General features: G+C 40.3%; 9 protein-coding genes across 12 annotated transcripts; 5 read left to right on the top strand and 4 right to left on the bottom strand.

Annotated features, from left to right (window-relative positions):
• Positions 1–11,286: 11,286 nt before the first annotated feature.
• mideasa (mitotic deacetylase associated SANT domain protein a) lies at positions 11,287–22,589 on the bottom strand. 2 transcript variants are annotated; one of them, XM_065963851.1, is made up of 13 exons: positions 22,081–22,589; positions 19,928–21,623; positions 17,623–17,847; positions 16,354–16,690; positions 15,602–15,668; positions 15,362–15,504; positions 15,161–15,264; positions 14,874–14,949; positions 14,672–14,760; positions 13,940–14,083; positions 13,599–13,721; positions 12,887–13,053; positions 11,287–12,207 (listed from the first exon to the last, which is right to left on the bottom strand). In XM_065963851.1, the coding sequence occupies exons 2-13, from the start codon at positions 21,362–21,364 to the stop codon at positions 11,943–11,945; spliced, it is 3,177 nt and encodes a 1,058-aa protein (XP_065819923.1). In that variant the 5' UTR covers positions 21,365–21,623; positions 22,081–22,589; the 3' UTR covers positions 11,287–11,942. The 2 variants fall into 2 exon arrangements, with proteins under 2 accessions (XP_065819923.1, XP_020497171.2); XM_020641515.3 differs by having other exon boundaries at positions 17,623–17,856; positions 22,081–22,588.
• A 1,602-nt stretch (positions 22,590–24,191) lies between these two features.
• On the top strand, positions 24,192–33,451 carry ttbk2b (tau tubulin kinase 2b). 2 transcript variants are annotated; one of them, XM_020641528.3, is made up of 15 exons: positions 24,192–24,511; positions 24,948–25,071; positions 25,222–25,369; positions 25,942–26,015; positions 26,131–26,271; positions 26,401–26,505; positions 26,840–26,905; positions 26,988–27,080; positions 27,173–27,298; positions 27,410–27,567; positions 27,898–28,087; positions 28,618–28,832; positions 28,923–29,370; positions 30,458–31,158; positions 32,177–33,451. In XM_020641528.3, the coding sequence occupies exons 2-15, from the start codon at positions 25,003–25,005 to the stop codon at positions 32,526–32,528; spliced, it is 2,886 nt and encodes a 961-aa protein (XP_020497184.2). In that variant the 5' UTR covers positions 24,192–24,511; positions 24,948–25,002; the 3' UTR covers positions 32,529–33,451. The 2 variants fall into 2 exon arrangements, with proteins under 2 accessions (XP_020497184.2, XP_065819924.1); XM_065963852.1 differs by having other exon boundaries at positions 24,192–24,518.
• Positions 33,452–35,545: 2,094 nt separating this feature from the next.
• Positions 35,546–37,895, bottom strand: churc1 (churchill domain containing 1). Its single transcript, XM_020641534.3, has 4 exons — positions 37,730–37,895; positions 37,436–37,571; positions 36,200–36,270; positions 35,546–36,077 (listed from the first exon to the last, which is right to left on the bottom strand). Exons 1-4 carry the CDS (start codon positions 37,766–37,768, stop codon positions 35,985–35,987), a joined length of 339 nt encoding a protein of 112 aa, XP_020497190.1. The 5' UTR covers positions 37,769–37,895; the 3' UTR covers positions 35,546–35,984.
• A 171-nt stretch (positions 37,896–38,066) lies between these two features.
• On the top strand, positions 38,067–49,579 carry znf106b (zinc finger protein 106b). Its single transcript, XM_020641492.3, has 21 exons — positions 38,067–38,143; positions 38,852–38,967; positions 39,088–39,149; positions 39,479–39,682; positions 39,830–41,104; positions 42,030–42,384; positions 42,465–42,525; positions 43,152–43,306; positions 43,403–43,463; positions 43,539–44,298; positions 44,386–44,426; positions 44,533–44,675; positions 44,977–45,111; positions 45,368–45,484; positions 45,682–45,873; positions 46,330–46,392; positions 46,614–46,733; positions 47,074–47,145; positions 47,259–47,330; positions 47,507–47,653; positions 47,832–49,579. Exons 2-21 carry the CDS (start codon positions 38,854–38,856, stop codon positions 47,886–47,888), a joined length of 4,206 nt encoding a protein of 1,401 aa, XP_020497148.2. The 5' UTR covers positions 38,067–38,143; positions 38,852–38,853; the 3' UTR covers positions 47,889–49,579.
• On the bottom strand, positions 49,580–64,304 carry capn3b (calpain 3b). 2 transcript variants are annotated; one of them, XM_020641494.3, is made up of 23 exons: positions 63,749–64,304; positions 61,060–61,129; positions 60,457–60,575; positions 59,638–59,771; positions 58,987–59,155; positions 58,355–58,438; positions 58,172–58,263; positions 57,860–57,937; positions 57,321–57,481; positions 57,066–57,235; positions 56,952–56,963; positions 56,253–56,461; positions 56,067–56,109; positions 54,772–54,795; positions 54,469–54,555; positions 53,270–53,347; positions 53,099–53,156; positions 52,950–53,014; positions 52,106–52,174; positions 51,934–52,012; positions 51,344–51,460; positions 50,642–50,700; positions 49,580–50,001 (listed from the first exon to the last, which is right to left on the bottom strand). In XM_020641494.3, exons 1-23 carry the CDS (start codon positions 64,058–64,060, stop codon positions 49,975–49,977), a joined length of 2,316 nt encoding a protein of 771 aa, XP_020497150.2. In that variant the 5' UTR covers positions 64,061–64,304; the 3' UTR covers positions 49,580–49,974. The 2 variants fall into 2 exon arrangements, with proteins under 2 accessions (XP_020497150.2, XP_065819925.1); XM_065963853.1 differs by lacking the exon at positions 54,772–54,795.
• Positions 64,305–66,316: 2,012 nt separating this feature from the next.
• Positions 66,317–76,932, top strand: nrbp1 (nuclear receptor binding protein 1). The gene is made up of 18 exons (XM_020641523.3): positions 66,317–66,897; positions 67,094–67,344; positions 67,440–67,562; positions 69,474–69,575; positions 69,670–69,759; positions 69,906–69,946; positions 70,175–70,269; positions 70,395–70,478; positions 70,563–70,621; positions 70,900–70,998; positions 71,105–71,237; positions 71,554–71,644; positions 72,008–72,058; positions 72,257–72,392; positions 72,713–72,766; positions 73,792–73,855; positions 75,129–75,184; positions 75,260–76,932. The coding sequence occupies exons 2-18, from the start codon at positions 67,114–67,116 to the stop codon at positions 75,353–75,355; spliced, it is 1,605 nt and encodes a 534-aa protein (XP_020497179.1). The 5' UTR covers positions 66,317–66,897; positions 67,094–67,113; the 3' UTR covers positions 75,356–76,932.
• A 289-nt stretch (positions 76,933–77,221) lies between these two features.
• Positions 77,222–87,096, bottom strand: si:dkey-12h9.6 (macoilin-1). Its single transcript, XM_020641541.3, has 11 exons — positions 86,813–87,096; positions 85,373–85,514; positions 85,139–85,265; positions 84,902–85,025; positions 84,411–84,589; positions 83,529–83,994; positions 83,268–83,426; positions 81,935–82,105; positions 81,047–81,173; positions 80,194–80,368; positions 77,222–79,391 (listed from the first exon to the last, which is right to left on the bottom strand). The coding sequence occupies exons 1-11, from the start codon at positions 86,887–86,889 to the stop codon at positions 79,201–79,203; spliced, it is 1,938 nt and encodes a 645-aa protein (XP_020497197.1). The 5' UTR covers positions 86,890–87,096; the 3' UTR covers positions 77,222–79,200.
• A 5,756-nt stretch (positions 87,097–92,852) lies between these two features.
• On the top strand, positions 92,853–97,496 carry LOC109989684 (serotriflin-like). Its single transcript, XM_065964114.1, has 8 exons — positions 92,853–92,931; positions 95,090–95,137; positions 95,223–95,323; positions 95,571–95,661; positions 95,874–96,007; positions 96,127–96,221; positions 96,746–96,828; positions 97,097–97,496. The coding sequence occupies exons 1-8, from the start codon at positions 92,853–92,855 to the stop codon at positions 97,222–97,224; spliced, it is 759 nt and encodes a 252-aa protein (XP_065820186.1). The 3' UTR covers positions 97,225–97,496.
• Positions 97,497–101,907: 4,411 nt separating this feature from the next.
• Positions 101,908–104,850, top strand: LOC109989660 (serotriflin-like). The gene is made up of 8 exons (XM_065963725.1): positions 101,908–102,018; positions 102,259–102,306; positions 102,392–102,492; positions 102,748–102,838; positions 103,048–103,190; positions 103,310–103,404; positions 103,904–103,986; positions 104,254–104,850. Exons 1-8 carry the CDS (start codon positions 101,934–101,936, stop codon positions 104,379–104,381), a joined length of 774 nt encoding a protein of 257 aa, XP_065819797.1. The 5' UTR covers positions 101,908–101,933; the 3' UTR covers positions 104,382–104,850.
• Positions 104,851–105,233: the final 383 nt, after the last annotated feature.

The following is a 105,233-nucleotide window of genomic DNA, read 5'->3' as shown; positions in this document are numbered from 1 at the left end:
TTCATCTGTTTATCCATCCATCAATCTGTTTATTCATCCATCCATCTTTCCGTTCATCCATCCATTTGTTTATCCATCCATCTGTTTATCCATCCATCCATCAATCTGTTTATCCATCCATCAATCTGTTTATCCATCCATCAATCTGTTTATCCATCCATCCATCAATCTGTTTATTCATCCATCCATCCATTCATTCATCCATCATTTGTTTATCCATCCATCTGTTTATCCATCTGTTTATCCATCCATCCATCAATCTGTTTATCCATCCATCAATCTGTTTATCCATTCATCCACCCATCTGTTTATCCATCCATTCATTCTTTCATTCATCCATCCATCGACCCATCAATTTGTTTATCCATCCATCCATCCATCCATCTGTTTATCCATCCATCTGTTTATCCATCCATCTTTTTATCCATCCACCCATGAATGTTAAACAACCACTACAGAAAAATGTGTGAATTCTCTGATAAAAAGAAGGCTGATGTTAAATATGATAAATGTGACACTGTAAAGAGAATCTACAAATCACCGAGTTCAATATGAAAATGAGTGAACCAGACAACTTTAATGATGACAAACTATAGGTACATCTGTTGCACTCACCACTAACTGCAGTTTTTCTGTCTAATGGAGAAATACTGTCTCCATTAATCCCAAAGAATTCATAAAAAAAAGTTTATTTTATGTTTAACTTGGAGGGCAAGGTGGCCTTCTCTCCTTTTCTAACTAATTTGCTTTTGTTTTAATCTTCTTCTCTGACTTTTATGACACAGTTGCTCAAAAGGTCACCTCATCCATATCAGATTTCAGTGTCTGTATCAGCGTTGCTTTGCACTGATGATTTAGCATAAAATGGAAATCAATGAAGCACTCAACAAAGCTCTACGGACATTTTCACTGAGTAATTGGCCACTGCATTGCTGAGACTGTTATTGCCCTAATGATGGCTTTGATTAACCTGAGATAACCTTTAGGATAATTGATTTTTTTAAATCTCTTTCTTCCAGTATGATCATTACCACTAAAATTCATGTTAAAGTTGAAAGTACCTCTAATTTCCTATCTTCTCTTTATTACCTTAATTCTGCTCTATTTGTGCACTTTTAAAAGCACTTGCTCGTGCTCTCATTTGAGTGGATTTTATCTTCAAATGTAAGATAAAAAACAATGTTGTAAAAAAAAAAAAAAAAAAAAAAAAAGCACAGCCGCCCTGACTGCTGTTCAGGTCTGCTGAGCCATAAAATTATTTCGGGGAGATCTTGCCAAAATGATTAATCAGGTAATTTGTGGAATCCTGCATTTTCTTTAGATATAGCCTGAATCTAAAAGTGAATATCTTCTGGTGTCATAGGACTATTGATTTACATTTTCTTGATTAATGTGATCAATTTTTATAAGCGGCTAATACAATTTTGACTTCAACAAAGTCTATGAAACCAAGAAAATGCCCCAGTACAAACAGATGTGACCCTGTATAACCCGGAACCTCATGCATTTCTTGGATGATGTTTTTCTTGTTTCTTTGCTTGTACCAACCGATTGTCTAATGTTGTTTTTTAATTAGCTTTATCATGCATTTAATCAACAAGGCGACTCAGTTAGGGCTTGGTATATAAAAAAAACAACTCAGAAAGATAGCAATATCAGCAGTCTCATACTAAAATCTGCATGAAAACTATGGATTATTAGAAAATCAACTTCTCAAACTGCTTATTGTGCTGTAAGGACTATTTCTCAGGAATTCTCAATAACGCACAGCTCACAGGGCTGGATACGAGACAAGAGTTTCATAAACAGTAAAGTGGGGTATACTGCTAAGCAAGTTCAACATATCCAGGGCATCTTTTGGAAATCCGGCTGCACTAACCCAAACTTAAGATTTCACATTAAATGCTCACACACAGTGGGGACTCTAGGAGCCCCAGGCAAGAAATAATTGGGGGCCCTTCGACCAATTGTTTATATAATGTTTGGCAAACCAATCATTATATCTGCCATTGTCCCGACGCTTACTCGTCTTCCATTTTCTGTTTTCTCTCCTACAGACGAATAATTCCTCTTCATTTTTCTTGGTTGGCTTTCATTGACAAACTTTGGTTTTCACAGCAAAAATGCATGCAACGCTTAGCAAGGCAATGAGAGTGAGTGCTATCAGATGAGGCCCCCTTAGGGAGGTTTCCTAATGTCTTTACAAAATGTGCACATTTCGGGTCGCTGCTGTGGTTTGAAGTTTGTGAGCCCTTAGATCATAGGCCCCCTTACTGGTTAAGGGTCCCAAGCAGTTGCCTGCCTTGCCTGTTGACAAGAGGCACCTCGGGTCACATGAAGCTGGTTATCAACCCCATAATTTAACCCAGAGTTTGGAGGTATGTTTACATAGAAGCAGCAGAGCTTCATAAAACCTATGACACAATCACGAGGGAGCCCGCTGTCAGCAGGTCGGCAAATTTCAAAATATCAGAGTATGACTATAAAACTAAAAAGGGTTCAACACAAAATCCAGACTCAAGTCACACAAATGGAGAAACAAAGGAGGGAAAGCTGGCAATACAAAAACCACTGACTGTGTGAATGTTCAAATAAAGGCTTATAATATTACTTTATCATCATTAGTGCATGATAGTTGTGAATAAAAAATAACTCCTGTTTCTGCCCTTAAATTGATTATTTATCATATGTGGTATGTCTGACAACTTAAGAAATAGTAAGCCCAAGTGGATCAGCCTCACATTGAGCCTTCGACACGCCCCGTCCTGTTATAATAGATCACCAACTTTGCAAGTCAAGTGGAGGACGCCAGTTTCAGGCCAGTGTTTACAGTGTTCAACAAAAGCTACCATGGTGATCTACCCCAGTAAGAAGGTAACCTTTGTAGTACTGAAACCCAGAGTTAACACTGAAGTTATCCTGATAATCCTGCTTCATAATATCAGCCTCCCCCCCGAGGTCAGTACACTGGTAATCAAACAGTCCAGACAACCAATCCAACAAGAGACAGGCAAAAAGGCAACCATCAAAAAACAGACAATAGTCATACACAAGGAGACATTAGAGTAAAGAATGCAAGAAAAAAGGCAACATAAGGGACCACAACAAACTAGCACAATGAGTGAGTACACACAGGTTTAAATACACAGATAATGAGGGGTAACAAGACGCAGGTGAGGCAAATAAGGGTGAGATTAGACACAAGATGGGAAACACTATGTAGCAGCATTATGTAACTTTACAGACCGTGTAAAGCTTTGCAAAATGCGTCGCTAAAATGGATGTTTGAGTTGTTCAAGTCAGGAGGAAGCAGAAGCCAACAGAAAACACTTCAATTTATCTGTGAATAGTGAGTTTAAAAAATAACTATTTTGCTATTCATATACTATAGTTACACTTATGACGTTAGCTATGAACCAATTTGTTGTCACAACTAAGTGACGGCTCTGTAGCGTTGGCTAGCGCTATATTAAGCACCTGCAACCATTTCTACTTTACCCATGGCATGCACTGTGCTTGTGTAAGTGTTTAACAGCTAAGTTGATGCAGTGTGACTCCAGTCATTGCTTTGGAAGATTGATTGTATTATACAACTCCCACCATTACCATTTCAATACAAAGCCAAGATTGGGGAAGGTTTGTTAAATGGATTTTATCCTTTTCTGATGCTAACTATTATGTACATAATATTATAAAGTATGAAGGGTAATGTGGGTTGTGTTGCCAGAGGCTTTAAGATGTAGCTGCTTATTCTGAAAAAAATCTAAAATCCATTCACTGCTCCTAACACAAAATCTTTGTGGCTGCAAAGAATGAGCACCAATGTTTATGTTGGAGCCCAGATGTGAACGTTATACGAGCTGTCTGTTCAATTTAAATAAGAGCGGAACAGGAGTGGGTAAATAATGGACTGTTACAGTATATTTATCTGAACATGTAAACAGAGAAGGCACTCTTGGACAGAGAAATTGTCTTGTCTAAAATCACACCGTGTGCAAAATACAGCTTTCTGTGTGTAGTCATTAGGAGACAATAAGTCTGATTTAGACCGTTCCCAGGTACCAGAGAAAAAGCTTTTTATCGATCAAAGGTAGAACAATGTGCAGCTACTGATAAAGAAGATTTATGAGGTGTCCTTTTCCTTTCTTGTTCTTTCTTCTTTGTTTTCATTTGAAACAAAGATGTAGTGATGTAGATGTAGTAAATTTATTTTGACACCTACCTCACGGCCATGGATAGAGAATTTTATAGAGATCCATCTTGTTGCTGACAGTCTTGTTTGATTTTGTAGGACGTTAAGAGGCATCAGTATTAATTATAGTCTGTTTCATAATCAGCTAAAAAACTCCTCACAGGAGCTTTAAAAGGGATTAATAATGAATCCTAAAAAGATATAGTGCAAGCTTTTGTGTGAAACCCAAAAGGCCAATATATACTGTATATATCCTAACTCATTTTACATATTTTATTCATACAGTATGGTGAAACACCCTAACAATGTTCAAAATGTATGACATAGCCCATATGGCTAAGATTAAAATAGAAAAATATGCTCTTAAACGAGTGATGTTCCTCTATAATAAATAAGGTAAATGGCCCCTATGTGTGTATATATATATATATGAACTCATAAATGTAGAACCTTGCTTGAAACCGTGCTTATACTTGAATGAATAATGTTAAAAATTGAGGAAATCCCCTGTGAGAAGCAACTCTAGTCCCTCATCATGCTGCTCCCAGCTTGTTCACTAATGGAGCTCTGGCTGCGTGCCTGGATCGATCACAGGGCCATAACGCTGCAGAATCTCCTTATTTCAACAAATAAGGAGCCATCCTCCCGTTTAGGCCAAGGCTGATGTAGGCTGACAGTCCATCACGTTGGGGTGCATGAGGGAGTGCTTCATCACGCTGGTGGAGGTGATGCAGGTGAGACAAACAGAGCAGGCCCAACGCCGGGCAAAGACAGGAAACAGTGAATCACAGAGATAAATCAGAGCCTCCCATCCACTCCATCTCAACCCCTCTGAGAGGAGAAGGCTGCATGTTGATGACTTTATGATGGATGACTGATTCAGGATCCATAAGGTCTGCCGTTGGACCACAGCGAGATGGAACAGGACATTGGCTACACTAAAAACTGTTTGCTCAGGGATTTGAGGGAAACGTCCCCATGGGCATGCTATAAGAAACATGCTGATGTGGTCATACATATATCAATGCTCAGTGGAGCGTTTTTCTACTCAACTAATATCTTTAATATGTGGCGAGATAGATGAAGCTGTAAACATCCTGAGAGTTGTTTAACCACCATTCTGCTCAACATATGACAAGCAGTCTGAGAAGGTGAAGTGGAGGGTTAATCCATCTGAAATCTGCTAAAACAACACGTTTATTAACTAAGATTTAATACTGTTTAAGCACAGAATGATTTACATGTGACATTAAAAAGGTCCTGTTAGGCTTTAAAAAGATGAATTTATGCTTTACAATACCATGGCTGTTGTTGCTATATGATGATGGTCAAATAGAGTAAGTGTTTGGTTATAGAACATATTTAAAGCACTGTTAAATTAAAGACAAAGATATATAGTAAACAGGCTATAACTAGAAATCCAAAGCCTCGAGTGGTGCTTCAAATGTTCTTAATGTTAATGAGCTACAAAGCTGTATTTACCCTCTTAGTTGAGTTTAAAGGCATGCTAATGTCTTTTTTAATTCCCAGGGGAATTTTAAATGTGTGCAGATGTGTGCCTGCAGGCTGGAGGCTTCTTTAAGCGGAAGCAGTTTGTTATGTAGTGGTAGCTAAGCGGCTAAGCTAAGTAGCTAGTTCTAACATCAAATGTATATTGCGTCTTGTCCTGTTCTTCCTGTCATCTTGTTATTTTCAGGTTAAACAAACTGAAATGTTTCATACAGGCACAATGACTTAAACGACATGAGAATCTTAGTACCCCCAAAATGACCAAAGCAAACCACATGTATTTAAACATGTATTTAACCACACACTAATATCATAAATCAAACTAAAATAGTCAAGTTATCTGGAGCCTTCAAAGCGGCTTGTTTATGCTGTCTGACTCATAAAGTCCAAATTAACACTATTCTTGTGATATTCGCAACCTTGTAAGTTGTAACTTTCTGGAGGCTCTAAGTTCATATGTTTTATTTGCTGCTGTTGGAAAAATGTGAAGGGCCATGAAAGCTTATTTTTTCAGAAAAAGCAGAGTCTATTGGAATATCAGTGGTAAAGAAATTTATGGTACAGATGTCTGAGTGTTTGGCTCCCATGATGCTGCTGTCTAACGTCAGTGTTTTTACACCTTTGCAATAATATCACAGTCCCTATTTTGCTGATCCCATTTTAAAACGTGTCTATAGTTTTATAATGCTGAATGGCTGTATTAAATGTGGGCATGAGGTAAACATGTGATTTTTTTTACATTTTCAGAGTAATCCCAGGATCAGTCTGCAGAGCATGTTAAAAGGCTTGTCCTGCTAAACACATGCGACTTTTACAAGACCGCTTTAAGTCTCTTTGTAGGCAGGTGGAGCTGTTTTCATTTGCCGTTCTACCAGCACACGAGCAGCAGCCCTTCTCTGGCAACCCCGCGGCGTTCTGCCCTCATGGAAGGCTTTCGGAAAGCTTGCTAATAAGAAGAAAGTGGGCACGCTGGGAAGGGCGGCCTTAAAGAGACAGCAGCTGAAACGAACCATTTCAGGCAAAGGCTGAAATGAGGGGTTTTTTCAAATGCCAGTAGAAGATAAATAAGGAGTATTTTGGAGCTGCAAAACCTGTAAAGCTACTCTATAGGTTTCACAGACTGCCAACGTAAAAGAAAAAGAGTATAACATGGAGTCTTTAATATTGATAAATAAGGTTTCTTCTCAGGAAGATATGTGTTATGGCGTTCCTTTTCCCATTTGTGGTGAAGTCGGCCTGTTTTATTGCAGAGTGAGCACTATAATGTCCTTGTATGTTGACTGTCTTGGATAGAGTGGTGACTCAGTGAGCAGTGAGGATTGGCCAAAATCTCTGTTCTCTCATGGGAAGATTGGCAGCAGTCAGGAAATGAGGACGGAATTGAGAGCACTTACAGTGAGCGAGAGCATTTGGCAGCTCCATGGCCACTGTCTCTATCACAATCAGATCATTTCAGATATCAGCAAGGTGCCTTCACAAGCTGCTTTTTGCTGAGTCATAACAAAGGAAGAGTCATCTAATAAACAAAAAGTGACATTATTGGATGGGAGGAGAATAGTTGCTGCAGTGATTTAAATACCTTTGTCTCTGCGTCAGCATTCTTTGACATTGTTGTTGTATTGTAAAATATCTTATTTTAATAACTTAGAAACATAAAGTACACAATTCTCTGAGGTTCCACTGGTATATTTAGGATAAATAATGAATATTTTGAAGTAAATAACTAAGAAATATTGGGGTTCTTTTGTTGAGGAAACACATTCATTATTATTTCCTCCTATCCTAATGCTGCTGATTTAATTTGTGAAATTTAGAGGTGCTGATAGGCCTTTTGTAGTTCATTAGGACAGCGTCTGAGCTAGCTAATTCCCTGTTACCAGTCTTAAAGTGAAGTAACTGGCTGCTGGCGTTACTTAAAGTAGAGGTATTGAAGTGGCATTGATCCACTCATCCTGCTAACACTCACTAGAAAAGAATAAGCCTGATACCTGCCAGTTCCTTCAAGTGCTCGAATTCAAAATCGTCCCTTGGTGAGGACTTGACTGACTGCCTGGACAAGGTAATAATTTTGTCTTGCTTTGAATGACAGAAAAAACAGAGGCAAGACTTCAAGGTGCAGATTGAGGCTAAGCTCTATATGTTCCATTAAGAGGAGCCGTGATGCAGATCTCAGGAAACATGGCAGTGTCAGGCAGCGGCAGCAGCAGCTCACGTGTCTCTGAGGCATCCAAAACCTCTCTGCACTGGAGATGAATGGACCGCCATCGAGGTCTATTTGCATAACTTTGATAGAGCAATGCTGCTGACTGCAGCTGAAATACTGGTAGGGTTTAATTCCATTATGTGAGTGACTGTGAAAGGATGCAGTATAGCAGAGGGCTCTTTTTTTCTGGTCCTGACTGTAAAATGCAGGAGAGCTGTGGATAAAGATGACGGACAGAGAACCAATCGAAGCAAAAAGTGTCACAGGTCAAGAGGTCGGTGGCACAAATTACATCCCTCAAGGCCGATGGCCACACATTGAAATTGAGCTGAGTGGTTTGTCAGTTATATGACCACCATAGTCATTACATGATGCAGTTTAGCTTCAGCACCAAGGACAGCTGGATGTAAGCAATGCTGCAAGGAGCGTGTGAGTTACATACAGCAGGATACCTCCTCAAAATTTGAGGAGTTTTAATAAAGGAGTTTATTAGGAGGAAACCAAGCCGGCTTCCAGTAGATCACAAAACACACACAACTGGACAATTCACTCTGACTTTGTGCAATAATAATGTTATATTAATGTTATATTATGTTTATCAAACCACTGTGCAATAACATATTACATGGAATATTACAGACTACACTTTTGTCAATAGCTGATCTATTTTTATTTTTAAATCTATTTCTTAGTATCTATTTTTTTTGTACATTCTTAATTTTCCTTTTTTTATTTAAATTGCACTGTGTTGACTTTTTGTCTGCAATCTTTGCTCTTTGCTGCTGTAACAATGTCAATTTCCCCATTGTGGGATGAATAAAGGATTATCTTATCTTATCTTATAAAGATTTCTGATAATTGATACTGATTAGATATGGATAACAAACATCACACCCTGAAGACATATGAAGATGAATACCTCCTAATAAGATGATTGATGATTACATCAACTACAACATATAAGACAGTTTTACAAGCTTATTAAATCCATTGTATTGACATGTATCTGCAATAACCCCCCCCCCCCCATATTCTAAAAACCCAGTGGTTAAAAAAAAGTGCTATAAAGAATAGAATACCCAAAAGACAAACAGAGATAAAAGAAAAGGGGAGATACACACATAAATAATCGAATAGAAACCACTTTTTGAAGTTCCTGCTTCTTGTTCTTAAAAGCTACGGTAGTTCACCGTCATGAAGGTGAAACTAAGTCACTTAGCAATAACGTTTTTTGCAAAAAATAAAATAAAATGAAATGTCTTTTGCAGATACTTTTATTAACAACTCTCCCTCATGGTGTCCATATAAAACAAATATTTCAGTCTGCAGGGTTGCAAAGTGTTGTTAAGTTAGTGGATCACTGAGGGTTTCTCACAGACTTTTGCCACTTTTAGAATGTAACTTTGCTGAAAATTGAACAAAAGCCAAACATGTATTTTGGACACACTTTGGACACTCCGAACCGTCTTCTTCTGTTGAATTGTTTTGAAGAACATGCTGCATTACGTGGCTCACTGGACATGGACCTTTCTGTGTACTTACTGCAGAAATGACATTGACCTGCAGCCTCACAGGTCACGACCAGAAACTGATCAAAGTTTTATCGCTGAGTGGCTGAACACATAAATAATCCTAATGTACGTTTCTGCTTAACACCAAATTTAACCTCGGCCTCGCTGAAGGAGAAACATCAATCTTTTCATCCGTCTTCCAGACATTTAGTGACATTGATCCAGCATTTTGCCCTCGTCTCCCTCCTTACCGGTCTTCCCTGTAATGTCTTCATCGTCTCCGTTATCCCTAACCTAGTTTGCTGTGTCCATGTAGCTGGGTTTCTAATGGAGCCTTATTCATGTTCCTGTTGCTCAGGGGAGGATATTTGAGCCCTGATGCAAACCTCTAAAGCTTTGTCACAGGCTAAAGTGACATGTATTGTATTATTTATATTTAACGCATAACACCAGTACATGAGTTTAAAGGACAATCTGAAGCTTTGTGGATACGTGCGTTAAAACTTTGCATTTACTTTGTTCAGCTTCAGGAACATAAAGGAAAACAATCAGTGCCCTTTTAAGTTACACTTTAATACATAAAGTGTTTCTATCTTCAGACTTGGGCTTTGTTCTGTCATATAAAATCTATTTAATTTTTTACCAATTCTGTCTGAAGGATGCCGCCGTTAAGTCAACGGAAGGGTACAAGAAAGAAAAAAAAAAAAAAAGGCTGGTGAGGATGCTGCTTTGGTTTTAATGATACATAGGAAGCATCCCACCTTCCCACACCAAGAACATGCACCATGTCAATAAATTGATTGCCGTGTAATTCTAAACAAATGTTCGTTTTCCTCAGAGGATGACTCACATTTCTTTGGTGTTCCTTTGACTTTCCCTCCAGTGACAGCGTAGGTCAGAATTTGTGTTTTTTTTTAACCAAAATAATCTCAACAGATATCAACCTCATTGCAAAAAGAAAAGTACAGACATCGGAGATTACCTTTCAGATTGATTTAAATGAAATGTAAAAGCCATAACTTTTTATCCTGTGTCACCTTTAGGTCAGATTTTAGTATTTGTCTTTCTACTTATTTGGTTTCCTGACCAAAAAGTGACCAACGAATTATTCCCATAAGCCTCAGCTATGCTTTGTGTTTAGTCATAGTCAGCTTTTGAGGTCGAAGCTTTAATGACTTCATATACAATGTGTGTGTAAACTATTCCTGTAGGTTCTTTGAAACCAAGAAATCCTGCAACAACAGATAACAGTGAAGTCTGTGTTTTTCTCCTCAAGGAGCAGTCGCTTGTGTGTGTGTTTGCAACCCATAACTTCTCCCTGACTCATTTCTGCAGGAGAGCAGGAAGGTAAATGAGAGCTGTCACTGACCAACCTGTCAGGGAGACAGAAACAGGAGCGTTTCAGTCTCAAGGGGGGGGGGGGGGGGGGGGGGGGGGGGGAGCTGTGCATCTCATCTCCTGAGGGTGACACTACGCTTCACTGAGTACACACTGTGAACGGCTGACTGACACCACTGAGCAATGCCAAACATCACCACACCCTTGTGACTCAGGAAAATGATAGACCTCTGGAGTCGTCTATAAAACCAAATCAGATAGTATTCTGGATTAATTCATAGAGGTACATTTAAACCTGACTGAAAGATGTTGGTGTAAACAAAACAATGAGCACATAAAACTGAAAATTCATCTGAAGGAGAATCCTTGTGTAATACCAAGAACACATTTCTGAAAGATGAACAAATCCACACTGAAAAAGGTGTGGGATGAATAGCCAGCGACACACTGAGCCTCTGCCGCCACCTGCTGGACAAACAATGTCTTACAATCCCAGTCGCTCGATTAAGTGAATGAACAAGTAAACCAAACACTTCTCTGAACAGTGGGGATTTTAATAAACTTTTCAATTCACATATTGCAGCTGACATGATTAGTTCTTTATATTACCTAAATCATTGCAAAATGCAGTATCATAAATATATGGCAATCTCATATATACTTTTTTTTTTGTACAAATTCCATTCAAAAAGGTCCCTTAGGTGTAAAAAACAAGTGAATAACCAACCTATAAATCTGATGGAAGCCTGCACGGTCCGGCACAGTGTTTTCCAAAGAGAAAGAGTTGAAATAATAGCTCTTAAACTAGACTTCTTTAAAAAGGGCCGCAGTTGAAGTATTGCTTTGATCGTATGTTTTTATTGATTTCCTGATTCTCTTGTGAAATATCACATAACTATGAAGGCCACGCGATTGAAAACGTATAATATTTGGATGCATATTCAATTAAATAAAGGGTATAAAAGGCATATTGGCAAAAGCAGAAGCAAAGAGTTTAAGTGCATTTACAAAAAAATAAACTTCCTTTGAATATTAAAAGACACAAAGGTGAAGGAGTGTGAAGGTTAACAGGAAGACTTTTCTTTTCTGTTCTTGATTCTGCTCTCTCTGGGGCAGAACATTTTTTATTCCATCTCTGTCTCTATCATCCGTTTCGCCATCAGTCCATCTTCTAATTGACATTTGTCTCTCAGTGCCAGTCTTCATCATCGTCATCATCCTCTCCCTCAGGGGAGTCCTCGTGGCTGCTGACCTCGGCCTGCTCCGTCACTCCGTTTCCTCTCTGATGATGTGCCGCTGCCGCCGCCGCCGCCGCCGCCACCGCCGCCTTCCTGGCTCGTGATTCAGCCGCCGCCTGCTCCTCCTTCTCCTTCAAACGCAGCGCTGCAGCCTTCTTCTCTTGCTCGGCGTGACTCTTCATGTGAGCACTTCGACTCTTTACCTTGTAAAACACCCTGAGAGATGGGAGACGATGAAGCAATGTTAAAGCAGCTGGAAACGAGAAGAAGGGAGCATACCAACCAATCAGGGCGTCACACTTCACAAACAATTACTATTCATCCATCATCGATACCAAACCAATTAACCTAACGAGTATGTCTTGGGAGGAAACCTGAGCACCCGGAGAGTACCCAACCAGGAACCTTCTCACTGTGAGGCAACACCGCTAATCACTGCATCCCCGCGGTGCAGCCCGCAATAACAATCAATAAATTCAGCCGAGAAATAATGCAAATGATGTGTGAATTAAATATGTGAATATGCAGAAAGCAGTAATGAAAGATAAAGAGACCCCTCTTGTGTATTTTGGAGATTTTTACATAAAGATGAAGTGACAATATTTCAGAGACTGCTCATTGCTTCCAAAAATAACAATTGCAATAAAATGGTCCAACCTTAGCTCAATAGAATAGTAACATTAGTATATGAATTGGAAGAGATGAACTTCTTGCAAACATTAGATACACTGCACGCTTTAGCTAGAAAACTGGAAGAAATCAAGTCTTGTGAATAAATAAATCTAAACAATGTAAATAAGTAATCAAAATGTGTGTGATCAGAAGCTTCTGTATGAAATATATGACACTGTTCTCATTCGTGACAACAGAATGGTATTTCATGAATTGTCCGTACCTTCCACATTTCTTGCATGGAAATACAGCGTCAGGATCTGGAGGTGGTTTTGCCGGTGCTCTTGGCTTCTTGGCTGCAGGCTCAGCTCGAGGCCTGTGAGACGCTGCTGGATGGTGAAGGTCTTTCTTTACAGCGTCCTGCTCTTTGATCATCACCATCGATCCTGCCTGGAGAACCACAAAAGACAGATCCAGAGTTTTCTTTCATACGTCGTGGAAATAAAACTCCACCAGCCTGCCTTTACGCCTTCATACCAACGTTTCAGTTCAAAACAACAGCAACATCTGTAAACTCTGCACGTCACTGAAGTTTCTCCATGTTATACCGTTTTGCAGTCAAATGAAACGAATACATCTGTCTTCAGTTATCACTGTTAGTAACTGTTACCAGTTACCAAACTTTTTTCATTGGAAAATTGGCCGGGAGCCAATGAGTTGAAACATATTTCATGCTGTTAAAAATATTATACAGTGAAAAAGATAACACATGATACAATGAAACAGATATAATTGAACTCCAAGTTTTGATACCTGTGCACATTTACACATGAATTATCATTTTCCAATGACATACATTGTAATATGATCAACATTTTCTAAAAAAAAAAAAAAGGTTTTCCTATCTCTTTTATTCTTTAAGTCGACTTTATTGCAATTACCTAATTGTTCCACCACTGTGCATTTGAACTTTTACGATACATTATAATACTTACATAGTCGTGAGCTTGTAGTGACTGAGCAACCCTGGCTTGATGACTGCTCTCGAGGTCGTCGGAAACCGTCTTCTTGTCGTCTCCATCCCCCTCCCCTTGATTAAGTTTGGACTGCTGTGAACTCTGTGTATTAAATCAAATGGACAAAAATATATTATAGATGAATGATGAATTCAACCAACCATAAGGGATTCATAAGAAATGAACTCACTACTGAAGATAACGTCAACAACATCTTTCCACTGATGTGGTTTAGTTTTAAGCATATGCTGGATAACATGAACAACGTGACCTTAACGCTTCAACAGTATTTGACATTTGAGAAGCTTATTCGACTCTACCTTAATGTCCACCACGGCCTCGTTGTGCTTCTCCCCAGGGGAATCTGGGGGGCCGAAGGTGAGAATCCCGTTACGTCCGATCTTCACCTGTTTTTTGTACGTGTAGTAGAATTCTACACACTGAGCCACAGTCTTTGTTTGCACCTTAAAATCCAACAAAACATGCAGATATTACCAGGAAGCATTTACATCAAGCACTTCACGTATTTTCATATGAAAGAGTGTGTGGACAACAATGATATAAACATGATAGTCAGTGGTACCACAGCTGGGGTGCTAATATGTCCATAAAATCAAGGCCACATTTCTCATAAATCCAGTTGCTGGATGTCCCAAAGGGGATGTTTCATGATGAAAGCAGAGCTGACTTGTTTGCCAGCAGATATTTTCCATTACATCTTAGTCTTGCTTCACATTGTAAAACACAGCCGAGAAACAGCTGAAAATACAAAATGTTAGTCTTTTTTTCTTAATTCTACTTAAAAATGTGTTTTTACAGCTATCCCTGATTCACCTGGGTCAACTCCTCAGGTCGGAAAATCCTGAATTCTGGATTTAACTGGAAGAATCACATCCCTGACTCATGCCTCAGCGTAATTAGATTACAGGTTTATTGGTGTTAAAACTCTACAGAGTAATTAAAATTACATTCAAATGTTTTTTTTTTTTTTTTAGATTTACTTAGTTTCATTTTGAATTGTTTAAACAGCGAGGTAAAATGAAAGAGCATACCAGTTTCTGCACCATGAGGAAGTCCTTCCTGTACGCAGAGATCCCCTTATTGAAGTAGCGCTTCTCTTCTGCGGTCCAGCAGTCAGAGCCTGGAAGTAAATCAGCACAAGTGAATGTGTTCTCATTCAAGACAGTGAGAGAACCTTTGAAGAGGGGTAAGAAGTCAGAGAAAAAGGAAGGAGGATAAAGAGGCGACACTGACCTGAGTAGTGATAACCTGCCAGGTGATGGCCTGTGGAGAAAACTGGGGCCTGAAGCATCAAGCGTCCAAGCGTTTCCTTCATAACAACATGATTGGTTACAATTACAAGAAGATCAATGTGCCTGATGATTACAGTTCTTAAACTCTACAACACTGTATAAAAGCATCTAGCAGTAAGAAATAAGAAGCTAATGTAAGACGAAGGCAGAGGAAATGATTTAAGTCACCAAAAAAAAAAAAAAAGATATCCTTTTAGCTGAATTTCAGTAACTTGAGTGAGTCCTCACCAAGAAATCACCTCCACATTCATGTAAACAGTGCAAAACCAGTTCCTGATTGGTTCCTCCGCCTCTGAGCACACTGGAGCAAGCCATGTTCATCAAATCTAAAACTACACAAAAGAAGAAGAAAATGAACGTTGTTGGAAAGAATAAGCAAGGAAATATAAAATCACAGTTAGTGGGTGGGGGGAGACGGGACATACTTACCCCTCTCTGGATCACCAGGTTTGAGGTTTGACTCTTCAACAGGGAGCCAGACCAGGTCGGCCTTGTGCTGGTCTAACTGGGAGGACAGTTGATCTTTCAACTCAGGGATTTCTGCCTGGTACCTTAGCCCGATGTTGATACGTCTGAACAAATAGAAAACATGACACATAAGAGTACAGCTTCGTATTTTCTATTGGAAGGTGTTCAAAATCTTAGAAGCCTGTTTGTGTCTTCACTCACGGTTCCAGGCAAACGGGTGTAGCATCAGTGATCAACGGCAGAACAGGAGGTGTGATATCTGAACTTGCTGCAATGAAAAAGGAATGATCACTTCAGAAATTATCTGAAAAGGATAGTCAGGATTATTTAGCTAAAATTATACCAAATAATGGATAGAAATGATGGACGACATGACAGGTCCCCAGAAGTGAAGCCAAAATCTTGGAGCGACAGTATAGGTCTCCTCCATGTTAACAGATTGGGCATAAGTCAAAATACATAGCAAATACATATTTCTGCAATATTGCTTCATGGGTAAAATGGCTGAAATGCCATGACTGAAAGCTCTTTTGACAAATGTGGCTCCTGCAGCGCTGTGTGCATCAGATTAGCAGAGTGGAGGACCAGTGAGACGTAACATAACAAACACTAACACGAGAGTGATTGGACTTTCACAGCCAGTGTCTGCTGCAAACCAACAGTAGAATCTGTTCTGGTGTAGACTGTGCGGGCCTGAGGGATGTGTGCAGTTTTGTCTGTAGGTTAAAAGTGTGTTTTGGTTAGTGATAGGAGTGGGAAGTCAATGTTGTGGCTACACCAGCTCATAACTTCTGCAAAAACTGACTCCAAATGACATCACCAGCCCAAAATGTCAGCGACCACCAAGGGGGTAAATTGGCTTCATTTTTGTACACAAGGACGAGATAGAAGCACATCATCCATCTTTATACAGCCAAAGGTATAAACTAATAAAAGTAGCAACTGAGCCTTACCAGTGCGCAGCAGACTGCGTGAGGCAGACTTCGGTGTAGGTGGCGGGGGCAGGATCTGGTTGCTTGCAATGTTGGTCAAAAAGGTGGAGAAGTAGAGTCCTGAACCTTCTCGTACAGGAGACAGGATGGGCGGAGGCGTGTAAGGGGGCAGTGTGAGGGGGTTGTCCGGCAGGCGAACTGGAGAGCGCAGGTTGCTCTGGTAGGAAGTGATGGTGGAGTAGAGGGATGGAGGGATGAAGGTGGAGGGTTTGTGTGGCGGGATGATGAGAGGCTCAGGTCGAGGTCTTCGCTTCAATTTGGGTTTTCCATCCTCGTCTTGACTTTGATCGTCCCCATCCTGGACAGAAGAAGGGTTGGGGGAAAGTCACAGTAACACTTGTGTTTATCACCAGGAGTTCAAAATCAGTTCAAGCTGGGAATTTAAACTTACACTCACTTTTCTTATCCTCTGATTTTCAAAAAGCCAGTTTATGACTTCCTTAACAGCCATGACATACACATGTGTACGTACTGAACCAGGTTTACTCGAGATCCTACACAACCAGATTTAAAAAAAGCTACTCATGTAGTCGACTCGTCAATTTTAAAAGAGTCACATTTTTTCAGTTTGGTCCAAGTTCCACTGGATCACTGTGACACAAGTTTTAGCCAATCACAGTACAGAAAGGCTGGATTACTCTGAACTCTAATGGGAGAGACAAACCCCTCTGGCCACCCGTCTCCTTCAAAAGTAAAGGCTATGCTTACTAGGCAAAAAAAAATAGTGCACCTTATAAACACATGACATAAATCAGCCAGATCTCAATGTGTTGATTATCAAGCTTTAGAGCTTCTTGCAGGTTGCTTCTGCTATCTCTGAACAGAACCAGGATAATGGCAGGCTCTATATGCTTACTAAGCTACTTGTCCGCTGATTGTTGGTCAACATTTAACTAAGAAACAAATACAAGAGTGTGTGTGTGTGTGTGTGTGTGGGGGTGGGGGGGTATTTCCAAAATATCAAAGTAATCCTTAGAAATTCAACATTAAACTTCTACAGCTTATTACAATGTTAAAATTAGGCTCTCTGGGCACCAGTTATGTAATGGTTATTACTTCTCTGATAATACTGATCCACTTTTAATTCAGGAACATTGAACTGAAACTTTGACCTAAGAATCAAATTAGAAAGTTTTTTGACATAGTCAGCTTAAACATGCATTTAAGCGCTGACTTCAAGGATATCAGTAACAAAACCAAGAGAATAAAAGCAAAACTTATTATATTTACCTGACCAAAACTCTCTCTCTCGGTCATGGAGTTTCTGCGTGATCTCCGCCGAGCCACGATGACAGAGGGTTTCCTTTCAGACTGTCCGGCAGATCGCTCACCCGCAACAAGTCTCCCCTGAGCCGGGCCGCCCTGAGGATCCGTGTGACTCCTGTGCACCGGCACAGACACGGGGATAACCAGAGGGACTATAGAGGCCTGTCTGCCAGGAGAACCGTCCTCCTGCTGAGGCACCTGAGCAAAGAGGGAAGGGGGGGGGGGGGGGGGGGGAGCAAGATCACAAACAGAAAATGAAACAGAAAATATAAAGCTATAAAGTAGCAAGTAACGCAAAGGAGGGACGATGAGATTTTACAAGAGGAATAAAGTGTGAGTGCAATGATCATCAACCCAATAATGCATTTATAAATCAAATTCATTTGTTCCCCTTTTTCCTAAATAAAGAAAATCTTATTTAGATGTATATTATTATTTTATTTATAATAAATAACATTGTGGCAGCGTTCAAAGAGAATTTCATTCTGTCTATTATTTGTAACTCTTCATTGTTTAGTTGAGAAATGCTCTTCACACAAATATCAAGTTCACTTGAATTGTATCGTTACCCAGAAGGTTTCAATTGAATAGTTCTACTCAAGATGTTAAAAGCAGTGTAAATCTGGTACAACAAAATATTGATATGCATCTTAAATTCAAATGCTGTTTATTAAATGCAAAATGTCAACCAAATAAACATGTCTTCTAAACCTACAGTAAATATGGTGGTGCTGCTTCTGTCACATGTGTCACAAATATTCATGTACACTCAAATAATCCATAGCATTCAGAGAAGACGCACGCCTCGCTGGTATTTCTGGTCAAGCTGAAAAAGATTTTGGTAAATTCTACTCATGGCAGAGAAACATATAAATCAGTTTTCTGATTTGAATCTCAGGCATCTAAACAATATTTAGAACAGGACTGAATCTCATCTGCTCACCCAGAAAATGGGCTGTGAACAGGAATATTAAACCTGTTTGTGTGTGTTTTTTAGGAGTATGAGTGTGCAGGTTGACAGCGCAGCCCCTCCCTTGCTCTGCTGAATGACTGAGACAGAGCCTGAGGAATGTGGAGGTGTGCAGACATGCAGCTCCTCCAACTGTACATCCAGGCTGCACACTCTGCACAAAATCCCAAGACAAGCCCTACAAGCCCCCCCCTCCCCCCCCCCCCTACCCCCCCCTCCAACATTGGAGCAACACAAAACATTCCCCTGTGCTGAAACAAATCTGTGTTTTAACTTGTGTTTGTGTTTATAGGCTGTTTAACAAAGCTGCTAGAGAGTAAATAAAACAGCTTGTTGCACAGGGTGTGACCCAAAGAATGCAAAAATTATAAAGCCGGAATATCAAGATAGCTACTTGGTATAGTAACATGATACATTTAGAGGAATTGTTTAAATCTTAAAAATGTATAACAATTTGCCAAATTGCAGAGGTATATCCTGCAGGATATTTTACACAATCATGGAATAATACTATGGCTAAAACAGCTTAAGTAGTGCAAAATCTCCACTTGTTTAAATATGTCTTCAGCAGTGGATGCAGCATGTTAAAGATGTCAATTCTATCTATCTGGTTTCTGGAGTTCCATATTTAGTGGCATTCAGAATATTTAAAAAAACCGACTGAACCTAATCCCTCACTGCTTTTTTTTTTTTACATTGAACTTTATGATGATCTTTCACCAAATAACCAAGCAAATGTATTGCATACACTACTTTTCTAAAACAAAGACAAAGAATGTTCATTTGGAGGAAGGCCCTTTCTGACATTTCAACACTGGATGTTGGATACTTTGAAGTTCTTGAATTCAGAGGAGATGAGATTTGCTCATCGCGGGTCTAAAAGCAGCTTCCTTTAAGTGATGGCAGCCTTGTGTCGCATTCTTGATCGACCAGCTTTAACTTCACTTATTTTATTATAAAATGTGACTTTGTATCACTAACCTTTTCTTTTTATTAACCTTGTGGTAATTCTATAATTGTTTGTTCACTTTATTTATTAACAGGTAAATGTTGACTATCAAATTAATGCTGTGTCATTCAAATTTTTTTTTTTTTTTTTTTTTTTGTGGTTTTAACCAAAAGGAAGTTCTGCTTAGAAAAAGGGATCGTCCTACTAGTACAGCTGCTAGCAAAGTTTGCCAGATGAGATTTTTTTTCTTTTTCATTCTAAAATCAGCCCCCCTGGAAAGCCCCATGAAGTAAGTGCAATAAATTCACAGAAAATAAACTCAGTGGCAGTGTGTGGAGTGTTGCATTAACCTTTGCCGTGTTCGCAGGCTCCATTTCCGACGCCTTCTGGGCCAGAGTCTCCAGGTTGATCTCCTTGGACGCCCTCCTCCTCCTGCTGGTGATCTGGATGACTCCTCCTGTCGTCACTTGGCTCTCTCCTGCTCTTACTCCGTTTTGGGACTGTTGAGGCTCTTTGGAAGCTTGAGACCAGACATTTGTGGAAGGAGGACCCAGTGGGGACTGTCCATCTCTGGAAAGGCGACGTGAGCGCCGAGGTGCGGCCAGAGTTGCATTTGAGGGCTCTGCAGGATTCGTTGGAACCTTTTCAGGGCCTGGATCAGGTTCAGATGTCACATCACTGGCTTTAGCTTCTGGTTCCTGCTGCTCAGCCGCTTTGACAGCTTCCTTTTTCGCTGCAGCATCAAGAGGCCGAGGCTCCGGTGGCTGAAAAGTCACAAGGTTTTGGTTTTGTTGCTGTTTTGGTTGCACCTGAAGTTGTGCTGTGTCTTGTTGTGGTGCACTTAGATGCATTTGCTGCTGCTGCTGCTGCTGCTGCTGAAGTTGCTGAATGTGTTGTTGCCGCTCCTGCAGCTGCTGCTGGTGATACTGTTGTTGCATTTGCTTCTGTTGCTGCAGTTGTATTTGATGCTGTTGGAATTGGTGCTGCTGCTGTTGCTGGATTTGCTGCTGCTGTTGCAACTGGAGCTGATGCTGCTGAAACATCTGCTGCTGCTGCTGCTGCTGCTGTTGCTGCCGCATCTGTTGAAGCATACGTTGCTTCTGAGGCTGCTCGCTGTACGCCAAGCCTGGCACCACCTTATTGCCGGGGAAAACGGAGTAATGACCAGATGGAAACTGTTGCTTGCTGGGCCTGAAAGTTGCCTGGAAAGGCTGCAGCATGGACCCCTGCAGAGCATGGGGAGCCACATGGGACTGGCCTGGCAGCTCCACACCTTTATGAGCTTGTTGGTAGGCTTGCAGCTGAGCCTGGTGCATTACAGCTGCAGTGTGCTGCTCCCACTCCAGCCCCCTCCCCTGAGCTGGAGCCGGGGCTGCTTCCCTGTAGGCCTCCACCGGCCCTGGAAGTTGATTTTCTCCCCCCATCGGCAGGGCAACAGCCTCGTGGACCCCTTTGTGGAATGCCATCTGACTCCTGACGTTCACTCCGCTCATATACGGGTCAAAGTTCTGCCCCCAGTTTGACACAGGAGCTTCCTGAGACCAGCCGGGGGCCTGCACAGTGTCCTGGTGCATCCACTTTACGGGGGCAGCCTGTTGATAGTGCGGCACACTCTGGGGCCCTTTCTCCGGGTTATAAACTCCAGAGCTGCTGGCAGGGTTACTCGACTCTAAAGCTGGAGGTCCCATACCATAATAAACCTCCCCTGAGTGCTGCACAGGCTCTTTCATGGCTGCACCGCGATGCTTGCCGCTCTTGTCAGTATTCACTTGAGGAGGAAGACTCATAGTAATGTTTTAAAAGTACAAAAAAACGTTGGAGTCAGGGCTCTCGATCTTGATCTAAGAGCATGTAAACTACTCAGTTATTGCTCTGTAGTGTGCAAGTGGCTGAGGAATTCTTTAATTGTGTATACAGAGGTATTTGGGAGGAAATATAAATCCCAGAGGAAAGTGCAGGGGTGGGGGAACATTCAAACCTCCTTCCAGAATCAAATCTGCGCTTTTCTGTCCATTCTTTCTCTTCCTCTTCTGTCAGGAGCCAGACCTTATAAGAGAAAGGAGGGGTGGGGGGGGGGGGGGGGGGGGTTAGACACTCTCTTTTCACACTGTAGAAAAGTGTACAAAGTTTCCAACCGACTTTCACTCGTCTGCAGCAAAGAGGAAACTGAGGCCTGCGCACGAAAAAGGCCCAGTGAGGACTCATAAAAGAAGTCAGTGACATATGAAAAACTTCTATTCTGATAAGTTCGTCCAGGTGCGTCAATAGAGGCGATTTAAGAGAAGAGAAAAGATTCAGAAGCGGCAGAAACAAGGAGGCGCTTACTGTTCAGCTGCCATTTGGCATAACAAGAAATACAGGAAACGGAGGGACTCATGCAATCACCCGAGCGATAGCCACTGATGTTATGTTACAAATCAGCGACAAGGAAGCGTCTGAAGCGCTGACTTCTGTTCGGCAACACGGGACATTAGGAAGCATGAGTGAAGCACGATGTTTATACCTGATTAATGGTGCACAGATCTGTCCATGGCCAGCTCCATGGAGTCACTTTGGTTCCGATCAAAGTCGACTGCATGCAGCTCCATGAAGGGACTGTGCGCAGCAAATGTCATAACTCTGACAACTTTCCCTCGAGTTTCACGGAGCGCAATATGGCGAACAGGCGACAGTACAATCCCACGTAAACATAATCCACCCTCCGGACAAACTGGAGACGCTCATTAACACTGTGGTTCTAATGTTGCACGGCGAATCGGTAAAGCCGTGCACTTCAGGAAAACATGTCCACAACTTTCTCCCCTGCATCAGCGACGAAACCAACACATGAGACGGCGACGGTGTGGAAACTGCGCCGTGCAGAGCGGCCTGCGCTGCCGCTTTTTCGCAGATCTCCACACTCCTCTGCAGGGCCACACGGCTCCGAAACCCCCCGTGCGTCAGCTTATCCAGTTGATGTGAAACGCTGGGAAACTGCGCAAACACGTAGAAAGTTGTGCGTCCCTGAACGCACCGCCTCACCCCAAAACAGCTCGACTAACATCCTGTTGTCCAATCCGATTGTCTGGCCACTCCCAGCGCTGTATCCGTGTGCGTTTGTTTTGTTGTCACGGCTGCTCCGGAGAGCGGAGTCTCAGCTCGACGCACAAAAAAAAAAAAAAAAACAGTTTGCATAGGAGGTGGAAGAGAGACAGATACTGAAGACAAGTCAAAACAGTTCACTTATCCTGGGACATTTGTAAGAGAACTTTCTTTCATAAACAGAGCTGTTTTTTTTTTTTTTTTTACATTTTTAATCATTAACTTTTAGATTTAAAGAAAGTAAGACGACGACTTTATCACATAACCTATAACCACAATACATCTACACTCCAGCTTATTTAATTCATTAAGTGAACATGTTTATTATTATAAAACAATCCTTAAAGGGACAAGGACATTTCTCCAGTCAGTGCAGGATAAGTTATCTTGTGTAAATACTATTTGAGAGCAGTTATATACATTTTTAATTTTTCTCATTATGTCAGTTCTTTTTCAATTAGTCTCGATGGTAAACACATTAAAAGACTTTGGAGGAACAAGTCAGATATTATCACCTGGAAGGTTGACTTCAACAAATATTTCACAGGTGATTTGGATGCAATCAATAAACAACAGAAATTCACCTGTTAATTGCACGATTTTCTCTTTTGAAGTTGTTTAATACAAATATCCGCCTCACTGTTTGTTGATGCACAAGCTGAATGAGTTGTGCACAGTTGCATGTGAATGTTCCCACTCCAGGAGTCTGTTGGTTTGAAGCCCTGTCAGAGTGGTCAAACAATGACCTCCACCTTCAGGACAGAATACACCACTTTGTCAGATCCATTTAAAAGATCATTTATTTAAATGTGTGACTCCACATAAATGGCTGTAGTAGCTACATGGCATTTGTATCACATATACTAGTTTACATTTCTGGAGACCCCCCCCCCCCACCACCACCTCTTTTAAACACACTGGTTTCATTGAAATGCATGGCCAGCTGCATTTAAAAAAAAAGAATTGATTCGTTGTTTTTGTGACTTGATGACTTGATAAAAGCTGCAGTCTGGGTGAAAATCCTGCAGCCAGGAGATTGTTGAATTCCAATTTGACTGGGTTAAAGTCCTCCATTTCTGATGCAGATGCTTAAGGGGGGGGGGGGGACACTTCAATCTGAGATGCTGCAGGGCTGTGACAGCAGCAGGTAGGCATATTTGACAAATTGGGAATCAATACGGATAGACAACAATTATAGTCTCCCCCTTGGCTCTGTTCCACTTCACAGGAGAAGTGTTTTTTTTTTATAACGCCGGACAATTGAAAATTTCTTCTGGAAGCAGACAAGGTGTAACATCAGATAAATAAAATGCATTTTAAGTCATCACTTGAACAGTGACTCGCTCGCTGTTGGATGCACTTTTCCCCTCATCCACTGCGCTATTGGCACCGCGGGTTATGTTCCGTTTGTGAGTGTCTGACCCTCCCTGTGGTGTCGTGTGTGTGATGTTTAACCCTGTGTGTTTAACGCTCCTCTGTCGTCAGTGTCTCGGGGGATGCAGGTCGTTTTTTTTTTTTGCGGCGCAATCAGGGGGGGAGACTAGCGCTGTGACGTCATCGCCGGCGCTATGAGAGGGCAGCGCACGGGGGCATCATCATCATCATCATCATCATCACTACTCCCTCATCCGTTAGCAGCAGCAGCAGCAGCAGGCTAGCTGGCTAACTCCAGCTAACGTCAGCTATAATGGTCCCATGCCATTATTACCTCAGGTGCGAGCAAACAAACAACGTTGCTGTGGAGTGACCTGGCGAACCAAAAACAACAAAAAACACACCAACGCCGAGGAGGACTATGGGGACATTTTGGATTCTGAACACGAACTTGGATCGCGATGGTGCAACGAAGCGAGGTAAGAGGTCAGCGCGGGTTGCTACTCCCCATTTGAGTTATCCTTACGAGCATGCTATAGTTAGCTTGTTTACAAGGACCGCCGCAGTAAGCGCCACCGCCTTTGTGGAGATTAGCATTGTTGCATGTAAATCCTCTTCGGCGTTGGGTTTGTGGTTCATTGGTCATTCATTGACGAGAAACCACCGATGCGCTAGTCGCTAGTTGTGTTTTGGCACATAGTCAAACAGAACAGGCGATGCTAGCCGCCGTCTCTTAGTGACCATCTCGTCTCCTGTGCTCCGTGGAGAGGTGAGGCGTTAAACTAAATGGCATGCTCCACATGCACATGTAAATCAGATCCGTCTTTATCCGGTTTTTTTTTTTTGCATGCAGTGAGCTGTCAAGTGATTGCAGAAAAGGAAATTGATTTTTTTTTTGTTGCTCTGTGTTTTCAGTGAGGGGCTTTCGTCACTGATGCCAGGTGCAGGCTTGTAGCTGAGAGCACTCAGGATGAGTGGGGCTGGAGAGCACACAGACATCCTGTCAGTGGCAGACGTGGTCAGAGACAGATGGAAAGTAGTAAGTATGACAGAGAGTGGAGGAAAGTCATCTTTAGGTTCACAGTTTTCCCCCACTTTGAAGAATCTCCCTTCATTACACTGCCAAAAAACAACAACAACAACAAAAAAATCCACACACAGCAACGTGTTGCCTTTCTGTTTTTTTCAGGCGAGGAAGATCGGTGGAGGCGGGTTCGGGGAGATCTACGAGGTTTTGGATCAGTTGAGTCAGGCCACTGTTGCCTTAAAGGTGGAGTCAGCGCAACAACCCAAACAGGTGCTGAAGATGGAGGTGGCTGTGCTGAAGAAGCTTCAGGGTAGGTGATGTGATGCTATCGCCTTGTGAGAGACAGAACACCTGAATTTCAATTCAATTCAGTTTATTTGTATAGCGTCAACTCATAACAAGTGTTATCTCGAGACACTTTACAAAAAGCAGGTAAAAGACCTTACTCTTTGTCTGTTAACGTTACAAAAAAGCAGGTAAAAGACCTTACTCTTTGTTATGTTACAAAAAAGCAGGTAAAAAGACCTTACTCTTTGTTATGTTACAAAAAAGCAGGTAAAAAGACCTTACTTATTGCTATGTTACAAAAAAGCAGGTAAAAAGACCTTACTTATTGCTATGTTACAAAGACCCGGCCTATCCATCATGAGCACTTTAGCAAAGCAGCAAAAGTTACAGTGGTAAGAAAAAAACAAAAAAAACACTCTTAGAGAATACCTGTAAAGCCAAAGTCTTGTAATGGATATTGCCACGACGATATTACATTTGCACCGACATAGTAAAAACTTTCATCGATGGATCATTTGAAAAATGCAGCCAACTAAGATTTTGTTACACCATGTACTTTGTGCTTATTGCACTGTATGCGCACTTCTTTGACAGGCAAAGACCACGTGTGTCGCTTTGTGGGTTGTGGCCGAAATGACCGTTTCAACTACGTGGTGATGGAACTCCAGGTGGGATTTCTTCCAGTCAATGCGAATCAGTGTTCAGTTTGCTGCAGGCAACGCATGAGTCTTGCATTATGAGTGTGTGACGCAGAATCCTGATTTCCTTGCTGTCTTTAAAAAGGGGAGGAATCTGGCAGATTTGCGCAGAACCATGACCCGTGCCACCTTCTCTGTCTCCACAACTTTGAGACTTGGCAAGCAGATTTTGGAGGCCATTGAAAGCATCCACTCTGTGGGCTTTCTGCACCGCGACATTAAACCTGTAAGTTTGCCTTCAAACCTTCCTTTAGGAAATGTCATTTTGTTATTTTTTTTTCGTTACAATAGAAAAGTTTGCTGGATATCGCAGCTGTTTTACTCCCACGTGTTCATGTGTGTTTAAAATCTGTAGTCCAACTTTGCGATGGGGAGACTAGCCAGTACCTGCAGATGCTGCTACATGCTTGATTTCGGCTTGGCTCGCCAGTTTACCAACTCCAGCCAGGAAGTCCGTCCAGTAAGTACTCTAAACTCGATGTTCGAGGCTCGGGAATTTGGCAATAAAATGTTACAACGATATGGATGCTGGAGAAAATAAAATCTCTCACTGAGTTATTACAAATACTATCTAGCTTTTATGTAAGTGGTCTAAGGTCTTTTTGTAATCTGTACATTTATGGTATGTTTCCATAAATATATATGGATGTCTAGTTATTTTGTTAAAAATATATAGATTTACACATTCTACAACATTGTACATTTAAAATGATTTGACTCTCAGTCGCTGTTTTAACCCCCATGTGACCTTAATGACGACTGTTTATAACAACCGATTGTTTATTCTCCGTCAGCCTCGTCCTGTGGCAGGCTTCAGAGGAACTGTGCGATATGCTTCTATCAATGCTCATAAGAATAAGGTAAGACTGGACTGAAAAACCTATTCCTCTACGTCGTCCCTCTTTCATTAATCACAACTCACACTTGTGTATTATTCTGTAGGAAATGGGCCGTCATGACGACCTGTGGTCCCTCTTCTACATGCTGGTTGAGTTCATGGTTGGTCAGCTTCCCTGGAGGAAAATTAAAGACAAAGTATGTGCCGCGATGTATTAGCCTGTACGTGATTGTATGTCAAAGTGTGTGAATCCATTCTAACTCTTAAGCCCCCCTTTTTTTTTTCTCAGGAACAAGTTGGAAATCTAAAAGAGACATACGACCATCGACTCATGCTCAAGCACCTTCCCTCAGAGTTCAGCACTTTCCTTGATCACATCCTGACCTTGGACTACTTCACTAAGCCTGACTATCAGGTTGGCCATCTCTTCTCTTTTTTTTCGGGGGGGGGGACATTTTTTGCACACACTGTTTATTTCTTCCTCTCTAGCTGCTAAATGCTGACACTTGTGCCTTCTCTGCAACAGCTCCTGATGTCACTGTTTGAGAACGCCATGAAGAGCAACAGCGTGCTGGAGAATGATCCTTACGACTGGGAGAAATGTGATTCGGAGGACATGCTGACAATCACTGCCGCAACGACCACTGCTCAGCAGCTCACCCGCCTCACTCCGGCCTACTTGGGGTATTTACAGTCAAAAAGAGCTCCATCGCTTGGAAAATATAGAGCTCTTTTATGTTCTAGTAATTGCTGTTGGCTTGAAGTTGCGGTCTGCTCGTCAAACTTCTTCCTTTCACAGTCTGTTAGACACGTGTTCAAATATATAGCTGAGCCTTTTTTTTAGACCGGAAATCTGCGCAGTCAGAGATTCCCAGAGAAGTCGCTGCTTTAAATTGGTGCTGTGGAAATGAGCCGCAGGGTGACCTTCTCTCTCTCTCTCTCTCTCTCTCTCTCTCTCTCTCTCTCTCTCTCTCTCTCTCTCTCTCTCTCTCTCTCTCTCTCTCTCCTCCACAGCATGGCGAACGCTTCAGTGCTGCCGGGTGAGCTGCAGAGGGAGAACACTGAGGATGTCCTGCAAGGGGAGCGCCTCAGTGACGCTGACAACTGCCCTCCCATCCCCACCCCGACCACCCCGGGTGGAGACGTATGGGAAGAGATGGACCGCAACAGAAACCTTAAACACGCCCAGCCAATGATCAGGAAGGTCAGGGCAATGTCATTTACTGTAAACATTACATCCTAACACAGCTTTTAATGTTACGAAACTGCTTCTCTGCCTGTGCAGTTAGTTGAAAAAGATCCCTCGTACTGTCCTTTTTCTGTCGTGCTGATACTTAAAGCTCCTGTGAAGAACGTTTAGCTGGTAATGAATCAGACTGGATTTCTTACCTCTGCATATGACCTACAAAAGCAAAAGACACTATCATTGGAAACATTTTCTCCTTTTATACAATCATTTTGAATTCCTTGTAGCACTGTCACTGTTTGAGTAACAGTATGCTCCTTCAGTCTTAGTTTACACAATGACATATGTATATTTTTTTACACATTGCACAAGACAAGATCAGCAGAGATTGATACACATTTTTCTAAAGGAGTCGCTATGTTTTCTACATGGTAGCTTTAAGTTTACAAAATGTGAGGAAAAACAAGGTAACTTCTTACAGTTTTCTGTGGTAATAAGAATGCAATTTATTTAGTTTTTGAAACAAGCATTTGTCCGTTCTTCAAAAGGTGGTCAGTGAGGATGAACACAGTCAGAATCAGGGGAACCAGAGCCCCAACACTGGCTCCATGCAGAGTTCTCCTCGACGGGTGCGATCAGAGACCATGTTCCTTGAGCGGGCTGCGCCTCTGCTCCGGAGGATAAGACACAGTCAGAGCCTGGCGTTCGAAAAGAGACTCGCACCTGAACCCAAGCCAACCATTGAGCGCTTTCTAGAGGCCTAGTAAGTACTGAGTCCACTGTAAATCACTGTAAATCAAAACCATGACAGCATGTGATTGAAGCTCACCATGGTACTTTGGTCTTGTTTCAGTTTAGGCAAACAGCGTCCTGTCCTCTCTCATGTCGGGGAGAATTCCATTCCAGAGCGATTGCAGTCTCCTTCCTGCAAGGAGGAACACTCGGGCACGGCGACCCCCGACCAAGAGGAGGGCGCAGCGAGCAGTGGCTTTGTGGCTGTGAACCTCAGTCCTGTTCCCCAGGAGGGAGACTCTCAGGAGTGGGTGATGCTGGAGCTAGAGCAAGGCAGCGGTTCTGGAGCCACCAAACCTCCGGCGGAAGAAAGGCCTGGGACTCAAACCCCGGCTGAGACTGACAACCCGTCCTCTGAGCCACAGGACGGCCAGTCCACAGCGGTGCCGAGCAGTCCCGTCCTCTCACAGATGGCCATGCCTTGCACATGGTTGCTGGGCCACAGGAGACTGCCGGGGATGCTGGGACAAATGCCCTCGGTCATCATGGGACGACCCCAGATGGACCAGGTAGGCTTGAAGAACCTCTTTGTTGTAAATAAACTGAAAGCAGCTCTGTTGAGATTAAATGAGTCAAATTCACTGTGACAAGGGTTGCTCTCTGTAGCGTTTGACCATGAAACAGGGTCTTCATCAGCATGTCAAAGCTCCTGTAAGGAACTTTTAGTTGCGTTGATTTTGGCGCTAGTCTGAATTTGTCAGCTGGTTGAAAGCTGGCAGGGTTATAATCCCTGTGAAAATAATAATGATGCTAATTATGAAAGTGAATGTAGAATTTCGATAATGTTTTTTTTTTTTTTTTATAAAACAGTATCAACAATAAGAACCAACCTTAACACAAAGGTATATAAAAGATAACTCTGTCAGCATCAGCTCTTAGAATATGCTGTTGTTAGCCTCTGTGAAATCGTGGTCATTTTTGAAAATGAGTTATAGCCAGTGTCTTTTTTTCTTTCCAGTGTTTTTTATTAAATGATTGTTTTATTCACTTTTTTTAAAAACGTATCTGATGTGCCTGGTTATCTGTCATCGTTTCTGATGCGACCACTCTCTGTTGTAATCTGATGTATCTGTTTGTTGGGATTATTTTGCATCCACTACTGATGCTCCTGTAATCACACAGATGCGAACAATTCCGCTGTCAACGCGTCGTGAGCCCGTCGTAGGTTTTTCTTCGATTTTTCTTCTGAAGAAATTTAAGAAAAATCTTAGTAGATATTCGATAGTCAGGTCCTTTCTTTTTCCATATTTTGTAATGCTTAAACGTATATAATCGTAAACAAATAAAGCCTGAAATGGCGGCTAATTGAAAAGAAGCACAGAGTTGTTGCTACGGATACGATGCATTAGTCACATTGGGGTTAACTAGCAGTTCATTAAGTCATATGGGGCATATTCAATAAGTTTCACCTTATCTTGTCATGAGTTTTGGGCTTCACTTGCATGCGGATGTACTCGAGTGTTTATAAAGTATAAATATTCAGACCTGCTGCTGTATTTGATGTTTTTATGGAGATAAAAAGTATGACAGAACATTTTAGTTTTTTGATACAGTTTTGGACTTCACAACTCTTAACAGTCATGAATCTCTTCTCAGTCCTCCAGCTGTGGGCTGCTGTCCCCTGCACAGGAGAAGAGTGAAGCCATACCACTAGAGGCACCATCTAGTAAATCTGATCAAGTTGAAGAGGTAGCCTCACAGGATGGAGACAAGTTGGAGTTAGCGCCCGTGCCAATCCCAGCCAAAGGCCCCACTGCTCACCTGACAGCCGACAGAGACCCTGAGAGTGATTCTGGTCTGCCCGATCGATCCTCCGAGCCCAATCAGCAGCCTCAAGCCGACGTAGCAGGAGGCGCCGTAGAGAGCACAGTCACCGTCTCCTCCTCCCCGCCCCCAGCGTTGCTCAGACGCAGAGACTCCCCCTTATCCCCAAGACTGAGTCGAATCCCGGTACGAGAACCCAACGCCCCCCTGGACTCTGTGAGCAGGGATCTCCACATGGAGAGGCGTCACCGCTGGAGCAGTCCAGTCCCTGGTTCCCCGACCCACTCGCCCTCTCCCTCTCTGTCCTGCGACAACCTGCCCTGCGCTTTGCCCAGAGACAGGCTTCCCTCTGATCGTGGATCCAGGTCGGACTGTGTGGGAGAAGACCCTCTGTCTCTGTCCTCTTCATCAGGAAGTAAAAGTAAGATCCCACGTCCTGTGAGTGCCACCTTTGTACCTGAGCAACTCCCGAGCAAGTTTCTGCCCCGACCACCTCCTGGAAAACCACCCATCCGCCCATGTGTGGACAATAGGTACTACATTTGAAATAATACAAAAAAATGTGCATGAACATTGCAGCTGATTTTTCCCCCCCAAACCTGCAAAGATTCTTATTCAAGGAATTCATCTAAAAAAAAAAAAAAGAGGAGGGTGTTTGTAACTAGTAATAATGATAGCTATAATCTAGTTCCAGAACCATGTTTTAAGAACTCAACATGTAGTCCTGTGGTTTCACTTTCTTGATAACATTTCCTTTTTTGCTCTCAACTGTGCAATATGTCGACTGCTTGGCATCGCCTTTGCTCAACAAATGACTTGTCTATGGTAAACCATGGTCACTAAGGAGAAGGTTATACCAACACAATGAAACATGATCATGCTCAATAAGGATTCTGCTTTAATACCCCCCCCCCCCCCCCCAACAAATGCAGGTAAAGATCTAATTTGGCAGGTAAAATAAATGAGGTCATGCGCTAATTGGCGAGTGCCCCAATCAGTACAAAACATACTGTAAGTTGAAGACCACATTTTGTTTTGTCCAATCAACAGCTTGGTCAGGCCTCCTTTTAATGAGAAAGTCCGGTTTGTGAAACTGCGTTTCGCGCTGATGAAGGTGACACACAGAGCAGTTGTGAGAAAGTAGCTGACTGCTCCTTCAGCTTAGTGCCGTGCTTCTACAACTGGTTTTGAGTGACTCTGTATCTGAGTCTGGGAAAAAAAAAAATTTGGCTAGTAAAATATTCTGGCTTACCTTCTATGGTTACATGTCAATCAATTAAACAATATATTTTAATTTATATAGAGCCAAATCTAAACAGACACAAAAAGAGCAGATATCTAAGTATTGTTAGGACAGTAAACAGCATGTGTATGATGATTGATTCATGCGGCATTGTTTCTTGTGAAAGGATGCAAGTACAAGTTATCACAGGATATTGTGTCTACTACTTAGTTTAATTAAACTGTTAAAATAGTTTCCTCAGAGAAAGAAATGTCTCTATGATAATACAGAAAAAAATGCTGATAATATTATCTTTCATATTTGTCTAGACGACGGCGGTTAAGAGTGCGTGCAAGCAGCACCAGCGACGCTGACTTCCTGGCCAGTCTGACTCAGCTGATGCAGGACCGCAGCGGGATGCTATTCAGCCCTCCTCCTCGCCCACGCAGCTCCTCCTCCTCCCTGCAGCGCTCGCTAAGCTCCTCCCCGTCCCGACAAGAGCTGCGAGACGGTGGGGCACTGCAGGGCCGCAGCCGCTCTCCGTCCAGCTTCTCCGGCTCCCCTCCCGCCCGTTACGCTCACCCGCAAGACCGGTTTGCGGGGCAGGGTCATTGGGGTCACAGCTCCAGGGGAAGAGGCCTGATCCACGAGGGAAAAGGCTCGGGCAAAGTGAATCGATGACTGCGTTTGACACAAGCAACTGATCTGGATGGTGCATCTGTCGCCAGAGACTGTGTCACGTCCAGTCCCCGATAGCATGTGTAAATTTGGTATTTACTCAAGGGAATGTACTGTATGTAATGTAAAATGTATGATAAATTGAACGTATTTATTTATTTATTTGTTGGATGTGTCGCTCAGAACACTCGACGATGTGGATCGATATGTGCAGTTGAAAGAAGGTTGAGATAACCTGAAGATTGCCAACTCTTTACCTCTCATTTCACTCTTCTCTTAATGCTTCATGTAGGCCTAATATGAGACCAAAAAGATCAAAGTTAAATACTTGAGGGATGTAAAAAAAAAAAATGATGCTAATTGTAGATATGTACCATTTGGAAAATGGTATACACTAATAGAAAGCATATACTCACATTAAGGACACTAGTAGTTTAAATACACACACTAGCAGTATACCAACATCAGCATTCATGTACAGCAGCAGGGCATGCAGCCCCATTATGACCTCACTCCGGTACAACAGCTAGATTCAAGACTATGTAACAATGATTGCTCATACCACAGTGTAGTAGTGTGCTTTTACTTTGCTAGAAAATATTTGTCATGCAAAAGGCGTGGGCATATTAGAATGTACATGTAAGTGCACTCATTCTTGAGTATTGTAAAAGTGCATGAGAATCATTGCAATTTATTATTATTTTTTATATTCATTTGTACAATCTTCTAAGACATCTGTATTTTATTGAGCTGCTTCTGATCAAAAGTACATCCTAATGTAGACCAGCAACAATTACCTTTTTTATTTCTTGCATCAAGTACACGTACGAAGGAAAGAAAGAAAAGTGATCAAAGTGTATCGTTCTCATCGTTGCTGTTTTCTTTTATCAACGCAATCAAAACATTTATTAAAATAATTTCATTGAGCGTGTTCCACCTTTTTTTTAAAAGCACCACCACTTTCATGCTATGGATGCTGTTTTACTTGTCATTAAATGCTCAGTTCAGCCAAATGTCCTCTTTAAACCATGGCACTGTGTCGGTTTTGGTTCGTTTGCCCAAATCTCTGCGAAGACTTTGATACAACTTGTGTTCATTCTTATATAACGCTAGACTCCGCAGAAGACATGGTCACAAGCTAAGAAGCACAGTCAGTGATCAGAAATTGGGGAAAGACCATTAAACCGTGGCTTTACATTGCTCAAAACCATGAAGTATTGGATTCATTCATTGAAGTCACAACAGCTCAGACTCTGGTATCCCCTCCTCCCCCCCCCCGAGAGAACAATCGCTTGTCAGAATCTGTCGAAGAAGCGTTTTTTGAAAGACAGACAGACACGCCAGTAAGCACAAAGAGAGACTGCTGACGACATTGGGGCTGAATGGGGAGTTCCCAGATGGCAGCTGTTGAGGTTTGTGAAATCTATGAGATGCCTCAGACACTTCCTCTTCGACCCAAATTCAACTTTATCTTTATTATCTGGGAAACTAATGGCACTATTGGGAATCATTTAAAATGTGAGTGTACTGCTGCTGGTACAAACTAAAATATAATTGACCATCTGTTGAAGCTGACTCTTTGTCCTTTACGTTTGATGTTCTATAAGGACAGGACATACAGGGGTCGGCCCAGATGTGTGGCTGATGCTGCATTCAGGTACTCCTCGGATGGTCCCAGTTTTCAACTTGAGAAGTTTTTTTTTTTTGTGCTTACTTGGATTATTATAGGTTTTCCAAAAGCTTAATGAACAAGGCTCTGAGACCGCCCTTAACACCAAGCGATGGTCCATGTTTTCAGACTGGATTTCCTTCAGAATGGGTCTCAATGAAGATTTTTACTCTGAAGTATTCTCAATCCCAAAACACTTACTGCACACACATCTCAATTGACATTCAGCCGCCAGAGAGGCTGACATTAAAGGCCTGAAATACGTAACTCCACAGCGGCTGGTGATTAAACTGGTTGTGTGGAAATTGGAGTGTACATCTATTATACCATCTGATAAACCACCACACAATTTAAATGACATAAAGGCTCCTCCATCTGTTAAAGTGAAAGAAACCAAAGTTTATAACAACAGAGATCAACTCCACTTAAAACTAACGTCTTCCTTTACACCAAGCACGATTAATATTGTTTTTGTTTTTGTCTAACAAAGTGCTTGTGTTTGGAATTCATTTCCAGTATGGCAGATGTAGGTGCTGTAGATCATGAATCTTCCAGAAAAGTTAAGACAAAGGGCTTTGATGTTGAAGCAAAAACAAACAACACGTCAACAAAAAGGATCCACTTAGCTTTACTGGAATCTGGCTGGTTGAAATTATTGTTTAAAATCTCTATTTTCTCTAAACACCACAAATGATTTTTTTTAGTCAAACTGGTTTACAACTACTGTATGTATTTGAAAGTCCATTCTTGAACTTTCTGGGAATTTTAAAGGGCCAGAAGAAGAAGAAGAGGATTTTCTGGCACAAACTTCACCAACTGACAAGGTGCATGAAGAGTGAACGGCTTCAGGAGAGGTCAAAATGCTCCAGCAACACTTGTAGTAAGAAGATCAACTTTATTAGCAATTTAGACCTAAGGTCTTCTTACTATAGACATTCATATTCATCTTTGACTCAAAAGATAGTAAATACTTTGTTTTGTTTACTGTAAGTTGAAGGTGTTAACTTGGGCTCCAGCACCTGCTCAAAGAACATTCATTTATTACCTAAGGTCTAAATTGCTAATAAAGTTGATCTTCTTACTACAAGTGTTGCTGGAGCAGTTCAACCAATTTTAAAGGGCCACAAATGATTTTGCAGCCACACGCAAAGTACGTTTTTGTAAACAATCTGTGTTCATAAATTAGAGTCATAGACGCTTTTATTTGGACAAATCGCTAACCATAATAAATACAGCCACCAACAGTTAGGTGACTAAGTTGCTAAAACGTTTGGGGCTTACCATTTAAAAAAATAAAAAAACTTTAACCATGTTGGCTGATAAATTCTGAACATTTTTGTCCCTCCAAAAATACTGACAATGTCATTTATTCATTTCATTTACAAATCATGTTAGAATAAACAAAATACTTGTCATTTGTGATTTCTGCAGCTGCACCACAGGGCTCATTTTCTGTCCTTCGACTGTTACATCAGAGTTGTGTCAAGAAGCAAAAAGCAGAGGAAAGATTCATTCTTAGAAGTAAAAAAAAAAACTGTTTATTTAAAACACACTGTGAATTGACAGACACAATATTCAGTGGTGGTCCAGGAATGAAATATAACGTGATGTGTTCAGCATAGGGTAGTTCAGAAAAAGGACTTAAAATCGGATTCATTGCTTGTTACAATTTGGCGGGAGGATATAAAAAATCATTGGAACCCTGAAGCCAGCATTCAGTGGCACGTCCATGGCAGTTATACTTGACCTAAAGGTGAATATTGACCTGCGGGCTTGGTGTCTTTTGAGGTCTAGAACAGAGGTGCAGACTGTCTGGGGTCATCTGGTAACACACTGATGGAGTCCTCTGCCTTTCCACACAACATGCAGAGCATCGTGTACTCCTGGACAACACAAAACAGACTTCAGAAACACACCAAAGGACCGATAGCTAACCATGACTATTGTATGTGTGACAGCAAGTTTAGCCCTTTCAAGAGTTTTACAGTGTGAAGAGATACCTTACCTGATATTCATCAACAACACTGAAAGTGTATTCGTGCCTGGCAATGACATGGTCACAGTTTTTACAAACATCTGAAAGGACAAATGAGTGGATTAGTTTTTACGCATGCTGTGGGTGTTTCTTTTTCACCCTCTGGCAAGAAATCAAATCTGTTTTATTGCCAAATCCATGTCCAACATCTTACAGGAACATACTGTAAATAACTCCTTCTTCTTAGAAGGATATCACAAGATTTAGAGCCTATCTGGAGGTAGCAATACTGACATTTACTGGATAGGGTTAAAGGTGCACGATGGAGTTTTGGTAGAGAAATGTGGAAGTAGGAGAAGTGTACAGATTTTGTGGTAAATGTTCATAACTAGAATGATACGGAAGAAGTTATGGTGGGGTTTTTTCTTTGAGCAAAGTTTGTGTATTCAGTTCAGAAATTATAGCATAGAATTGTTTCACTTCTCCAACTTTCAACTTTCACAAATAAAACTGCATAGTGCACCTTTAAGGAAGGGCTACACTGCACTTGTGATTATTTTCATTGTTTAATAATGTGCGGATTACTTTAATAACAATGGTCTTTAGACTATCTGGACTAGAAAAATGAAAGAGTCACACAAATTTCTAAAGCCCCAACTAATAAGCTCAAAAACTGAACTAACCAAACGAAACTATTTATGCACTTCGGGAGGTTCGTTTTTAAACATGCATAGCTTCTTCCCTTAAAGTTTGTGCACAGTTTCTAGTAAACCAAGTGTTCTTTAATGTCATGATTAAGCACAGAGGCCGAGTGAAGTCATGGGTCATGCCCTAAAGTCATGAGAAAGTGATAAGTTTCAACTTTAGTGAATTATCTAGAACAGGGATGGGGCAACTTTGGTGACAGCAAGGGGCCACATTCATTTAATTCTCACTGCCAGAGGGGCCAAATTGTAGTTTGCAAAAAACGATTACAGTCAATAATGTCTCAAATTTAACTCAACATATTACCAGTGATCAAATATTATTATGCACATATTTCTGCTTTTCATGATTTCATGGAAGATTTCATCATGTTTTTCTTCATGTTTCCAATTAATTGATGTGTAAAAAAAGAAAAATGAACCTGAGGGCCACGTTGAGGGTTGATGAGGGCCGCATGTGGGGCCCCCCTGGGTCGCCAGTTGCCCACCCCTAAATCTAGAAATATTCACAACTAAGACTGGTGGTCTGCTCTACTGTGATCAACAAACAAAAGGCACTAACGATCATATGTGACTATCTCCTCTCCATCTTCATCCTCAGTGGTTTTGTTGCTGATCAGCACGAAGTCCCTCTGGTGGCATTTGACACAGCCCAGGTAGTTCATCAGGTAAGAGCCATTCTCTAGGCAGGTGTTCCCCTTGAGTAGGGAGAAATCACATAGCTACACATTGACATATTCACATGCTTAAAACAACACTTTTAGCAAGCTTCTTGCAATTTCCGTGCAGGCTAGTTGACTTAAGGGCGTTTGTGCGTCATGACAAGTTCACACTAACATTAGAGGGGTCAACTTACCCGATCGGGGTATTCTTTCTGAACACAGCCGTTGCACATTTTATTTAAAAATGATTATTTATAAGTCACTTAGCACTCCTACACTGTAAACAACACTAACGAAGGTTTTTCTTTTTTCTTTTTTTTTTTTTTGTTGTTGCTAAAACTTCACTTCCGCGCTGAACGGTGGTCCCTGCGTCCCATTAGATCTATAAAACACACTCACAACCAGAAATCGTTTGGAAATGCTGAAATTACACCTATCCAGTTTTTTTGTAGATCGAGGAAACCGCCCACCCTCCTCCCTCCTCCCGGACTTCCGGTTTCATTTTACGCAGCGATTGGCTCACGTAAGCCTTGACGCAAATGACGAGGACGAACATGGCGGCTGAATAGCAGTTGAGTCTTGTTGCCATGTGAAAAAAAAAAAATCTGGTAGATATGAAATATTTACAATTATCGTAAACTATTATGTTCGTCTTGATTCGCCGGTAACTTGCCTTAATGCCGCGAACTTTAAAAGAGGCTTCAGTACGTTGCAATGTGAAAGACCATTTGTTTGGCACCTTGCAGAGGACGCTGCTGTCTTGACTTTGTGATCACGTTGTTTTCTTGTTACAAGCTTCATCTCGCTGTTGTTGTGTCATATAATTGTTCCTTCTTGTCTCAGCATTCACATCTATTTCTGTACAGTGGAAAATGTCAATGTCTAGAAGATGCAGCCTTCGTCCAGGACGTGATATGATGGATGTTTTGTTGTTTGTTTTAAATGCAAAGTGTCTGTGTTTATAAACAACGAGGTGGTCACATTTGCAATACTTTGATACTTCACGATTCCACGTGTAAAAGATTAAAAGTATACCATTTTAAAGATGAACTATATGTATTGAAGCGTTGAAAATACTGCAGGTCTTCAGTCTTAATTGTAAAGCTCCTGCATGTGCAATGAAGACAGTCTGCATTAGAAAGTGGTCATTTAAAAAATAAAGAAGAAGTTTCCCAATATTGGGTCGCTAGGACTTCTACTTTTGGTGCTGTGGTCACAAGATTGTTTTATATTTCATAGTATCATATCCAAGTTTAATTTCTGGTATTGTGACATCCCTAATGAACACGTCATTTGTGCTTGTTTCATTTGTCCAGAAATGGAGAAAAAAACAATTCCACTTATAGCAGCGGGGAGAACTCCAACCCACAACAGACGAAACAAAGCCAAATCCAACTACTGTATTCTGTGCCGCAGCTTATATCAGAAACATGTAAGTGGCTCTGACGTTGCTGAAACTCTTGATGAGTTGTATTACTTTGCAGTGTTGGATAACGTTGGATTGTCAACGTTCAGCTGTCACAATGATTCTGATTGTATGTCTTCACTGCAGGAAGCTCATGAGCATATGCATAGTATGCTGCATCACAGAGAGCTGGAGACAGCGATGGGCAAGTGAGTAATAACTACTTGCTTGGTTGTTTTGATTGGTGCAAATGTATTCCAGTTTTTTGGATACATCCTGCATTTGATAAGAAGATTGGTGTGAGGCATAGTAAGACTTTTTTTACGTTTGTGTGCACACTAATTGTGTTTAAGCACAAATTCTCTTTCATTTAGGAATAGTGTTTAATTCTTAACATACATATGCATACATCCAAAAGCCATGCGTACTATTTTCTTTACCACTTAACAGGGAGTTGCTAGGACTCAAAGCAGGGATACTGGCGTTTGCTCATATGTGACAACAATTCTGTTTTTTTGTTATGTTCTTCCATAAACAGGGATACATTTCATAACTGTCAGGCGTGCAAGGTATCCGAATTGAGTTTCGATGAGTATGCAAAGCACATATCTACCTCTCAACACAATGCCAAGTTGAAGACCTTGAATTCCAAAAATGTGAGCCCCACTCCTCTGTGGAACACTTTGGGCCCCGCCGTGTTTCAACAAATCAAGGAGCGAAACAAGTTGCTGAAGTTTCAGGAGTAAGAGTTTTCAGTTACTTAGCCCAAAGATTGTTATATTAATAAACATATAACATTAGCAGTGTTAGATCATGCAATTTATTCTTTCCATGATTAAATATGTTGTTTTTTTAATCTCTGGCTTTTATTGTCTTCTTTTTACCGCAGGAAGAAAGAAATAAGAAAGAAAAGAAAGAAACAGAAGCAGGAAGCTGGTAGGAAACATGCAGAAATGATGAAGGGAGCCACTGGAAAAAACAAAGGGGTGTCCAAAGTAGCAAAGGCGGAAAAATCCAAACAAGTGAAAAACACAAGGATACTGAAACAGATGCAGAAAACCCACCAGGGAGGAAGCAACAAGGCATTCTTAAAAAATATAGAGAATAAAGTGTCCAGTCTGCAGAGACCTCCTCACCAGAGACCTCCTCACCAAAAAGAGGCAACCTTGCAGAATCAAAGTGAGAGATCGTCTTCTTTGTCAGGAGAGCCTGCAGGTCAAACTTTGCATCAAAATAATGTCCGAGACCAGTTCACCCAATCAATTCAGCAGATGAGCTATGATGTCAACAATCCAAGCAGCAAAGTTAAAATGGAGATCACCCAATCAGACAGACTTTTAAACAGACTTAAAAATACCCAAGGAGGGACTAGCAGTATGCCAGGACAAAAAACATGGCCAGCTAACAGCCAGTGTGGGTATAACTACAAGCAGCTTAGTAGTGAATCAGACTGCGACTTCACAAGTGATAACCTCCCTCAGAATGGAGGGCTCATCTTTGATCACTATGAGAGTGATGGATCTACTCAGGCAGGACAAGACGGCTCAAATTCAGCAAAACCTGCTTCAGAAAACAACACGGCTCCCATACGGGATGTTGACATCAGTGCGATGCTGCGGCACATCAGGAGAGCGCTGGGAGTACGGGAGCCGTGTAGGGCAGATCGTGAAGCTCGGAGGCAGAACAGTGAGGCAGACAACCGGATGGCTGATCTTGGCACTATGCATCAAATTGGAGCTGAAAAGGAGCAGCCAGGTGGTAGATCCAACTCCTCCCAGGTCAACTCCCCTGCCCCGCCATCCGGTTCTGGAATTCAAACTTGCAATGCAGCTCAAGCTAAGTCAAAGCAGGCAACACTCGGAGTGACACAAAGAGCGACTCAGCCAGTTGAGAAGAGCTCCGTGGTTGAAGGTGGCTCAAATGGAGCTTTAAGCAGTGGGCCGAGAGAGTCTCAGGTGGCCCTCAAAAGCCAGGCTTTGGTCAACCAACATTCAGGCCAGACCGCTACTTCTGAACCAAACGTAAATATCACCCCCAAGGTCCGAGTTGCCCGTAGAACAGCAAGCAATTTGACGATCTCGTCAGCCCAGAGTAAGCAGAGCTGGACGGAGATGTATAAAGAGATGAAATGGAAGAAGCTCGAGAGGGTGAAAGGGATGCCGAGGTAAGACTCCTCAAGTAACCTCTTCTTGTGCTTTTTAACATTTGTTTTCCCACACATAGCCAAGAGTCAATCTGTTGTCATAGATTATACTCAGGCTATCCCAATAGGCTACTGCCTAAAATGAGTTGTTGGTCAGTACTCCGGTCAATGCATCATTCTGATACCTGTGTGTCCTAAGCGCCCTTGGCATTTTTCTCGCTTTTTTGGAAGTAGGCTAGTTATACTTTTGAAACTTCGCAGCGCTCGTCGATTTCGCTTCTCCTTCACCGACCAATCAAAATAAAGAAGGGGCGGGGTTTCAGATATCATCTTTGTCAACAACGATGGCGGAGGAAAAACTAATTCTGGCGGTTTTTTTTTTGTTGTTTTTTTTTAGAGAGTACAATTCCTAGGTCTAGACCTGCTGTCGAGACGGTTTTTAGTTTCCTTTATTTTTCGAAAAAAAATTCCTGGGATAAAAGCACATAGTAAGCCTGCGGAGCAATTTTACACATACTTTGTTGTCACCACCAAAGGAAGCGGATGTGCCGCGAGACTACTTTCGTAGCCTAGCAACAGCAAGCGCCGATGAGGAGCGCTCTGAATTTGAAGTCGTGTTCCGCTGCGGAGCAAACTAATGTTAAGTAGACAAGACGGGCTCTAATTAACGTACCAAATAATACTGGTGTCAGGTAAAAGATTGTGTGACAGTAACAAACAACAACTGTGATGCTAGCAGAGAATATAAAGTAAGTCAAACATAGCAAAGTCTTGATAATCAGTGATTTCTACAAATTATGTATTTGTTTTGTTGCACTTGTATCAAAGGGGTACCCGATATTGGCTGATACTTAAGTTCAGGTATCATATTTATTATTAAAAGGTAAAAAAAGAAAATGACACTAATACATCTGTTATCTGTTGTTTTACTGCTGTTCTGTAACAGGTTTGGGATTGAGGTGGTGAATCAGACAGACCGAGAACGCAAGACACAAGCAGAGGACAACGACCTGCCTCTGTCAGAAGGCTTCCACTGGGAATCATTCCCAGACAGTCCTTCAGCCGCACACTGGACTGGACTACCTACTCCTCCACCCCAGGACAATGTAGCTAATAACTGTCATATAGAAACGCAGTCAAATTTACAAATGCAGGAGCCTCTGGAGCAGCCTGCTGCAGGACAGGACGGCAATCAGACGGCTGAAACTGTCCATGTGAAGGAGGAACCAAACCTAGAAAGAGAAGATGTAGAAAAGAGAAGCAACAGTGTTAGTAACAAGAGGAAGCCCAACGTTGTTGTGGTGAGTAATCCAGTATCGTTAAGTGTAGGACAAAGCTGAAAGACACATTCTAACCCTTTTATTATTGTTTATCGTTACAGCATGATGGTGCTTCTGACGAGCAGCCCAGCAGAAAAAGGAAGAAATCAAAGCCCCACAAGGGTAATTCTGATATTTTAGGCTGTGTATTTTAAATCGTAATCTTTATATTATTGCAAGTTTCAAATTATGTTGTTATACATAATACGCAAAACTTATTTGAACATGTGTGAATATTGCGTAATATTACTTAAAGTCTGCTAGTAGGCAAGGGTGCAACATTTTTGAAGAGTTATTTCATTAAATTTCCTAAAGTGATGTCACTTGAGTCAGCATCAATGTGAGATGAGGACAAGTTTGAAAATAAATACAAAACCTGGTGGTGTAGGTTTACCAGACCACTTTAGCCTGCTCCCCATACTACGTTAGATGCAACTGGCGCTACACATCACCTGTCTGTAATCTAGTTAAACTGTGGCTGATGTAGGCAGCAAGATTCAAAGGGGAAATATGATGCCAAGAACAAAAAGTAGGATTTCTCTGGCTCTTTTTCATCTGTTGTAAAACTGGAAAAAAAAAAGGTCTGGCAATTTTATAGCAGTGCAGTAATATGTGTCAGCTATTCTCCTTATATGCTGAGATTCTACATAGTTATTGACATTCACCAAACCCTGCTGTGGAGATGTTGGCAATTATTTCAGATTATTATTCACTCATTCTGTTCATGTGTGTTTCCCTCTCACGTGTAGACCAGGACCAGATGGACCAGCTGTTGGCTGTGTCTCTGAGGGAGGAGGAGCTGAGCCACTCGTTACAGGATCTGGACAATTCTCTGGTTCAGGCCCGCAACGCCCTGCAAGCCGCCTACACGGAGGTCCAAAGACTGCTGCTGTTTAGACAGCAGGTACACTCGCTAATGATGAAGCTGTCACGGAAATATGTCGTGTTTCCTGAGCCTACTTTCGATTCACATAATTCATTCTTCTTCCTGCTGTTATAGTGTACTGCAGAGATCAACAGTCTGAGGGCCAAGCGCATCGAGATCCTGCAGGGGATGCAAGGTAGAGGAGCGGATGTGCTTTATGTGTTCGATAGCGTCACAGGCAAGAAATAATCTAATCTTAATCTCTTTTCAGGAGTATACTCAGGAGCATCTAATGCAGCAGAGATAGCCACCACCTCCTCAGCAGGGGCTGTTACTGTCATGCAGCCAAGAGCCTCTCCCCTTCCTACCTCTGCTGCTTTCCACACCGCCTCCAACCAGCAACCGCTCCCCACAAACCCAACCTCCACCGTCGGCCAACCTCATCCAACCCCTCTTGCCAGGCAGTTAAAGCAAGAAATGTGCGAAGGACCTACGGTTTCCTGTAACCCTGATAAACCTCAGGTTCCTGTGAACCAACCTGTGCACCTGTTTCCGCCTAATCTCCTTCCTTCACTGCTGCTCACATCACCACACTTAGCCGCTCCTACAGCTGCTTTTAACCCCCTCCCACATCTCAGAGCGGAGAGTTCCACATCAGTGAATGCTTCTCCTGAATCATCTTCCAGACTGCAGGGACAGACGGCAAAGGAGGGGTTAAATGACCGCATAGAGATGGTGAATTTAGTCGAAGATGAGGAACAGGAAGTCGATCCAGAGGAAGACACAGAAGAATGTCTACCAACAAAAGAAAATGCATCATCGGCATCTGTGGTTGACAACAAAGGTAGTGAGAGTGACGACTCTGTGGAGATGATGGAGCCCTCAGACATGGTGGTCATCGATATCGATGAGTCAGACAGCGAGGAGGCCGTCTCAAATGTTCCTGTCCACAAAGATCCTCCTCAGAAGTCTGTCAGTGTGGAGTTCAGCTCTGCAGGCACACAGACCAATCAGACAAATGATACAGAGAGGTGAGGTCGCTTTTAAAATATACTACTGGTCAGAATTGTAAATAATAAATCGTTTCTCTGACCGACTTTTCTTTCTTGACCACTCAGAAAAGTTCAGCCTGCAGTTAAACACACAGGTGATCCTCCAGGTGAGTCATATGTCTCCTGCTATTAATAAATGGAAGTGTCACAGGACTTATTTTATCTGGGAAGTAAAGAATAAGGTAGATCTTTAAAACTTACTGTTTCTTTCAGAGTCGGTTGAGCTGTGCGATGATGAGAAACTTTACTTGGGAACTTTCATGAACCACACCGGCTCCGTCCACGGCCTCCAAATTCACGATGGGCGGCTGTATACATGTTCAGGGGACAACACAGCCCGGGCCTACAGTCTGATGGTATGTTAATCACAGTCCAACATGATATCCACTTTCTATCCTTATAATCGTAATCTTTCCTGAGACATAAGGCAATCATGGTAAAACAAAAACAACACTTTTTCAACTCCCACTCCAGAAAACAGTCACTATATAAACAGGGAGGTTTGTTACGATTTTTTTTGTTGCAGTTTTTGATGCAAGAATTGTGTAAGGGGACCCTCCTTCAAAAGCAATAATTCTGTTTTAATGATTGTCATTAAATAAATACAACCTTTGACATAGTAAGCTATTCATAAACATTTCTCTTCTGTGTTTCCAGAGCAAGGAGTGCCAAGTGGTATTTGAAGGTCACACAAACAAAGTCAACTGTCTAGTCGTGGCGTCCCTCCCCAACTTGCCTGTACGCCTCTACACCGGATCCAGTGACCAGACGATCCGCTGTTACAGCACAAAGGTAAAAAAAAAACAACTTCTGCTGTATCCACATTTTCTCCTTTGTTTTATATGTGATATTCAAACCTGTATTGGCCTAAGGATCATTTTTCTGTCCAAGGACTCCTTGTACCTGCTGTTGTTATAAATCGTCCTGTCGGATTTTAAGCAAAAAGGTTCCTTTTGTTTGTTTAGTAGTCTAAAATAGCAGCATCCTTTTGTGTGTTTTACATTTTTCTGCATTATTTGATTGTGTTGAATATTTTTTTCTCCTCTAGACTAATAGGTGTCTGGAGCAGATCACACTATCAGACAGAGTGCTGTGTCTGCACATTGCCTGGAACATTCTGTTCGCTGGACTCGCCAATGGATCAGTGGCCAGCTATGACTTAAAGGTGAGTGAAATGATCCTTTGAGATCTAGATATTTGACATTTGATGTAACTTGACAAAGCCAACCATCGTAACTGGGTTTCATCAGGTTATGTCAAGTGCCCTGTTTGACCTGTAATTGGAACAACAAAGCTCACTTTTAATTTATTTTCTGACATCAGCTGAAAATCTTCATAGATCAACTCTCCCTCTGTCATTAGACTCTAAAGCAGTTGGATGTGTTTGAGTGTCACGGCCCACGTGGCGTGAGCTGCCTCGGTACAGCACAGGAAGGCGCCCGCCGAGTGCTGCTGGTCGGCTCCTATGACAGCACCATCAGCGTACGAGACGCCAAGAGCGGCCTGCTGCTGCGCTCGCTGGAGGGTCACACCAAAACTGTGCTCTGTATGAAGGTGAGGAGATACCGTATGTCAACCTCTGAACACTTTCGGTGTTGGATTTTTGGAAGAAAAAAAGTGCTTTCCAAAAAAGCAGACTTAATATTTATAGATTTGACTTGTGTTATGTTTATGAAAATGTGAAAATTAAAAACTGTTATAATAAGTTAGTTTGTCCAGTTATTCCTCTCCACATGGCCATGTAACTATATTTAAAATGAGTCACTCAATATGATTTACTAGGAGAAAAATGTTTATACCATTGCTGTTTTCAAACTTCTTCAAAATGACTAAATCATTTCAAAGAAACACTCGCTAGCCTGTAAATAGTTAAAGAAATGTTGTCATTTTGAGTGACACTTGGTTTAAAAGCTCAGGCCGTCCTTTTCTTTTAGATGAAATGAACATCATCATGGAGATGATTGCTTGTATATCACATGTAAAGTATTGGACTTTCTCTGTTGTTTTCAGGTGGTGAATGATCTGGTCTTCAGCGGCTCCAGTGACACTTCAGTCCACGCCTACAACATCCATGTAAGTGTGAAAAATTCACAGGAGTTTAAATGATCTCTGACCATCAATCGCTGCCTAATTGAAGACATTTGCAACATGATCTCTGTTTTGTTATTTACTGAATTACTGAATATTATAAACCAAAATGATCTAAACTTTAAAGCTATTTGACCTTGTAAGTTTTATAAGTTCATCAATGTTTCTGTTTGACTTTTATCTTTGACTTCCGTCTGTATTCATAGACGGGCGAGTTGGTTCGTATCTATAAGGGTCACGGGCACGCTGTCACGTCAATCGTCATCTTGGGGAAAGTGATGGTGACAGCCTCTCTGGATAAACTGGTCAGAGTTTATGAGCTACAGGTAAAATATGTCAATCTTCCAGTAATATGTTCTTCCAATATAAGAGGACACAACACAATAACAACGCTGTCTTCTTAGATTCAAAGGGTCAAATATTTGGTTTTCTTTTTCATTCCCTTTATATCATTCACTTTTTGGATAGAAAAAAGCTCAGGTACAATCCAGTGTAAAATAACTTTAAGTAGGTGTTCAGGTATTAGGTATTCAAGTAAAGCCACTTTTGAAAAGATCTTAAACTTGACTCCTTTAAAAGTGCAGATTCATGGTCATTTATCTTAAACTACAGATTCTATGTTGTGTGTTACGCATGCATGAAGTTCTTCAATGTCGTTTCTTTCAGTCTCATGACCGCTTGCAGGTGTACGGCGGTCACAGCGACATGGTGATGTGCATGGCCGTGCATAAGAGCGTGGTATGTGGACTAAAACAGGCCCAGACATTTGTTTCCATCTGTACATGACAGTGGTTCACTTTGCAACAGGATACTTGTTCACTTATCTTTACACCGTTGTTGCTTCCACTCAGATCTATACGGGCTGCTATGACGGCAGTGTTCAAGCTGTGAAGCTCAACTTAATGAAGAACTACCGCTGCTGGGTAAGGACTCAAACTGAGTGAAACCCAAAAAGCAAATGTGTCATTTTTAAGTGAGATGATACGAGATCAGCTGGATAGACTTGCAAGGAAATATTGACTTTCTACTTCTCAAAGATTGTAAAATATTTGTACTATTTTCTCTTTGTTTTGTGTATTTACATGATGTTTCTGTTTAGTGGCAGAATTGCTCTCTGATCTTTGGCCTGGCAGAGCATCTTGTGCAACACCTAGTCCGAGATCACAACAACCCAAATCTGCAGACTGTGAAATGTCGCTGGAGGAGCTGCAGCGCTTTCTTTTCCACACAGCAGTCGGTCAGACAGGTAATTAACCAAAGCCATCTCATTTTCATCACCGATATATTCCTATCCCATATTTTATATGATCTTATTTGAGTGAGGATCCCAGAGTGCCTGCACATAGAGTTCTTAACCACATCAGTGCAGGCTGAATGTTACTTTAAGATCAGTCTCTCACGTTTGTTTGTATTTTCTCCTGCAGGAGTTGCCTGAACACATGAAGAGCCACGTGGAGAAGGACAGCCGAGTGCAGCCCTGACAGCCACAATGTGGCAGATATCAGGGGTTTTTCAAACATTTACAACACATCAGATCTTTTTTTTTCTCATTTGTTCTAAGGTTCTTTTCAGGATAGTGTGTTTTATCTAACACTAATTCTCAACAGGGAGTAGGAGCATTTTGTTTCTCCTCTGTGACCTCGGTGGCAGCGAGTGAAGACAGACCACATGTTGTTGATCCCTGAAGCGGTTGCTCGGCGAGGTCGAGATGTTGAGTCTTTTAACAGCTCTTATTAACTATCAGTTCAAGTTATCAGTAACTAAACTCTATTTTAAGAGTGACATGAATCCTTACTGTGCGTTTGGATCTGTTGGTCAGCATGTTTATACTTCTCACTGTCAATATATGGCATGGCTTTAAACACCACACAATATGATAAACAGTCTTTACATACACCTCAGTGTGTTTTTATGTAGAGAAAGTTCAACTTTGAACTACTTTGAAAATCCAACATATTACACGGTGTGTCTGGATTTGAAGAGGAGGTCATATTTAAAAGTTGGCTAAGATCCTCTAAAATCAATTTAGTTCAACATCAAATCTCAGCAACCAGGTTTTTACTATCAACCTACCCAATCCAGAGTTCATTTAAACAGTATTCCACCTCTTTCAGAGGGATCTATATAAATTACAGCAGAAAAAATCACCTGCCCATTCTTTATCCTCGGATAAGCGCCTACGAACAAAGTGCATCTTGTCAGTTTTGGCATTCACTGTGTTGTGCTTTGCTGGTCGCAGATAATGTCGCTATGGGCTTCAAGGTGAGATTCAGAGTGAAATACTTTTTTCATTTCACTCCTGGAACATGTTTGCACATGTGCAGTAAATGTGCTACTTAAATTCTCCCTCATCCTTTAAAGAGACTGATGTGTCGTATTTTGGTAGATAACTTTTACAGGTGATGTTCATCCTCAAAACAGGCGGCAATCGGATTTTATACCTTATCCTAAGACATCAGCTGTTATTATTGGTCATTTGAGGAATGATAAGGGCCTTCTCTCTCTGCAATCAGAGGGTGTTTCAGGATGTTGGTAGGATTTTTAAACCCTTCTTAAGGTTTTCTGAAACTTTATTTCCAAGACATCTGTGCTGAAGGAAGTCAGAAATGGATGACAGGTCGATTGACTAAATAAACAGATTTTACTTGATTGTAATTTGCATTGATAAAAACGGTGAAATTTGGGGAAAAAAATCTGAATTTTAAACGTACAAGCTAATTTTTAGCAACCTGCACCTTCTTTAAAAGTTGCACAATTTGTAAGTCTGCTTTCAATCAATTCCAGATTTGAGGTGTTTCATCATGCACTGACGTGGCTCGTTCGTTTGCTTGAGATCACAGCGTAGAGTTAATTTATCCTTAAATCGTCTTGACCCAGACTATGGTCTCCTGTCAGACATGAGAACCTTATTCCTACATCTTTCAACATATCAGCCGTTTATTTATCATAACTTCAACCTTCTCCCGAGCATTGCTGGTGGCAATGCCCTTATTGCTTATATGTTTAGACATTCATCCATCTTTTCCTGCAGTGAAAGAAAGTCGTTTAGAATCTGTTAAAACATCAACTTGAAGAATGAGGCCTTATTTTTTGTAAGTCATATTGTACAGTGTATGTTTGAATGTGTTTCATACCTACTGAACGTGTACAGCAATAAAAAAAACAAATATACTTTTCAGTTTGCACCTCTGCTTTATTTGAAAACATACAGCTTGTTTAGTTTTTATCTAAAGAATTGTCTGCCATAATGTTCACTCACACTCTCTAGCTTTGTAGTAGTGAACACATATTACATCACTTGCGTCAGCCGCCTTAAAAAAAGCTAAAAACCAAACTGTCTTTAAATCTCAACCATCAAAGCCTGAGTAAGGACAGAAATGTAAACATCACATAAAACCGCATAAAACATGAAATCTGTAATTGGTGCTTCAAGACTTGGATTTCGTTGTAGTCGTAAAATCAGTGCAAAAATTCTTAAAAAGAAAAAAGTTAAGCGGCCTCCAAGAAGTTGAGTCGGTAATGTGAGCACCAACTTTCTGCAGCTCCATCAGTGTTCAAGAGGGCGGCTCAAGAATACATGGTCAGCTGAAGCCACTGGAGGGAGAAAAAAACAAAAACATTATAGGACACTTTACATTTAAATGAATTGAAATGTTGTTTACAAATTCCAATTTTTGCAAAACTACCTGTTAAAGGGGTGATGTTTTACTGTTTTTACTGTTTTTACAGTTTTGTGATCATTTTCTATATATAGAAATTTGGTTGTGTAAATATTAGAAACACCTACCGTTATTATTACAAATAACCTTTTAGAAATCATTAAATAAAAATGAGAAAGGTTGCAAATGCTTGAAATGAATCACACTTCTCCGTTTTTAGCTAACATGATTCAGGTCAAAGAGAGAAGTTTCTGATTCCAGTTTTGTAAACGTAAATATTTTCTTGTTATCATCTCCCCTCTTGTGACGGTGAACTACAACATTTCTGTTGCAGATTAAAATAAAATAAGAGGATGTTTTTTGTGTGTGTCACAGATCAAATTTTATTTTTATAGACTCTTCTTAAATTCTTCCTTCAGGGATTCTTGAATTCTTAAATTATACACAGATTGGGGGGCACCAGTTGGATAGTGGTTAGGTTGCACTGAGGCTGGAGGCTTTAGTTATTTCCTACTCTATCCTCTAAACTTGTAATTATAATCCTTCTCTTGCGAAATAAGCCAAAACTTGCTCACCTCAAGAACATTGAGTTTGATTATTCCATCTCCGTCTTTGTCAAAGGCATTGAATGCTCCTGCAAAAGAAACGACATATCAACCTTAAATTACTCAGCTGGATGAGACTACAATTAGTGGGAGGTAAAAACTACATTTGTCCCTGCAAAGATTCATACAAGGTGGAGAATATTCTGTATATTCCCCTCTCACCCCCTGCATGACACTGTGGGGGCCCTGCAGCAGCTCCTTCAGCAGCAGACTCAGACACCCACCCTGCAAGACAGAGCGCTACCGCAGGTCGCTCAGCCCACCTGCCTTCAGACTGTTCAATCGGACTCTTTAACAACATCACCACCTCATGCTACACACTGTGTGTGTTTTTTTTCAAGAACAATCCCTTAGTTACTGTGTAATTTTCCATAATTGTATTTTTTTTTATTTAAATGATGTAAATATGTTTGATTTGATTTTAACTTTTTTTATTTTTAATAAGTATATTCCCGTCCCCTGTTTTCTGGAGCTGCTGTAATGCACAAATTTCCCCCATGGGGGATCAATAAAGTTTATCTTTATCTTTATCTTTATCTTTAGGTAAAAAATACTTAAAACATCAGGTAATCACTTAGCCTGTAGCTCCTACATGTATTAAATGTATCAGTTTCCTAAACATTAGTGAGATGAATGCCTGCACCGGTATTGTCTGTTTTGATCTGTACTTACTGAACATTCCCTCTAGCCTCACAAAACAGCAGATGTAACTGTCAAAATCAATGTTGAGGTGCTCGTCTGCATAGCGCATAGCTATGATGTCGTATAACTGGTTGTTAAGGTGAAAGCCTGGAAGAGGAGAAATAAAAACAGAGATCAGGTTTATGGTTGAACTTGCAGGTTTAGAAAACAAGCGGCTGGATGGTACATGGTGTGATTTCTAGAAAGGGTTCGGACAAAGCTGAAGGAAAACAGTAAACATTTTTAAGAAGAAGATATAATTTTTTAATCCTGCGATGAAACATGCCTTACTCAAGAGCACATGGACAGTGCTAAGGAAGTGAACTGGCACCTCTCCTGACTTGGTCTGGACTTGAACTGGCAACCTTCCAGTTTCCAACCCAAGTCCATTTAAACTGAGGTTCTATTTATTATACTATTAGATGCTATTGTGAGCTGCAAAATGTGCACGCTACTAAGAATGATTAGAAATTAAATTAGAATGATTATCAATGGGAAGTGATTCAATCGATAATCAGAAATGCATATAAAAACATCTTTTAGTATTTCATCATATCAGTATTCGTCCATCCGCTGCTCACCTGCTTCATTAACAGCATTCCTCATCTCAAAACTACTGATGGAGCAGGATTTATTTTTATCATAACGTTTGAAGATCAGCTGCAAACACACAGACAGTGACAGTCACATGAAAACTTGTAGATTAATTTAACAAGAGCAGAAATTGTTTCAGGATTGTTACCGCTGTGTTACCTGCCATGCTTTGATCTTTTTCCACAAGTGTTTGAACTCCTGCAGGTTCAGCTTTCCCGTCCCATCAGTCTGAGAAAAAGAGTCAGTTATGGAAAATCCAACACAGCCAGTGTAAAGGTGCAGCTGATTAGTAAGTTCCTTTTTATTTTTATCAGCCATTTGTTGTAGTAGCAGTTGAATATAGGTACACATTTAAGACACTTCGACTTGACTTAACTTGGTATATATTTCATTTTTTCCTCTACTTTACTTATTGGACAATTTAATTTACAAGTTATTTTACACATTTGTATTTTTAATTAGATAATTAATAATAAATACGTTTTTTAAATCATGAAGCTTGTAAAATATAGTGATTTTTTAAAATAAATTAAACTATCCTGCCCAAGTGATTTAATTCATAAAAAAATCAAACAGGCCGTTTTGAGATTTTCCCTTCATGACATCACAAAGGGCAGCAACCCTGCCCCTAGATTCATGATGCTCCCACAGTTAGGTGTTTGCTCTGAGTCTGCCTTCTCAATGTTAACAATAGAATGGAGCAAAAAAAGCCCAAGCCACATCTCCTTCCAGAGAGGGGCGTGGTCATACACAGCTCATTTGCATTTAAAGCTACAGACACAGAAACAGCCTGTTCTGAGCAGGGCAGAAATAGAGGGGTTTATAGGCATGATCAAATACAGGATCAGAGTGGATTTCTGTCAAGAAGCTTCACTGACATGTTTTGGGGAGCTCTGAGATTTATTTACACTTGTTTAAAATGAGAATAATATGTGACCTTTAAACTCTTAATGTCCTCCTGATCTAACAATAAAACTATAATAACCATCAGATGAAAGGATACATCCATCAGGGCGATCATACTGCGACATGTTTCAAGGCTGAAACCCTCGCTCTTTATTTCATTATCTGTAGAAGAGGACACCTCTGCATGAATGATCAGCAAATGACAAACACTGTATACTGATAACTTCATGTTTCCAGTCTGCTCACGTTTGGAGAGTACATTCTTCATGACTGTCTTGAGTTCATTGGCACAGATCTGCATGTCCTAAAGGAGGGAGCAACAATTTGAAGCAGATTAGCTTAAATGTTACACTCCTACTCCCATAAAATCTTGTTATCTTAGTTTTCTCTCTCAAACTTTCCTCTGTGTTTACTCACCTCACCAGCAATCTTTTGGTAAATGGCCCTGAACTGTTTTTCCTCCTCCGTCTCCTCCTCAGGCTCAAGAAGTTTTCGCTGAGCAGCAGATAAAAAAGAAGGCAGTTGTTTGACATGATTAGGACAGTCGGTACCAAAAACAAAATCACAGCTACATGTTTTAAAACTTTCGCGGTGTTAAGGAGAATCTTCCTATGTTTGGACATTTGATAGTTTTGACAGTGTAAAGGCCACGTTAGCTTGGCTGGTTAGCTTTAACTTTCATTATTTGCAAAACTCAAATATCTGGTGTCTTTTTTTCCGCTCCATTATCGTTACTTTCTTTTACTGCCCTATTCCGACTAATGTAAAAACATGCAGACTGAAACAATAGAGAATCAAAATACATTTCTCAACACAGGAAACAAGTTTGAAATAGTTGTCAAAGTAGCTTTAGCTAATGATAGCTAAGATTCAATCAAAAGGATTCAGAGTTGTGGGGCTTCTTAGAGTGTGCGACTGTTATAATCTAGCTCTAAAACCTCAATATTATTTTCCTTTTGTTCTTTGACAATGAATGTCTTTAATTAGCTTAAGAAAATGTGGGCTTTTACCGTTCTCTTGATTTACTGATATTTATATGTCAAAAAATTAAAAAATATTCTGTAGGCCTATGAGGTAAAGCATATGGCAAAAAGAACTTCTGACAAATCTTCTGGTTTGATAAATCCTACATCAAAATCAGCTTTTGAAGTAGCTCAAGAACAGATTATTGATTTGCACAAATGAGAGTTTTTAGCTTCCTTTCCATGATGTTACAGTACAATCATCAAACAGAACTCAGGCAGCAAAAAAAACAACAACAGCTTTTTCCTGTTATGAAGATTAAACACAAAACTAAAATCAGGGATTGATTAGCCCCATACGCATTTCATTATAGAACCCGAGGAGGGCAGCACATTAGAAATGAACATGCTGGCCTGTACACTCTGAAACCCTTCACGGAAACAGGTGCAGCAGAGACACTTGAGATCAGTTGGCTTCAAACATAGTTGCTTTATGCTCTGCAATGTAAGTTGACAGGGTCGACTGCACTCCAGAGCCGTCAGTCTCAATTTGTTGAGTCATGCAACAGTCACTATGAGCTCTTTTTCTGCATGGTTTTGATGTTTTTATTTTTGCAGTCTATGATTATCACTGTGCTCTTGCAACAAAATTACCTTTGGTTTCTTCTTCTTTTCCCCCTGAATGCCGTCATGCTCAATTTCTTTGTTGGCTCGTGCTCTGTCTGACACAAATACAATAGGCTGGCATGTGGGTAATGGCAGTGAGAGCAGGGTTATAAAAGAGAAACAGAACAGAAAAGAGAGTTAATTTAAAGTTACGTCAAAGTGTATTCATCCTTGTGGAAAAATAGAGCTAATTTAAGCACACCCATTATGAATCATTCTTTAGATGGGGAGAAGCAGCTGAGGAAGCAAAGTTAATTTAAAGTGGTATTACCACATGCATGAATGCATTACCTTATCCTTCTTTGTCTTGTCTTGCTGGTGGTCAATAAGACAAGGAGGACAGAAGGATGAAATGAAATGAGATGAAAAAGGAGGGAAACATTTAATTTTCATGTCTGTTAGTTAAAGTTGTGGGGGAAATCATGAACACAGTATGAATTGGGAAGACAGACAGAAGAAGAAGGCCTATTTAATATGACGGTTACATATTTGTGATTTACAATATGGGAAATTCAAACTGATACCGCAGGGCGAACGTGTGATGCAGACCCTGGTTTGCACATAGGTTATAAGCCACTTTGAGACTAAGCTTGAAGAGAGCGATCCATTGTTGTATAATAAGGTCTAATGGTCTTTTGTATTTAAGGCCTTTGTGAAAGTGAAACATCCTGAGCAGCGTCATGGCAACAAGAAAAAAACTATTGCCAAATCCTGGCTATAGAAAAAAAAAAACACAGCACCATGTCCTTAACATAAAACGATGGTTAAAGAACAAGTTAAAAAAAAGGCCCGAAAATGTTTTCATATATTTCATATATATATTTCCCTTTTTTGTTCTGAAGAGTGGGGGGAAAAAACATTTGATTTCCAGCATAATATACATAGACTGTATAAAACATGGACTTAGTCCCAGCGATGTGACCCATTGGTTTCTGAAGAAGCTTTTTGAAGCCCAACTATGGTGGTCCCCATATTGGAAATGCTCAAACCAACTTTAATCAGTCAATAAACAGACAAATAAGTGAAGTGGAGACTTGGCAAAAGTCTACAACCAACACCTGTCAGTCAAATCATACATGTTGTCCTAACTATGCAAATGAATGCATAACTCTTAGCCTAGATATCAATAAAACTAACAAGTTGACCAAAACTTTTTTTGTACCAGGCTGTGAACATGTTTATTTCTGCCATACAAATGGAGATTTAAATACCGGATCTGAAGGGGTTTCCTTGATTTTTGAAACAGACAGTTTTTGGCACCATCAACGTGCACTTAAAATGGATTTAAGCCACCTAGGTTATAGTCCTCTACGCAGTGGCCATGGGCTCGAATCTGACCTCAACTCTTTGCTGCATGTCGTCCCCTACTCTCTCCTCCCAGCATTTCCTGTCTCTCTTCAGCTGTCCTATCCCATAAAGGCAAAAAAAGGCCCAAAAATACATTTTGAAAAAGTGATTTAAACCTTGTAAAAACACAATTGTATAGAGTTCAGTATTTAGCATATTCTTCATTTCACCTCTGCAATATTAGTAAGAATTATAAAGAAGCATTTTAACCCCACAACTTCTTCAGTTACATCACAAACCTGAATTTGGTCAGATCCAATCATGTTCTCTCCCTCTCTCTCCCTGTGAGGAGAAACAGACACATTAGGATTCATACTAATCCCTGTGGGATTCATAATATTTCAGAATTGATCTGTCAACAGTCACCCCCTAAAATAACATCAGCTGCTCCACCATACTGTAGCCCCTCTGTCAATGATCCTTACTCAGACGTGCTATGCTTCTCAGAGAAGACCCGGAGGATGAACTCTCCCTCTTGATGCTGCTGAAAGGTTGTGGGGATGATGACATACTCCCCTGGAGGCAGACGGAAACGCTCCGTAACCTCCCGTAGATTAATGTAGGTTTTGCATTTAGCTTTGGAGGCTGTGTACAGAAAGAAGTCCTTCTGTAGGTGTTGATTCTGTCCACACATCTGTGAATAGACAGAAATCAGAAGAAGTGTGGAAATCAGTTGGTGGTATGACAGCGAGCGCTTTATATGAAGAAATGAAGAAGTACTTGTAGAGTTGTGTCAACCGTCTCATGTCGTTCCATAAGCTAACCAGCCTATTCCTCAACAGGTGTAACTTTTACCTTAATACTTTAACTCATTAGAGGCAGGAGCCTAAAACATGTTTGAGCTGCTACGTTTCCTGAAGGTAAATAAAGTCTCTAAAACGATTAATTGTTAATGGATCATAAGAAGTTTCTTGCCAAAAAATTGGGATTTACCTTTAATTTCTGGCTTATGTTGTAAGGTGTACATAGAGGCCTACACAAGTCTGAACAACTAATATTAGAATTCATACTATACTACACCACTAGCACTTACTGATAAATCAAACACACATAAACAAAGCTCCATGGAGACACAGGTCTATGCTGACTTGAAGAAAAAAAATTGCTCTCCGAGTTGTGCATACCTCTTTTGGCACCTGCAAAGACAAAGAAGTAGTTCAAGAAGAGGTTCAGTTAATGTGCATAATACCATTCAATAAAGGAGGATTTTTTTTTTGTTCTTTAGGTTGGTCTAGTACCTCATAGATTGAAAATCCAATAGTGAGGAATTTGGCCCCTTGATGGCGCTGCATCCTTCGACCTTTCTGCATCAGAGCCACGACGAAAGTGCAGACAACCTGCCCGTTCTCTGGGTCATCATCCTCCTCAAACAGCTGCAGCCGATACTGAGGGTTGGTCCAGAATGTTTCTGTAAATAACGAAAGACACGAGTCATACAGGACTCACAGATTTTTTTTTTTTTTTTTTGGCTTCAATAGGAATAAAATGCCAACCTGGGAAGTTCCTGCAGCCGCCAGCAGAGCTTCCTCTCACCCAGCGACCCTCATTGACTGACACTGTCCAGGTGTGTCTCTCATCACCCTGCAGTATGTCAGGGGTCAGGTTACACATCTCCAGCTTCGTAAAGTTCTTCTTAAAATCATCAAAACACATCCTGGAGGAGAACATGAAGGAAATACCTTCTTGAGTGAAGATTCCTATTTTGTTGTTTTTCCTTCAACTTTGGGAATTAAAGAGTGGCTGTCTAAGAAGCCTGATATGTTTGAGGGAGGAATAATGTATTTCTTCCACAGTTTTATCTACAGACCTCGAATATACTGTCCAACAAGTGTGCTTTGACAACCTCATAGCAGACAGAAACTCATGCCCCCCTGAGATCTTTGGTGCCCTCCACTAGGGGAGCCCAGACACCAGGGTGAGAACCAATGATATAAAGCACATGTTGGAGGCCAACTGAGTTTCACAACTTACAGTATATTAGTGATGATTTCCCACAAGACTAAAAAAGATATGTCACATTGGTTTAACTCACCAGAACTCACTGGCCTCAACAGTTTGTTTCTTTAGATTGTCCCTGTCTGCGATGGAAAGAGTCGACCATTCCTTTGAACTATAGACAGACAGAATCATATTAAAACACAATCAACTAAAACATAAAGAAAGCCTTAGCAGACCTGGGTCATACAGTGTTTACAAAGCTGCTTCTGTAGCTCTTCATCAGGAAAATAGAAATACTACCAATTTCATATCGAAGAGAACTTCACTTTACCAGAATGATTTGCAAAAAATAATACACTGATAATACAAATTAAAGATTTTTTTAAAATCTGGAATCAGTTCTTACGTTGGACTCCATGGTCCCTTCCACAGCACCCAACCCCAGGGGTTACGTAGGCGGATCAGCCGGATTTTCGTCTCCTTTCCAACCTCGTCACACTAGAGAAAACAGCCAACCATTGTAGCGCAGTTTTTAAAGGGCTTTTCTTACAAACATGTGCATTAACATTGAGTGGACAATGTACTGTACCTCCGCCAGGCCTATAATGGAGTAAGCATGTCCTCTGACCAGCCCTTGTTCAGTCCGACTCTCCATTTCACTGGCTGAAAGAATCTTACAGACATAATATATGACATTAAGTGACAGACTGGATTCTAAGACCTTTGGGCTTCAAAAACAATTTTAATTTGTTTCATTTCATTCTTTCTGGGGTAAATGGTTACACTCTTGTTTTACTAAAACCAAGTCCATGGACAAACTACCACATACCACCACTTCAAGCATGTCATAAACCTGTGAACTGTATTAATGCAAACTTTTTTAAATCTTAACTTAAGACATGTCTTTCATGCCAGTTTCTATGCCACCACGTTTCATTTTACTGCATTTTTTATATTTGGCAGCCTGAATTATTTAATGAATGAGGATTTCTGCATAGGCCCCTGTGATGACCTTATAAAACATGATGTGTCGCCATAAATTAAACTACCTTACTTAAGACTAATACAAGTTCAGCTAAAACCATCAGTTGTACAATCAAAAACTTGATCAGCTGTCAGAAGGTATGGAAAGTATCTTCAGTTGTGGATAGAGGGTTTTTTTGGTCCTTGTACATTTTTTTCTTTCTGCACATTTATTTTAATACTTCTACCACAACTCACATCTATGGAGCAGCCCATCAGTGAGCCTCTCTCCAGGGCCTTCGTCATAATTTTGTAGAGCTCTTCAGGTGACTCGGATAGCTCAAAGAACTCAGTCACCCCTCCTGTGAAATCCTCCATGGCTTCCAAAGTGTTTCCACCTTTCAGTGCTTCATATGACCCGTGCAGCCTGAATGAGCGAGAGGTCAATCATTCTGGTGAATGTGCCAGCTTGGATTTTTGGACACTGTTTTTTGTGAAACATGAAGACACACGAGGTGTCAATGTCACCACACTGCAAAAATATACCCCCTCATAAGTTATGAATCAAATAGGATCCTATAGCTGTAATCACTTGAAATAAGTTCACAAACTACTTTGCTAGTGAGGTAGGAGGTCATATGCTAGTTTATCAGTAAAACAAGTGGTCTGTTCAATGCAAGTCTTGAGAACTGTTTATTCAAACGGCTTCACTCTGCAAGAGTATTTCTGAGGACCAAAGGAAGTGCGTATGAGCCTTAGTTGTCTTAAACAAATTTCTGGAGTCTGCAGATCAAGATGAAGTGTTCCACAATGCCCAGCCTATTTGCAAGCAACACAAATTTGTCACAGAACATCTTTGGACCAAAGCTGGATAGGCTTCTTACAGGACGACAACTTAAGATTGCTTACTTGGCATAAGCCTTCTCCAGAAGAGCACTCCAGAACTCGTTCTTCCTAAAGGATTTGGTGAAAACCAGCTGGTTGTTGTTGGTTGGGATGCGGTCATCCACAACCACATCGATCCACTCTCCATAACGCCAAAACTGAGTATCAAGGAGATAGAACGGATGGCAAACTGCACATCAATTATGGGACAAAGGCGAAGCATTGTCAAAGAAAATATCACTCAAACCAATGTATGTTAGATCATACTTGTTAACAGCATTATTGTTTAAACAGAATTCAACAAATACAAATACTGTCTGTTCCAAAGATATTTTAGAGTTCATGAAAATCTGATGACAACATTTTGGCTTTATATAAAGGAATAGTTTGACATTTGGGGGAAAAGTTAAGCTGACTGACATTTGGTTAAGACCCATTGTGACAAAATATACATAGCACAAAAAGTAAGTACTCTTGTTTGGTGTCATTTAGTGGATTGTGGGGTTCTTCCACACGCAACTGAGGCTCCTGTTTCTTAAATTTATGAATTGTTAAATTGCCAATATGTCTTGTTTCTTGAGACTTCAATCATCCAATCCACTAAATGACACCAAACAAGAGTCAACTGCGAATAAGCTGTTTGGCATTGGCAAAGAGATTTGACAAGTTTTTCAAGGGCACAACCCACATACTCAGCTCTGCTGTTTATCCCACAAATAATCTACCAAACACATATTCCTTTACTTTTTGTGCGATGTTTAATTTGTTCTTGTTACATTTTGATGATTAACTTGAGAGAAAAATTATGTCATTCCAAAATATGACTGATATCTGTTTTTAAACCTGAAAGTGAAAGATGCCGGCGTAATTCTCCGTGAAGCTCTGATCCGGGGGTATTACTCTATACAGCAGCTTCTCGTTCACTGTCAGACAGGCGATGGCAGCCAGCAGCCAGCAGTCACCTGGCGACAGCAGATTCATGAAGTATGAAATCACTTTATCCAAGCATACCGCTTCACAAAGCAACAGAGGTGTCACAGATTAAAGTCACATCCCTGCAAGTATCAGCCGTCAACATCACTAGAATTTAAGGCTCATTCTCATGGTCAGTGCATCGGTTAAGTGTAATTCTCCCTCTATTTTTAACACTCATATCTTGGCTGTACTCTATGTTGTTATATACAGTATGTGTTGTTTTCTTACAGTTCATTTAAAGGATTGTTCCTTCTTGTACATAAAACACAGAAGAGTCAAAGATTTGACTTTTTCAGCATTCAAATATAGGGATCACAATGAGTTGATAAAGAGGCCTATAAAAGGGACAGTTTGATCATGTTGTAAATACCAAAGCTTACTGTGACAGTCAGGCATATAATCATGAGAAACATGATTTATTTGACTGCTTTAGAACAACTTGTTGGAAAGCAGAAATAGTTAAAAAGTTACCCAATTCTCCTTGACAGATGTCTGTCCTGTTGGCTCCATCTACGATGAACTGAGGGTTTTCACATATTTCCTGTCAGGGACAAAAAAAAGAGTATTAGGTGTTTTTTCTGCTCATGCTGTTAAATAAAACTGCCGTTAAAAAATGGCTTTCTCTTTATGAAATAACATGTAAAAAAGGAATAATAGAAGCATAATATGTTTAATCCTAAATTTAAAATATATGGATACAGTTTATATACTGAGGAGAATATTATTTATTATACGCCTCAATGTTCAAGTTCTCATTTGGATGTCCTCCAAGATCAAAAATAACTTTCGGTTTAAGTGTGGCTGAGACAAAATGGCTGAAAAAGACACATTTTAGACTTGTTTTATTTTGGCATAGTTCCTTAATGACTTTTTTTTGTAGACACCGTTAAAAAACTTGGGCTTCTTTGTTAAAATAAATATTTAGCAAAAGGACAAAGTCATATTTCTCGAGGTGATGTATTGTTTCGCTATTGACAAGTAAAACAAATGTTCATATTGTCACTTCACATGATTGACAACTTGAGAACATGACCCTGAAACTGAGAGCGAGTTGTAGACATTTCTGGCTGAGTCAGACCTGCAGGGACTTTGAAACCTCGTTCTACATTCGCTGCATATTTAAGAGAAAGCAGCTGTTGGAAGTCTCCTGGTCATGACCCTTTAGTCACCTAAACAAGTGATAATGTTGTGATGAATGCCGAGAAGCCCTCACCCCATACCGAATCTCTGACATGGAAAGTGAGTGACTGTGTGGTTCAGCTGAAAATGATCAACTTATAGTCCATCATAAGTAATACGCTCAATAGTGATTTTATACCTTATATTTCTGTTATAAATGCATTTATTTATGCTATACTGTTATATACTGGAAAAAAAAAGCATACAATAATATAATTAAGATGTCACACATATTTTTTATCCAATGAATGCACAGCAGTGATTCTGACTGACCATAACGTAAGCTGTAAAAAGGCAGCATCATGTTCCCAATTTAGCACAAGCTCCTCTGCTGACCCCTGGACGGGATTCATGTATCACTTATCTCAGCTGCATGTGTTTAGTTACTTTTACCATCAGTCATTAAATAGCAATCAAGCTTCATGTAACACTGGATTTTTGCCAAAAAAACAAAAAAAAAAAAGGTTTCTCTGACTATTTCTATTGGCATTTAATTGCAGGACTTTTACAAAATCATTCTGGCCTCATTTATCTTAATGTAGCCTACACAGAGAAACAAGTCTGAAAATACTTATTCCTATTAAGCTTGATTTTGAGAGACATCTCTACTCAAATCTTGTAAAATAGACAGAGCTGAACCGTCTTGTTAATACTGGTCTTGTAGAACAAATGCACTTAAGATCAATTCAAGGTAGCCTATTGTCCTTTAACATTAAATGCAACCCAAACAAAATCTCTACAGAATATTAGGCAACAGGCTCATTCCCTATACATTAATTAATAGTTAAATTAAAGGAATTAAAAAGGATATTGATATCCCTCTAATGACTGCAAGGTAAGTATGAAGTATGAAGCTAAAGCTGGTAGACAGTTAGTTTATCCTACAATACAGACTGTAAGGGAGAGCGGGAACAAATTACAACTATTAGCACTTCTTTATCATTATTTCATTAGTTAAATCTTTGGGTCAGGGGTCTTCTCTTGCTACCATACAAATCTGCTAAGCTAACCAGCTACAAGCATCAACTGAATATTTCAGGAATAGATACAGTAGGTCTCCTAGTAGTTTTTAACTCATCCTTCGTTTATGACATCTTTACAATGCAACTTCAAACTTTACAAAGATAAGAAAAATCTTGTTAAAAATATGATTAATTTCAAATTGTGTAAAGTATGCCTAGTAAAATAGTTTTGCTACACTGCAGCAGTTTTGTATCCATTAGTCTGATATCACTTATATTGGGGTCATGACCTATACAGCCTGTAGCCAGTTAGCCTATAGCCAAGCATTTGGGCTTGCTAGTTCCCCCTGCTACCACTCTTTGGATAACCAGCAGCATTACCTAAATATACCTGGAGAAATACTGCACAATCCATTACACTGTAGAGGATTTTTTTTTTTTTAAATGTAGGAAAAACTATTTTAAAAAGATGATGAAATGTAAACAAAGTTTTAAATAGGCTATACTAAGTGAATAAACCTTGACAAAACAACAATTTTACACAATTATTAGTATCTGATAACACATGTACAGAACATTATGTCTTAAAAATAACTTTTACTTTGTACACTTTAAGTGTATTTGCTTTGAAAACGTTCATTTATGAATTTATTTACTCGAAATAGACAGCATACATATTCAGATATAAGGAGCTACAAAACCTTTTTATGTTAAAGGCGGAGTATTGGAAGAGTTAAAAAGTCTCTGAAAGTCTTTGTCAGGCAAAAATAAAACTTTGCAGCCAAAGCTGACTTGCCTAAATGTTTCCCAGCTCTGGGAGGGGATGTCCTGAGTGTCAGCTGTCTGTGACTGAAGAAGGTGACAACCCAAAGCTATGCATCCACAAACATGTAGCCGTATCAATTTGACACCCTACCCATGTGTTGTGGTAGAAGTGATGAGGGATTTTAAAGTAGAGCCACTTTTGTATGAAGAGTAAGTTTACTTAAAAGATATAAAGGCAGATGATTTGCACTCACCGAGGGACGTTTCCACTCAATCTTCATGGAGGACTTGTGACTATAGAAGAGTGAGGAGTCATTTGCAGGGAACAGAGGATCTTCAAACACCACTTTTTTCTTCACATATTTGTCCCGCAGTTCCAAAAAAGTCTTAAGACGCTTGGCATCCTTGACGGCCTCATTTCTGCTCAGAATCGCAGAGTAGATAGAGTTGGTCCCAGGGTAATCAGCTTTGTCTTCAGGCCCGAGTGAGGCCTCGGTTTCAAAGAGCAATTTCACCTTTGTGTCTTCAACAAGAGGCACTAAACCTTCGTGTGTCTCATCCCCCATTTTATCAGAGACCACTCAGCCTTTTGTATTTCTGCTTCCAAGTCAGTTAATGAAGTGCATAAAGGAATCCGGACCTCCTTCCTAATTTGCAGAAGCAGCGTGAACTTGCAAAACAGCCCTAAAAACTTCCTGTGTCCTCCCTGACTCCTGTAACCACTTTTAGTTCCCTTATTTGCTAGAAAACACTGAGGCAGTCAGAAAACCAACAGCCTCCCAGAACAGGTCTCACACAGTCAATGTTGGTGTCCCTGGAGCTGACTGGACCTAAATATAGGACTCTTTAAAGAAGGGGAGGAGGCTTCTCGAAAAGAGACCCTGACCATGTCACAACATTTTCAGGCCACTGTGTGCTGTTTAAGGGGGATATACAAAAATCTGTATACCTCGATAAAGATAGACATGGATTGGAGAAATGTAATTGCAAAGATAAAAGATATAGCTTTAGGGTCAGGTCATGTAGAGTGCAGTAAGTCTCAACATGTAGTCATGTGAGTTAACTATAAGGCCTATAAAGCCTGTCATAGGTGCTTATAATTGCCCCAAATCTAAAATCAACTCTTATTTACTCTTATCAGCTTAATGCTGCTAATTCAATGCCTAAAATATGCATCACCATATGAATAACTGGATTATAGTAATGACTCAAAATCTGTGTTTGAAATTCAGACTGACTAGCTATATTGACACCTAGTGGTCAAACTAATGCTTAGAAGTTAATTTTCTTTTCAATCGTTTGTTGTGGCTGACCTTACCACAATAATTCAGTATGCAGTTGGTCTAAATGTCTGTCAATCTTTCAATATCAAATAAAAACAAAGAGTCCGTTGAGTTTGGGGTTGCCAGGTTTGAGGGATTACAAGCACTTGTGTTGAGGTAGCCTATCAGTCCAAATGAATGGACTACTGGACATAAGCATCAGACTTCTTTTTTTTTTAATTCGATAGACAGTCAAATTGGGATTTTTTATAGAGTAACTATATGACAAAATGATAAAAATGTATGACTTCTTGTCTTAAAACTATGAAATGGTCCAATTAATCAATGACTTTTAGCGCAAGTATGATAAACATTTTCTATTGTTGTCTTTTCAATCAGTGTTTGCCATATAGGCTCTAGGAAAAACAGAATGTGATGATTTACAAAACATTAAAACCCCACATTTGACATTTAAACAGCACAAAGATAACATCGAATAAGATGTTGAAAGTTTATCACATGGACTCCTTTACTACCAAGCCGTGTTGTTGTAATACGTCCAGATTGTGGTTTGTTATTGTTTTGATGAAGTAAGGAACACCTTCCCTGATACAGAAGTTGACTACTGGACATCATATATTTGGTTTAACTGCAATGGACCCAAGTTATTTTCCAACATCTACCCCAATGATGCTGTGCTCTTATAATGAAAACATGTAACCTACATTTACATTTCTGATAATCAGCTGCACAATCTGTGACTTTATTTTAAGTCTCAGATGCTGCAATCATGACCTAACCAAACTTTGGGTTAATGCTTGTGTAATGCTTCCTCATTACGGAGTATAAATTTCATGTCCACAGTGCACACCATTAAAACTTAAATAAGTACTTTTTAATCTCTTGGATACAGCAAATGAAATATTACAATTACAAATTACAAATATTTACAAATTACAAATATTACAAAAATGAATTTGCACATTGTAAATCGTTGTTCTCTCTTAACTTATTGTGTGTAAACTGTCTCTTGATCATGTAATGCTTTTTATGACGTGTGCTGCTGCCTTCTTGGCCAGAGCCAGAGATCCTGATCTCAACGGGTTATTTATCTGGTTAAATAAAAGTTAAATAAAATAATAAAATAAAAAAATTTGTTCTGTCAACATTTACAATTCTTTTTTTTTCTTTTTTTTTTTTGAAAGCCCCATAATATATTTATTGTGTTAGCTGAAATAAACAAGGGGTAAAACATTATTCTGACACATTTAAAAAATAAAAATGTAGGATCTGTCCTGGTGAATTTCCTCCACAAGTTTACAATGCACCGACCCAAACTAAAAATAAAAGACATATAACTCTGGCCTACTAAGAATCCTACTTATCTCTACACATCAGTACTGGCTTCTGCTTATCTACTGTGCACTGATAATACCATGAAATAAATACCACAACAAAGAAAATGATTCGACGATTTTTTTTTTAACAACACGAGAGAAAGGGGGGATGAGAGAAACTGGATCTGGCAACCATACTCTGCTCTGACGTGCAGTGTGCATCTGGAAGTTGTCGCCATCATATCAGGCTAAATGTGGAGCTAGCTCCAAGTCTGTCAGTCGCTGTGTTCGAGGATATAAAGTTTACGATATTATAAATCTTTCTTTGTTTCTTTTTGAGCTGCCGTGATGTTATTAGTCAGTAAACGCGTCTAGCTCGGTTGCAGCACTTTTGTAGTTTTCCTCATTTCACTGCTGGTTTTGTTTGCGGGGCAGAGCAGGAGTCTTCTTGAGGAGCAGCGAGGGGCGGCGGGCTGCTAATGCTCCCGCTAGCGAGTCAGCTCGGCCAGCAAGTGAATCACATCAGAGACAGTGAAGGTTAAAGGGGAATAAAGCAGGCGTCTGTGCACGTCGTTGCATTGCTCGCCGGTAGTTTTCTGCGGCTGTCTCCCGTTTAAAAAGAGTCAGAAGTGTCTGCAAGCCAAGGAGCTAGATTAGCAGCGTCACAGAGCTAGCTGCAGCTCAGCTGGGGGGGAAACCGAAGAAGATTTACAGCTAACAAAGCTAACCTGATAATAACAAACCCCGGGATTGATCAGGAGGAGCTGGAGGAGCTGGCATCGTCACATTTCCTGTCTTTAACACGTATGTGCAACAGTATATGTGTGCTGCTGCGTATATTTTAACGCTGTGATGTTGTTATGATGGCCTCTCAGAAAAGTCTTTATGTTTATTCTTCTGCAGCATCTACAGCTAGTTGTTGTCGAGCTGCTTGGTTTAGTATTTTACTTTCTCAGCAGTGTAATGGACTGAGTGTAAGACTGTGTTTTGGTTTCCACAGTCGGCTGACAACTTGGGAGGATGTCTGAGGGGGACAACAAGCAGGCCCAGGACAATATCCAGGACATGAAGCAAGAGTCCATGGCCCCTGCTCCTCTGGGTCAAGCTGTGTCATCGGTGTCACCTCCGGTCTCCATGGTGACCCAGCCTCCAGCTACAGCCGCCACCGAGGATGAGGAGGAGGAGAGCGAGGATGAGTCAGAGATTCTGGAGGAAAGCCCGTGTGGACGCTGGCAGAAACGCAGAGAAGAGGTACAGTAAAGGGTTTATGAGTCAAGTCCCCCGCCGCCCCCCTTCACTGAGATAAAGATGTGGTCTGATGCTTTATTTGTTGTGCTTCCCTGAAGGTGAATCAGCGAAATGTTCCTGGGATTGATAACGCTTACTTGGCCATGGACACGGAGGAAGGAGTTGAGGTTGTGTGGAATGAGGTCATGTTCTCGGAAAGGAAGAATTTCAAACTGCAGGAGGTGAGTGGAGGGTCATTTAGTGTGTCTGATGCGGTTATATGTATCTACAACATCTACAGAACGTGTCTAATAATGGTGATTTTTTTTTTTTTAACTGCAGGAGGATTAGTTTTGTTTCTGTGTTTTGTTGCTTCTTTTGCTGTGATCTCACAAACAATGTAAAAAGCCTTTCCGGTTTTCCTGGCTTCCTTTGTTTTTAAGCTCCTTAAGCAAGTGGTCAGGGGAGAAAGTAAGCAGGAGGAGAGGTATTTAAAGCCCTCTGTTGCCTGTACCTGTTGACATTACCGGCATCTTGCGTGATAGTTTTGCATTTCTCTTCTTTTTTTTTCAACTCCTTTTACCGGTACTTAAAAGTTGGGACATTGTGTTAAATGTAAATAAAAACAATGATGATTTGCTGGAAGTTGAACCCCCATATCTGATTGAAAATAACAGAGGATGTTGAGATTGGGAATTGTAATTGTTTTTTTGTTTTTTTTTTTGGAAAATGATTTGCCTCATTTGAATTTGATGAAAGCAATGTGTTTAAAAAAAGTTTGGAGAGTGGAAAATAATTGAATAATATTTTGTATGCAGCGGACTAGTCCAACAAAACATATTTGCTGGTCATGATCTTCGGGCCCTCAAGTTGGCTCTGCATTTAAAAAACGACACTATTCAAGAGGAACACATAAATCATGGTCGTTGACACTTCATCGTTTCGTCAATGCAAAGAGGAAACAGCGTAACCTGCGCAATTGTGAAGGCATCATCAATTCTGAACCAAATATATGATGTCCAGTAGTCAACTTCTGTATCAGGTGTGACGCCCCACCATAAGGCGGCCCTATGGGGCTAACAGCAAACCATACATTGACCCATTAAAAGACACTAACCACCTTAACAAAAGTCAAAACAAAGGCATTTTGAGTTGGGACCGCTGTGCTGCTCAGTCAGGGATTGTCTGTTGTCTTTTGTTTCTCTTTCGATCTTTGTTATCATTTAGTGTGTCATATTGTAATAAATCCCTTTGTTTTGACTTTTGTTAAGGTGGTTAGTGTCTTCTAATGGGTCAATGTATGGTTTGCTGTTAGCCCCATAGGGCCGCCTTATGGTGGGGCGTAACACAGGGAAGGTGTTCCTTACTTCATCAAAACAATAACAAACCACAATCTGGATGTATTACAACAACATGGCTTGGTAGTAAATGTGATAAACTTTCAACATCTAATCAGATGTTATCTTTGTGCTGTTTAAATGTCAAATGTGGGGTTTTAATGTTTAGCAAAGCCATCACATTCTGTTTTTATTTACATTTTACTCAAGATCCCAACTTTAAAGGGGATTGGGCTTTTAGTTGAAGAAGTGTGAGCCAGTCTGTTCATCTAGTTCACAAAATGAAAACATGACAATGAGATGTTAGTTGCGATTTAAAAAGCCACTGACTGACTTTGACCACGGCTTGTACCTGCAGCTTCATCACTTTGAGATGCTCGGTTGATAAAAAATATTTTCTGTTTTATATGCACATCAGGTAATATGTGTAGCAATGTTAACGGAGCTTTTATATGTGTTTGTTAAGACATGGTCATGGTTCATTTAATGGTTTTCAATCAATATTGAAGTCCCAGAATGACTTTCGATGATCTCTTATTTGAAGCTGTGGAATAAGCGTTTGCCCGTCTTCCTCTTCCGAGGCGATCTGTCTGACAGCTCGTGTTAACTGCTGCTAAGAGAATTCCAGGTTTTAAGATTCAAGGATCACTTGAGTTGAATCTTTTGCAATACGTGAACAGTTAATTCTTGAATTCATTAACATTGAGAGAGCTTCAGCATCTAAAGCACTTTTCTTAATACCTGTGTTATGCTGCCATTAAAGCATTTGACACTCTGTATTAACTGTTTGGTTTTCTCATCTCTCCCCCCACTCAGGAAAAAGTCAAAGCAGTTTTTGACAACTTGATCCAGCTCGAGCATCTGAACATCGTGAAGTTCCACAAGTACTGGGCGGATGTGAAAGAGAACAGAGCCAGGGTAGGACACTAACAAACACTTTCTTTTCAGTCATATGATAGGAGTTGAGGGAGATATTTTGCTAACGCTGTTGTGCTTTCTGTTCTGTCTGCAGGTGATTTTCATCACTGAATACATGTCATCAGGGAGTCTCAAACAGTTCCTGAAAAAGACAAAGAAAAACCACAAGACCATGAATGAGAAGGTGCGAAAGCTCTGCTGTAACTCGACTACAGGTTTAGATTTAGATGCCGCTAAGAAATCTACAGCTGTTCATTAAAACTCCTGTTCAGTCTTTTTATTTTTCCACATGTTGAACTATGTTTCAGTAACCTGTTTGTTGTCTGACAGGCCTGGAAGCGCTGGTGCACACAAATACTGTCCGCTCTCAGGTAAGTCAAACGACAAGGTTAACTGCTGTAAGCTACTTAGCGTGAAAGAAGTTTGATGCATTTAACCAATTGACTCTGCAAATGTAAAGATACACTCACGACAAGCCGTCAGCTGTGTTACAGAAACCTGCTCAATTTGAAACTTCTCCAAAGTGGACTGCCACAGTTTACAACATTTATGTGTCTTTTTCTTTTCACTGACTTTCCCCCTCGTTCTTTGACCTCCAGTTACCTGCACTCCTGTGAACCTCCCATCATCCATGGCAACCTCACCTGTGACACCATCTTCATCCAGCACAACGGCCTCATCAAGATAGGCTCAGGTAAGAGACCACTTAAAGCAAGAGAGAGCTTTCAGAAAGTAGCATCAGGACAGTCCAAAGCAAGATGTTTGTTCTCTATGCTGCTCGTGCTGCCATCATTTCTGAAACCACATGTCCCCTTTCAGTTGCTCCAGACACCATCAATAACCACGTGAAAACCTGTCGGGAAGAGCAGAAGAGCCTTCACTTCTTTGCTCCTGAATATGGAGGTACGATCCGGTCGTTTTTGGGACACACCATCACAGTGTGCTGAAGTGTTTCTGTGATATTGATCAGCGTCTTTCTGCTTTCAGCGGTTGCCAATGTTACCACAGCCGTGGATATCTATTCCTTTGGAATGTGCGCCTTAGAGGTGAGGGGACACCTTAATCTGCTTCAACTGTTGGTTGAATACTAAAAAAAAAGAAGATTTTTAATGTCAAATATCCTTGATTGTACTAATTATAAAACCGAGACAGAAAACACGATGCAAGATCTCTGTCTTTGTGCAAGACAGAAAATGTTGAAGAGCTGGACACGATCATGTCTGCAGTTATGTAACCTGAGAGTGTCTGCTGTTGGCTTACGTTCTGTGATCAAGTGAATGAATCACATCTAATGAAATTATTCTCCGTCAATTCTCGTTCTCAGATGGCCGTGTTGGAAATCCAGAGTAATGGAGATTCGTCTTACGTATCCCAAGAAGCCATAAACAGTGCCATTCAGTCCCTCGAGGACCCATTGCAACGGGTGAGTGAGGGGGGAGGAATAAATTCAAGTGTGAATGGCTGTTTGGAAGATATTTCCTCAGCCTGAAGTATATATTTATGTATTTTTGTGTTGATGTGTTTTTTAGGAGTTTATCCAGAAGTGTCTGGAAGTGGACCCCAGTAAGCGACCCACAGCGAGGGAGCTGCTGTTTCATCAGGCCTTGTTCGAGGTGCCCTTACTCAAGCTGCTGGCTGCACACTGCATCGTCAGCCACCAGCGTGAGTTAAAAAAAAAACACGCCCACACAGACACAGGTTCAAAGGTTAAAGGTTCATTTTGAGGCTCAGTGTGAAAACCAAAGTTTCAAAAGCAGTTTTCCTGCATCAAACTCACCATAATACAGAGTGGACTGTTTTAATGCCGAATATAAAAGTTCAGTTTTGCATCATCTATGACTGGAACAGCTTTTAATAGCTATGAATCATGACTTTTAATTAAAAGAACAACAACAAGACCAAACATGGAGATTGTGACATGAAGTCATCACGGAGTAACTTACGTGACCTGAGCTTCCTCTTCTCTGTCTTCATGTAGATATGATTCCAGAAAATGCTTTAGAAGAGATGACCAAGAACATGGATCCTAACTTGGTGATTGTTGAGGCCAAGGACGGAGTTCAGATGAAGTAAGTCTGAGAAACACAAAGCGACATTCTGCTGATGTATAAAGATATGTTAGGGAAGGAAGTCTTTGTAAATGTACTTTTTTTTTTTTTACCATATTCTATATAAGGTATATATTATTATTATTATTATTTTATATATATTACTATATATTAGTATGGCTTTTGTGTTGTATGAATTACCTGACAGTTTTAAGATGATTATGAAATAAAAGTTTATCTGGACTTGTCAGGTGAAAATATCTTATTTTTATAGTAATGAGATATTTTTAATAATAATTGGATGACTTCACTTGCTCAGATATAATTTTTTGCAGTGCACTCGTGTGCTTCAGTTTGTATAACAGATTTTTTCTCTTGTGTCAGGCTCTCTCAGTTTCCTGCTCTTGAGCTAGACAAGTTCTTGGAAGATGTCAGGTAAGAGACCGGTTGTGCTGCGGACAGGAACACACTTTGAAACCAAGTTTGCTGCTGATTTGCCTGTGATTGAACGATTCTGACACACCTTAGCTTCACAGATGGACTCCAGTATTTTCGGGGAAAACTGCACACTTATGAGATCAGTTGCGGTCGTCCTGAGGCTTCCCTCTCTTTTTTTTGTCTGTGATTTTTCAGGAATGGGATTTATCCTCTGACGGCGTTTGGGATACCGTGTCCACAGCAACCCCAGCAGGAGACGGTCAAGTCGCCCATAGTGCCCCCCTCTGTGAAAACGCCGACTCCTGAACCTGCAGAGCTCGAGACCAGGAAGGTGAGAACCAACATGGAGGAAAAATCCCATCATGCTCTGGTCTCGCATTTAACTTAAAATGCCATAATCTCTCATATCTACGCAGCTATGTGAAATAAAATAATGTTATACAAGGTCATCAGATGGTGCAGGTGAATCAGACGTCTGTGTTTTAATCAACCTGAAGAATAGAGGAGAGAAAGTGTACTATACTGTTTTCAGGTTTCATTTTCAGCTCTTAACTTCTAAGCCACAATAAGCTTTCTGCCTTCCTCTTTCATTTGCATGTGATTATGTATCAGACATTCTGTATATTGAGATGTTCCCCTCTTGCTTCACAGGTCCTTCAGATGCAGTGTAACATTGAGCCTGTTGATGAGGGCACCAAGCATCATGTGAGTTTCACTTCCGTCTATCTGATAAGAGATGAGGCTTTTCTCAAACCGGTTCCTCCACACTCACACTCGGTCACAGAGTGAACTCTGTCAGACATCTGAGTGAAGTTAACCCTTTGTTAAGATGGAGAGTATAAATACAGCAGCAAGCTTTGGGACGAACTCCCCTCACTCCCACGGATAAAGTCCATATATTGTAAACGTTGAACCTCCCACAGTTAAACACATGCACTATTTTCAAGTTTACATCATATCCAAGAGTATGTCCTGGATATAATGCTTTTCATTTTTAAATCTGTATGATACTGCTGTGATAACAGTGAACACTGTATGTACTGAGTCACCTCTCTGTCTTCTGCTGCTGCTAGGGATGTAACGATTCACTCAACTCACGATACGAGTCACGATTTATTTAACAAAATGAGACTGTAGACAAATAGTGACAGAAAAATGTTCCTTTAGAGGCTGCATACCAACTTCAGTGTGTTTTGGCCCTTTAATGCTTTTTTTTTCTCACAACAAGGGGAGGTGATTGGAGCTTCTCATCGTGGTGTGGATTAAATGCTGCATCATGTTGGTTGTGCTATTTGTCTAGTTCCCTGTCTTCTCGCAATATCCTCACACAGTTTTTGTCTCGTCTGTTATCTTCGCTGCAAACCGCCTCTGCTCTACAGCTGCTGGACGCTCACGGTTTTATTGTGATTCTTTTGATTTTACGATCAATCTTTACATCCCTAGCTGCTGCTGATCGTTTGTCCCATGGCAAACAATGAAAGGCACCACACGTGTTTTAGTAAGTCAGCTCCGGTGCTGAGAAATTCTGAAGACTCCCTCTGAGGTTTTTGGACGGCGCTCAATGTTGTGGATGTTCATGTGAGCGTGCAAAAGAAGTGGAAGTGTGTAGGGAGAGTGTGCAGGGAGGGGTTTAAGAAAGGCCCGTAGTGCCATGTCTCTTCCTCTTGGTGTTGTGTCTGTCATATATGTTTTACTTGACTTTTAATAAGGTCTATCTTTTTGTCTTTCAGCTGACTCTGCTGCTGAAGCTTGAGGATAAACTAAACAGGCACCTAAGCTGTGATTTGTTACCGAGTGAGTATCTTCTTTTTTTTTTTCCTGATCATAGCTGAGTTGTTGTCAGTAATCTTCGACTACCCTCAGGGTTTATAATCTTTTAATATGGCATATTACAATCCTGTATTTGATGGTTAAAATGAGAGAAACTATGATGTAGAGAGAAGAGGAATAAAAGCTAAACGCAGATCGAGGGTTTTATGGTTCATGGTTACATTAAAACTTGAGGCCAACATGGCTCCCTCAGTTTTCCTGACTGGCATCTTAAAAAACTTTAATAGTTGTTTGAGTAAAGAGTTTGCAGCCCGACATTAAAGGCTTTATATGCGTTATATATATATATATATTCATCCAGCAGATGTCGCCCTTGAGCACCAGCATGAAACCAAAACAACTCGCGGTGCATTGTTGTGTCAGCATGCTAATGCTAGCGTTCTTTATTATGCTCGTATCTTCACACTGCATGTAAATATAGAATTTTTGCGTGATCTAGAAACACAGTTAAGCAGTGAGTACAGTATGTTATTCTTCTTTTCTCTAGTCCCTCAATTAAACAACTTTTATTCGCGAGGGGAGGAGTCAGCCGGCCGTCTTGGCGATGTAAACAAACTGAAAATATGACATCACAGACAGTGGGACTCGGGTGTTACACTCATTGTAGACGGTCATGACTCACAGAGTTATTATCAGAGGATATACTTGATTTCTATTACATTTAAGTGTGAAAAATCACATATAAAGCCTTTAAGGTAAAAAAAAAAAACAGCATACACAAATGTTTCCAAAGTCATGAATAAGATACAGAAATCAAATCAATACAGTCATACTCACTGCAAAGAAAACATCAATTTGATCACACACACACACACACACACACACACACACACACACACACACACACATACACATACATTTCTCCTCTTGAGAGAATAGATAGGTTTCAAGTATTTATTTAAAAGTAGAGACAGTAGTGATGGACTTCAGGTCGGAATAAAGTTTGTTCCAGATAGAAGGACCGCCGTAACTAAAGGCCACCTCTCCGGACTTTAATTTAATTTTGGGTACGGCTAAAAGACCTCGACTTGCTTTCATGTTCAAGCTGGTGTATCTAATGTGGATGCTGGAAAAGCACAACAGTTCACACAGTATGAGAAACTCCACAGTGCACCCCGTAATACCTTCAGTAACAAGAATGAATACTTTTACACATGGAGCCTGATACTTTGTGATACTTCAAGCAAACGTATCTTTACACATCATCAACCTGCCCCCTTGTTGTTTTTAACGGCAGATGAGAACGTGCATGAGCTGGCTGTGGAGCTCGTTCAGCTGGGCTTCATCAGTGAGGTAAGCACAGTTCTTCTTTGTAGCTTGATTACTTGTAGACGGGGAAACTCTTTTGAACCGGTCTCTCTTTTTCAGGGCGATCAGCCTCGGCTTGCGTCCGTTCTTGAAGAGGCCTTCTCAAAGTTCTACAGCCGGAACGGTTCTCTCAATCCGGTGACTGTTTCCTCATAGCAGAGGTCTTGCTCAGCCTTCTTTCAGCCCTCCTCGTCCTCGACATCAGGACTAGCTTTTTGCTCCACCTCTGAGTTGCAAGGGAAGCTTTGTGAGGACGGAGGAGGGAAGCCTTGGTCTGACTGCAGATCCTGCAGCCTGTCGTCGTATCTTCCGGTGGGAAAAGCCGCCACTAAGTGGTTGTCGCTTTCTAGCTTTTTTTTTTTTTTTCTCTCCCTCCCACCCAATGCAGCCATCTGCTTCTCTTGTGAAAGAGGAAACCTAGTCGCAACTTACAGGAAAATGCAAGATGTTTTCACTTTTTGGCTTCTTTCTGTCATTTCAGAAACAGTGATGAAATGATGGAGGTAAGCCAAATGAAACTGGATAGCATTATGTTTTCCTTAAGTCAGTATTAAAACTGTATTTTAAACATTTTTACTTCAAACTGTTAAATAGTTGTCTGTATAAAAAAAGATCTTTTCCCGGCATACTGAAGTGTATGTGTTATGGTGTTGTAAGGTTAAGTCTGGTTGTCTGGTCCTTTAAAACTTTTGTTCTTGAACAGCGAGTGAGGCATCTTCCTACCTTGAGACTCTCAAATTCATCCAGTGTGTAATGCAACAGATGTAATGTCACTTTTTACTTTTTGAATTCTGTAATTAAACAACATTCAGCTGCAACACAATCTGAGAAAGTACAGCTAAAATATATATAAAAAAAGTGAACTATTTATTTGTGTATCTTCTCTTGAGTGTGTACTGTACCTCACTTCCAGCACTAAAAGGCCAGTGGTTGTTTGAATGTTTGCTTTAGTTGCTCCTTTTGTTTTATTTTTGAAACCGAGCTATTGTTTTCTATAAAAAAGGGGGCGTCTTCACTCAATTGTGGTCCAACTAATACTGCACTTATTTTAAAGGCTTAACCAGTCCAACATGTGTCTTTATTTGGCGTTTAACACAGGGCAAGCTGAAGGTCAAAGGTGAAAATGATTTGAAGTTGAAGTACATGATCTGATAAACGTTTGTCAACAGGTTTGGTGAATGCATGCCTTTCTGTGTTTTAAGGGGAAAACGATGCACGCAAAAAGCCTGGTTCTGAACTCTGTTTGGTTTTGTTTGATGATGGTGACGAGGAATTTGTCATGCAGAGGATGTTTGGTCAGTTGAGGCCTGTCCACATTAAGAATACCAGGCTCAGACCAGAGCTAAAACTTGCTCTTCCACATAGTTATTCAGTTTGTTGCTTTGACCATCCTTCTGTGTTGACTTGTTTGGGAATCTCTTGGCTAGTTTGCACTGCTGTACACTTTTAAATGCTGTTTGAAATGTCCCGTGGCCTCTGGCTCCTTCACTCCCAACAGGAAACTCTTAGATGAATTGGAAATGGTGTCATAAATTGAGTCTGTGCTCCAGTGTTGTCCACTCTATGCTGTGACTATCTTCTGACAGGGTCTGTAGATACGGCGTGAATCAAGTGTGGGACTGCCTGGCATGCTTGTAACCATCTTGTACACTGTATGCTGGACACCGCTCTGTTTCAGCTTCTCATTTACCCCCTTTTTTCACTTCCTGAAATAAAAAAATACACTATCAGAATCTCAGGTCCATTTTTTTGTGTCTTATTGGGTTCTTATCATTAATGGCAGGTATGTCAGGAAATTACCAACAACAGTATGAACTTTCTTTTGGACTCAAATGGTTAAATTGAACACTATGATCTGAGAAAGGTAGCGAGACAAAACAAAAAGGAAATGGCTGATGAAATAAATGTAGAAAAAATGTGTTATCTGCAACAAAAAAAAACTTTTGGAGTAGTTTTCTTTTAAAGAATAGAATTGTTATTTTGGCTCTTCAGTTTAAAAAGTAAACAGATGTACACAAATGAGACCAATTTCAATTGTTAAAATTATTTATAGAAAAAAACCATCAGGAGCATGAACTCACTCAGAGCATCACTGTTTGAATTATTTGTTCCAAAATCCTAAGAAACTGTAGCCCTTGTACAAGTATCGTCATGTACATACTTAAGTGTCACGACGTGTGCTCAATGAACATTTCAATAAAACACATTTCATGCTGACAAACACGTCGCCGTACAAAATTACAGCAGTATAATAAAAGTACAGCAAGACTAAAAAATATTTTGGATATAAAACACCCTAGAAACACACTCTAAATAAAAATCTACCAACATGGCAACATCCAGTTCATGTGTGTTTTTCAGCTGTGAGGGCTTTTTCAATTCTGTACAATATGAGTTAAAAAGAGAAAAGAACTACAAAAACAGTACATAGCACTTCATTTCAAACACATTACTCTTTCACATTAAATTTGTGTTTTACTTCCCGATTTGAAAGTAATGTATATAGGCACAGTAATTATATTCATGAGCCAGTTTGGTCCTCGTCATTTCCTGTTGTAATCAACTCCACGTTAACTGACGGACTGAGTCGAACTCAAACAATCTGACGACCAATCAGTCTAGACTTTCTCTGATTCCCAGGAGAGCTGCCAAAAAATGTAACTGCTGCCTTTAACTGTCAGTTCATGTAAAGACACATAAACTGCATCCCCTCGACTTAAAAAAAGACACCCGTTAAATTGAAATCTTTGTTCTGTAAGACTCTTTAAAAAGATAAAAGTATCAATTTGGTGAACTCGTTACTTTCATATGAAATTCAGCACATTTCAAATCATCTAAAACTGCTATTTACAGGCACATACATTAGCACCTTGATGCATACATTCCTTACAATTTCAGATTATGACTTGCTGTTGGTTTATCATTGTATTGATGCTTTTAAGAGAATTGTACACAGAACATTTGTTTGTAGTCTAATAATTTGTAGTTTTATTTAAAAAAAAGGTCATCCATAATAGAAACTGACCAGATCTTGGACAGAAGTCTGCATAATCATCTCTCTATGAACATACAGACAGCTGATCTATGATGTATAATCTGAGGCTCTGACCAGAGAGAGACAAGCACAGGTATTAATAATCATAAAACCCACGATGGCTGAATCCCATTAAGCTGCTTCAGTTTCAGGGTCCTGGTTTTGTTTCCTACTATGTCAAGTCAAACAGTCTGCTGTTTAAAGGCTCATGAGATCCTTCATACTAATATAAACTCAAAGTCATTAGACTTCAAGCGACAGGATTTTCTGTATTTTAACAGCATCAGTTTGAATATTTCAGTAAAAATTCCTTCAGATCTGTGAAATCTTACACTTCTGTAAGTCTAAAACATTTGATGACATGAAATCATTTGTTATAGTGTCTTACAATGTTTCCTTTCAGCAACTCGTGAGAGGGTCAGTAAGGTAGCAAGAGGAGTCTTTTTGTTAAGTATGAATTGAAATATGAAAATGTCACACGAGTCGAAACAAATTCATTTATACTGATCTGAGATGTCCGACTATTGTTAGGAAAAGATGATGTCATAGTTTTGTCCTTTGCGTAGAAACGTCTGAACTACACTCCAGACTACATTTGAGACAAATCTCCAGGGTCTGAATTGAAGAGAGTTGTGCTTTTCTCGAAGCTGTAAGGACCCGTGTGTCTTATAAAATCGTGCCTAAAGCAGCTCTGCATATCTGATATCTTTTAGTTGAGTGAAACTCTTCACCCCTTGGTGTGAGAGGAGTCAAAAAAATATAAATTATAATGTCAAGTTAGCACCATCAGTGCAGCAAAAGGCATTTGGCTTGTGGAGGCTCATTCTGCCCCCCCCCCCCCCCCCCCCCCCCCTCCTGTTGGAAGAAGATGACTTCATGTTGTCAGTTAGCTCTGTAATAAAATCCTCCCCCCTCAAGGAGGAGTCTGTCAAAGAGGTCTGAGGATCTGAACGGATACAATCCTTTCTCATTTCTTCAGGCACTGGTACATGAGTGCCCGTGGATTCAGCATGTAGCGCTCAGAGGTGAGTAACTTGGTGAGATACTGCGGCACCGGAGGTCGAGGAGCCATGTAGGACACGCCGGGACTGACGGCCATCACCTCTGCTATCTTCTGCTTCATCTCCCGGATCTCCCGGTCCTGCTTCATGACTTTATCTGCAGAAATCAAACAAACGCTTTTACCTGAGGGAACGGACACTACAAGATAAGCAATTCATAACAACACATTTGAAGTAGAAGGAAACTCTTGAGCTTCAGCCGCTCTCAGAGAAGGACGTACAAAAATGAATTCAGTGGATACCTTTCTTCAAAGACAGGAACCAAAGAAGAAGAACCACTGAAGTGCAAAGGACTAACGTCGCAACAAACTGTTTCTTCTTCAGAGTCAAAACGCAGTATCTCTCAAGCTGAAGTAAGATGTTCTGTGTACGACCTTCTAAAGGCTAAATTCCATTTATCATAGCATAATGTCAATCCACACTAACAAGACTCCAACAACCAGTTAGAATTAATGAAATAAAAAAATCCCTGTATATAAATTGGTCATCCAAATACATTGAGATGATTTCAGAGAATCTACAGATGAAATGTGTGATTGGTAAAAAAAAAAAAAAGCTTTAAAAACAAAATGTATGCAGCTTAATCTTTCACATAATTTATAACAAAGCACTTATGAGGGAACATTTCGTAGATTGCCTGGTGATGGTGTTTTATGGCCACATGGTGGTGCTGTTGGATTGAAATTTCAAACATAAACTCATCACTCGCTCCCTTGTTCATGCTCCACCTTCCCTCCCAATGCACTTCTACTTTGATGTCTTATCACAGACAAATAAAATCAAAACAGCATTTCACTAGAGTAGGAAATCGAAATAGTTGAAAAAAAAAACAAGCACTAAGAAATCACAAGAATCTTGAAAGTTAAGCTAAAAGGGGGGGGGGGGGGGGGGGGGAGAACCTTGAGCGATTTCCAGCTGTCTGCGGGCGTCTCCCAGAGCGGAGAATAGGTCCAGCTTGATGCGAGTCTCAGCGCTCAGGTTGTACTCCAGATGTTGAGCTTTCTCTTGCATGGCTGACAGAGTGGACAGCAGCATGTCCGTCTCTTTCTCCACACAGCGGTACTTTCCCAATGCCTGCAATCCAGAAAGAAAGAAAAAGGTGTGAAATGTGACTCAAGGTGCGTGGTGACATGAGAGAAAAGGTGTTTTGGTTTCCTGAGTATTTTGACCTTTTTTTTTTTTTTTTAAATTTCAGTGATATCATTTTTTGCCTTCTAAAACGTCTGTTAAGGATCGTATACTTAAGGGAACCAAAGCACCAGAGGAAAAACAACGTGGACACACTGTTAATGAATTGATGGTGAAATTGCCAGCCATCTAAAAACACAAAGAAGCATCACATTATTACACAGTTCTGTTCTGTGTTTATATAAGCTTGAATGAAGGACCGATTTTTTTTATAAAAGCAGTGCAATGTTTTTATTCAAGACCCGGCTTCAGCATGCGTCATGGAAAGTAAAGCACCAAAATGAAACAAAAAAAACCCACAAAGTTCAAACAATGTGCACACCTGATGTCCAAACCACTACACATAACTACGTACTGATGAGATGACAAGAGTGCAAAAGTACGTCATGTATCCAAAGAAAAACTGAAAATGTACAAACACAAACATCCATCAACATAAAATCTCTGAACACTAAAAAAAACAACAACTACGTGACCAAACTGAGGACTCGACCACGCCACTCACAGACACTTCAACTCACAAGTTCATTCCCAAATAGTGTATAAAAAAAACCAACAAGATACCTCAACGTCACTCTCTAGATCTACCAATCGACTCTCTTTCACTTGATATTCCAGCTGTAGTTGTTTGTACTCTGTGTCTAGATCTTTTACTCTCTTTCTTAACATTTGGGTTTCACAGTGTTCCTGCCTGGTGTAGGAGACGGAGAAAATCACAGTTTTGAGTGGTGAGAAAAGAAGGGATCATCTGAAGGTGAGAACTCATTCACACAGAAAGAGACATGACATTTCATTTGGATTTTTACACTGTTTTGTTCTTCAAATGTTCAAATCTAAAATTCCAAAGTACAAGAAATAAATAACTATGTTAAAAAAAAAAAAAAGAAAAAAAAAAAGGTGTGCATTATGACCCGGTTGTTACAGTTGTCCGAGCGTAGCACAGAAGCATGAAACAACTAGCCTGGTTTTCTCCAAAGGGAACCATATCAGCCTGCTGAGGGCCAAAAAGCTCACTGACTAACTCTCAGTTTAAGTGAAGTCATTTAAGTTAGCATACAAAAACTGACAAGTACAGTATGGTTTAAAGGGGTCACGTGCATAACTCCTCTAAAAAAACAGAATTTGTATTATTAGAGATCTTCAGAGGTGCTGTATAGAGTTATTCTTAACCCAGCCAGGCTAGCTGTTTCCTATCTTTATGCGAAGCTAAGCTCATCGGTTTCTGGTTGCAGCTTCATACTATGACATCACAGGAGAGTTGCGTCTTTTGTCTTAATCTTAGCAAGAAAAATAAAGAAGCATGATTCAAACTAATTCTTATATTGCAGCCTTTGAATCCACGGCAACATATTTATTCTACACAGCAGCAAACAAATACAGATCAGGCATGTCTATCCAGGCACAAAGCCCCCCTGAGTAACATTTACAGGTTTGTTCCGTCTGATCTTTTACCTGTTAGTTAGACTCCGCGCTGCGCTGGCTGCTTCCTCCAGTTTGTGAGCCTGAAGCTCAGCCAACTGTTTCTCCAGAGAGAGTCTGGCCTCCGTCTCTGCTCTGGTCTTCTTCTCCAGCATGGCACTGCTCTGTTTGTCCTTCTGCTTGGTTTTAGTCAAACACATAATCCTGAAGGAGGGGAAAAAAAAAAAAGGGTTTAAATGTCTGTTTAAAATAGGTGTGTCAGTGCGACATTCAAGTTGTGTTAGATTAAGATCAGAGCATGCAGAGGATGCTGAATGTCTGTCTCGTCTTCTTTGTAGCATGTCATATTAAAATTGTGCAGAACATGCTGAACTCAGAAAAAGGATTTTAAAGTTTTGGCTGATTGTTGTGGATTTCATGTGGTTGATTTGTTAGCTGTTTGACTGTGATTGGATGGAATAAATAAAAGGCACATTTCTTTGTCAACACGTTTTTTTTCAGTTGTCCCTGTTCCTTTTGGATCAAATACAATACACGGAGCAACACAAGAATAACCAGAAACACTCTGAATCATGGATTCATTATTAGTGTTGCTTTCATCTCGCCCGTTCTAGCCTCTGAAACATGGATTTTCATGATGTTCACGTTCTTGTATTTTAACAGCAAATTGAATAAATGTGTTTTTGGAGTGTTGGTTGGACTAAAGAGACAATTTAAGACAATCTAATCTTTCCATTTCTGAATTCGCTGATGAGTGTCTTTATCACTTTTTTTTTTAACTGACCCAACATTTATGTAATCAATGCATTTAAGACAATAAACTTATCACAGAATAATCAACTACTAAAACATGTTTGTTTTCAGCCCTTATTTAAAGACCAAAAAAAACTGACTTGACAAAAAACGTCTGACTTAATAACAACGAAGAACACACAGAGCAGGTGCTACAGTTATAATAACCTCAATCTTACGTATCTACTGAATATGAAGTGTTAAAAATTGCGAGACCCAAACTCCAATTCTCACAATGCTCTCACACTCATGAAGTGTCAGATGGTGTTACAGGAGTGCCAAACTATTAAAAATAGATTAATTAAATGAAAAAATATTTCTTATAATCCCCCGTTTAGTGACAAATTCAATTTTATTTGAGGAGACTTGAGTGCCTCAGTTCCTCAGAATAAAATATGATTTTATATGATATTAATTATATTGTGGCTTTAACGCTGATCTAATGGTCCGTCTGAGGAATACGGACCAGCTTGTCCTAATTCCTCTCTGTTTTTTTATTAATAGCCTGATGTTATGTGTTCATCAGCCCACAGGAGGAGCCAATGACTGACAATCAGCAATGGATTCGACTCACTTGCTCTGCAGCAGCATGTTGGACTGTCTGAGCAGAGACACCTCCGGCCTCAGGCTCCTCTCGCTGTTGGTCAGGTTGCAGATGTGACTTCGCAGCTCCTGCTCGCTCTGCCTGCTCGTCTGCAGCTCTCCCTTTAGCCTCCTCAGCTCCTGCTCCAGCCTGAAAGAGACCATATAGCAGCGTTAAGGAGGAATGAAAGAGATTTTTTTTTTAAAGCGCTCACTCTACCTTCAAAAGTGTTTTGAAAATGAAGTGGCATACTTGGTCATCTGATCAGCGTGGTGATTGTGAGCTGGAGTGGTGTTCTTGTCCATTAAGTCCCGGTTGGGGCTGATTGTTTTGGAGCTGTATCTCTGTTTCTTCTCCGTCCTCCCTGCAGGAGGTGAAGGAGTGTTTGTGGTGCCTCTGCGGGCTTTTGGCGAGAAACTTTTCGCTGCCGTTCGCGTGGCTTTGCTTCCTTGCTCTTCTTGAGGTAGATTTTCTGGAGTTGTGGAGGACTCTGGTCCTCCTGCTCCACCTTGGTGCAGATCCTTTGACTCGCCGGCTCTGACTGATGATGGCCGCCGGTTTGATTCTGCTGACTTTGCGTCCTGGGTTCCCCTTTCTGCTGCCCGCTCCTCGCTGCGGATCTGGAGGCAGTCAGTAATGTGACCGTCATCGTGGGACACTACAGCACCGTTTTGGCAAAGATACTGAGTGTTCTCAGGCTTCGCCCTCCATTTTGAGCCTGCAAAGAACAATTAGGTCTTTACACTTGTCAATTATGACCTCTATGTGGTGTCTTCTGTATAAACAACAGTTTACAAAGATGTTGCATTTATATATCATTACAACTTGCTGCAGTCAAAACGATTCTTTCTTTTAAACAAATAAATGTTGTGTTCCACAACCATAATTGTTGTTCCTTAGAATCAGTTTTCTGATGATTTCTTCACACGTTCCATGTTGAATGAACATCATAATAGACGAGAAGCATCTTTTAGAAATCATCACATAAACAAATGAGTGCAAACAGCCTGCTCATTCTCATAGCATTGGGCACACAACTTAAGTGAAAGACACAATAAATAAATAAATAAAAACACCCCGCAGATTTTAACAGGGGTTGATGAAACGATACATGTGGAAGGTGTGGTTACTCACTGCTGCTGCCATCTGTGCCAGACTTGGGGTAAACCTGCAGGCCCGGAGGAAGAGAGTGCTGCAGGAGGTGCATGTGGAAGTCGTTCTCACTCTGCACAGCTTTCTGAATGCGCAGTTTGAAGATGTTTGTGAAATAGCAGGTGGCATAAAACCCCAGATACACTACAGGATACCCGATGCTGAATATAAGGAGAAGAGACAGAGTTCGAATATGAGTGTCACATTAAAACGACATAATCATATTCATCTATATTATTTAAAGCCAGCCTTTTCATTGATTTTACACATTTTTAATGTTTCATTTAATACTTGATTGGTCATTAGCAAGAAGAATCAAGGTCGATTTTCTGCTAAAATATGTGATGCACAATCATCAGAGGATAACTAAAATGTTGATACCCGCTCCCTTTGTTTACTTTTAACAATGACAGGCTCAATACTGATCGTTCTGTTGCAGGCTGAAAGGGTGATTCACAAAAAAATCAAAGTACCAGTGCGCAGCAAAAAGATGAGATAGGTTGGCATGCGAGGTTTTAAGGTCTTTGAGTCGAAGTGATGCCTCGGTGTACACGAGCAGAATCCACAGGGATGCGGTCGATATACAGATGCCTTTTTCTGCAGAAGCATACGGACATCAAACATCTCATTTTATAAAAAATACTACATGACAAAGAGTTTTGCTTACGTATGTTGGCAAAACAAAGTGAAACAAGTAATAACCCACATACCTGTGTGCCAAATGTAGTTGAATAATACGTAAGTGCTCGCCACAAAGAAAAGCCAATGCAAAGGAACAAAAATTAAACAAAAGATGTCCAGGGTGAAGGCGGCGCAAACAAAAACAACACAAATCACCTGCAAACAGAGAAGAACAGAAATTACAGTCCAAATGCATGGGCTCCAATAGCTTGCTTTTGTCATGGTCATCAGGTGAAATAAAATCAAGCTGTAGTGGTACTCACCAGTCCATGGCAGTGGAAAGTGGTGTAAACGCTGCCAAAGAAGAGCCAGCATGGCCATAGGTACTCCAGTCTGAATTCAAGGATGAAATCTGCCAGCAGTACCAACGTCCACATCATCATAAACTTCAGGATGGTGTAAGCACTGCAAACAGACAAATCAGCATCATAATAATGATAAAACAGCAGCAGAGGGGGTGTGATCAGTTTGGATACTTCAGACACACATTTGTATTCTAGCCTTTGATTCTGGTAAAGAAAGACATTTCATTAAAAGGACACTGCTTAACCTATCATTAGAGCAGTGCTGCTTCTTAACAACAACAACAAAAACAACAACAACAGTCAAGAGAACAAAGACTTCTCCCTCCTTGGTTTTATGTGCGACCACGAGACAAACAGGGGCTGTGGTTTGCTCCTTTGTTCTGCTCTTCCATAGGCTGCTACCACATCAGCCCCTCTTTGTTTGGTAACCATGGCAATATTTAATCCGGAGGAGAGAGCGAGCGCCACGGCATCCTGCTGCACATGGTTCAAAATTCCTGTTTGAAAATCAACTCCATCCAATTCAAATAACTTGGAATGAATTTGAATTGATCTTGACTCTCTATAAGAACAGATATCAAATATGTAAGAATGCATCTCTAGAAATAAGCAGTGAGGCATATAACGGACAACAGCCAAATAAAAATGACAAAAAAGGGTCCAATATATCTGTAATTGCACCAAATGAGAGTATACATTTTTATAACGTACATGGTTTTTATATTTGCAGAATATAATTTTCACAATCCAAAAGAAAGACCTGTGCAATTAATTGTCTAGCAATTGCATGACAATAAAAACAAGACATTGTTTTCTTTTAACAGATTGAATTTATCTAATTTTCTGTATTGCTCATTGAATGCATTTCTGTATTCATTTCTGTATTGAAACAAATCAATTCAAGTAGGCTAGTTTGTTTCTCCTCCAATCTTCTGTCGCACAGTACAAATAATTCATTTTATTTACAAAATATAAGCTGCTCTCTCTGATCCTCAACTGACAGATATTCAGTATGAGAAGCATAATGTAACTGATAATGGGGGTATTAAATAATGGGGGTGTTAAATTCGAGGATATGGATATTACGGCGGTGTGAAAAGCAGATGAAACATCCCGAGGAGAAGCAGGCCGATGTTAACTTGCTCAGCGACTGATTTCAGTCCTTCTGTAAACAATATCGGCTGAAGTAACTCACACTACATTTGTACACTTCTCTCTCCTGAAATTAGCCGTAAAGGAGCCGATTTAAGCGTTACACTGGTTTTGTATTTCACGTTGAGACATGGACAATGTGATGGTACGAGAGGCAGACAGGTGAGCAGGATGACGACGACTGGATGTTACACAAAGACGAGCACCACAACAAAAGCAGCCTCCAGCCAGGCCGGCGACAGCTACCTTTCAGACAGCCTCTCCGTTATTTTCATTTTTTTCATTTTCCGACCCCTGTTCGCGTCCACATAACGTTTCTTCATCTTATGGCTTCTCCTCCCTCCGTGCTGTTTCTTTTCTTTTCTTTTCTTTTCTTTTCTTTTTTTTTACACCGCAGTCGCAGTGTCAGCGAAGGTAAAAAAATAAAAATAATAATAATAGTAATAATTAGAAGCGGTCCCTCTTTGTGGAAAAGGATGTTCAGCTCAACCTGTGATGATGTCTGGGAATAAATGTAGGCTGCCGCGGTTCTGCGCATGCTCAGTATATGTTGTACCTACAAGTGTTCATCGCAGGAGGGGAGCAGATCAACACGCTATGCATTGTACATGTTGTACCAAATGTATTAAAAATATATCACGACAATTAGCCTTCATTAAAAAAAACAAAAAAAAAACACTTAGCTAGAAGTGGTCCTCCAATAATAACAACAACAACAACAACAACAACAACAACAAAACCAACTTTTAAACATCCACAAGCACACTCATTAATTCCCTTAGGTCTATTTAAAAACGCAACATCAGGACACACAATAACAGCTGCAACATCACTAGTTTACACTTTTAAACACAAACATTAGAAATTCTAACAAAGAGCTATTCTGTAAGATTTCAGCAACTTAAAAGAAAATTCAAACTAAAAATTAAAGAGATTAGGTTATTTATGTACTTTATTGTAGGCCTATATCCAACACTAATCTGTAAATACAATGTATTTTACATCGGCCTACACTCTTTTCAAATTATTGCTTTTAGTGCAGTCTTTTTCAATTACATTTTATTCTGACTATTTCCACGGTGTGTTAAGATTTTCTTGAAGACCTGTCTGGGCTTACGTACTTACAATGTACATATTTACCTTAATAATAAATATCAGAGTCACTTTAGTTGGCCAACAATGCATTTGACATATTTTCCTCCTTCGAAAAACTGACATACAGTACCGAAATCCATTTTCTGGGATAAAGGGAAACTGCTAAAAACAAGCAAGTAATAGTGAACAAGGATCGCTTATAATAAATAATAAACTTGACGCTCTGATATACACAAAAGACTGAGAAAAAGCAGATCTAAATGAAAATGTGATTAAGCCCTAACACATACAATTGATCATTCAAGTCAAGCTGTTGACTTGAAGTGACTTTCCACAACTTTTGAGAGTATGTAAAGTGAGAGTAGTGCAATAACATGCAGCTCATGGGTGCCTGAGGATTTCTTTGCGGACATAAATTAGAGAGGGTCAAGAATTCCTAAATCTGCCCAGAAGGCTAAAAACAACGAATAGAACTCTGGGAGAAATTGGCTCTCAAGAATAATCTGTTGTCAGACGGCCTAACGTGTGTTTCCATTGCTTTAAATGTATTTACACAGGATGAGAGACAACAGAAAACAACACGGGTAACAAAGCTGAACAAATAGAGGGCAGACATAATTATTGTGTACACAAAAGTGAGAAAAGAAAGGTGTATCCACAAATATAGCCTACTTTATAAGCACCAATGACATACAAGATAAAATATGTCATTGCATAAGGTAAGTAATTGTGTGATTAGTAAATAATAAAATGAGTCTGGAAAATCAATGAACTGAACATTGGTATGTGAAGTTTACTTTTAAGCCTATTTAAATGTATTTGAACAGTTTAGACAAAGGGAATGATTTAAATAAATGGAGGATACATATATCTACACGTAAAAAAATAGCAGTTACGCCTTCTTGGTCAAGGACTTGAGTCAACACCAATGTGTACAGCATATAAAAGTAAAATTATAGCCCCTTTTACATTGCCAGTTTATGGCAGGACTTATAAAGGTCCACAATTTAAGTTACTGAATTGACGGTCAACAGTGCAGCAGCCACTTCCTTCTTGGTATTGATCCGGTGCAGAATGGTTTGTTTGTGTTTTGACCAGAGAAGGGATGCGGTTTTACAGCTACCCCGACACTGCTTTTTTGCCCTTCGGTTTGCCAGGCAAACGGTATACCATCAGGTGTTGCATCAATGGAAGCTGGCAAGTGAACTAGTTCAGATATGACTGATTCTACCCGACCTAAAAAGCCTCTGAATTTTTCTAATAAGCTCCACGACCAGAAACGTGGTAAAACCAGGATAAATATTGGAGAATAAAAGATAAATAAGGTGAAGTGAAGCTTCAGTGCCTGCCACATGACAACCTGTGTGAATAACGACACTATAGGGTAGTAACAGAGGTGTAAGAGGGACCAAGTGGCGTCACAGCGAAACGTCAAGAGTTGGCAGGGCGGAGAATGCTGAGTGTCAGGGTATGTGTTGAGCCTCTTGCACCTCCACAGCCATGTGATGTAACGTTTAATTACACACTGGGAGACCTATATTACACCTTGGCGGATTCAAAGGAAAAAGTAGTGACGGGGGAGCTCGATCATGGCACTGCTGCAGACTTGTAATGAAACCCATTAAATACAGGATGTTTTCTTGACACTAACGTTTAAGTGGCTCCAAGTTACCTCTATAGGTCTCGTCATCATTGTGTGTCTTTGTCATCTGCAAACATAATATAATCAGATACATATTGGTGGAGGAGTTGTGCGTGATGTCGGTAAAGTGGGCTGAGAACACATTGCAGTACCATATTTGGTATTAACTTCAGAAGTATTGAATCAAAAACAGACTTTTAGATTAATTAAGTAGAGACAAAAAGGTAAAAGAAAAATTGGGAATTGAATAAACGCAAGCAAGAATTAAAAAAATATAATTTTTTATAACCATAAAATATAATATATAAAATAACCAGATATAAAAATAAACAATAAATAGACAATAAACAAATATTGTCACAACATTTGGAGTGAAGATATTGCCACTGGTGACCATTTTTATAGACAAACTGACACAGAAACAGAAGCAGACTGGAACTCATAAACAGCATTCTCACCTAGGTGTTTTTTGTAATCCAGGTTTGACAGGGCTGGGTGAAACAGGAGACATGAAGCTCAGCGTAATTTAAAGTAGAAAGACCATTCCATTTTTTAATTCATTAATTCGTCATTCCTTCATATTGCTCCCTCTCTATCTCTTCCTGCTCCTGTGTTTCGGATGATAATGGGCGTGAACGCAAGTTCACACACACACACACACATTCTTCATCTATGTAAAAAAAGGAAGGAGACCATGAGTGGTTATTTTTTTTCCATCATGACTCAAAGCATTTCATACATTTGTTGCCAAATTCAAAGCGGTTCCCTTTTCTGTCATTGCAACCCTCCTCAGCCCCAGTCACCTCCAATCATCTCACTAGTCGTCCAGGTACAGCTCCTCATAAATCTTCTCCGCATCACACACTGCTTCCTTCTTTCACCACCACCAGTGTCTAGACTCCATCAAGGGAGTATCCTATCCTGCTCTGAAGACAGTACATGAAGACATCATGATGGGGTTTAATCGCTTAAGACATTTCTCATCCTTTCTAGTTTGAAAAACTAACTTGAAAAATGAAGTCTCCCCTGGTTAAATTAGTATTGTCTGTTGGAGAGAGCAGCATATCAAATCTTACCAATAGAGACATGATGTGATGTCACCTATGACTGGATTCTTAGGGCCCCTTATTGTGATTGGTGTAAAGTCTTGATGCTTGAAGGGTCAACGGCCTTGCACAGTCAGTGCAGTTCAATCAGGAGAGAGAAGTAAACTAATCCAAGCTCAATATTTATTTTACATAGATGATGTGGAAATGAATTAAAGGATTGAAGGATATCTGTCACGCGGTGAAGTAGGTGTTGGCAGTTAGCGTAGTTTGAGGCTGTTAAAGATGATGAAACTGTGGGACTGGTGAAGTCTGTTGGGTGGTGATGGGGAGGTGTAGGGTTGCATTTAACAATTTCATGAATGAACTGGGAGGAGGGAAAGATATATTCAAAAAGACAGCAGCAATATACTAGGCCTACAATGAGGGAGAGGAGCAGTGAAATTGGATAGATAGTAACCAGGTGATCAGATCATCTGATGACTATGGGAAAATATGAGCATGGGTACTGTGCAACATAGAATGGGAATGAAAAATGTAACCAGCAAGCATTATACACTGAATTTAGCTTACAAAATGACAGCGGACCCCCTTTGTTTGGAGTTTGAACTCTTGACAACTGGGTGCAGGTACAGAATGCCCAGGATGAGGACTAAAAGAGGCATTACATCCTTTGTACCACGCAGTCTTCAGCTGCTTAATAAGCTCTGATCATACAGTATGAACCTGGCACTCTGCACTTTATTTAACTTGCTACTAAAATCCCTCATTTAATCATGTAATGCTTTAATGATGTATTTTAATTAGATTTTAAAATGGTTTTGTTTTTGTGCTGTGCTTGATATGTTTGTTGGTATTGTGTTTTTATGCTCTCAGTGCAAGGCAAATTCCGAGTGGCAATAAAGGTTTCATTCATTTCAGAGTTTCATTAAGTCAGTACACAAAGCTTACTACACTTTTAGGGACATTCTTAGATCACTCATAGTGTAGACAGAGAAATACCTGATGGTTTTGGAGGGCATCTTCCTGATGTGGATCCAGCAGTGCACAGAAGTTATTAAGTGCTTCCAAGGAGAGATCTGTCACTGTCACAGACATTTGGCACAGACTCATAGTCACTGATGGCTGCAGGCCCACACACACACCGCCCGCATGAGTCAACAATAAGTTTTAGGATCATATGTGTGCTTTGTTATAAAGATAGCATGGTAAAGGTTAGCCCTGCATATCTGAGGTCTCTTTTTCTGCAAACATGAAACAGATAGCTAAACATGTGTACTGAGAAGCTGTCATAACCTGTCATGATAGCAAATTAAGTAATGATAGTGTCTTGTGAGTCTTGTGGGTCGGTAGTTTTCAGTCGGTCGCACATATGTGCCTGGCACATTTTCCTTTTCTGTAAGGTCCACAAAGTACTTTTCAAATATGTTAGTTATGTTCCATCTCTTTGTTCAGTTACATTATTTACTGTTTGGGGTTCAAACTCTACTAATTTTCTTTAAATAAATCTGATTGGTTGAAAGATATTGGACATTTAGTTTGAGATTTGTCATTAGGAGTTGATGTTTCCTGAGCCTAGACCAGTTGAAAATCACTGATTTGGAGTAAATGTAGGTTGTGCTACAGAAAGGAACAAAGAGGAATGAAAGTTTGTCTCTACAGGATATGGTAAAGTTAAAGTGGTCAGACTGGTACTTGTGCCAGTAAAGTGAGTTATGTCATCACCTGATTAACAAGGTATAGCATGTGACATACAGCTTGTGTGTGTGAATGAATCCGTGTGTATGTGTTGGGTTGGTATTAGGCTTTACTTATTCTTAATGTTTTATGAATTTGACTATATTGCGATAGTAATATATCGCATTTTTTTATGTGTTTTATCTGATCCCACTTTCCCGGCAATTCATTTCAAGTGTAGTTTATAGTACAGTAAATAGAGGAACAAAATAGTGTCAGTACTGGTCCTACATGCCAGTCTATATCATTAACTCTTAATTTAGTTGGACTACATCAACATTCAGACTACATATAAGATGCAAAAAGGCAGAGGACAAAGAGGATCAAACATGTAGTGCAATCCCCCCAAGTGTGAGATGGTAACCCCAAAAGATTACTTTCAAAATCTTAATTTAGCCTGAGACGTAGTCTACCGCAGTAGTTAATACAACGATCTGGCAATGAGTGGCTGGAGAGTCGAGGTATATATACTGCTGAGTTGATGAGGAGATGGAGTGCAGGTGAAAGGAATGAACCTCAATCAGGAGGGAGCCAGAGTGAGCGAGCCATGACAGCCCCCCCCCCCCCCCCCATGAGCATAAGGTCCCACAAAACGAGGAGAGAGTTCCCTTGAGTCAGTCCTTAAAGGGAGATCTCTGGAAGAGAGCCAAACTTTCTGACCTGGTTGGTAGTTCGGTGCTGGGGTCCGGTGACGGTCAGCAATGCGACGGTTGTGATCAGCTGAGTGAAGCAGGGCAGCCTGAGCATCTCTCCAAACCTTACGGCAATGGCGAAGGTGGGCCTGGACCAACGGCACCGCGACCTCATCCTCCTGTGCAGGGAACAGGGGTGGCTGGTAGCCCATAGTACACTCAAATGGTGACATACGTAAGGCAGAGCTTGATAGGGAGTTGTGTGCATACTCAATCCATGTCAAATGGGTGCTCTAGGAGGATGGGTTTCTGGCGGCAACGCAACCGAGAGCCACTTCAAGGTCCTGGTTAGCTCATTCACTCTGCCCGTTAGTCTGTGGGTGGAAACCAGAGGAGAGACTCACTGTGGCCCCTGTCGAAATAAACTGCAGACCCCTGTCTGAGACAATGTCACTGGGGATGCCGTGGAGGCGGAACACATAACTTATCAATAGGTCGGCAGTTTCCAATGCAGTAGGTAGCTTGGCTAGAGGTACAAAATGGGCTGACTTAGAGAACCTGTCTACAACAGTGAGTATGACAGTGTTACCTTGTGAGGTAGGAAGCCTGGAAACAAAGTTGAGTTCTATGTGGGACCAAGGGCGGCTGGGGATGGGCAAGGGATGGAGTAGGCCAGCGGGTGGTCGATGTGAAGACTTTCCACGGGCACACACAGTGCAGGCAGTCACGAAGGCATGGGTGTCCTTGCTCATTGTGGGCCACCAGAAGTGCCTCTTCAGGAGGGACAACGTGCGATTTATTCCAGGGTGGCAGGCACTCTTCGAAGTGTGTGCCCACTGTAGAACCAGTGAGCGGACAGAGTCTGGCACAAAGATGATTATTAGGTCCATTCCCTGGATCAGGTTGGGTGAGTTGAGCCCCTCGGACTAGGGACTCAATTTCCCCTGTCACAGCTGCTACCAAGCATGATGCAGGAAGGACAGTGTCTGGAAGGGTGGATTGACCTTCAGGGGCGTACTGGCGGGAGAGAGCATCAGGCTTGAGGTTCCTGGACGGTAAGTGAGGGTGAAATTGAATCAGCCAAAACACAAAGCCCACCGGGCTTGACGGGAGTTGAGGCGTTTTACAGCTGCATCGTTCCCCCTTAGGATGATCAAACACCCTTCTCATCTCAGATATAAAGTCGTCATAAAAAGACTAGAGCATAGCGCTCTGGTGCTGGGACATGTGGCTCTCTGGGAAGATGAGTGAGTTGAGTTACCGGAGGCACAGGAGCAACGGGGCTAGGCTGGTCTGCCAGAGTTGAAGGAGAGAGTAGTGTGAAGACATAAGCTCCAATCCGGGCTACAACAACTGAAAGGTTCCTTAATGTTTCCATAATGTTGCAAAGAGTCTGGTCATGGTGACCCACGAGGGCACCTTGATTGGCAATTGCATGGCGGAGGCTGTCCGTGTCTGCTGGGTCCATGTTGGCCACATCGTTCTGTTACGACCAGTGAATTTAGGACCCAGATGCAGGACACATAAACAGACGGAATGATTGGTAATGAGGTTTATTGTGGCAAATGGAGATGAAGATGGGTTGAAGATTGTGGAGGTTAGCAGAGTGAAGGGGATGAAGGCTGACCAGACCAGAGTAGGGGTCTGAGTGTGGCTGAGCAGTTTTGAGTCCAGAGAGCAGGTTGAGGCAGATGGATGAGCAGGAAGGCAGGTGGGTGAATGGTGATCCTGAAGCAAAGGAAAAAACAGGATGACACTCAAAAACCAAAACAAGCACAAAAGATTACTTTCAAAGATCTTTCAAAATCTTAATTTAGCCTGAGCCGTAGTCTACTGCAGTACTTGATACAACAATCTGGCGATGAGTGGATGAAGAGCCGGGGTATATATACTGCTGAGTTGATGAGGAGATGGAGAGCTGGTGTGCAGGTGAGAGCAGGTGAAAGGAATGAACCTCAATCAGGAGGGAGCCGGAGTGAGAAAGCCATGACACTGAGTCTCCAGCCTATATAAATGACACCTGTACAGTAGCTTTTTCACCCCATAGTCCTAGATTCAACAATGACTCCGTATACCTTGACCTTCACTTGGGCCTTAGCTCTCTGCGCTGTTCTTCAGGCGTTTGTAAGTGAAATGAAATGTCCTCTGTTGTGTATTTAAGTTGTTTTGTAATATCAAAGTCCAAAATATCATTTACCATACTTTTTACATTTTTGCCTATAATGTCTGTATCTAACTGTTATTTAATTTTCATTGCTAAAACAACATATTTATTAAAGGGTAAGTGTTTGTCATTATTATAAATAATATTATTTATATTTGTCTTACATATTCAAGCTTTAAAAAAGTGTTTATTTCTGTGTTCATTTAGATTGGCACCCAGCTCCTTCAAACCCTAATAACGGAACTCAAGGCAGCGGTAAGTGATCGTAATCATTATAATATTAAAATGTAGTAAATTTATATACATTTATAAATCACATTTTCTTTGGCTTTTTTTTTAGGCAACAATGAGACCTCTTCCTCAGAAGATGTGGAGATTGTGAACAAACATAACGACCTGAGGAGGAATGTGCAGCCTTCTGCAAGCAACATGTTGAAAATGGTAACAACCTGACAATGCATTCAGATTATTTCATTATTTCAACAACAGAAAATATTATTTCAAATCATTATTTTTTGTCTTCTAAGCATTAATCGTTCAATCTAGCCAATTAGGGCTTGAGATATTATTACACATGGTCCATCATGCTGCAGCAAAACAGTGAAGATTGAATGAGTTTTAAAACAAGCACAAAGCACTTGAGGATTCTTTTCAGTAGTGGTCTACATTTGTCGTCTGTTCCCCACAGAGCTGGAGCAGCGAGGCAGCAGCCAACGCTAAGAGATGGGCTGACAGCTGCTCAATGAAGCACAGCAGGAAGAGCTCCAGAAAGATCAGCTGTAAGTACTCAATACTCCTTCTCCCGCACTTCTTTCATTTTTTTTTTGATTTATTTAAATTTGTATTATTCTGCAAGACTGACACAGTTATTTAAAATGTTGATCTTAATCAAGTTCCTATCTTTTTTTAAAAACTAAACAGTTGTAAATAGGAAATATTAAAGAGAAACTAAACAATTGTTAAGCATCCCTCTCTTACTATTAAACTAAAGCAAGCGGCTGTGGAGAGAATCTATACATGTCCAGCAACAAGAGAAGCTGGAGTCATGCTATCCAGTCCTGGTACGACGAGGTGAAAGACTGGCGCTATAGAGCGGGATCCATCAATGTCGGCCACTTTACACAGGTGCACATATTTGAACAGCACTGTTAGAAGGGACAACTTGCATTAAAAGAAAAAAATCAGTACATATCATGCCATGAGCTCCTGGTGATTTTATGTTTTATACCTCGGCCTCTGCACAGGTTGTTTGGTACAGGTCCAACCTTGTTGGCTGTGCTATGGCCCACTGTCCAGGCTCTCGGTACAGTTACTTCTATGTCTGCCAATACTGCCCACCGTAAGTATAAATATTCTTTCACTGGGAAGTCCATTTTTTTTTTTTCAATTTCAGTACCTTTTTTTTTTGTTTTAATTCAAGTCAGTGTATCCAAGGTCAAGCTCCAGTATGCAATTATAAACATAATTGTATCGTTCATTCCTGATTTAATTTTACTTTTATTTTTTTTGACAATTTATTTCAGGTATTGTGTTTTTTTTTCTCAAACCAGAACACAACAGGATTTACTCTCAGTGATATTCCAATGCAAACAATGTCAGACTCAAAATTAGAAGAACCATGTGGTCTACTCAGTAACTCCTGAGATATGCAAACTAAGTGGATGAACAACAGCACAGTGATGCTCCATAGTACTGACAAGGAAAACTTCTATTTGCATCTCAATTCTACTTGTTAACCTTGAGGAGTCCTAAAACAGCAATTCAAAAGTGCTTTTCTGTTAAATATCATGTCTGTGACATATTGCAGCTGTGTGAGTCCTTATGGTTGTACAGTTGATTGATTTACTCTTGCCTACATTACAGTGGAAACTCCCAGTTTTCTCGCCCCTACAAGAGTGGACCCTCTTGTGGTGACTGCCCCAACTCTTGCGACAACGGACTGTGCAGTAAGTGGACATTTTTTATTGCACATAAGAAGAAAAGGAAAAAAATAATGGAACAATTAAAAGAGAAACAATACAAGCAGTACATAATGTTTAGGAAGTTAAAAAAGAATAACATCTATATACTATAGTCTTGATATGATCATGTATTGAAACATTAAAGTATTTTGTTGTAAGACTTTGTAGGTATCCAACCTGAACAGTGAGCTCTGTGTATTATCTAAATTATTTCTGAATCCATTAATTATCTACTTCTTTCCATCTCTTCCAGCCAACCCCTGCAAATACATTGACAGGTACAATAACTGTCCTAGTCTGAAGAGGCAGCATGGCTGTGGCCATAGGGAAGTGGCTGCCTGGTGTCCGGCCTCCTGCAAGTGCAGCAGTGAGATCATTTAAACTCCACAGATCCACGTGGTATCTGACTGGGAAGTCTGTTTTAATAAATAAGTGAGCTGCTTTCCTGTGATTGTACTTCGGAAATCAAGTTCACAATGCTCTTTGTTATTGCTGCTGATGCTCTTCAGGATCTTTGATACATTTGATGTACTTGCATGATTCTTGCAATACTTGGATTGCAATCTCATGATTGAATACATTAACTGTATTGTTATAAACTTTAGATAAAAGTGCCAAACCACAAAAATAAAAACATTTCATCTACAACAAGACATTTACAATATGCTGCAGAAAGAAATGTAAGTTCTTGTCAGAAAATTACATTTTAAAAAGAAGAAACATAAAGAAGATATACTTCACTCTAAATGATATCTGTACAGGTACACAACCACAAGGTAAGTGTTATTCTTTGAATTTGCATCTAGGGGAAATGTAAACAGCAGCAACATCATGCATCAGTCTTGCCTTCTGTCTGCCAATCACATGCAGAAGCTTCAAACAGGAACTTTTGACTGATACAAGTCTTTAAATATGTGTATCTTAATATAAGTTGCTGCCTCAGCCCGATTCATATTCATTCCATTCCCATAACTGGACATTAGCGAGGAGTAACACAGTTAATGAAGGAATCTAATGTCTAAGCTAGGTTGCTTTTATCTCAACTCTGTTTTTTCACTCTTCCTGGGTCACTTGGTGTGGCTGATTTGATGGTGGTTGAAAGTAAGGAGTGTCATATAGCCTTTTTGTTAGTGTTAGAGTTAGGGCTTTCACACCTGAAGAAAATTCCTGATATTTGCCGGGGGAAGCTGTATGTGTGAACGCAAACAGCCAAATTTTTCCTTCGGACTTCACCCGGAGTCTCCCGCCAGACTGATGTGAGAAGGCAGCAGGATATTCTCCAGAGAATTCACCTCGAGCCAGTGGGAGGGAGGGAGTGACAAAATAGTGTCAGTACTGGTCCTACAGGCCAGTCTATAGTCCATATCATTAACTCTTAATTTAGTTAGACTACATCAACATTCAGACTACATATAAGATGCAAAAAGGCAGAGGACAAAGAGCCCTAACCCTAATCCCAGAAGAAAAGGATCAAACATGTAGTGCAATCCCCCGAAGTCTGAGACGGTAACCCCAAAATTTGTGAAACTCTCGTGCAATTAATTATTTCTCTTTTACCCAGGAGACAGGATCGGAGGGAAAGATACCAGGAAACAATTTGTCTTTCTAATATGATTATGTATATACAAGATATTAATGACATGTATCAAAAGCCAGATATCAGGAAGACACTTAAGGTTAAACCTGCTTCAGAGTACAGGCCTCAGATCTGTGTTTCATCTTCCTGAAAAGCAAATGTTACCTAAACGACAATAAAGTGAATGTTGTATTTAAGAGATAAAGACGAAAGGACACCAAAACAACAAACACTTTTGGCAAGGAAGAGCAATGGACAGGACAGGGAATGGATCCAAATATAGACAGCTCATGCAGAAAGCAACAATTCAGGGATAATTAATATAGAGGTTAGTGAAAGTATAGATGTATTAACTAGATAGCAGGAACGGGGCCAGAAAACAATTGACGGAACATATTAAAATGATCATGAAGAACACATCTACAATGTAAACACCTGAAGCTTTTCCATGCAAAACTGCTAAACTCTTGTTTGGTCACTCTTTGTAAACAAGGATGTCCTTTAGACAGTTAAGCCTGTTTGTTTTTTGTCTTAACAGCCTGAGTCTCCAGGCTATATAAATGACACCTGTACAGTAGCTTTTTCAGGCTGCAGTCCTAGACTCAACAATGACTCCGTATACTTTCGTATTACCTTCGTTTGGGCCTTAGGCCTCTGCGTTGTTCTTCAGGCGTTTGATCCACGTGGTATCTGACTGGGAAGTCTGTTTTAATAAATAAGTGAATTGTGTGAGCTGCTTTCATGTGATTGTACTTCGGAAATCAATTTCACAATGCTCTTTGTTATTGCTGCTCATGCTCTTCAGGATCTTTGATACATTTGATGTACTTGCATGATTCTTGCAATACTTGGATTGCAAACTCATGATTGAATACATTAACTGTATTGCTATAAACTTTGGATAAAAGTGCCAAACCACAAAAATAAAAACATTTTACCCACAACAACAATAAGACGAAAGGAAGTCCTCACATTTTGGAAGATGGAATCACAAAATTTTAAAGCATTGTACACGCAATGTCATTTTAAATTTTGAAACAGACTTTACATGTTTTTCAATCCTTTTCATTATATAACAAAGAGTAAGGGCTTTACCTGCTCTTTTGTAAAGAGTCTTGAGATTACATTTGTGATAAATTGGGGTTTTACAAATAAAGATTGATTGATTGATTTAGAGTCTAGATGTGATTTATTCATTTATCGAGGAATTCATTTTATCATCAAGTTCCAACCCTATGCTGCAGAAAGAAATGTAAGTTCTTGTCAGAAAATTACATTTTAAAAAGGAGAAGAAACATATAGAAGATATACTTCACTCTATATGATATCTGTACAGGTACACAACCACAAGGTAAGTGTTATTCTTTGAATTTGCATCTAGGGGAAATGTAAACAGCAGCAACATCATGCATCAGTCTTGCCTTCTGTCTGCCAATCACATGCAGAAGCTTCAAACAAGAACTTTTGACTGATACAAGTCTTTAAATATGTGTATCTTAATATAAGTTGCTGCCTCAGCCTGATTCATATTCATTCCATTCCCATAACTGGACATTGTCTAATAACTGGACATTAGCGAGGAGTAAAACAGTTAATGAAAAAATCTAATGTCTAAGCTAGGTTAGCTTTGCTTTTATCTCAACTCTGTTTTTTCACTCTTCCTGGGTCACTTGGTGAGGCTGATTTGATGGTGGTTGAAAGTAAGGAGTGTCATATAGCCTTTTTGTTAGGGTTAGGGCTTTCACACCTGAAGAAAATTCCTGATATTTGCCGGGGGAAGCTGTATGTGTGAACGCAAACAGCCAAATTTTTCCTTCGGACTTCACCCGGAGTCTCCCGCCAGACTGATGTGAGAAGGCAGCAGGATATTCTCCAGAGAATTCACCTCGAGCCAGTGGGAGGGAGGGAGTGACAAAATAGTGTCAGTACTGGTCCTACAGGCCAGTCTATAGTCCATATCATTAACTTTTAATTTAGTTAGACTACATCAACATTCAGACTACATATAAGATGCAAAAAGGCAGAGGACAAAGAGCCCTAACCCTAATCCCAGAAGAAAAGGATCAAACATGTAGTGCAATCCCTCCAAGTCTGAGACAGTAACCCCAAAATTTGTGAAACTCTCGTGCAATTAATTATTTCTCTTTTAGCCAGGAGACAGGATAGGAGGGAAAGATACCAGGAAACAATTTGTCTTTCTAATATGATGAGATGAGATGAGATGAGATGAGATTCAACTTTATTGTCATTACACATATACAAGTATAGAGTAACGAAATGAGGTTTGGCATCTCACCAGAAGTGCAAATAAGCAGAAAGTGCAAGAGTCTGTGCTATGTACAGTAATTGAGTGCAAGAGTCTGTGCTATGTACAGTAATTCTGTGCTATGTACAGTAATTGCAAAATTTACAGATGTAGACAAAAAAAGTGAATTATGAGGTATATCTGGATGGCTGGATTAATGGGATGCAATAAATATAAATAAATGCTATAAATAAGTAATGCTACAAAATAAGTGTGTTTTTAGGATTATAATATACAGATTAAGATGCAGTGAGCATGCTATACTAATAATATACAGAATAATATGCAGTGAGCATGCTATACTAATAATATACAGATTAAGATGCAGTGAGCATGTTATACAAGTTTACAGATAATTTAAAGAATATGAACATACTATAATACAATAATACAGATGGATGAGAGATGTGTGTGTGTGTGACCAGGAGGAGTGGTGGGGGGATGATGGGTGTGAGGTGATATGGAGGGGAAGGGGGGTCAGCAGGGTGCGGAGAGAGAGAGGGAGAGAGAGAGAGAGACAGAGTTCAGAGTTCGGGGGGTAGAGTTCAGTAGAGAAACAGCTCTGGGGAAAAAGCTGTTCCTCAGTCTGCTGGTATACAAGATATTAATGACATATATCAAAAGCCAGATTTCCTCAGTCTGCTGGTATACAAGATATTAATGACATATATCAAAAGCCAGATATCAGGAAGACACTTAAGGTTAAACCTGCTTCAGAGTACAGGCCTCAGATCTGTGTTTCATCTTCCTGAAAAGCAAATGTTACCTAAACGACAATAAAGTGAATGTTGTATTTAAGAGATAAAGACGAAAGGACACCAAAACAACAAACACTTTTGGCAAGGAAGAGCAATGGACAGGACAGGGAATGGATCCAAATATAGACAGCTCATGCAGAAAGCAACAATTCAGGGATAATTAATGTAGAGGTTAGTGAAAGTATAGATGTATTAACTAGATAGCAGGAACGGGGCCAGAAAACAATTGACGGAACATATTAAAATGATCATGAAGAACACATCTACAATGTAAACACCTGAAGCTTTTCCATGCAAAACTGCTAAACTCTTGTTTGGTCACTCTTTGTAAACAAGGATGTCTTTTGGACAGTTAAGCCTGTTTGTTTTTTGTCTTAACAGCCTGAGTCTCCAGCCTATATAAATGACACCTGTACAGTAGCTTTTTCAGGCTGTAGTCATAGACTCAACAATGACACTGTATACTTTGACCTTCGTTTGGGCCTTTGGCCTCTGCGCTGTTCTTCAGTCGCCCGGCACTTCAGCGTTTTGGTTTGTAAGTGAAATGAAATGTCCTCTGTTGTGTATTTAAGTTGTTTTGTAATATCAAAGGTATTTACCATACTTTTTACATTTTTGCCTATAATGTCTGTATCTAACTGTTATTTCTTTTTCATTGCTAAAACAACATATTTAATACAGGGTAAGTGTTTGTCATTATTATTATAAATAATATTATTTATATTTGTCTTACATATTCAAGCTTTAAAAAAGTGTTTATTTCTGTGTTCATTTAGATTTGCACCCAGCTCCTTCAAACCCTAATAACGGAAATCAAGGCAGCGGTAAGTGATCGTAATCATTATAATATTAAAATGTAGTAAATTTATATACATTCATAAATCACATTTTCTTTGGCTTTTTTTTTAGGCAACAATGAGATCTCTTCCTCAGAAGATGTGGAGATTGTGAACAAACATAACGACCTGAGGAGGAATGTGCAGCCTTCTGCAAGCAACATGTTGAAAATGGTAACAACCTGACAATGCATTCAGATTATTTCATTATTTCAACAACAAAAAAATATTATTTCAAATTATTATTATTATTTTTCTTCTAAGCATTAATCGTTCAATCTATCTAGCCAATTAGGGCTTGAGATATTATTACACATGGTCCATCATGCTGCAGCAAAACAGTAAAGATTGAATGAGTTTTAAAACAAGCACAAAGCACTTGAGGATTCTTTTCAGTAGTGGTCTACATTTGTCGTCTGTTCCCCACAGAGCTGGAGCAGCGAGGCAGCAGCCAACGCTAAGAGATGGGCTGACAGCTGCTCAATGAAGCACAGCAGGAAGAGCTTCAGAAAGATCAGGTGTAAGTACTCAATACTCCCTCTCCCGCACTTCTTTTATTTTGTTGATTTATTTAAATTTGGATTATTCTGGAAGACTGACACAGTTATTTAAAATGTTGATCTTAATCAAGTTCCCATCTTTTTTTTTAAACTAAACAGTTGTAAATAGGAAATATTAAAGAGAAACTAAACAATTGTTAAGCATCCCTCTCTTACTGTTAAACTAAAGCAAGCGGCTGTGGAGAGAATCTATACATGTCCAGCAACAAGAGAAGCTGGAGTCATGCTATCCAGTCCTGGTACGACGAGGTGAAAGACTGGCGCTATGGAGAGGGATCCATCAACGGAGAGGATGTCGGCCACTTTACACAGGTGCACATATTTGAACAGCACTGTTAGAAGGGACAACTTGCATTAAAAGAAAAAAATCAGTACATATCATGCCATGAGCTCCTGGTGATTTCATGTTTTATACCTCGGCCTCTGCACAGGTTGTTTGGTACAGGTCCAACCTTGTTGGCTGTGCTATGGCCCACTGTCCAGGCTCTCGGTACAGTTACTTCTATGTCTGCCAATACTGCCCACCGTAAGTATAAATATTCTTTCACTGGGAAGTCCTTTTTTTTTCATTTTCAGTACCTTTTTTAGTTTTAATTCAAGTCAATGTGTCCAAGGTCAAGCTCCAGTATGTAATTATAAACATAATTGTATCGTTCATTCCTGATTTTCTTTTGACAATTTAATTCAGATATTGTGTTTTTTCTCAAACCAGAACACAACAGGATTTACTCTCAGTGATATTCCAATGCAAACAATGTCAGAATCATAATTAGAAGAACCATGTGGTCTACTCAGTAACTCCTGAGATATGCAAACTAAGTGGATGAACAACAGCACAGTGATGCTCCGTAGTACTGACAAGTAAAACTTCCATTTGCATCTCAATTCTACTTGTTAACCTTGAGGAGTCCTAAAACAGCAATTCAAAAGTGCTTTTCTGTTAAATATCATGTCTGTGACATATTGCAGTTGTGTGAGTCCTTATGGTTGTACAGTTGATTGATTTACTCTTGCCTACATTACAGTGGAAACTACCAGTTATCTCGCCCCTACAAGAGAGGACCCTCTTGTGGTGACTGCCCCAACTCTTGCGACAACGGACTGTGCAGTAAGTGGACATTTTTTATTGCACATAATAAAAAAATAAAAAAATAATGGAACAATTAAAAGAGAAACAATACAAGCAGTACATAATGTTTAGGAAGTTAAAAAAGAATAACATCTATATACTATAGTCTTGATATGATCATGTATTGAAACATTAAAGTATTTTGTTGTAAGACTTTGTAGGTATCCAACCTGAACAGTGAGCTCTGTGTATTATCTAAATTATTTCTGAATCCATTAATTATCTACTTCTTTCCATCTCTTCCAGCCAACCCCTGCAAATACACTGACAGGTACAATAACTGTCCTAGTCTGAAGAGGCAGCATGGCTGTGGCCACAGGAAAGTGGCTGCCTGGTGTCCGGCCTCCTGCAGGTGCAGCAGTGAGATCATTTAAACTCCACAGATCCACGTGGTATCTGACTGGGAAGTCTGTTTTAATAAATAAGTGAATTGTGTGAGCTGCTTTCCTGTGATTGTACTTCGGAAATCAATTTCACAATGCTCTTTGTTATTGCTGCTGATGCTCTTTAGGATCTTTGATACATTTGATGTACTTGCATGATTCTTGCAATACTTGGATTGCAAACTCATGATTGAATACATTAACTGTATTGTTATAAACTTTGGATAAAACATTTTACCCACAACAACAATAAGACGAAAGGAAGTCCTCACATTTTAGAAGATGGAATCACAAAATCTTAAAGCATGGTACACGCAATGTCATTTTAAATTTTGAAACAGACTTTACATGTTTTCATTATATAACAAAGAGTAAGGTCTTTACCTGCTCTTTTGTAAAGAGTCTTGAGATTACATTTGTGATGAATTGGAGTTTTACAAATAAAGATTGATTGACTGATTTAGAGTCTAGATGTGATTTATTCATTTATCGAGGAATTCATTTTATCATCAAGTTCCAACCCTATGCTGCAGAAAGAAATGTAAATGTAAACAGCAGCAACATCATGCATCAGTCTTGCCTTCTGTCTGCCAATCACATGCAGAAGCTTCAAACAGGAACTTTTGACTGATACAAGTCTTTAAATATGTGTATCTTAATATAAGTTGCTGCCTCAGCCTGATTCATATTCATTCCATTCCCATAACTGGACATTGTCTAATAACTGGACATTAGTGAGGAGTAACACAGTTAATGAAAAAATCTAATGTCTAAGCTAGGTTAGCTTTGCTTTTATCTCAACTCTGTTTTTTCACTCTTCCTGGGTCACTTGGTGAGGCTGAT

This window comes from Labrus bergylta, chromosome 15, assembly GCF_963930695.1.
Source record: "Labrus bergylta chromosome 15, fLabBer1.1, whole genome shotgun sequence".
Taxonomy (NCBI): Eukaryota; Metazoa; Chordata; class Actinopteri; order Labriformes; family Labridae; genus Labrus; species Labrus bergylta.
Note: the sequence above shows the minus strand (reverse complement) of the source record. Positions and strands in the feature narration are given on the sequence as shown.

Coding starts and splice junctions, on each gene's coding strand:
- mideasa (XM_020641515.3), bottom strand. CDS start 21,364: ATGAGTCTTCCTCCTCAAGTGAATACTGACAAGAGCGGCAAGCATCGC. Junction 15,669..16,353: donor ACGCAGTCTGCTGCGCACTG/GTAAGGCTCAGT, acceptor TTTTCATTGCAG/CAAGTTCAGATATCACACCT. Junction 14,084..14,671: donor TCCTCATGGTGCAGAAACTG/GTATGCTCTTTC, acceptor TTGGATTTTAAG/GTGCAAACAAAGACTGTGGC.
- ttbk2b (XM_020641528.3), top strand. CDS start 25,003: ATGAGTGGGGCTGGAGAGCACACAGACATCCTGTCAGTGGCAGACGTG. Junction 26,272..26,400: donor TGCACCGCGACATTAAACCT/GTAAGTTTGCCT, acceptor TAAAATCTGTAG/TCCAACTTTGCGATGGGGAG. Junction 28,088..28,617: donor CCCAGCCAATGATCAGGAAG/GTCAGGGCAATG, acceptor GTTCTTCAAAAG/GTGGTCAGTGAGGATGAACA.
- churc1 (XM_020641534.3), bottom strand. CDS start 37,768: ATGTGCAACGGCTGTGTTCAGAAAGAATACCCCGATCGG. Junction 37,572..37,729: donor AGAAAGAATACCCCGATCGG/GTAAGTTGACCC, acceptor TCCCTACTCAAG/GGGAACACCTGCCTAGAGAA. Junction 36,271..37,435: donor GGAGATAGTCACATATGATC/GTTAGTGCCTTT, acceptor TTGTCCTTTCAG/ATGTTTGTAAAAACTGTGAC.
- znf106b (XM_020641492.3), top strand. CDS start 38,854: ATGGAGAAAAAAACAATTCCACTTATAGCAGCGGGGAGAACTCCAACC. Junction 42,385..42,464: donor GGAAGCCCAACGTTGTTGTG/GTGAGTAATCCA, acceptor TTATCGTTACAG/CATGATGGTGCTTCTGACGA. Junction 42,526..43,151: donor GAAATCAAAGCCCCACAAGG/GTAATTCTGATA, acceptor TCTCACGTGTAG/ACCAGGACCAGATGGACCAG.
- capn3b (XM_020641494.3), bottom strand. CDS start 64,060: ATGGGGGATGAGACACACGAAGGTTTAGTGCCTCTTGTTGAAGACACA. Junction 54,796..56,066: donor TTGGATCTGACCAAATTCAG/GTTTGTGATGTA, acceptor ATTGACCACCAG/CAAGACAAGACAAAGAAGGA. Junction 53,157..53,269: donor ACCAAAAGATTGCTGGTGAG/GTGAGTAAACAC, acceptor TCCCTCCTTTAG/GACATGCAGATCTGTGCCAA.
- nrbp1 (XM_020641523.3), top strand. CDS start 67,114: ATGTCTGAGGGGGACAACAAGCAGGCCCAGGACAATATCCAGGACATG. Junction 67,345..67,439: donor GGCAGAAACGCAGAGAAGAG/GTACAGTAAAGG, acceptor GCTTCCCTGAAG/GTGAATCAGCGAAATGTTCC. Junction 69,576..69,669: donor TGAAAGAGAACAGAGCCAGG/GTAGGACACTAA, acceptor TTCTGTCTGCAG/GTGATTTTCATCACTGAATA.
- si:dkey-12h9.6 (XM_020641541.3), bottom strand. CDS start 86,889: ATGAAGAAACGTTATGTGGACGCGAACAGGGGTCGGAAAATGAAAAAA. Junction 83,427..83,528: donor CACGCTGATCAGATGACCAA/GTATGCCACTTC, acceptor GGTCTCTTTCAG/GCTGGAGCAGGAGCTGAGGA. Junction 82,106..83,267: donor AACATGCTGCTGCAGAGCAA/GTGAGTCGAATC, acceptor CCCCTCCTTCAG/GATTATGTGTTTGACTAAAA.
- LOC109989684 (XM_065964114.1), top strand. CDS start 92,853: ATGGCGAAGGTGGGCCTGGACCAACGGCACCGCGACCTCATCCTCCTG. Junction 96,222..96,745: donor GTCTGCCAATACTGCCCACC/GTAAGTATAAAT, acceptor CCTACATTACAG/TGGAAACTCCCAGTTTTCTC. Junction 96,829..97,096: donor TTGCGACAACGGACTGTGCA/GTAAGTGGACAT, acceptor CATCTCTTCCAG/CCAACCCCTGCAAATACATT.
- LOC109989660 (XM_065963725.1), top strand. CDS start 101,934: ATGACACTGTATACTTTGACCTTCGTTTGGGCCTTTGGCCTCTGCGCT. Junction 103,405..103,903: donor GTCTGCCAATACTGCCCACC/GTAAGTATAAAT, acceptor CCTACATTACAG/TGGAAACTACCAGTTATCTC. Junction 103,987..104,253: donor TTGCGACAACGGACTGTGCA/GTAAGTGGACAT, acceptor CATCTCTTCCAG/CCAACCCCTGCAAATACACT.